This window comes from Diabrotica virgifera, chromosome 6, assembly GCF_917563875.1.
Source record: "Diabrotica virgifera virgifera chromosome 6, PGI_DIABVI_V3a".
Classification (NCBI taxonomy): Eukaryota; Metazoa; Arthropoda; class Insecta; order Coleoptera; family Chrysomelidae; genus Diabrotica; species Diabrotica virgifera.
In genome coordinates this window covers 83,157,031-83,289,313 of record NC_065448.1, presented here as the reverse complement: position 1 = coordinate 83,289,313, position 132,283 = coordinate 83,157,031, and the positions used below count along the sequence as shown (strand labels likewise).

Genomic DNA, 132,283 nt, shown 5'->3' with positions numbered 1-132,283 from the left:
GTAGCTTATTTATGTGTTCTTGCTTTAATGTCCAGCTTTCAAGTCCATATTGTAGTATCGAGAACACGTAGCATCTCAAAGCTCTTGCTCTCAGTTCTAAGCTAAGGTCTTTGTTGCAGAGAACTGTTTTCATTTTTACAAACGCATTTCTTGCTATTTCTATCCTGGTCCTTATTTCTGTTGTTTGATCATTTTTCTCTGAAATCCAGGTTCCTAGGTATTTGTATTTATCAACCCTTTCTATCGGTATATTTCTCAAATGTATGCTTGTTTGTATGTTTGTTTTCTTAGTTATTATCATGTATTTGGTCTTTTTTATATTCATTTTTAGTCCATATTCTTTACAGAAATTGTTTGTTTTGTTCAGTAGTAGTTGGAGTTGTTCAGCAGAGCTTGCTATAATCACGGTGTCATCTGCATATCTTATGTTGTTAATAGATCTTCCGTTAATTATTATTCCTTCACTTTGAGATAGCAATGCTTCTTCAAAAATGGCTTCACTATATGCATTAAAGAGTAATGGAGACATAATACATCCCTGCCGAACTCCTCTCCTGATTTCAATTTCTGGACTGGGTTCGTTATCTATTACAATTTGTGCTCTTTGATTCCAGTAAAGGTTTGTTATTATTCGTAAGTCCCTTTTGTCTATGTTTTTTGTCTTTAGAATTTGGACTAATTTTTCATGTCTTACTTTGTCAAAAGCCTTCTCAAAATCAACGTAACAAACATGCACATCCACATTCATGTCCATGCATCTTTGAGCTAACACATTAAAAGCAAATAACGCCTCTCTGGTTCCTAGTCCGTTTCTGAACCCAAACTGACTATCATTTATTCCTTCTTCTAGTTTTTTGTTTATACGACCATGTATTATTTTCAAGAATAATTTGAGAATGTGACTTATTAATGATATTGTTCTGTATTCACTGCAATCTTTAGCGTTTGTATTTTTAGGGATAGCACAAAAGGTTGAGAGTAACCATTGTTTTGGTATGTTTCCTGTTTTGTACACTGTGTTAAACAAGTCTACGATAATGTCTAAGGTTTCATCATTTATACATTTTAAGCTTTCTACTGGGATTTGGTCTGGACCTACTGCTTTACCATTTTTGCTGTTTTTTAATGCCGATTTAATTTCTTCTTTTAATATCTTCAAAACCGTATCATCTTCTACTTCGACTTCCATCTGCTCTGTTCTATTGTCTTTGAACAATTCATTTATGTATTCTGTCCATCTCTTTAATTTTTCGTTAGTACTCAACACAAGTTTCCCATCTGTATCTTTTAGTATTCCCGGTTTTCTTTTTCTGTTGATCTGCGTTAATTCCTTAATTTTTTTATGTGTGTTAAAATTATCATGTCTTTTCTGGTGTTCTTCTATTTCTGAGCATTGTTCTTTTAACCACTGTTCTTTAGCCTGTTTAATTTTGGATTTTATTTGTTTATCCACATTTTTGTACATCTGATTATCTTTGTTTTTATGCTGACGTCTTTCTTCCATTAAATCTAAGATTTCCTCCGTCATCCATTGTTTCTTTTTGTATCTGGTTGGTGTAAGAATTTCTTTTTGACATTTATCTATTATATATATCATTCGACATTCAGAAGATGACAAATTTAATTCTAAATTTTTGCCAAAAAATACATCGCGTATTCAACCCACAGATCAGTGAATAATTTTGACAACCCTACGAGTATATTGTAGAAAATTTTTAGATGAAGTAGAAAAATAAAAAAAAGTAGCAAACAAAACTTGTTTCCTTCAATTAGTCCGTTATATCTAGGCTTACCATAATTACGAAGAGCGAAACCGGGACGCAGAAGAGGAAGATGCTCATTTTCGTTTTGCTTCATTTGTGGTTTTCATTTGGCACCTTATTTCTGATGAGTAACTTGCTTTATTAGAATTTTGACAAAAGCCTTTTGTCAATAACACCTCATCAAATACATAATTCATCAATCATTTTTTGGGTCTTTGAATGAGGTTTTTGCATTTTATTTATATTTTCTGCGGCCTTTTCGATTGTACTCCAGTTAATCTCATTTTTCAAGCAGCTCCACTCAAAATCTTCGGCTCCGTCGAAGCTCTCTATCCACAATTCTAAATACAAATACATTTGTACGAAATGCAGCGCTCATAAAAAGCGTAAACGTCACTCATGAAGTTTTCGATATTTATGGAATTCTTCAATTTATTTAGTTGTTTAGCTGCTTGTGAAAGAAATTTGTTTTCCATCCTGTTTTGAAGATTAGTTTTTAACTGTGTCGACTACATATGTCGCAGTTGAGTTTGTCTTTCCCATCTAGTCAATGGTTTTTGTAATAATGTTTAAGGTCTTATGAATTGTTATAGTACTTTATTCAATAATTATATTTTATAATTCAAAGTCATTGCTCTATTGTCGTTACTTGACCTAACCCCTGCCATGAGGCCTCGTGTCCTTGTCCTGTGTCATCGCTCTGTCAACAAACACTTCAAGTGATCTATGATCACAGGACTTTACATTTATGAGCTATTCAGCCTCATGACATCTTTCCCTTCCTATAAAGCAGAGAACTTACAACAATAAACTCAGAATAAAATATTATAAAATACTAATACTACCTACGACTAACAATAATATTAAGTGATTACAAAACTAGTACATCTCGAAATCATTATATCGAGTTGGGGGTTTAATTACTCTTTTACCTCTGGTAGGAAACTGATTCGGTACTTCACTCTCACAGGCCATTGATGTTGAAGGTTTGTTACTCTGATTATCATCAAGATCATCTTCTAATTTAATGTGATGTTTAGGCGTATTACTAGATGGTCTCAAGTGATATTTATTTCTTCTTACCAATGTTCCATTTTCTTTCTCAATAACATATGATCTTGGCTCTTGTAAACATTGCCTGACCACAGCAGGTTTCCATTGCCCATCTTCCCTTATAACAACGTTATCGCCTTCACTTAATTCTTCTCTTGCAGCTGTATTTCTATCATAGTAGTGCTTGTACAATTTTCTTTTGTCATCCAATTTATTCTTTTCACTTGTTAGGTCTACTTGTTCTGGTAAATATTTTTCATGTAAGACTGGAAGTTTGCTTCTAAGTCTACGACTATTCAAGAGTTGTGCTGGGGACTTGTCTGATCCTAACAGTGGTGTGTTCCTATATTCTAATAAAGCTAACTGAAGATCACCACACTTTCTGAGAATATTTTTAGCTATCTGAACAGCTCGTTCCGCCTGCCCATTTGATCTAGGATATCTAGGGCTAGATGTCACAAATTTAAAATTCCATTCTCTAGAGAATTCTCTACATTCCTTAGAGCCAAAAGGCATATTGTCAGATACAATTTCCAAAGGAATCCCATGAGTGGCAAACATGGTCTTAAATGATTTTATTATTGACTGGGATGTTTTGGACGGCAACAGAACAATTTCAATCCACTTTGTGAGATAATCCATTACAATTAAATAAGATGCTCCTCCGAACTCACAAATATCAGCCGCTAGCATTTGAAATGGAAGTTCTGGAATTTCTCTTAGTATTAATGGCTCTTTAACATTACTTCTGTGATATTTCTCACAATCAACACAATTTCTAACCAAATCCACTATGTCCTTATTCATATTTGGCCAGAACAACACTTGCCTTGCTCTTTGCTGTGTCTTTGTAACTCCAAAGTGTGTTTCATGAAGAAACTTTAACATCCTAGGCCTTAAAGAATCCGGAACTATAACTCTGTCCATATAAAATATCAAATCATTCAATATGTAGATGTCATGCCTAATACTAAAATAATCTTTTACTACATAAGGTACCCTCGAAGAGCATGACGGCCACCCTTTTTCACAAAAATCTTTGATCAATTGAAGTTTTTTATCCTGTTTAGTTTCAGCTATAAATTCCTCTCTCCTTTCATCTGTTATATTTATTGTATGCACTATTTCTGTTACAAAAGCATCATCCTCTACCTTTTCCTTCACAAAATTACGAGATAACAAATCAGCTATTAGCATTTCCTTGCCTGGCATATATTCCACAGTTAAGTCATATTTTAATAATTTTACCTTCATACGTTGTAGTCTAGGAGAATCTACTTCAGCTATGCCTTTCTTCATTATCGAAATCAATGGCTTATGATCTGTGAATACCTTAACTTCTCTACCATAAATATAATTATGAAATTTAGTACAAGAAAATAGGATTGCATTTAGTTCCTTTTCAATCTGGCTAAATCTAGTTTCACAATCAGTTAAAGACCTAGAAGCAAAAGATACCGGTTTATGATTCTGCAGTAATACACATCCCACGCCATTTTGACTTGAATCTGTTTGAATTATTATTGACTTATTTTCATCAAAATTTGCAAGAACTGGTGGTGAGCAAATTAACTTTTTTATTAAATTTAATGCGTCTGTGTGACTTTTAGTCCACACCCAAAGTGTATTCTTTTTTAACAATTCTCTTAATGGGGCTGATACATCCGATAAGTTTGGTATAAAACTGCGATGATAATTGATCATGCCCAATATTTTTTGTAACTCTTTTTTATTATTGGGTTCTTTTAAATTAATAATAGCTTTTATTTTATCTAAGTCAGGTCTCATACCATTTTTATCAAATGTATTTCCCAAATATTTTACTTCAGACATTCTATATTGTATCTTATTAGAATTAAATTTTACCCCAATATTTCTAGCACGTTCCAATACTTCATTAAGGATTCTATCATGTTCTTTAAGACTATCAGCAAATATCAAAAGATCATCAAAATATATAAGACAGCCCTCAATATCACCAAAATTCTCTAAGTTAATTCTTTGAAAAAATTCGGGGGCAATATTTAGTCCAAATGGAAGTCTATCAAATTTCCAAATTCCAAAGGGAGTTCCAAATGCACAAACTCTACTGGACTCCTCATCTAGCTGAACTTGATAGAATCCCTCTTTAAAGTCTAAAACAGAAAAATAGCATTTGTTTTTTAACTTATTGCATATCTCTTCAATAGTAGGTATTAAGCAATATTCCTTTTCAAGCGCTTGGTTTAAATCTTTAGGATCCAAACAGATTCTTAACGTTTTATCAGGCTTTTCAACGATAACTAAATTGCTCAACCACTCAGTAGGACCCTCACATTTAGATATGATGCCACGTTTTTCTAAATCTAAAAGTGTGTTTTCTAATCTTTTTTTAATGGCTAAAGGGACCCTTCGTGGTGGTTTAGCTACAGGAACACAATTATCTTTAAGTTTTAGTTTACATTTTTGAGGACATTTGCCTAATCCAATGAATACATCACTATTTTGTTTAATAAAGGCACTTTTTGTTATGTTTAAATCTATGTTATCTACTCTTCGTATCAAATCTAAATCTAAGCATGATTTTAACCCTAAAATTGGTGTAAGGCTATCTTTAACTACAACAAATTCTAATAAATAATCAATATTTTTATATTTACAGACAAGTTTTATTGTACCAATAGGAACGACCTTAAAACCACCATATGTTTCAAGTATGACTTTAGTTTCTTTTAAATCATTAATTTTGCAAACTTTTTGAACAAAACCATTAGGCAAAATGTTAACCTGTGCCCCTGTATCTATTTTAAAAGGTATATCAACATTACTAATTTTTAAATTTTCGATCCAGTCTTTATTATTTTTATTCTTGATTTCATTAACAGTGATTGATGATATCATAAAATCACCTACCTCGTTATTTTCACTTTCTTCCACTTGTACTTCTCTCACTAACCTGCTATGATAACACACTTTATCGAAATGGTTATTTTTACCGCACTTTCTGCACTTTTTTCCATATGCTGGACACCTCCTTGGCCCATGGACTCTCCCACAGTTTCTGCAGCTATATTCATCTCTAGAATTTGCACTCCTGAATGTTTGGACTGAATTTTGCCCCTGCTTGGCTTTACTCCCAATTGATTCAATTTTAACCTTCTCCAAGCTGTTCTGAACTTCTTTTATTTGAGCTTGGGATATTTCATGCATTTTACATATTTCAATAGCTTTAGCCAGATCTAAATTAATGGTCTTTAACATGTTTTGTTGTGCATCCTTACTATTAGTGCCTAATACTATTCTATCTCTTACCATTGAAGATGCTTCTGCTCCAAACTCACAATTTTTTACTTTGTTTTTTAAATCTGTTAAAAAGTGGTCAAACGGCTCTCTTTCTTCTTGAATGCGGTTGTAAAACACATATCTTTCATAGACCACGTTTTTTCTAGGCGTGACATAAGACTCAAATGCTTCCAATACATCTGCTAGCTTGCCTTTTTGGGCCTCCGTTAATTCCAAAGTGTTATAGATTTCAATGCCTTCTTCTCCAATTAGATTGAGTAAAATTGCTACCTTAACGTCATCACTTTTACCACTTTTTCCAGAGGCCATCAGATATATTTCAAAACTTTGTCTGAATCTTTTAAAATTTTCGGCCACATTTCCTTCAAATGACAATGTATTTGGTAACCTCACTTCCATGATTTTGGTTTATTTTCCACTAGACTGCGCCATGTAATAATGGGTATTTATTTAGTGTTGACTCACAACTCCCACAAGTCTGACAACTGTATATATGGTATCTGCCTTACCTTCTTATCATTTTAAAATTAACAATTAACTGCGCTCGGCTTTAATTTTTGTGTTTATCTCATTTAAAAATGTGAAATTTTCACATCAATTTCAAATTATGGCCGCCATTACAGTATGCGCAGATCGCTTACGTATGGATTGATGACAGTTTATTTCTGCAATGTTGCCTAATTTAAATTTTTTTATAATTTCTTGTGCAAAGACGGAAGGTGCTTTATTTTTTATTCAAACATAAACATAATGCTCGTTTCAATCTTTCTTTGTCTTTTTCTTCTTCTTTTATTCGATTTGCTTGGCCTTGACTGCCGTAGCTCGTCTCATTTATTGTTTATTTGAATGGTTTGAATGACCCCAGGAGCGGTCAAATACCTCCTGGGGTACTGAAATTTACCTGAAGAGGGTTGCTGTGATTGCGCGCAACGGAAGGATTAAGGCAGGTAAACAAAACACTCTACACTCTAATACCCGAAAGTTAGGTTTGGACCGAAGGGTTAGGTCTTCCTCCTTTGAAAATTGTACTGTATAATATATAATATATATAATATATTAATTTTTTAATTTTATTAATAATTAACAAAACACTCTACACTCTAATACCCGAAAGTTAGGTTTGGACCGAAGGGTTAGGTCTTCCTCCTTTAAAAATTGTACTGTATAATATATAATATATATAATATTATTAATTTTTTAATTTTATTAATAATTAATATTATATTAATAATAATTTATTTATTTAATACAATAAATATTAATTATAAAAGAAACACTATGTAGTTTTTTGTAGTTGGTTTTAACATCTTTCTGCATTTGCATTTATAATATGGGGTATACAAAAATAATATGGTATGGAAATAATTCTGCGAAAATTTTAATCTTGGCAACGATGCTTTCATCCCTTAACTAAGGAGGTAGAAGGGGGTTGGCTTAGCATTACCGACGCTAACCAGCGCGTCCTTTTCGTTCTTTCTTGTTCATACCGTGTTTGTGTTAGGACTAAGCATCAAAAATGGCGTGAGATGAACCATGTAGCATCGGCGTGTTAGAAGCTGGCTACATGGCGAAAACCAAGGACGAGGTGCTAAAGTTTTTTGTTAATCACGGGGTGTTGAAGGACGTGATAGTGTGTCTGTGCGGAAATACCCTTAAAATGGACGGAAAGATGACTTTCAGGTACACCAACTCAACTACTGGGCATAACTGTAATTTTCCGATGTGCACCTTAAATGCATTTAAATAATTAACATCAAAAACCTATTGATAATTACAATTTTGATTACATTTGATATTAATCTGATAATTTACTATTTTATTTGTTGTTTGTACTGTCATTTTATGGTAATTTTTTGGACTTAGCCTAAAAACCCAAAAAGAGGCCAAATTTTAATGATTTTGATGTGGCAAATTATATAAAGTGCATAAAAAGTATGAAAAAGACACCAAAAATATGCGATTACATCTTTGTTCCGTAAAAATAAATTTTAAATGTGGCAACAGTGCGCATATCTACAACAACTTGAGTATTGCGCATAACTGTAATTTTGGTAATTTTCTGATGTGCAACTTAATGAATATAAATAAATAACATCAAAAACCTGTTGATAATTACAATATTTCGATTACATTAAATATTATTCAAATAATTTACTATATTATTAGTTGTTTGTATTCTCGTTTTATGATAATTTACAGTTTTTAATTTTTTTGTGTCTTTTTCATACTTTTTATGCATTTTTTATAATTTGCCACATCAAAAACATTAAAATTTGTCCTTTTTTTGGGTTTTTAGGCTAAGTCCAAAAAAATAGGCCATTTTAGGCAAATCCGTTTATATCAAATTTTTACCTAATAATGTTTAAGGTCTTATGAATTGTTATAGTACTTTATTCAATAATTATATTTTATAATTCAAAGTCATTGCTCTATTGTCGTTACTTGACCTAACCCCTGCCATGAGGCCTCGTGTCCTTGTCCTGTGTCATCGCTCTGTCAACAAACACTTCAAGTGATCTATGATCACAGGACTTTACATTTATGAGCTATTCAGCCTCATGACAGTTTTGTTGAATACATTTGACTGTCCCAGCACAAAAGTAAACTGCTCCAATTTCTGTTGTGAAGAGCTGTCGCAATGCGAGAGGGCAGTTTACTTGTGCAAGAAAATAAGATTTCAGGCCTTCGGATAGCTGCAGGATCCTTTCCACCGCTGCACAGTGGTTCCAAATGCCGAAAACGTGGTCATGAACCTTTAAAAGCGTATTTTGTTTATACATTTTGGAATTACTTTCGTTCTCAAGGGTTTTTGGCATCGCTGATTACGAATCTGGCATTATTTTTTCTGAAAAACAAAATGGCGGATCAAACATGGCGGAAAGAAATTGAAAATATCAATCAAAAAGGGAAATTTTTTGTCAAATTTGGTAGGTTAAGGTACCTGATTACAAATCTAACATTACTTTTTTTTAAACAAAATGGCGGATTTAATATGGACGAAAGAATTTCGACAATTTTATTTTAGCCGCATTTTTGTTTAAAATGTTATACTATAAGGGACTTTTGAAGCTGCTGATTACCAATACATTTTCTTAATGAAGTACAATATTCAGAACCTATTACTTATGTACAACTGCCCATACATAGTCAACAATCGCCAGAATCATGTAATATGCGTCATTTCCCACTTTTGTATTCAAACAACTGCCAGCAATGCATAAGCAGTTATAAGCAGCTAAACCAAAGTGATTCTGTATCTCCTTACTATGTTTTAAGATTAATAAACACTAGTCGCAGAATTTTGTACTTTTGGAATGCATCTTTACAAATTTTTAATTATTTCAAGTATATGTTCACTATTAATGCATTAACAAATTTAAGGCATGTATTGTTAATAAATGTTGATTTAAGTTACATCTTACATTACTACATACTTAAAAAAGAAGAATCTGCTTTACAGCGATAAAATTGATAAACTACAAAACGTTTTACAGCGTTTTCAATATACGAGTTCTTTTTCACTTTCTCTGCCGGCCAAAATAAACCCGGACATGGCCCACTTGTTCCTGAGTTGTGAACCAGAAGGATCTACGAAAAAAGGTCGCCAACAATTGGTCGAGCGAAAAAATGTCGCGCACATTTGAGCGCGTATCAAAAGGTCGCCGGCGAAAAAACAGCGCCGACGAAATAAGGTCGCGTGCAATTGATCGCGCGAAAAAAGATCGCGTCAGAAAATATGTTTTCATTTGCATACTTTAACTTTCCTTCACACTTAATCCAGGCTTAGGTCAGATTTAGATGATGCAATAGAACTAAAGGATTGCTGTTAAATTATGACCCAAACAGTTAAATATTTTCTTATTAGTCATTTTAACCTATTGGTAAAAAATATTTCGTCAACCCAATATTGACTTCTAAATGACTTTAGTTTTATTTTCCACTTTAAATAATAGGAAAATAATTGGAAGTAAATAATCCTATTTGAAATTGATCATGTAAAATGTTCGACCAATTTAATGGTCGAATTAAGGTAATTTTAACTGTAAATGTTGTAGGGAAAGTACCTAGAGGTATTATTTCACGACTTGGCAGTGTCGCAAAATTTACCCTTGGTTATTTAAGAGTAAGTTTTAATATAAGCTTAATATATTTTACAGGGTATATACTACATATAGATAGGGTAGGTTAAGGGCTACCATCTTTATTAAAATAAAATTTCCCAAATAAAATAATGATATTGTGGTTAAAAATTATATAACAGGCACAATTTCATTAATACATTGTCACTGGTGAGTACTTATTGAAGATATCATAGTTAAAGAATACATTTATATTAATAACAGATTTGCATACTTTAACTTTCCTTTACACTTTATCCAGGCTTAGGACTGGCAGTTAGTAACTGGCGTGTTTAAAAGTTTTTTTAATTTTAATTTTTTTATTTTTTTCTAATTTTTATTTTTTTTTTTTATTTTTATTTTTTTGTGTTTTTTTAATTTTTATTTTTTTTTGTTTTTTTAAAATTTTTTTTTTAATTGTTTTTTAGTTTTTTATACTTGCAGTTGAAAATTTTGGGCAATTCCTCTTAAATATTCTAGATTTGGCCGGTTCCCGTATTGCAAACAAACCGTTTTTATTCGCCGCGCTGTATCTTTATAAATTTTTTTTTGAGGTTGTTGGTTTCCAGCTATGTATTGCTCCACTTTTAATCGATTTAAACTCTCTTCTTTCTTTAGCCCCGTAATAAACTTCCATAGATTTGGGTGTGCTGCATTTAATATCGAGGAGAAGCTGTTGTGCCAACCTTCGACAGCATTATTAGTACGCGGTAGATCTTCCTCTATAAATTCGAAGCAATTCCAAAGATTCCTTGGAAACATTGGCGGTCTTCTTTGTTGTCGTCGATCCAATCTGCCTATCCATACATCCTCAAAGTAGTTTATTAAAGGTGTTAGTAAATTTTCATTTTGAGTGTAAAACTCGCTGTCCAGTAGCTCTCCGAATGTTGCAACAACATCTACTTCAGGTACGAAGGCTAGGGCTGCCAATTGTCGCAGATGTAGAGCAAAATTCGCGTCTTCTGTATAAACTTGTTGCAGTCCTGTACCTTGCATGTTTCTCCACAAACATTGTGTGAAATGAAAGAAACATCCACGGATTCTGACTTCAGGAAACTCTTGTTGTAAAGCATTAATTGCTGCTTTTTCATAATCCACCATTATTGTTGTAGGACGTAAACCTGGTCGTAACGTTTTTAATTCATGGAAGAGTCGAGTGTATGTTGCCTGAGTTTTATTAGGAAGTAGAGCAAAAACAGTTGGAATAACGTTACTATACTGTACGCCATGTATTGTATACAGCTGACCAAACAATAGAGGAGTACATGTGAATGCTCCATCGGCATACCAGTGTTCACAGCTCGCCATCAAAGTTAAATTTCTTTCAGTGGAAAATATTAAAATTCTCTGTTCGTTTGGACCACTGTCAAATAAAAGAAACGGTTCGCCGTTATTGTTTCTGGTGTATTCTTCCGGAATAATAAGCTCTGTTAAGCTTCTTGGATTTGCCGGAATAGCTTCCACTCTTTGGCGTGTGTTCTGAATAGTTCGCTTTAGGGATGAAATAGAAGGTAGCTGCCCAGTTGCACCCACAGACACTTCTTGTGAAACGGTAGCTATGATTCCTTGTGTTGTTAGTTCAACTTGATGAGCCAGTTCTTTCATTCTGTTACAAGCCTTTTTTGCTTCTAATATTGACGCATCGGCAACGTGGTTGTGACTTGTACTTTTCACTACTTCATCTCCCACTGTGTGAACTCTCCCGGTACATTTATGCTTATTGTACTGAGCGCACTTCCAAATTGTCTTTTGATCAATCGTTTTTTCCTTTCTATGGATATATCCATTATACACCAACATATTGGCACCTTTTTGACTCTTTACGTAAGTTAAGATCATCTTGACAAATCGACAAGCTAATGAATAATGAGATATACGATATTTTTCCCATCTTCTTATACATCCAAAATACATTAAAAAGTAATAAAAGTACGTTTCACGAATATGGAATAATAATTACCACATTAGTGAATAACGCACAATTAGACAAAGAACTTTTGTACAATATTTATTTTAGCATTTCCAATAATGTCTTATCGTAATGACTTCATGGAATTCCTAATAAATACCTACACAATAAGGTGCCCTTATCTAAACTACTTATTCTTCACTAATCTGCATAACGACTTTCTACTAAGAACCAATTATGCTAATTACCGGTCTCTGAAAATACCAAAAATAGGTAAACTGGTACCTGGTATTCGTTTGTATGTAATATATACTGTAAATAGAACTATTATTACTGTACATTTTTAACGATATCCGATTAGGAAGAGCAAACACTTTTAAACACGCCAGTTTTTGCTGACAGTCCTAAGCCTGTAAAAAGTGTGAAGGAAAGTACCTTTCTGAATTTAGATCCATATATTAAAATTATTCACGTAGAACAAAAAAAATACTTTCTTCATGTTAAAAATTGTTCAATTTTCAAGTATATTCACTTGAATAACCTGAAAATACCATATGAAATAATTTCCCATTCTCCTATATTTCCCATCTTCCTACACATCCAAAATACATTAAAAAGTATTTAGATATACGTTATTTTTCCCATCTTCTTATACATCCAAAATACATTAAAAAGTAATTAGATGGAATTCCAAGACTAATCGGCTCATAATGCATAAAGTTAAAGTATGCAAATAGAATTTCTTTAGAACCTTTTTGAAAACCAATTGAATGGTTTTAATAATGTAAAACATGACGCGATCTTTTTTCGCGCGATCAATTGCACGCGACCTTATTTCGTCGGCGCTGTTTTTTCGCCGGCGACCTTTTGATACGCGCTCAAATGTGCGCGACATTTTTTCGCTCGACCAATTGTTGGCGACCTTTTTTCGCGACACCACCGAACCAGAATACATCCAGTCTGATCCTCATACCTGCATATTAGGACTCTACGATAGTATGAGAAAACCAGGGGCGGCCCGTCGGGGTAGGCAAGGTAGGCGCCGCCTACCCTCTTCAAATGTAGTACAATAATATAAATTATTAATATAAATTACTTATTTCAAAATTGTAATTTATAAATTTTGACACAATACCTACAATAAAATAGCAAAAATTATCCAAATTATTTGTAAAAATATCCAAAAAAATTTCTCCGTAGTTATAATTATTGTACGCTCCTTGTAGTATCAGTAGTACTGTATAAGATTCTATATTCTTCCTGGGTCAGGCACTTGAAAACGTAGTCTGAAATAGAACGACGCCAACACCCGAATTGACGTGCGATCTCTCTCTGTTTACGCGAGCAGACCTGCTGCAGGTCTCGCGTATTCTACGATTTTGAAAGGGCGCATAGGCACAGAGTCTTATAGCCGGACCTACAAAATTTTATCAGTTGCTTCTCTTGTGTCTTGTGAAACTGTTTTAAATAATTTTGATTTTGGCTGTTATTAGTAGGTTAAGTATTGAATAAAACTAGGTAGGACAAATTAAATTTGTTTATGAAAACTGAATAATAAACAGGTAAATTTGAGATCGGTCTATTGAAGGGCATTTTAATTTTATATTAATTTAGTAATAATTCACTAACGACAAATAAATCTGTGAATAGTTATTTGTCAGTCGTCCATTATATTTTATAGATATAGATAGAAGTGTTATTAGAATTTATAGATAATTAAAAATTTAAAGCGAGGTTAATTGTTAACTTATCAATTTATTCGAAGAGTAAATTATTATTTGATACAAAAATAAAATAAGTAATATTTGACGTTGTTGAAACGTAGGTGTGTTAGTTTTATTGGTGGAAAAACTTTAGTCATCGAATATGAATATTTTAAACGATGTAATATGCAGTTTGATCGAGACGCCTTATTCAAGGCGCCAAAATCAAGAAAGGTCAGAAATTATTTCAATGGGCCGGCCTTTACCAAATTTAACAATTTTATCCACAGATAAGACAAAAGACAATCGACCATTTTCGAGATCGTTTAAAACAATATGGTATGAAAATCATAAATGGCTAAGCGGAAGTTATTTTAAAAATTCACTTTTCTGTTGGCCTTGTCTGTTGCTCTCAAATTTGAAGCAAAATGTTTGGGTGAGTCAGGGATATTCAGATTTGAAAAATTTATCAGCTAGTGTAAAAAAACATGAATCTTCGAAAGAACATTTAAACAATTGCTTAGGTTTAAAACGGTTAGAAAAAAATAAACAAACTATTGACAGTGCTTTAGCTGGACAAATTTCTCTATCTAATAAGATATATAATGAAGAAGTTGAAAAAGATTGAAGAAGTTGAAGAAATTGATGTTACAATTCTGTTAGTAAAACAAGAACCTGCATTTCGCGGTCGTGATGAGAGCCATAATTCTTCAAACATGGGTAATTTTAAAGAAATTTTTAATTTAGTAGTTAAACGCGATCAGGAAATCCAGGATCATGTTAAAAAATAGAAGGGGTGTTCACTGGTTTGTCAAAAACAATACAAAATGATTTAATAGATTGCCTTGCCGATTACGTAAAAAATGAAATTTCAACAGAAATTAATGAAACTCAATTTTTGTCTATACTAGCGGACGATACTACTGATATAACCGAAAAATCACAGTGTACTTTAACAATCCGTTTTGTTAAAAAATTTGGTCAGGTAACAGAAAGATTTTTAGGATTTTTTGATGTTAGCGAGAATAGATCTGCAGACGCTCTATATAGTTTAATTTCAAACGTGCTTGAGCCATATGATTACAAAAATAAATAAATTGCTCAATTTTACGATGGTGCAAGTGTAATGGCTGGCTCTTTAAACGGATTACAATCAAAAATTAAAGTAGATGCTCCAAAAGCAATTTTTACACATTGTTGCGCTCATAGATTACATTTAGTATTGCAAGACGGCTCAAAATGTATTACAAATTGTAGGATATTTTTTGTCGCCTACCCGAAGTATATGTGTAGCCTACCCGCATACTGAGGTCGCGAGCCGCCACTGGAGAAAACAAATGTAAACATGAAAATCCCTAAATAGGGACTCCTTTTTTCGCCTCATGACCACGTTTTCAGCATTTGGAACCACTGTGCGCTGGTAATAAAGACAGAAATCTTGTATTTCCATGTTTCACTAATTTTTTGTGCTCGGTGTCAGCCGTCACGCAAAACTCTTTTAAGTTTGTAACGCCTACGGTATAATAATATACTAAAATATTTGTATATTTTCTAAGGACAACCCCTATTTCGGCAGGAAGACCATCAACTGCATGTTGGATTGCGCTGCAACCAATGCCTTTTATGTTAACGCCGAGATCTTCCTTGAGTCTGGATTAGAATAGGCGAGCGGCACTTCCCTAATTTGAGGTTTAGAAACCGAAAAAACGACCATGATAGGTTAATGGCAAATTTTGGTCATTCTTTATATTTCCGAGGTCGCTAAATACGAATATGAAGTTTATTTTTATCTGGAATTGGTGGAACATGTTCAAAAGTCAAATTTTATGCAAAAATGCGAAAAATCAATTTTGATGATTTTTCATATTTACCTCGCTGTATCTTTGGTCGGGATAAATCTTTCCTTTTGAAAATTTTACTGTGTCATCTATGAAGTATTTAGATAACAACGAGCTTTGTCCCAAATGTTGAAAACAAATTAAAAGGGGAGTTGTTAATTTTTAAACATTTTGTCGTCAGATTTCGTCAGTTTCATGTTTACTTAAAAAAGTTGAGTGACCAACTTTTTAGTTTATAATCTTAATCAACACAGCACTATAGTATAATATTAATATTTTATTGAATTATTTTGCTATTTGATCCCGTAATTCGTATGTCCAATATGGACGATCAAAAAACGTCCGTATTTCGTCCAGTACGGACGTCCAAAGGACGTTCATATTTATTCCACTCGAAGGACGTACATATTTAGTCCACCGAAGGACGTCCAACGCCGGACGTCCGTTTATAGTCCATGGGCGGTAGGACCAAAAATGAACCTATTTTGGACGTCCAGAGGACGTCGTGTGCTATTAGGGAATGGTCTGTGTCTGCATGTGCACCTCTGTAGGTTCTCACGTCTGTTGGTACCGATGTTTGCTTCCTTCTTGTAATCAGAATATGGCTTATTTGTGACCATGTTTTTTGATCTGGGGAAATCCAAGAATACAGGTCAGTTCCTCACATTGTATAACTTTGGTTTGCATTAGCATGAGATACACGGTTCTTAAAGTTAGTGGATGACAGTCGGGTTCCTGACATATATAGTATAGTATAATTGATCCAAAAGATGGCATAACCCAGACATCCAAGGTGAAAGTTATCCTTCAACACTAAATTGCTCTATATGATCCATACAATGTCCAGAAAAAAGTCACACCCTTTTGAGCGTCGGGTTTGGGGGGGGGGGAGAGATCGGTAAATTCGTAGTTTTTTACGTTTTTCGTCAATATTTCTAAAACTATGCGGTTTAGCATGAACAACCCTCTATCCAAAATTGTTCTACATTAAATTTGAAATAAAAAAGGCCCAATGCATACCCACATAACAATTTCATGTTCTTAGTAGATTCATAGAACATACTTTTCAGAAAAAGTATATACTAAGAATATGCGTAATTACCATTGCGAATGTGCAGAGCACATACTGAGTATATACTACATTACAGTACTTAAACGTTCTATGTATATACTTAGAATGTACTACCGCACTTCTTCTCAGTATATACCAAGAATATACTTTTTAGGATATTCTAAGAAGGTGCTATAAACCTTCTATTTATATACTTAGAATGTACTACCTCACATCTTTTAGTATATAGGAAGAATGTACTTTTTAGTATATGGGAAGAATATTACAAGGAAGTGCTATATTGCTCAGAAGCATGTTTTCAGCATCACCGAATCTCATCCTAGGTTCTACTTTCTACTAAATTTACATATTACATATGAGAATGTAGTTAGTACATTCTACAATATTACTTAAAAAGTAAATATAAAATATTATATAAATTTTAGTTAGTTATATCAATATTATATAGGTAAGTAGGTATATATATTTAGTTATTATGTGCATATAAAAATAAAAATGCTGAATATATAAATTTATATATTCATATTCATATACCTATCGTACCCAAATAAATATTATGTAACATATGTATGTAAATAACTAAAATTTATATGTTGCTTATATGTACCTATATACATACTTACTATTTAAGTAATATTGAAGTACCAAAATGAATTTTTTATTTGTAAGTTGACAGCAAACAAAATAAAACGTTTAATTATGCATGTTCCTATTCCTGGTTGAAATACTTGGTCTTCCTCACAACACAGCATAGACATTGTTAGTGTTAAGTGTAGACACAACACAAATGCCAAATGCCTATTCAGTAACTATTTTCATATTTTGTATTTTTCCTTTGTTCCCAACCCCCTACCCGCTAACCCCTATGCAGGTATGCAGCGGTCGTTTCCGCTTTGTTTGTGCCGGTTGTGGGTTTTGGCTCAGCCACACAGCTTACCTGAATGTCAATTCCATGTAAAAATAAAATTCTTCATAAGAATACTCAATAAACTTAATCAAAATAGTAAATGCATTTCAGTTATGAAAGCGAAACGACAATTTCTCCTTTTTCGTTAATACAATTAATTCTTAAACATTTTTACCATACAATTAAAACAATTTTAAATAATGAATTCGGTAGTTTAATTAATAGTACCTACATACATAAATTTTTAAATTTCATTAATTATTCTTAACGAAGTTGATAATCTATAGGCTAACATTATTCTTCCTATACATACATATATATTATTTTTAAGATATTTTAAAAGTATCTACTTATAAGTATGTGTTAAGTATGTACTTATAAGTATGTGCTAAGAATATTCGGTAAAAGTATATTCTGAGAATAGTATCTACTTATAAGTATGTGTTAAGAATGTACTTATAAGTATGTGCTAAGAATATTCGGTAAAGGTACATTCTAAGAATAAACTTTTACGAATATTCCGAGTTACTACGTACACGAATGTACTCAGTATATTCGGTACGAGAATATACTTTAAAGTATGTGCAAAGAACATGAAATTTAGAATGTTTTTTAAGGTACATGCTATGCTTGTACTACGCATATACTAAAAAGAATATACTCTGACGAATGTTGGTAGTATATGCTTAGAACATGATACGAACATCATTGTTATGTGGGTAATCCTTCTAAAATGAATGGTTCCAAAGTTACGGAGGTAGTATAGTATAACTGGTCCAAAAAAAGGACTAACCCAAACATCCAAAGTAAAAGTTTTCCTCCAACACCAAATTGTTCTGTATGGTCCACATATTGTTAAGTAAAAAGTTACACCATTTTGACCGTCCGGTTTGGGGGGTGATGGGGAGGAAGTTGGTAAATTAGTAGTTTTTTACGTTTTTCGTCAATATTTCTAAAACTATGCTCTAGCGTAAACAATGTTATGTACAAAAATGTTCTACATGAAATTTAAAATAAAAAATGTTTATACATAATTGTTATAAAATCAACGGTTCTAGAGTTACGGAGGGTGAAAGTGGAGGTTTTCGATACTTTTTATATTCTTTGGACAATTTATAGAAATTTCCTTTAACATCAGGGGCGTAGCTACCGCCGTATCAGCCGTATCAATTATACGGGGCCCCCGACATTTAAGGGCCCCATCGCGGCATGTCGAAACAAAATTCCATTTACAAAGATTTAACTAAATATTCTACAATTATTTCACTATTAAAACGCTTTGAAACAGTGTATGTTGTTTGGATATCAACATTTTGGTGTAGTGGATTCTTTATATAATATACACATACCTATGTAAATCATATCTATCTATTATCTATTCTCTGCCCCATAAGAACAGAGCTTTATTGTTTTCAAGGTACCTCTCATTGTCAATTCCGTTGGCTGTGTGTGAGTTATTGTATAAAATATATTGAAGAATGCCGAATTGCAATTTTTGTAATCGCTTTATCTTTGAATATTTGAAACAGTATGTATTGTTCGGGTATATTATGTATGTTCGTATAATCTGTTCTTTATTTATAATTGTATTTATGTATATCTACATTTCTCCAAGAAATTATCGTACCACATTAAAAATGGGTCATTTTTTATGTCTCATATTTCCCAAACCTGTTTTCCGATTTAAGTGATTTTTTTAAATGTTATAGTCGTATTTTTGAATAATATCGTTGTAATAATATTGTTGCTAGACAGGTAAATTGTCATTGTATACCGGGTGTACCAATCAAACAGTAATTTTTTCTCAAAGTTCACCACACCCTGTGGAATATTCTTGCATTTATAAAGTATGTACTGAAATTAAAACCCAACTATAGCCTCATGTGTTCTTAACATTCTGTTTTTCGATTCATTCGCTTATGTTGGATAGTAAAAAAGTTAGGTGATACTTTAATAACTAGCCTTATTTTTCATCGATACAGGGTGTTTTTAAATAAGTATGGCAAACTTTAAAGGCTAATTTAATTCTGCATGAAAAAATAATGACAGTTTGCTTTATAAACGTATGTCGGAGATAGGGGGTGTTGACATTTTTCTTACAAACTGACGATTTACTTATTACTCTAAAACCGGTTGATATATGCAAATGAAATTTGGTGGGTTTTAACAGAATTTCATGTTTACCATTGGCGTACACATGGGTCATATTAACCGTATGCGCGCCAATGATGAATATTAAATTGACAATAAATAAATCGTCAGATTGTAAGAAAAATTTTAATAACCCTATCTCGGAGACGAAGCATTTGCACACTAGCAGGTTAATAAAACAAACGCAAACTGTCATTATTTTTTCATGCAGAATTACCCCATAGAGTTTGCCATACTTATTTAAAAACACTCTGTATTGACGAAAAACAAGGCTAGTTGTTAAAGTACCTAACTTTTTTATTATCCAACATAAGAATGAATGAACCAAAAGCGAATGAATAAAACAACAGAATGTTGGCTATAATAGCTTAATAAAATAAAAAAAATCAAAAGGTAATTCCGTACTAAATATAGGTTGGAACTAAATTTTTATCAAAGTTTCTCTCTCGCTCTTTTGTCGTTTCCCCATTACTGAGGGATCGTAATTTCCCCAATATTCCTAACAATGTTTCTCCATTGGTGTCTATCTTCAGCCGCTCTAAGAGCTTCGCAGAATGAGTTTCCAGCTGAATTCTTTATTTGGTCGGACCATCTTGTTGGTGATCGTCCTCTTGATCTTCTCCCCGGAACGTTTCCAGAAACAATTAATCTCTCCAAACTGTCGTCACCTCTACGAACCACGTGACCAAAGAATTGCAGAATTCGTTGCAGACATATTGTGGACAGCCTGTGGAAATACAAAAGATATTTTCAAGAAAGTATCCAAATTATAATATGATTTGGATACTTTCTTGAAAATATCTTTTGTATTCTTCAACGGGATCACTGTTTAAATAATTAAAAAGGTTTCATTTTTGCACAATATTTACTTTTTTCACTTCTCTGCAGTAATTCACGCTTTTATGAAGGTCTATACGATTTTTTTTCTACAAAGTTAAAGAATAAAGCTTTCACTTAAGATTTACTAAATTAAATTTGACCCCTGTTTATTTAAATAATTATATTCAAAATTTAAAACACAAATAAAATATGCACCATAAAATATTTTCTTTTATACGAGAAGTTCGTGTTACCAGTATAAAGCAAAAAAAAATTGGTCGAAAAATATTTAACAATTTATGAGATATTGAATTTTTTAACCCCAGCGACGTTATTTAAAAAAGAAGTAATAAACAAATTAGAACAATTTTTAAATGCCATTTTAGAGAAGAGTTTAATTAAAATTTGAATTTATCAATACATTTATTGAAAACATACATAAAAATAAAAATAATGAGATCTTTTGCAGGTTTAAATTCTTTTGGCAACAACCGCATTTTTGCAATTGAAAATATAGTGACATTTAATAAACAAATTCAATATCTCATAAATTATTAAATATTTTTCGACCAATTTTTTTGCTTAATACTGGAAAATAGCGCAACTTCTTCTATAAAACAAAATATTTTATAGTGCTTATTTAAATCGCAAATACTATTTTTTTGCAAATTTGTTTTTAAAGTTTTATATACAATTATTTAAATAAATAGGGAGTCAAATTGAATTTAGTACGTCTTAGGTGAAAGACTTACCCTTCAGCTTTGCAGAAAAATATTCTAAACACCTTCATTAAAACGTGAATTAACTCAGCAGTTAAAAAAGTAAATATGGTGCAAAAATGACCCTTTTTTAATTATTTAAACAATGATCCCCTTATATGATTTGGATACTTTCTTGAAAATATCTTTTGTACTAACCTAAACTTTGATAAAAAATTTGTTCCAACCTGTACGAATTTACATTTTGATTTACATGTAGTGTAATTTTATTTTACTAGTACTAGACTATAATTATGTAGTCGGGTTTTAATTTCAGCATTTTACAAATGCTACAATATTCCACTGGGTAACGCGAACTTTGAGAGAAAAAATCACAGTTTGATTGGTACACACTGTATATAATGACAATGCATCTGTCTAGCAACAATATTATTACAATGACATTGTTAAAGAATAAGGCTATAACATATTAAAAAATCACCTAAATCATACAACAGGTTCAGGAAATTCGAGACATCAAAAATGACCAATTTTTAGGTGGTACATACGTTAATTTCTTGAAGAAGTGTATTTGCCTGTCGCTCGCCGTTATACCATAACAACAGAGCTTCTTTGTTTAAGCTCATTTGCAATGCCCATTCATCCTTGGATTGAAAAAGCTGAATCTGTTTTCAAACAATGAGTCTCCACAATTCAAATCTATTTTTCGACTTTGGTTAATTAAAATTTATTAGGTTTATTATTATTATCTATATTTGGGTGTTTTGTGTGTTTTGTTTAATTTCATTATCTTTTATTTTGTACTAATATTGACGATTTATGTAATTTCGGTAAACTGTATTTGTTTTTGTTTTTTTTTCGACTTTTTGTAAGCTTTGTCCATAAAATTGTAAAATTTTCAGTGACAATAAAGCATATTTCTATTCGATTCTATACAAGCGTTTTTGCTTCTTTTGTCGCGGGGGAAAAGGGCCCCGCGACAAACTTTGATATGGGCCCCCGTGGGGCTAGCTACGCCACTGTTTAACATGATTGTGTTTTGTAAATAAAATTTGCCATTTCAGTGGCCGATGGTATGTTAGTGATAAGCCCTTGAAGAACCGTCAACCTCACCACCCAAAATCATCATTAATTGCTCAAAAAATATAAAAAGTATCGAAAACCTCCACTTTTCATCCTCCGTAACTCTGGAACCGTTGATTTTATAACAATTATGTATGGAACATTTTTTGTTTTAAATTTTATGTAGAACATTTTTGTATAGAACATTGTTTACGCTAAAGCATAGTTTTAGAAATATTGACGAAAAACACACAAAAACTACTAATTTACCGACTTCTCCCCTATCTCCCCCCCCCCAAACCGGACGCTCAAAATGGTGTAACGTTTTACTGAAAAATATGTGGACCATATAGAACAATTTGGTGTTGAAGGAAAACTTTTACTTTGGATGTCTGGGTTAGGCCTTTTTTGGACCAATTATACTATACTACCTCCGTAACTTTGGAACCGTTCATTTTAGAAGGGTTATGCATTGGGCCTTTTTTATTTAAAATTTAATGTAGAACAATTTTGTACAGAAGGTTGTTCATGCTAAACCGCATAGTTTTAGAAATATTGACGAAAAACGTAAAAAACTACGAATTTATAGATTTCTCTTCCCCCTCCCCCCCCCCCAAACCCGACGCTCAAAATGGTGTGACTTTTTTCTGAACATTATGTGGACCATACAGAACAATTTGGTGTTGGAGGATAACTTTCACTTTGGATGTGAGGGTTTGGGTCTAACTATACCATACTAATATTTTAACTAAAAAATAATCATAAAAATAATTTTCAGAAGTAATTGCACAAGAGCTCTGAAATTATTGAATTTTTCCCGAGTGACACTTTGACAGTTTTAATTTCACGAGCCGAAGGCGAGTGAAATTATGTCGAAAGTGTCACGAGAGCAAAAATTCTATATTAATTTCAGAGATCGAGTGCAATTTGTTGCGATTATTTCATGAATAAAACTGTTCAAAACCAAAATTTTATTGTAATTTATTTATGTAAGTACAAATTAGTACAGTTTTTATAAATATTTGACGATTGAAAGTCATCACTTTTATAATTTTTAAAACATTAATTGTCGTTAATGTCACTGAATGTATTTTTTCGTAGCAACGAAGGGCATCTGACGTAATATACTTAACGACGGGATATTATCAAAAATTATCACCTTAATTTGCATTTCTGTAGCTTTCTATTGGTCAGAATCTCCTATGAATGAAATAATCAGTAGTAATTGCACAAGAGCTCTGAAATTATTGAATTTTTCCCGAGTGACACTTTGACAGTTTTAATTTCACGAGCCGAAGGCGAGTGAAATTATGTCAAAGTGTCACGAGAGCAAAAATTCTATATTAATTTCAGAGTTCGAGTGCAATTTGTTGCGATTATTTCATGAATAAAACTGTTCAAAACCAAAATTTTATTGCAATTTATGTATGTAAGTACAAATTAGTACCATTAAACACACAGTTTTTATAAATATTTGACGATTGAAAGTCATCACTTTTATAATTTTTAAAGCATTAATTGTCATTAATGTCACTAATTGTATTTTTCGTAGCAACGAAGGGCATCTGACGTAATATACTTAACGACGGGAGATTATAAAAAATTATGGATTTAATTCAGATTTCTGTAGCTTTCTATTGGTCAGAATCTCCTATGAATGAAATAATCAATAAAACCTTTTTTTACCCATTCTGAGCTTATACTTAAGCTTTTCAAGCCTACCATTGGCGTGGATTGTGGATAACATAATTTTAAAGTTAGTTACACGTTTAAACATTCATTTGCCTCACCATAGGCGCAACCAAAATCTTTAAAGATAATTAAAATATTTTAATTTTGCCTCACCATAGGCGCACCCAAATTCATTTAAAACTAATTAAAATATTTTAATTTTGCCTCTTCATAGGCGCAGCCAAACGCTTCTAAAGCCAATTAAAATATTTTAGTTTTTATTTTGCCTCACCATAGGCGCAACCAAATTATTTTTAAGTTAATAAAAATATTTTAAATTTAACTTGCCTCACCATAGGTGCACCCAAACGCTTTTAAAGCTAATTAAAATATTTAAATTTTATTTTGCCTCGCCATAGGCGCAACCAAACTTTCTAAGGTTAGTTAAAATATTTTAATTTTATTTTGCCTCCCCATAGGCGCAGCCAAACGATTTTAAAACTAATTAAAATATTTTAATTTTATTTTGCCTCACTATAGGCGCAACCAAATTCATTTAAGCTAATTAAAATATTTTAATTTTACTTTTTCCTCACCATAGGCGCACCCAAACGCTTTTAAAGCTAATTAAAATATTTAAATTTTATTTTGCCTCACCATAGGCGCAATCACCTTTCTTTAAAATTGATTAAAGTATTTTAATTTATTTTGCCTCGCCATAGGCGCAACCAATCTTTCTAAGGTTAGTTAAAATATTTTAATTTTAATTTTGCCTCCCCATAGGCGTATCCAAACCATTTTAATAAAAATTGTAATATTGAATCAAAATTTAATTGCCATAGGCGTACCTGTTTTGTATAAACAGGGTCATCTACTTAAGTTATATATTACGACTTAACACTTACTGTTTAACATTTTTAAATTAGTCGAACCATGGCAGAAGACGTTAAAGATAAGCTTCAGTATTTAGTAGCCCGTCGTGGTATAATTTAAGCATCCTTAACCAGATTTGATAACTTTGTAAAAAAATGTGTTAGGTACTCCGTTATCATGCACCAGTCGTACTGACTTACAAACTCGTTTAGATACTCTAAAAAATCTTCCTTTAGAATTTGAAAAAACAGAAGGTGATATTGAACAGCTTTGTTTAACAAATGATCTCCCTGAAATAAATCTTCAGGAAGATGAAAGAAATGAATTCGAAACCAGATATTATGCCACTATGGCCAAAGCTAAATTCAATTTTTAGCCCCCAGCTCCACCATTAGCGCAGTCTTCTTCAATCACTCCTCCTAATCATAATGTATTGTACCTTCGGAGATCCGTGGAAAAAATTTACACCCAAAATAACAAAATTCAGTTTGGCAACACTGTGTGAATGTTGATAGTAACATATCCTTTTTAAGATAAACATAACTGTGATTTAGTCCAAACAAACTAATATATTTTTTTTGCCAACAAAAATCAGTTTTTTCAACCAAATAATGTTTCAAATATGATGTGCAAAATAATTTTTAATTGGATTCTGCTAATAGGCGTATTAATTACACTCATTTAATCATCATTGTCCGGTTATCGTCTTAATTATTTTAACTGTACTAATATCCGTAGAGTAATTATGAATTATTAATAGGTTGTTAAAACATTTTATCTGTAGCGGCTTCTGGAATATCTTTAAAATATCGAATTTCATTGATAAAATGCGCATATCCCACCGATCTTCGCTTCGACCATAAATACCTATTTATCCCCAATTCCTTTACCTGAATTTCAAGGAAGCTATAAAACTTTGGTAACCTATAAACAAACCTTTGAAGCATTAATCGATAAAAATTCTAATATTCAAAATATTGAGAAATTCTATTATCTCAAATGCAGTTTAAAAGGCGAAGCAGCTCCAATCATAAAGTCCCTTTCTGCTACTGCAGCAAACTACGATGTCGCATGGCAATTACTAACTGAGCGCTACGAGAACAAGAAAGCCATTACTTACTCATGCTCATATCAAGACCATTGTTGAATTAAGCCTTGTTAAGAATGAATCATCCCACGCTCTAAGAAAATTTGCAGACACGTTCATAAATCACTACAAATCATTAGAGAACCTAGGAGAAAACGTCTCCGAATGGAATGCTATTTTGAATTACCTTTTAACCTTAAAGCTAGATTTAACCTTTCGTAAAGAATGGGAAAAGGTTACCAAAAATATTCAATCACCTACTATTAGTCAATTCACTGAATTTTTAAGTGATAGATGTAAATTTTTGGAGTCTATTGAATGTAAGCTAAACTCAAGGGGAAATGATAAAAGATACGATCAAATTCCTAAGCAGTCATTTAAATCGAATAGGTAGCCATTCACTTTTAACTCAAAACAAAAATAAATGTCCTTTGTGCCGATAATCATTTCATTTATTCTTGCACCAAGTTTCATAGCATGTCTGTACCTGATCGATTTTCTGAGGCCAAAAAGGCTTTTTTATGTACCAACTGTTTACGATTTGGTCATAAATCTAGTGAATGCAAATCGATCCACCTTGGTAAAAGCTATCAGGGTAAACATCACAGCCTATTGCATAGAAATAAAGTCATCAGTAACACGAGTGAAACCACGCCAACCCACAACTTTAATGGTTCTGCATATCCAACCAAATAATTCCACATCTTCACAATCCTCTTGTAACTTGCACTCAACCAATCAAAGCCTTAATTCGTTTATACTGTTATCAACCGCCGTTTGTGAAAACACTTAACAAAAATCGTCAACCTATACGTAGGTACTAACCAAAGCAGTTCTAGATAGTGGTAGTCAATCCAACTTTATAACGCAGGAACTTTTTGAAAAATTAAATCTTACTTCCGAACATGTTGACTTACCAATCTCGGGCATTAATTTATCAACTACTTCCTTAACGAAAAGAGTAACTTTAGAAGTAAAATCCTTAAACGGCGATCATATATTTAAAATCCCTGCTCTTGTTATCGATCGCATTCGCATTACCGATTTAACGCCTCAACATTATATCAACACTACTCATTTAAATATACGTGACAATATTGTTCTTGCTGATCCCAATTTTTATGACCCCTCTGAAGTACATATTCCCATAGGAGCAGGATTGTTTTTTAATATCTTAAGCTCAGGTCAAATCAGGGGTAATAAAAAATCAACCAATTTTGCAACAAACCAAATTAGGATGGATTGTTAGCGGTCCCGTCCCTCCGAGTGCTTGTTCTTTGGACACAACTATTGACTCTTGCTTATTAACATCTTCCAATGACCAGCTCCAATCTAGCATTGAAAACTTCTGGAAAATAGAAGAAAACTATAACTTGTCTTATAAGATAAGTATACTCATGAAAAAGAAAAATGTAAAACTTACTTCAAATCTACCACAATACGTGACAACACGGGTCGTTTTCAAGTGAGCCTGCCTACTAAACCTCAAATTACTCAACTTGGTGTTTTACTTTATTGATGGTGGATATTATACAAATAAGTAGCTTTTAATAACTTTATTCTATTTTGTAAGATCTACATAACATTTTACAGGCTCTACAAGCGGTCATCATTGTCTGTCTATCTGCTGTCAGCTTAAGCCAGCTACACACTAAAGCTCATGGTCTTAAGCTGCATACAGACTAACACAAATAAACATAAAACTTAATTCTTAATTACACAACACGCTTTTTCTTTTTTTTTTAACAAAAACATTAATATATGGAAGACATTAATATATGCAACGTATGGAAGAAGACAGATTACCCAAGCAAGTACTACGATGGGCACCAAAAGGACGGCGGAAGAGAGGAAGACCTAGGAAAAGCTGGATAGAAGGAATCCATAGGGAAATCGGAGAAAGAGGCTTGAACGAAGACATGTGCTACGATCGAGAGCAATGGCGATTGGGAATCGGAAGACGTCGTAGAACGTTATGAACCGATTATATATATATATATATATATATATATATATATATATATATATATATATATATATATATATATATATATATATATATATATATATATATATATGTTGGGCGTAGATTTACGCTCCTGTTATGTCTATGTCTCGGATGTTGTTTTTTGATGGAATGTGTCTAAAGATATTCAACCTCTCATCTTTACCGACGAGCCCACGGAGGTTGAAGAGGGCGAAACACATTTCTAAGAACTGGTGTTTGGATCTTTGATTCTATTCGAAAAATTTTTCCCAGCCAGAAATAGTGGATGTGTGAGTTATTCGTAAGGGGATTTTTCCACATTCTCTATTTCATTTGTTTGATTTATATATATATATATATATATATATATATGCTTTCTGTTGTTTTCCGGGTTTGACTCCGCGTTGAATAATTTTGGTTTTGAGAAAAACCATTATTTTGACGACGTTTCGGCAAGATCTCACTTGCCATTGTCAAGTCAGGTAGTTCCGCTTCTCGCTGTTGCTTGAAGTAGACTGAATTTTTATTCACGATACCGTAACTTATATAGTTGATCCTGATGTATTTGCTTGACCTGCGCGTCTCTTGGATCTTGTGATTGGTCCAGTATATGTTGGGGGATCTGGAAGGGTGACACGCGTAGATGTCGCTGCTTGATTTATTTTGGTCTTTTTCTTCAATACCGTTTTCCATGTTGTAGGAAGCCGTTGCGCATCATCTCTTTGGTTTAGACCGTTGGGATTTCTTTCGATTTCTATCGATTCTCTGATTTCACGTTTTCTTTTTATTTCTATGTTAGCTAACATCGTTGTTTGGTTCAGGTTTATTTTATGTCCTGTATTTGCGACATGTTGTGCAAGAGATGACGTGGTTTCTCCCCTTTCGATGGCATTCCGGTGTTCTTCTCGTCTTACATGGATTCTTCGGTTGGTCTGTCCAATGTACGACTTCCCACAATCCCCACACGGAATCTCGTATACTCCTTGACTTTCTAACGATATTTTGGTTTTTGGTGTTGGTAGAATAGTTGAGATCTTTCTGTCGGTGTTAAATATCGTTTCTATGTTATGTTTTTTCAGCACTCTCCCTATTCTCTCTGTTGTACCCTTAACATATGGCAGAATGGTTTTGCCGATCGGTTTTTCGTCTTCTGTTGGGTCCTTCATTCTTCTTCGAGCATTTTGAGCTTTTTCGATGGTGTATGTTGAGAAGCCGTTTTCTCTTAACGCTGTTTTCACATTATGCATTTCTTCATTTTGATGTTCTTGGTCTGTCAGTCTTTCAGATCTTGTAATCAAGGTTTTGATGACTGAATGTAATTGTGCAGGATGGTGGTGTGAAGCAGCATTTAGATATCTATCGGTATGTGTCGGTTTCCGATACACTGTATGGCCTATGTGTCCGTCTTGTTTCTTTATTATTAACACATCTAGGAATGGTATTATGAATACCTTCTACAAAAAGAAACCTAACAGAAAGTGGACATGGGTTGCACCTAACGGAACCACCAAAAATGAAATAGACTATTTTCTCTCAAACAACAAAAGAATATTCGAAGACGTAACAACAATAAACAACGTAACAACGGGTAGTGACCATCGTATAGTTAGAGCAAAAATAAATATTAACATGAAAGAAGAGAGGAAAAGAATATTTAAAAAAACAACGCGAATAGATGCCTTTAAAGTAAAAACAAATGAAGAGCAATTCCGAGAGGTCTTAGCGGATAAGTTCAAATATGATCCTTCACATAATCAAGATGAAATTGACGAAATTAACAAAAACATCAATAAGAACCTTCTCGAAGCCGGACTACAGGTCGCAAAGAAAACAAGTACTAAAGAAGACAAAATAAGCAACGAAACTAAACAACTGATGACGGAAAGACGACAACTACTAACGCAAAACAAACGCCATACTCAAGAATACATAGAACTTAATAAAACAATTAGAAAAGAACTAAAACGCGACTTACAAAAATGGAACGAGAACTTAATAGAGCGAGTCATTGAAAACAACAGAGGCTTAAAATGTCTAAGACCCGCATTGAGTGTTCAAAAAATCATTAAAATTAAAGACGCCAATAGTAAGGAAGAGAAGGACAAATATAAAATAACAAAAATAGTCGAAGACTTCTACAAAAGCTTGTACAGCTCGCAAAGCCAGCCTAATGAATTAACAAAGGAGAACGTCAAAAGAAAAATAAAAAACGTGGGATCAGAAGTACTACCAAATATAAAGGGAGTCGAAATAGAAAGAGCTTTAAAAGAACTAAAAAATAATAAAGCTCCAGGACAGGACGGTATAATTGCCGAGCTCTTGAAAACAAGCAAGACAGTAACAATCCCTATACTAACAGAGCTATTTAATAAATGTCTCCATAATAGCAAGATCCCTAAAGACTGGAACGAAAGTCTAGTAATACTTTTACACAAAAAAGGGGACAAATGTGACCTACAGAATTACAGACCGATATCGTTGCTCAGTCAAGTATACAAACTATTCATGAGAATTATTAACAACCGGTTGACCTACAAAATGGACAATTACCAACCAGTGGAACAGGCTGGCTTCCGCAAAGGATATAGTACATCAGACCATCTGCTGACAATGAGAACATTGATAGAGAAGGCAAATGAATACCAACTACCCGTATTTCTTGCCTTCGTAGACTATGAAAAGGCGTTTGATAGTATCGAGATGTGGGCCATAGAACAAGCTATTAATAATTGTAGAATAGATTCGAGATATAGACAACTAATACATAATATATATGAAAATGCAACTATGATAGTACAACTAGACGAAAATACAAATCCCATCCCTATTAAGAGAGGCGTGAGACAAGGAGACGTAATATCGCCAAAGCTTTTCAACCTAGCACTAGAAGACGTCTTCAAAACGACAAATTGGTCAACCTATGGCATTAACGTTAATGGCAAGAAGCTAAATCACCTCAGATTCGCTGACGACATTGTGATTATAGCGAGCTCATTCGAGGAACTGCAAATTATGATAGAGGAACTCGCAGGCAGCTCCCAATACGTCGGTCTAAAAATGAACATGAAGAAAACAAAAATAATGACAAACACAGATGACCCCAGACGCATAACTATAAATGGCAGTGAGATAGAAAAAGTCCAGGAATATATCTACCTAGGCCAAATCCTGAAACTTGACAAAGAAAACCAAAGTGCGGAAATTAATAGGAGAGCAAGACTAGCATGGGCAGGATTTGGGAAACTTGGTTGGATACTTAAGAACCGCAAAATACATCAATATTTGAGGACCAAAGTGTTCAACCAGTGCATCCTTCCTATCATGACATATGGGTGTCAAACCTGGACCCTAACCAAGGCAAATATGAATAAACTAGCTACAACAGAAAGAGCTATGGAAAGAGCAATGTTAGGTATACGACTGTCAGATAAAAAGAGGAGCGACTGGGTAAGATCAAAAACAAAAGTCGAGGACATAACAACAAAAGTTGCCAAACTTAAATGGAGCTTTGCAGGCCACACTGTTAGACAAAAAGACCAACGTTGGAATGCCACGATACAACATTGGAGACCTTACCAAAGTAAACGACCGAGAGGAAGACCACAGATGAGATGGGTTGATGTTATTAAAAGAGTAGCCGGAACGAATTGGAAATATGTTGCTCAGGATAGAGACCGATGGAAGGAGTTGGGAGAGGCCTATGTCCAAACGTGGACGATAGAAGGCTAAGAAGAAGAAGAAGAAGGAATGGTATTTGATCGTTTTCTTCCAGTTCCATAGTAAACTGAATTTTATGGTGGATATTGTTGATGTGTTCTAAAAATGCCTTTAGTTTTTCTTCTCCGTGGGTCCAGATGATAAAAGTGTCATCCACGTATCTAAGCCAAAGTTTAGGTTTGTATTCAGCTGTTTCTATTGCCCGCTGTTCTATTTCCTTCATAAGCAAGTTCGCTATTACTGGTGACAGTGGGGAACCCATCGGTGCTCCCTCAACTTGTTTATATCTTTGCTCCTTATAGATGAAATATGTGTTATTTAAACAGTGTTTGGTTAGGTTTAGAGTATCCGGTGATATTGGGTACTTTTTGCTTATGATGTCCAGTGATTCATCTATAGGAACATTCGTGAAAAGTGAGACTACATCGAAGCTGACTAGTAAATGTCCCGCCTCAAGAGTCACACCTTTTATACGCTCGATGAAGTGGCTCGCGTTCTTGACGTAAGAATCCGCTTCCTCCGCGTATGGTTGCAGCTGTTGAGCCAGAAATTTTGCCAGCGGTTGTAAGGGAGATCCTATGGAGCTCACAATTGGTCGCAGTGGTAATCCTGCCTTGTGTACCTTGGGTAGGCCGTAAAATTTTGGACATCTTGATGACTTCTCTCTAGGTATGAGATGGACCTGTTGTTCTTTCTTGATATTTGAGGCTTTGATCTTGGCTTTTGTTATTTTCTCTAGATATGTTGTCGGGTCTGACGAGATGCTTTGATATGTTGTATCATTTAAGATGTCGTTTATTTTTGTTTCGTAATCTTGAATATTCATTACTACCGTAGCGTTGCCTTTGTCAGCTGGAAGCACGATGATTTTTTTGTTGTTCTTCAAATTATGTAAGGCTTCTTTCTCTTCCCGTGTTAAATTTCTTTTTGGTGGTTTAGCTGTTCTTAATATTTTTGATACGTCTTGGCGTATGATCTCGGCTGTTTCTGTTGGGAGACTAGTAATTGTAGTCTCTACCTCAGTAATGATATTTTCTACGGGAATGTGTGTAGGTGCAACAGCAAAATTGAAACCTTTTGCAAGAACACTATTCGTGGCTTCATCCAGTGTCAGGTTTGAAAAGTTATATACTAATTTGTCTGTTTCTATTTGTGATTTTTCTTTCTTTTTCGGCCGCTGTTGTAGTAACAAATTTTCAAACTTTTTAATTTGTTTGGTCTTAGTGAGATCAGCATCTGTTTCTGCTCGAAAGTTTGTCAGTTGTTCAAAGAAATTCCATAATGTTGGATGGATTGTGTTACTTAGTTTAAGATGCAGCTGTAATGCTTCTGAATTCATTTTGTCGATGTCATCAAAACCTTGATTACAAGATCTGAAAGACTGACAGACCAAGAACATCAAAATGAAGAAATGCATAATGTGAAAACAGCGTTAAGAGAAAACGGCTTCTCAACATACACCATCGAAAAAGCTCAAAATGCTCGAAGAAGAATGAAGGACCCAACAGAAGACGAAAAACCGATCGGCAAAACCATTCTGCCATATGTTAAGGGTACAACAGAGAGAATAGGGAGAGTGCTGAGAAAACATAACATAGAAACGATATTTAACACCGACAGAAAGATCTCAACTATTCTACCAACACCAAAAACCAAAATATCGTTAGAAAGTCAAGGAGTATACGAGATTCCGTGTGGGGATTGTGGAAAGTCGTACATTGGACAGACCAACCGAAAAATCCATGTAAGACGAGAAGAACACCGGAATGCCATCGAAAGGGGAGAAACCACGTCATCTCTTGCACAACATGTCGCAAATACAGGACATAAAATAAACCTGAACCAAACAACGATGTTAGCTAACATAGAAATAAAAAGAAAACGTGAAATCAGAGAATCGATAGAAATCGAAAGAAATCCCAACGGTCTAAACCAAAGAGATGATGCGCAACGGCTTCCTACAACATGGAAAACGGTATTGAAGAAAAAGACCAAAATAAATCAAGCAGCGACATCTACGCGTGTCACCCTTCCAGATCCCCCAACATATACTGGACCAATCACAAGATCCAAGAGACGCGCAGGTCAAGCAAATACATCAGGATCAACTATATAAGTTACGGTATCGTGAATAAAAATTCAGTCTACTTCAAGCAACAGCGAGAAGCGGAACTACCTGACTTGACAATGGCAAGTGAGATCTTGCCGAAACGTCGTCAAAATAATGGTTTTTCTCAAAACCAAAATTATTCAACGCGGAGTCAAACCCGGAAAACAACAAAAAGCACATATAGCTCCCGCGGAAACTTCAAGTGTAACATAATTAACCTCTACGGGGAGGAAATTCTACCAGACATCAGAAGATACGAGAAACTACGATCGAAACGAAGGACGCTGTTATGCAACCTTACGTTTTTAGAACGCTGCCGTGACGAAAGCATTATACCGACTTGTATGAAGCTCACGTTTCACAAAAACAACTATAAAACGAAAAACATTTTAAGAAGGGCAAGCCTGGCGCTTATTAGAGAAGCGATCCATGATACTAGACGAGACATCGACAAAATGAATTCAGAAGCATTACAGCTGCATCTTAAACTAAGTAACACAATCCATCCAACATTATGGAATTTCTTTGAACAACTGACAAACTTTCGAGCAGAAACAGATGCTGATCTCACTAAGACCAAACAAATTAAAAAGTTTGAAAATTTGTTACTACAACAGCGGCCGAAAAAGAAAGAAAAATCACAAATAGAAACAAACAAATTAGTATATAACTTTTCAAACCTGACACTGGATGAAGCCACGAATAGTGTTCTTGCAAAAGGTTTCAATTTTGCTGTTGCACCTACACACATTCCCGTAGAAAATATCATTACTGAGGTAGAGACTACAATTACTAGTCTCCCAACAGAAACAGCCGAGATCATACGCCAAGACGTATCAAAAATATTAAGAACAGCTAAACCACCAAAAAGAAATTTAACACGGGAAGAGAAAGAAGCCTTACATAATTTGAAGAACAACAAAAAAATCATCGTGCTTCCAGCTGACAAAGGCAACGCTACGGTAGTAATGAATATTCAAGATTACGAAACAAAAATAAACGACATCTTAAATGATACAACATATCAAAGCATCTCGTCAGACCCGACAACATATCTAGAGAAAATAACAAAAGCCAAGATCAAAGCCTCAAATATCAAGAAAGAACAACAGGTCCATCTCATACCTAGAGAGAAGTCATCAAGATGTCCAAAATTTTACGGCCTACCCAAGGTACACAAGGCAGGATTACCACTGCGACCAATTGTGAGCTCCATCGGATCTCCCTTACAACCGCTGGCAAAATTTCTGGCTCAACAGCTGCAACCATACGCGGAGGAAGCGGATTCTTACGTCAAGAACGCGAGCCACTTCATCGAGCGTATAAAAGGTGTGACTCTTGAGCCGGGACATTTACTAGTCAGCTTCGATGTAGTCTCACTTTTCACGAATGTTCCTATAGATGAATCACTGGACATCATAAGCAAAAAGTACCCAATATCACCGGATACTCTAAACCTAACCAAACACTGTTTAAATAACACATATTTCATCTATAAGGAGCAAAGATATAAACAAGTTGAGGGAGCACCGATGGGTTCCCCACTGTCACCAGTAATAGCGAACTTGCTTATGAAGGAAATAGAACAGCGGGCAATAGAAACAGCTGAATACAAACCTAAACTTTGGCTTAGATACGTGGATGACACTTTTATCATCTGGACCCACGGAGAAGAAAAACTAAAGGCATTTTTAGAACACATCAACAATATCCACCATAAAATTCAGTTTACTATGGAACTGGAAGAAAACGATCAAATACCATTCCTAGATGTGTTAATAATAAAGAAACAAGACGGACACATAGGCCATACAGTGTATCGGAAACCGACACATACCGATAGATATCTAAATGCTGCTTCACACCACCATCCTGCACAATTACATTCAGTCATCAAAACCTTGATTACAAGATCTGAAAGACTGACAGACCAAGAACATCAAAATGAAGAAATGCATAATGTGAAAACAGCGTTAAGAGAAAACGGCTTCTCAACATACACCATCGAAAAAGCTCAAAATGCTCGAAGAAGAATGAAGGACCCAACAGAAGACGAAAAACCGATCGGCAAAACCATTCTGCCATATGTTAAGGGTACAACAGAGAGAATAGGGAGAGTGCTGAGAAAACATAACATAGAAACGATATTTAACACCGACAGAAAGATCTCAACTATTCTACCAACACCAAAAACCAAAATATCGTTAGAAAGTCAAGGAGTATACGAGATTCCGTGTGGAGATTGTGGAAAGTCGTACATTGGACAGACCAACCGAAGAATCCATGTAAGACGAGAAGAACACCGAAATGCCATCGAAAGGGGAGAAACCACGTCATCTCTTGCACAACATGTCGCAAATACAGGACATAAAATAAACCTGAACCAAACAACGATGTTAGCTAACATAGAAATAAAAAGAAAACGTGAAATCAGAGAATCGATAGAAATCGAAAGAAATCCCAACGGTCTAAACCAAAAAGATGATGCGCAACGGCTTCCTACAACATGGAAAACGGTATTGAAGAAAAAGACCAAAATAAATCAAGCAGCGACATCTACGCGTGTCACCCTTCCAGATCCCCCAACATATACTGGACCAATCACAAGATCCAAGAGACGCGCAGGTCAAGCAAATACATCAGGATCAACTATATAAGTTACGGTATCGTGAATAAAAATTCAGTCTACTTCAAGCAACAGCGAGAAGCGGAACTACCTGACTTGACAATGGCAAGTGAGATCTTGCCGAAACGTCGTCAAAATAATGGTTTTTCTCAAAACCAAAATTATTCAACGCGGAGTCAAACCCGGAAAACAACAGAAAGCACATATAGCTCCCGCGGAAACTTCAAGTGTAACATATATATATATATATATATATATATATATATATATATATATATATATATATATATATATATATATATATATATATATATATATAATAAAATAAATATATATATATATACTATATATATATACCCGGACAGGGAGTAGGTTGTTATCTATAATTCATAGCCGTACGTTATAAGGGGGCTTTGCCCCCCCCCCTAAATTTTTTTTTATTTTTCGACAAACCGATTTTTCTTAATTGTATATGATTCACAAGCAAAAGATACATATAATCCTAAATTTTCACTTTTCTATCTTTAACCGTTATTTTTTTAAAAAAATTTCGTGGTTTAACATCTATATATATAAAATTCTAATTCGCAGGCTTTGTTACCGTACTCCTCCGAAACCGCTTGACCGATTTTCATGAAATTTGGCAGGTGGACTCCTTGCTTAACTGCGAAAAAAACGGCGCATACATCGTCTCTCTAGCTCAATTAGTTTCCGAGATAGCAAAACGAGGCCGTAGGACAACACGAGAGCACTAGAAACAACACTAAGCACACGAAACGAATGAGCGAAAATTGTACTAAAATCCGTGAAAATATAAAGTTTTTAACTTTACGATTACTATTTTTAATGTACAAAAAATATTTTAAAATTTTGCCGAAGGACCAGATCTCTGGTGTAAGAATCAAATTTTGGCGGAGGCGCAAATCTGGTATAATCAAAATTTTGGCGGACGCTTTTGGTGGAGGTTTGTAGTTGCCAAATTTAGTCGCGTGTTGGCTGCTGTACGATACGATATCTGAAATTTATGACGATTTGTCTTTTGTAATAAATGCAAGTTTATTTTATCTTATATTAAAGAAAAAAAGAAACACAGATATTATATACATCCCATCATAAAAGAACGAAATTATAAGGAATTTTGTTACACATTATATAACGAAATTAATATAATAAAGGCCCAGAAAAGTTTTTTAATTTTACAAGAATGTCTAAAAAATATTTTCAGGAGTTATTAGTAAGTATAAAAGAGCCGTTTTCAAGAAATAACACCATTATGAGGGAAAGCATATCACCTAAGAAAAACTATTTATAACGCTAAGAGGCTGTCCATTCAATGGTACGCCACTGAGCAAATACAGGTGTTAAATTGATGCCCCTCTATTATACCCAATTTATTGGGAAATAGTGATGTTTCACAAATTATTATTAACAAAAAAATTATTCAAATTAAAGGCACAGTACTTATCGAGAAAGACGAAAACCAGAATATACAAAACCGTAATAAGAGCAACAGTCACCTGCCGGATGTGAGACATGGGTGCTAAATAAAACAGAAGGAGAAATGATAAAGAGTTGAGAACGGAACGTACTGAGAGCTATTTTCAGGGAAAATATTACAGATACGGAAGACGGCTGGCATAGAAGCAGCAATCAAGAATTAAGGATGCATTACAAGGAACCAAGTATAACAAGATAAACAAAGTCATAAAGAATCAGATGGGCAGGTCATTTTGAGTGGATGGATAAGGAAATAATGCCAAAGATGGTACTGCTAAGAAGACCAGTTGGGACTAGGGACGAGGTAGACTAGGACTGCAAAAAAGTTTCAGGAATATAATAGTATCGATGAAAATTATACACTGGAAAGGAAAGGCGAAAAATAGGATATAGTGGAGAACTAGAGAACTGGAAAACTATTTTACATACCTAGACATCAAATAAAATTATATATAAGTTATTAGTATAAACTGTATTGTGTAAAATTTGAAAAAAAATTATTTTTAGTAGATTACTTTTTTCCAGATAGAAATATTGTACCTAATTAAGTTGCTCTTTAAGCTATAAGATAAAAAATTAAAAATAAAATGAGTCCCATATAAAAATAATTTGATATGGGAGTAAAAAATTCAAGGCAAAATATAGTTCAAGTCTGTAATTTCCATCATTAAACAAGCTTTGGTAACACTCACAACAAAATTCGCTAGAAAACAGCTCAAACGTCTGTGTTATACCACGATACACGCATTTATGATATGCCGTCGAAGTCGTAAAACCGATTGGCGACATTAAGGCGAGATATGGTTTCTAGGATGGGTCGCGGTAACGCCGCTGCAACGAAAATTTTAAGAGCGCCTGGTGTGTGTCACTGCATCAAAGTATAGTAAGGGATGCGTCGCTTTCGACATTTTAGCGGGAGTTCAGTCGACGTACGCCGTTCCGTCTGTGTTAGCGCATACTCCCTACTGAATTCCGAACATAATGGTACTATTTTTTTTTGTCTCTAGCGCCGTCCGTTTCCGAAATAGCGAACCGTAAGCAGTAGAAAAATTCTGAGCACAGAAGAAGAACGAGCGGGAAATTTTATAAAAGAAAAGTGCAACAGTTTAACTTTTGAACTCAAATTGAACAAAATATGAATTTCACATAATTTGTCCTATTAAATGTACCTTTCCGTCTAATTTTTTTCTAATTTCCGAATATCATATAATTGTCCTATTAAATGTACCTTTTTTTATATACCTACAAATTTTGCATTATTGTGAATAAATATTTAGACATAATTTTATTTTTAATTCCAGGAATTTGTATTTCAATCAATTTTTATGTCGAGCAATTCATTTTCGAGCAGTTGATTTTGAGTAAAATTATGACACATTATCTAATTCTGACACACTATCTAAGGTGCAACGAAGTTCACCGGGTCATCTAGTATATATATATATTTATTTTATTATATATATATATATATATATATATATATATATATATATATATATATATATATATATATATATATATATATATATATATATATATATATATATATATAATAAAATAAATATATATATATATACTAGATGACCCGGTGAACTTCGTTGCACCTTAGATAGTGTGTCAGAATTAGATAATGTGTCATAATTTTACTCAAAATCAACTGCTCGAAAATGAATTGCTCGACATAAAAATTGATTGAAATACAAATTCCTGGAATTAAAAATAAAATTATGTCTAAATATTTATTCACAATAATGCAAAATTTGTAGGTATATAAAAAAAGGTACATTTAATAGGACAATTATATGATATTCGGAAATTAGAAAAAAATTAGACGGAAAGGTACATTTAATAGGACAAATTATGTGAAATTCATATTTTGTTCAATTTGAGTTCAAAAGTTAAACTGTTGCACTTTTCTTTTATAAAATTTCCCGCTCGTTCTTCTTCTGTGCTCAGAATTTTTCTACTGCTTACGGTTCGCTATTTCGGAAACGGACGGCGCTAGAGACAAAAAAAAATAGTACCATTATGTTCGGAATTCAGTAGGGAGTATGCGCTAACACAGACGGAACGGCGTACGTCGACTGAACTCCCGCTAAAATGTCGAAAGCGACGCATCCCTTACTATACTTTGATGCAGTGACACACACCAGGCGCTCTTAAAATTTTCGTTGCAGCGGCGTTACCGCGACCCATCCTAGAAACCATATCTCGCCTTAATGTCGCCAATCGGTTTTACGACTTCGACGGCATATCATAAATGCGTGTATCGTGGTATAACACAGACGTTTGAGCTGTTTTCTAGCGAATTTTGTTGTGAGTGTTACCAAAGCTTGTTTAATGATGGAAATTACAGACTTGAACTATATTTTGCCTTGAATTTTTTACTCCCATATCAAATTATTTTTATATGGGACTCATTTTATTTTTAATTTTTTATCTTATAGCTTAAAGAGCAACTTAATTAGGTACAATATTTCTATCTGGAAAAAAGTAATCTACTAAAAATAATTTTTTTTCAAATTTTACACAATACAGTTTATACTAATAACTTATATATAATTTTATTTGATGTCTAGGTATGTAAAATAGTTTTCCAGTTCTCTAGTTCTCCACTATATCCTATTTTTCGCCTTTCCTTTCCAGTGTATAATTTTCATCGATACTATTATATTCCTGAAACTTTTTTGCAGTCCTAGTCTACCTCGTCCCTAGTCCCAACTGGTCTTCTTAGCAGTACCATCTTTGGCATTATTTCCTTATCCATCCACTCAAAATGACCTGCCCATCTGATTCTTTATGACTTTGTTTATCTTGTTATACTTGGTTCCTTGTAATGCATCCTTAATTCTTGATTGCTGCTTCTATGCCAGCCGTCTTCCGTATCTGTAATATTTTCCCTGAAAATAGCTCTCAGTACGTTCCGTTCTCAACTCTTTATCATTTCTCCTTCTGTTTTATTTAGCACCCATGTCTCACATCCGGCAGGTGACTGTTGCTCTTATTACGGTTTTGTATATTCTGGTTTTCGTCTTTCTCGATAAGTACTGTGCCTTTAATTTGAATAATTTTTTTGTTAATAATAATTTGTGAAACATCACTATTTCCCAATAAATTGGGTATAATAGAGGGGCATCAATTTAACACCTGTATTTGCTCAGTGGCGTACCATTGAATGGACAGCCTCTTAGCGTTATAAATAGTTTTTCTTAGGTGATATGCTTTCCCTCATAATGGTGTTATTTCTTGAAAACGGCTCTTTTATACTTACTAATAACTCCTGAAAATATTTTTTAGACATTCTTGTAAAATTAAAAAACTTTTCTGGGCCTTTATTATATTAATTTCGTTATATAATGTGTAACAAAATTCCTTATAATTTCGTTCTTTTATGATGGGATGTATATAATATCTGTGTTTCTTTTTTTCTTTAATATAAGATAAAATAAACTTGCATTTATTACAAAAGACAAATCGTCATAAATTTCAGATATCGTATCGTACAGCAGCCAACACGCGACTAAATTTGGCAACTACAAACCTCCACCAAAAGCGTCCGCCAAAATTTTGATTATACCAGATTTGCGCCTCCGCCAAAATTTGATTCTTACACCAGAGATCTGGTCCTTCGGCAAAATTTTAAAATATTTTTTGTACATTAAAAATAGTAATCGTAAAGTTAAAAACTTTATATTTTCACGGATTTTAGTACAATTTTCGCTCATTCGTTTCGTGTGCTTAGTGTTGTTTCTAGTGCTCTCGTGTTGTCCTACGGCCTCGTTTTGCTATCTCGGAAACTAATTGAGCTAGAGAGACGATGTATGCGCCGTTTTTTTCGCAGTTAAGCAAGGAGTCCACCTGCCAAATTTCATGAAAATCGGTCAAGCGGTTTCGGAGGAGTACGGTAACAAAGCCTGCGAATTAGAATTTTATATATATAGATGTTAAACCACGAAATTTTTTTAAAAAAATAACGGTTAAAGATAGAAAAGTGAAAATTTAGGATTATATGTATCTTTTGCTTGTGAATCATATACAATTAAGAAAAATCGGTTTGTCGAAAAATAAAAAAAAATTTAGGGGGGGGGGGCAAAGCCCCCTTATAACGTACGGCTATGAATTATAGATAACAACCTACTCCCTGTCCGGTCGAGTCCACCTGCCAAATTTCATGAAAATCGGTCAAGCGGTTTCGGAGGAGTACGGTAACAAAGCCTGCGAATTAGAATTTTATATACAGAGAGAGTCTGTAAAGTGGAATAAATTCAATATCTCAAATACTAATTGTTTTTTTGGAAAATGCTCAGACCCGTCGATTAGTATTTCAAATTGTCCTTTTTGACATTCAATAATAATGTATACAGGGTGTCCCAATTTAGAGATATGACGTCATCGTCGATTTTCTTAAATGGCAACACTGTCATTTTGATAGCTAATTTGATAGGGTTTGTAAAGTTATACATAACTGCAAAATATCAAATTTTTATTCTCTACCATTTACAAGATAATAGAAAATAACAAAGTTATATCTGTAATTTGGAATATATTCAATAATTAAAATACTAACTGTTTTTTTGAAAAATGCTCAGACCCGTCGATTAGTATATCAAATTGTCCTTTTTGACATATAATAATAATGTATACAGGGTTTCCCAATTTAGAGATATGACGTCATCGTTGATTTTCTTAAATGGCAACACTGTCATTTTGATTGTTATTTTGATAGGGTGTGTAAAGTTATACACAACTGCAAAATTTCAAATTTGTATTCTCTACCATTTAGATGATAATAAAAAATAACAAAGTTATGAAAAAGAAGTAACCAACTAATAATTGAATTTAATTATTTCAATAAATTAAGCAAAAACTCATAATGTTGCCCTCAATTATTGTCAAATTGTCAATGGGCAACGTTATGAGCATGTGCTTAATTGAAATAAATAAATTCAGTTATTATTTGATTACTTCTTGTTCTTCATAACTTTGTTATTTTTTATTATCTTGTAAATGGTAGGGAATAAAATTTTGAAATTTTTCAGATGTGTATAACTTTACACACGCTATCAAAATAGCTATCAAAATGATAGTGTTGCCATTTAGGAAAATCAACGATGACGTCATATCTCTAAATTGGGACACCCTGTATACATTATTATTATATGTCAAAAATGACAATTTGATATACTAATCGATGGGTCTGAGCATTTTTCAAAAAAACAGTTAGTATTTTAATTATTGAATATATTCTAAATTACAGATATAACTTTGTTATTTTCTATTATCTTGTAAATGGTAGAGAATAAAAATTTGATATTTTGCAGTTATGTATAACTTTACAAACCCTATCAAATTAGCTATCAAAATGACAGTGTTGCCATTTAAGAAAATCGACGATGACGTCATATCTCTAAATTGGGACACCCTGTATACATTTTTATTGAATGTCAAAAAGGACAATTTGAAATACTAATCGACGGGTCTGAGCATTTTCCAAAAAAACAATCAGTATTTGAGATATTGAATTTATTCCACTTTACAGACTCTCTCTGTATATAGATGTTAAACCACGAAATTTTTTTAAAAAAATAACGGTTAAAGATAGAAAAGTGAAAATTTAGGATTATATGTATTTTTTGCTTGTGAATCATATACAATTAAGAAAAATCGGTTTGTCGAAAAATAAAAAAAAATTTTAGGGGGGGGCAAAGCCCCCTTATAACGTACGGCTATGAAATATAGATAACAACCTACTCCCTGTCCGGTCGAGTCCACCTGCCAAATTTCATGAAAATCGGTCAAGCGGTTTCGGAGGAGTACGGTAACAAAGCCTGCGAATTAGAATTTTATATATATAGACGTTAAACCACGAAATTTTTTTAAAAAAATAACGGTTAAAGATAGAAAAGTGAAAATTTAGGATTATATGTATCTTTTGCTTGTGAATCATATACAATTAAGAAAAATCGGTTTGTCGAAAAATAAAAAAAATTTTAGGGGGGGCAAAGCCCCCTTATAACGTACGGCTATGAAATATAGATAACAACCTACTCCCTGTCCGGTCGAGTCCACCTGCCAAATTTCATGAAAATCGGTCAAGCGGTTTTGGAGGAGTACGGTAACAAAGCCTGCGAATTAGAATTTTATATATTATATAGATGTTAAACCACGAAATTTTTTTAAAAAAATAACGGTTAAAGATAGAAAAGTGAAAATTTAGGATTATATGTATCTTTTGCTTGTGAATCATATACAATTAAGAAAAATCGGTTTGTCGAAAAATAAAAAAAAACTTTAGGGGGGGGCAAAGCCCCTTTATAACGTACGGCTATGAAATATAGATAACAACCTACTCCCTGTCCGGTCGAGTCCACCTGCGAAATTTCATGAAAATCGGTCAAGCGGTTTCGGAGGAGTACGGTAACAAAGCCTGCGAATTAGAATTTTATATATATATATATATATATATATATATATATATATATATATATAAAGAAGTTTGGTATTATTGACTGATAATATGTAGACTTTAGTTTTTTATTGAGGTTGCAGTCATTTATTTCTAAGTTCTAATCCTGACGAAGCAAATAAATTTTGCGAAAGCTTGATTATAACACAGAGTTTCTCTTACCCTGCCCCTTAGAAATAAATGACTGCAACCTCAATAAAAAACTAAAGTCTATATATATATATATATATATATATATATATATATGAATTAAAACGCCATAATACATGGCATTGGAGCACAAATTCGTCAAAACTTCCGTGATTTAACTGGTACCAATAGACTGATATATCGATATTTCAAGGTCTCCCTCTCATCAGTCAGTCGAGCTGGTACTACAAATTAAATCACGGAAGTTTCTCTGAACGTCTCCAAAAATTTCGCCACTCTAGTGGCAGCTTACAGAGGCGCCATCTCTTTTGATGGCAGGGAACGAAGACGATTTAATAATACCGTCTCCTATCCTCTGAGCTATCGGAATGTGCAAAAAGAATAAAGCTTCTGGCAAAGCTTGCTATTGCTTTTATGAATTAAAACGCCATAATACATGGCATTGGAGCACAAATTCGTCAAAACTTCCGTGATTTAACTGGTACCAATAGACTGATATATCGATATTTCAAGGTCTCCCTCTCATCAGTCAGTCGAGCTGGTACTACAAATTAACCAGTTAAATCACGGAAGTTTTGACGAATTTGTGCTCCAATGCCATGTATTATGGCGTTTTAATTCATAAAAGCAATAGCAAGCTTTGCTAGAAGCTTTATTCTTTTTGCACATTCCGATAGCTCAGAGGATAGGAGACGGTATTATTAAATCGTCTTCGTTCCCTGCCATCAAAAGAGATGGCGCCTCTGTAAGCTGCCACTAGAGTGGCGAAATTTTTGGAGACGTTCAGAGAAACTTCCGTGATTTAATTTGTAGTAGCAGCTCGACTGACTGATGAGAGGGAGACCTTGAAATATCGATATATCAGTCTATTGGTACCAGTTAAGTCACGGAAGTTTTGACGAATTTGTGCTCCAATGCCATGTATTATGGCGTTTTAATTCATAAAAGAAATAGCAAGCTTTATTCTTTTTGCATATATATATATATATATATATATATATATATATATATATATATATATATATATATATATATATATATATAGAAAACTTGGTTTAATAATAGCTGACTCAATTTAAATTATTTAAGGAGAAAATAATTGGGTAACCAGCTGAATATGGCTCTTTTTACTTATTCCAATATATTTCGCCCATTTTCATAGGCATCATCAGGGAAAGCTACAATGTTGGTTATTAGGTAGGTACATAAGATAATAAGTAAAAAGAGTAAATATATTGGAATAAGTAAAAAGAGTACACTTTGTCCATATTCAGCTGGTTACCCAATTATTTTCTCCTCCTTAAATAATATATATATATATATATATATATATATATATATATATATATATATATATATATACATTAATATAAGAAAAAGTCCTTAAGATAATTTGGTTTTTTTACATTCACGTGGTTTTTTTTATAAGAGGTGAATTTGTATCACTGTCCGAAGGGTATTCACTTATTTCACTATTTCTATCAGTTTCAGAGTCCCTTTCAAATATGAACTCTGTTATTTTCAGTTACTTGATGTCTGCCACCTGAGATGGACGGCTGTTCCTCATTATTACCAACAGGATTGCCGCAGCAATTAGTATTATCTTTGGATTCCTCATTCTGTGCTGTTTCAGTGGAGGTATTTTGTGTTTCTATGACTGTTTTCTAATTCATTAGCGGATTCCATCTCAGATGACACACTTACAGCCTCTATATCATTTTCAACATGGCACGTGAAACTAAAACTAGGAGTATCATCATATATTTGAAACATAAAACTCATAAACTGTAACTGGCAGGTTGGTTTTATTTAATAACTTACGATTTCTTCTGAATTGTTGGCCTTTTGTATCAACTAACAAATACGACCTTTCATTATACCTATCAACTACTTTACCTTTTTGCCATGAATTATTGAAACAGTTTTGCAGCTCATTTAAGTTACTAATTTTTGACAATACGGTTCAACAATAATTGAGAGGGAACAAAACCTATACCTGTAAGAGGAGTATTTCTGTATTCCATCAAACAGTTTTGCAGCTCATTTAAGTTACTAATTTTTTTTAGCATATTTTTACATATGTGAACATATTTTTCTGCAAAACCGTTTAATTGGTGGTGATCAGGACTTGAGACCTCTAATTCAAAATTCCATTTCCGAGCAAATTGTTTCATACAAAAACTATTAAATGGGGACATTATCTGCAAAAAATATATCTGGGATACCAAATTTCAAATTTTGAAAAAGTTTCTTTGCAACACCATATTTGCTGTTTTCTGAGAATAAAAATTGCCATGGCCTTTCAGGTTGCTTGTAATTAATCAACGGTCCTTTTTTATTTAAAGGTTTGTTTATAACTGACATGGTTCTCAGTTTTCAATATAAAATTCAATGTCTTTTGACATCGTCAAACAGGGATGCGTGCTGAGTCCACTGCTATTCTCAGTGGTACTGGATGAAGCGATAAAGAAAGCCAAGAGAAGAATGAGAAAACTAACATTAGGATACTGGCAAATGAAACAGACTCAACTATCGGAGCTACTATTTGCAGACGACATGGTATTGATAGCAGAAAACAGAGAAGACTTACAGAACAATCTTGAAATCCTAGAAGAAGAACTATCAAACATAAATATGAAAATTAATACAGAGAAAACAAAAACAATGATAATTTCAAATACGAGGAAGACACACGCAATAGAATTAGACGGGAAACAACTAGAGCAAGTGGAATATTTTAAATACCTAGGAGTAATAATCGAATCAAATGGTAAACAAGACATGGAAATAAACGAGAGAATGGGACGAACAGGAAGCTTATTTAACACTATGAAAACAACATTTTTCGGGAAAAAAGGGATACCGGAAAAAGTAAAAACGGCAGTCGTTAAATCAGTAGTTAGACCAACAATCATGTATAGCAGCGAGACATGGACATTGACGGGGAGACAAAAATCCAGAGTCAATGCTATGGAAATGAGGTTCCTGAGGAAAATAGCAAACAGAAAAAGGACAGACAAAATACGAAACGAAACAATTAGACAAAACCTAAAACTAGAACCAATCAATGAAAAAATAGTAGAAGGACAACTTAGATGGTTCGGGCACGTGTGTAGAATGTCGAACGAGAGGCTAACAAAACGAGTGTTCGAAACGAGAGTGCAGGGGAAAAACAAAAGAGGGAGACCAAGAGTTATGTGGGTAGATGAAATCAGGAAAGAAGTCGAGAAGAAGGGATTGACATTGGAAAGTGCAAGAAACCTAGCGCAAGATCGGAAAGCATGGAGACTACAATGCCAAACTCAACTCCACCAGCCTTACACCTAAAGGTAGAAAGGCTTAGGACTAAGTAAGTAAGTAAGTCTTTTGACATTTTTGGCCAGTACATTATTTCCCTAGCTCTTAGTTTTGATTTTTGTATACCAAAATGTGCAGCATGTACTAGACGAAGCATTTCTTTTCTCAGTTGAGTAGGAATAATAATTTTTTTATCAAAGAAAAGCAAATTATCTGACAAATGAATATGTTCTTTAAGGTTATAGTAATATTTTAGATCAGGTTCAAGCCTATGAGGATTTTTAGGCCAGTTTGATAAACAAAACTTTTTCACTTGAGTCAAAACTGAATCGTTTTCTATGGCCTTTTGAAAACTATTCTTTTTTTCTTTTGTCATTGGTACTGACAGAGAAAGAGCATGAACAGTATATTCTAAGTCTTTGTCAATTGGAGTTTCGGTTTTAATAAAAGATCTGCTTAAAGTATCTGCAACATACATTTTTGACCCTGGTAAATATTCAACTTTCATGTTATATTTTAACAACATTCTTTACAAACGAGCGGATACATCATCAAGATTCTTTTTAAAAATCGGAATTAATGGCTTATGGTCTGTCTGAACAAGTATTTCACGCCCATATATCCAAAAATGAAGTTTCTCACAAGCAAATACTATGCCCAAAAGCTCTTTCTCAATTTGAGCGTATCGAATTTCAGCACTATTCATTGAACGAGAAGCAAAACTTACAGGATGCATATCTTGCAATAACACACTACCAATGCCTTTACTAGAGGGTGTTTGATTTAATATACGTTTATTGTCATCAAAAGGTTTTAAAATTGGTTTATTAGTTATAAGTGCCTTAAGTGTATCCAACTCATTTTGGTGAGAGTCATTCCACTGCAATTTTACATTTCGTGTCAAATTTCTCATATTCGCAGTTAATTGAGATAAATTTGGCAAAAATTTTAAACAGTCCCAGTATTCTAAAGGCTGTTATGACACTATGCATTTTCTTGTATCATTTCTTGTATCGTTTCTTGTACGTACATTTGTGCCCTGTATGACACTATGCAAGTTCTTGTATCGAAAATTGTATGAAATTCGGCACGTTATTGGTCGAAATTTTGTTTGTCACCCTGTGTCACGTTACATTTGGTTACATTGGTTATGGTAGTACTGCGTCTACAGCTGATTTTAAGGATTTTATAAAATTTATAAACTTTTAAAAACAAATATTTTAATGTTAACTAGAATGTTTACGTTGACTGTTGATTATTTGTGTTTTTTATTTTGTTTTGATATTTGTGCTAAAATATTTGCATTATAATTATCTTCAGTTTGATCCAAATTAGGAACTATTGTATTTTCCTCTATTAAAAAATTATGCAATATGAAACCCAAAGTTATACATAGTTTGGACTTTATTAGGAGCTAAATATATGGTTATTAGTAGAACAGTAGTCCATACCAAACGGTATATAAAGTATCAATAAAAGATTTATAAATAATACCTACAAAAACACAAATAAATTCATCAATACATGATCCCATTTTCATTTCAGTCGCCATTATGAGTAAGTAAGTAATTATGACATTTTAGATGTTTTACCAGCAGGTTTTACGTTTTTGCTCTTTGCGCAGAAATTGGCGCAGTTCTTGTACAATAATCTGTGTCTGACTCAAATTCTTGTATCGTTTCTTGTATCTGTGTATGACACTATGCATTTTTTTGACATATCAGAAACGATATTAGAAATGATACAAGAAAATGTATAGTGTCATACAGCCTTAAGCAAATCTTTTTTGTTTAATGGCCTTATTCAATAGCCATGACCGCTTCAATATTTTTTTTGAGAAGGTTGTATGCCATTTCTTGATATGTTTGTTCCCAAAAAATTTACCTCACTTAATTTGTATTGCAATTTTTCTAAATTAAATTTAATATTGTATTTTAAGGCCCTTTCTAAAATTCTTTTAAAAGCTTCATCATGCTCCTTTTCATCAATCCCACAACAAATCAAATCATCAAAATATATGTAAACATTAGGAATATCCCCAAAAACTTCCACATTTTTTTTTGAAAAATTTCAGGAATACTGCTAAGTCCAAACGGAACCCTATTAAACTTGTAACTACCTACCGCAAGGACGGTGTTGTGCGCGTTGTAAGAAAAGTTTAACCAAAGTTTGTCCTCTACCCATCGAAATGGACACTGAAACGATCTAATAACGAAGTAATATCAAACAAACTTTTTTTTATTCATTGTTTTGTTTCCTTTGTAAACGTACCTTGTTTTTATGCTTATAACCAATTTGTTCTATTTATTTGTAGTTGATATGCATAGCCTCAGAGCCACTTCGTCAAATCTATTATTTTTAATAACTTAATTTATTTAAATAATCCTAGATTATTTCAAGGGCGGCGGTATGGTTAATATGTTGTCCCTAAATGCTGAGCGAACACGGCTTTAGTCCCCTGGCAACGCTCAATACAAACAAAACCTTGACCGACGCTCTGAGATTTTAATTTAATGAATTGTCATAATTTCTTCGCTTGTCCTTAAACGGCATATTTAGCCAGCATTTTAATCTACCCAAAACGAGCAGATACCTACACAGAATAGTGATAATAATGGTCTGCTCACCGTGGCTGTTCCAACCCATTAAAAAGTCTACAGTCCACTAACCAATCCCTAAAATAGAAAGCAACAGCCCATTTCATCTCTTATTTATAACAATGTTTACAGTGATAAGATATCCTGTCATTTCTTGTTATTGATAAGTTTTCCGATTTTAACTAACGGCTTGTTCTTATGTTATACTACCGATTTATTTATTTTCGGACTTCCTCCTTATCTAACGGTTTTTTTATCTTAGACTTCTGCCTTATCAACGCTTATTTCTATCTTATCTACTGATTTATTTTTGGACTCTTTCCTTATTTCTTATCTGATAGCCTCTCTAACGGTTTATTTATTTTTAGACTTTTTTCTTATTTACCGATTTATTTTTGGACTTTCTTTTTCTTACTTCTTATCTGATGGCTTTAACAGTTTCTCTTCCTGATGTTTCCCTTATTAAAAAAGTTATAAGAAGACGAGGAAATCAGGATCTAGTCAAGTGGTTAGGAATTAACCAGGAATCCTGGATAAATAAAAATGCTCTAATTTAAAAATGTATATTAATAAAAAACATAATTTAATTATAAGTTCAGTTTTATTATAAACCTTAATAGCCATCTAAATCTCTATCTAAAATAGGAATAATAACTTTAGACATTTCTTGAATACGGTGACGAAATCGCATCCTGTTAACAATTTCAAAGTTCAATTCTCTTTCTGTCTTGTGAATTAAGTGTACTTTGTTTAAATCTTCCCTGAATGTCACCTTTTTCATTCTTCAATAAAATTGGGGTACTTGTATATTAGTTCCAAAGCTAAACCATAAGTAATAGGATTAACAAACTTTATTAGCTTACTTTTCATTTTGAGTTTACCGTGACAAAAAGAATAAACAGTTTCATATTTATACCCACTGTTAGGAATTACATCTTATATTGTAGGTATGTGTGTAGTGTTGGAACAGACCTATAGTAGGTAGTGTGTACAGTGTCTAGCGCGCACATTGTTCAGGGTCGCGCAAGCGTAATATAATATAGTCGGAAGAGAGACATGAAGGTGTACACATCGCACAATAGGAACCAGAAGCATCGCATAATGTAACGTAGTTAGAATAGAAGTTAGCATGTAGTTTATAGGAAATAAAGTTCTTTGAAACAAAAGCCGTTGACATTAATAACTCGATCCACAATCCTTCTTAACATGGTAGCATATCTGTGGTTTGAAGAAAAAGGAAAATATTGCAGTTTATAACAAAAAGCCGGTAAATAAGTGTTTCCCGGTAAAAAATAGAAAAAGCAGGTAGAAGTGTTTCCAGTGTATGAAGAAAAGAACAAGTTATACAAAATGGTTGTAACAGTAATAGTGATTTTAAAATACCAGTGTTTGATGTTGAAAATTACAAAATGTGAAAGAAACATGTTATGTTATTATTGAAAATCAAAAGTGCGATGAAGTTGTAACGAGAACGAAAATGGCAGGCGATGTAGATTATGAAGAACACGACATGAAAGCAATATCTGTGGTGCAATTTCTAATAGACAAATGGAATATATTGATGATAAAACTTCGGCGTATGAAATCATTAAAAATTTGATAACTTGTACTTAAAGGAGTCGACGGCTTTGCAGATAGTTTGCAGAAATAATTTAGAAAAATTGAAACTGAAGAATTATGGAGATAGTGCGACGTTCTTAAGTGATTTTGAAAAATCTGTGAACGAGTTAAAAAGTGCGGGGGCCACCGTAAGTGAACAAGAAAAATTGAATTATTTGTTAAATATTTTGCCGGAAAGTTATAGTTATATTGGGGACTTAATAGATACACCTAAAAAAAGAAGAGCAAACTGCAGACTACGTGATAAATAAGATTAAGATGACCGAATTGAAAAATCAAAGAGAAGATAGCTTTGGAAGAAAATCGAGTACGTTATGGTGAACAAAAGTCAGCAGGAACGAGCATGTTTTGAGTGTGGCAAAGTGGCATTTTAAAAAAAGTTTGCAGGTATAGACAATATGGCGGACAAACTACAAACAGCAGAAACCATGGAACCTCGTGGACACGTGGTGGTACGAGAGGTCGACAAGAAGCAGGAAGAGGATATTACGTCAGGGGGCGTGGCTATTCAAGAGGCCAGCGCACAAGCAAAGGACAGCGTGGTGAGTGTGTAGGCAACACACAACATTTCAGCCGACAAGGACAGAAGAATGAAGTTGACAGAAACAGTGCTTGGTTGACAAGCATAGCATATGATGCGCCGTTAGTTGCGCAGAATACAGAAATTGTAAGTACAGCTGATTGTAATGAAATTAAATGGCTCTTAGATAGTGGTTGTACAGATCATATTATTAATGATGACAGGTATTTTGATAAATGTAAATTGCTTAAAGATCCAATCAATGCTGATTTAGGTGATAATAGAGTTGTAAAAGCTACTAAAATTGGTAATGTTTTAAGTTATTTTGATGTTTTTGGTAAAAAGAATTTAGTAGATATGAAAAATGTAAGTTATGTTAAAGATATGAAGTCAAATTTGATAAGTTATACTAAAATAACTGAAAATAATAAGATTATTTCTCAAGGTAATATGTCTGAAGTTTTTGATCAGTTAGATAATATGACAGATAGCATCAAAACGTAATGGTTTGTATTTTATGAAGAGTATATTGAAATCAGTTGAGTTATGTGTAAATATTGCAAATAGAAATGAATAATATGAGTCAAAAGGAAAAATGGCATCGTTTATTAGGTCATGTAAATTTTAAATATTTGAATACTTTGTGTAAAGATAAATTATTGGACGGTATTCCAAATGAAGTAGAATCTGAATTTATGAAGTGTGCAACTTGTATGGAAAATAAAATGCACAATATTTTAAAAATAATAGAGAAAAGGCTAAAGATATTTTACAAATTTTCATACTGACCTTTGCGGTCCATTTCAGATAGAGGGTTTTAATGGTGAAAGATATTTTGTCTCTTTTATTGACGATTATAGTAAAATTGTAAAAATATATGTAATGAAATCAAAAGCAGAAGTATATGATTGTTTTATTGAATACAGGGTGATTGATTAGTAGGGTAAAGCTCAATAGCTCCGCTATAGTAATAGATAGCAATAAAAGTTAATAACAAAAATTTTAGCCACCTTTGAGCTTCACATTACAAAATTAGTTAGAATGTTACACGGTGTTCGATAACACAGTGGCAGACCTAACTTATGTTTTTTTAAATGGAACACCCTATATTTTATTTTATATTCGAAATCCTGTTAACTTCTTTATCACAAAAATATAAAGGTTTGTAATGTTATACAGGGTATTTACAAAGTTATAACCAATTTTGTATGAACATCGTAACAAGTTCAACTCCCCTGTATAAATAAAAATAAGTACAACAGCAATGGTTTATTAATGCCATATTTTTTTATTTATTGTCAAAATTTTTAAGAATTATTGATATTGCTAATTTTCTTTATATCAAATACAGGGTGAGTCAAAACGCAAGTACATTATTTTCTCAGTAATGTTAAATGGAACACCCCGTATTTTATATCATTATTGAGAAGTAACATTAACGTACTTTAATTTTTATATAACATTCCCTATGCCCAAATTTATTAGTTTTCGAGATATTTTCATTTTTCAGAGCAAATTATTTTAGGTGTTTAAATTTATCTAAATTTTAAGTAAGCCATGACTGAAGTGACAATTGAAGATTACCGATTATCAATCCGGTAATCAATGTAACACTGTAGCAAATAAAGAAATAAAAATAATTTGTTAGTAATACATTTTACAAACAAAAACACAACCACTACATGCAACATTTTTGAAACAATTAAAAACTATCTTTTTATGTAAATGCAACAAATAAACAAAGAAAATTAGTAATAAATTTTACAAAAAAACACACAAACACAAAATACAACATTTTGTGAAGACAATTAAACACTACTTTTGTATGTAAATGTAACAATGTAACAAATAAAGAACGAAACATAATTTATCAGTAATACATTTTGCAAAAAAACATGTTTGAAAAAATTAGAAGCTACTTTTATTAAAATATTTTTAATATTTAATTACATAAGGTGTTCAAAATTATCTCCTAACACATATGTATGCCTAAAAACGATCATTGAATGAGCTACTTTACGGAGCATTTGTAAATTAACACATCGAAATACCCTTTACATTCTATTTTTCATCTCATCCCTTGTTGTTGGAGGTATTTTATAAACTTCATTATTAACGTAACCCCAAAAAAATCAGTCCAGTTTATTAAATTCTGGTGATTTGGGTGGCCACGCTACTGGTCCATTGAAAAATGAAAATATCTCGAAAACTAATAAATTTAGACATAGGGAATGTTATCTAAAAATTAAAGTACGGTAATGGTACTTTTCAATAGTGATATAAAATACAGGGTGTTCCATTTAAAATTACTGAGAAAATAATGTACTTGCGTTTTGACTCACCCTGTATAAAGAAAATTAGCAATATCGACCATTCTTGAAAATTTTGACCATACGTTAAAAAATATGGCATTAATAAACCATTGTTGTTTTGCTTATTTTTATTTATACAGGGAGTTGAACTTGTTACGATTTTCATATAAAATTGGTTGTAACTTTGTAAATACCCTGTATAACATAACAAACCTTTATATTTTTGTGATGGAGAAGTTAACAGGATTTCGAATTTAAAATAAAATATAGGGTGTTCCATTTAAAAAAACATAAGTTTGGTCTGCCACTGTGTTATCGAACACCCTGTAACATTCTAACTAATTTTGTAATGTGAAGCTCAAAGGTGGCTAAAATTTTTGTTATTAACTTTTATTGCTATCTATTACTATAGCGGAGCTATTGAGCTTTACCCTACTAATCAATCAACCTGTATACGAATGAATGTGAAAATTTAACTGGAAAGAAAATAAAGATTTTACGATGTGATGGTAGGATTTATGCATTTGCAAAGGAAAAAGGAATTAAGATTGATCCGTTTCCCACGTATGTACATCAACTAAATGGAACAGCTGAGCGATTTAAGGGGGGGGGGGTATGATTTGAAATCAACATATCAAGCACATTTTTGTGAATTTTTTTCGAAACTATGGTACAATTATTTTATTTTTAAATTAAATAAACATATTAAGTACAATTCAAAGAATATTTAGAAAAAAATGAAAAATTTGAAAATAAGTCATTGGTGACAAATTTTAACAGAGCTCACAAAAAATGGATTTTGCGGTGGACATCATAACTCGTCACTAGATTATACGATCTAGCGAAACAAAAAAAATTAAAAAGATTTAATTAGCTTATTTATGAGTTTCACGAGGTCACAACGTCGAGTTTTTATTTTTAATGATTTTTGAATTTTTGGTATCACTCAGAAATCAAAAAAATAAAATTTTTGGTAAAAATTTTGTGAAAATCAACAGATTTAGTATTGTTGAACAAAAAATAAGCAAAAAAAGAAAAATATCTCGACGTTGTTACCTCATGAAATGTCTAAGGTAGATCGGCCGAGTAGTTTTTCAGTTACAATGTCCAACGCATTTGAAAAAGCAGTTTTGAGAAAAATGCGTTTACAAGTTTTGACAACTGCATCTTCAACTTCTTTTTTGTCTGCCAAATCGTAAAGTGATGCACATTGGAATATGTTTTTTGAATCGAGGAGTAATCTACAATAGAGAAGGCGAACAGTTGTTTAACGTTTCTCACTACGCTCAAGCGTGCTGGCGCGAAGTCGCGGCAAAGCGAGTCGAAGGTACTGATATTCAACACGCTGTATCTCTGGTAATTTTACTCCGATTATTTTGAAATTTTCAGAGAGTATTCTTGAAAATAATAAAAAAAATTAAATATTTCAAACCATCCCCCCCTTAACAGAACGATAATGGATATATCGCGTTGTTTATTGACAGAAGCAAATATACTTTATCAGACACTATTGAAAAGAAAACACCTTATGAGATATTTTTCGGAAAGAAACCGAATGTTTCTAATTTACGATTATATGGTAGTAAAGTTTTTGTTAGGAAACCGGAAGAGAGGAGAAGTTCAAAATGGGATAAGAAAGCAGATATGGGAATTTTAATTGGTTATAGTAATGTTGGTTATCGTGTACTTTTAAATGGTAGTCATTGTTGCTAGACATGTAGATATCGTTGAAGAAAATGTTAAATGTATAGGTTTGGATTTTGCTGAATCAGATAATGATAAAAATTATGAAAATTCTTAAAATGAATCAATAGATGAAACTTTTGTAAATAGAAATGAAAATTTAAATGAAAGTATGGCTGATACTGAAAGTGAACATGAGTTACGTAAATCTCAAAGAGGCAAAAATCCTCCAAAGAAATTTGATGATTATTATGTGTATAATAGTAGTATTTTTGTAAATATGTGTAGAACTGATATACCACATACATTTGAGGAGGCGATGAATTCTGATGAAAGTAAGTATTGGGAAAAGGCTATGAATAAGGAGATTGATAGTTTGAATAAAAATAAAACTTGGAAATTGGTTGAAAATAAAAAAGTTTTGGATGTTAAATGGGTATATACTAAAAAGTCTGATGATAATTATAAAGCTAGATTGGTTGTAAGAGGTTTTCAGCAAACAAATGAAATTTATGATATTTATTCACCTGTTGCTAAGATTGCACTTATTAAAAATTTTATTGTCATATTGTTGTCAAATGGGCCTAGTAATTGAACAAATGGATGTTGAAACAGCTATTTTAAACGGTAATTTCTGAAGTTTATATTAAACAACCTGAAGGGTATGAAGATGGTCAAAAAAAAGAAATTGGTTAGAGCTTTGTATGGTTTAAAAGAAAGTTTAAGGTCATAGTACGAATGCCTAGATAGATTTTTAATCGAATTGGGTTTTAAAAGGAATGAGACCCTTGCTAATATGTTAATAAAAGTAAAAATGATATTGTTTATTTATTGATATGTTGATAATTTGATTTGTAGTAAAAATTTGAATGAAATTAAAAAGATTAAAATTTTATTGTCAAAGAAATTTAAGATGAAAGATCTTGGAAATATTAAAGAGTATTGGGGTATCACAGTTAATTATAACTCTTGCAGTCAGGAAATGAAACTAAACGAAACTAAATATATTGAGTCATTAAGCAAACAGTATGATTTGGAAAATAGCAAATTGTATAATACTCCTATGGAAGTAAATTTAAAGGTAGATAAATCTGACGTTTGTGAAAGAAATATTAAATATAGAAATTTGATTGGTGCTTTATTGTATATAAGTTCGGCAACAAGGGATGATGTAAGTTTTTCTGTTAATTATTTGTATTTAATTAAAGATTTAAAATTGTCTTAAAAGAAAAATGAAAATGTAAATGTTATTGATTGTTATGTTGATGCCGATTGGGCAGGTGACCATTTAGGCAGAAAGTCTACAACTGGCGATGTAATAAGATTATTTGGTAATGTAATTTATTTGAAATCAAGAAAGCAAAAGAGTGTAACAAAAACTTCGACTTTTGCAGAGTATGTAGCATTGTCGGAAGCAGTCAGTGAGTTAATATTTGTAAAAGAGTTGTTAAGATTTTTTTATGTAAAACTAGAAAAACCGATTGATATTTATGAAGATAATTCTGGGGAAATGCAAAATATGGAAATTTTACAAAGAATTCAAAGCACGTGGAAGTTCATTATCAATATGTTCATGAGTATGTTATTAAAAATGAATAACCATCTTCAATTTCGTTACAAAACGAATATACAGCCGCATCATATACTAGTCCAATCAGAGAGTGCAGCAAGCACCTCTACCGGTTTCGAAACTTATTAGTCTCTCATCAGGAGGCACATATGCTGCTCTCTCTGATCCAACCAAAACAAACTCCGGCGTGCAGTCGTTGAGGATTGCAACGAACGAAATGGCATAGATGTCCTAGCGGCAACTGCTAGCAAAAGACTAAGTTTTCAATCCAATGGCATATAAAACAACATAATGTTATTCTACATCTCACCAGACTGAAAACAATGGGAACCTTTCTCGTTGGAACTTTACCGCGCTAAGCAGATGGGACGTGAATTATAAATTGTAAAATTCCCTCATCTTCCTTAGTCTCAGCATCCGTTATGGCTTGCAAATTGTAGAAGCCTCGGAGGTGTAACCAGAGAAGGTTCCCATTGTTTTTAGTCTGGTGGGATGTAGAATAACATTATGTTGTCTTATATGCCATTGGAATGAAAACTTGCCGCTAGGGCATCTATGCCATTTCGTTCGTTGCAATCCGTGACTGCACGCAGGGGTTTGTTTTGGTTGGATCAGAGAGAGCAGCATATGTGCCTCCTGATGAGAGACTAATAAGTTTCGAAACCGGTAGAGGTGCTTGCTGCACTCTCTGATTGGACTAGTATATGATGCGGCTACATTTTCGTTTTGCAACGAAATTGAAAATGGTTGTTCATTTTTGATTTACATGTTTACTCTGATTGGCGTACGAAGGGAACCATTCTCGTTCGAACTTTACCGCGCTGAGCAGATGGGACGTGAATTATAAATTGTAAAATTCCCTCATCTTCCTTAGTCTCAGCATCCGTTATGGCTTGCAAATTGTAGAAGCCTCCCCAGGCAACCAAGTGACGTCAATAACGTCGAGGAAATGTCAGCTTTTCGGGTTGAAAATATACACGTGTTTGAACATTACGTCGTATAAACGTCTTTTGTAGGGGATTTTAAATACGTAAGATTAATGACGTTAAAATACGTTTCAAAATACGTTTTCATTTCAGAGTATTTCAGACAGCCCAAGTCTGACGTCACAAAAATGGGAGGAGCTTAACGGGTTAATGCTTATAATGTTCAGGGTTACCAGGTCTACTGATTTCTCAGTGGACCTACTGATTTTAACTCCAATTAGTGACCTATTGAAATCTATCAACATATATATATTGGTCGTTATTAACAGGTAAATTTCTATGAAACGGGATTTAAAAATACGAGATTATCTAGCCGCGTCCCTATTATAAAGATGGCCGTAAATACCAGGTCATAATAATTATGACCTGCTATTATTGGATTATTTAAATAAGGAAATCTTCATATAATTGGTTTTGAGAATTTTGAAACTGGCCGTTAGTACAGGTGGCCGATTTTGACAGGTGACCGATAACACAGGTTTTACTGTATTTACATGGCCTAAAAAGTGTCTACTGATTTCTACTGACTTTTGAAAGCAAAACTACTGAAAAAGTAAAAACTGACCTGGCCTGGCAACCCTGATGATGTTGTATATTGACGTTTATAAGCTTAAAGCTTAAATTGTCATAAGAAATTTTTCATTTGTTGTTTACTTGCTTTGTGTGGTAAAAAAGGACTTCATTTAGATATTTAGTTGAAGAAATGGGTTAATTAAGAGATTTTTAGTCGTTTTTCTCAAGTGAGTTGTTAGTTTAATGCAATAGTTCTTGTGATAGTTCTACTTGAAAACGGTTTGAGGTTATGTGTTCTGTTTTGGTGAATATTTTCTGTTAATGAACTAATTATGTGTTATCGAGTTTAATTAAATTAATTTTTTATTAAATTATTTATTAGTTTATATGTTGTTTCAGTTTTGACACAGTAAGTATACCTTAGCCTATACGCTAAATTTAAAACAGTTGAATGAAAAATTTCAATACCAACAATAACAATACACAGGAATAATTATTATTGTGTATTTTTAAAACCACAAAATGAAAAATAATCTAAAAAACGACATAAAAACTAAGTTTTTTATATAATCTATTTAAAACGTGATAAAAATGACGTCAGTTATGGTGGGACATATTCACGTGACTTTCGATGTCGAAAAAACGTGACAAACTGACGTGGTTTGGTGATAATTATGACGTCTTTTCAACGTTTTGTAAACGTTATTTGGTTGTCTGGGTCGGAGGTGTAACCAGAGAAGGTTCCCATTGTTTTCAGTCTGGTGGGATGTAGAATAACATTATGTTGTTTTATATGCCATTGGATTGAAAACTTAGGTCTAAAATGTTATTAATGTAATTAAGGTAGATTCAGATGATAATATTGCTGATATTTTTACCACGTCCTTGTGCCGAGAAAAATTTGAAAGATTTCGATGTATGTTAGATTTGAAAAATTATTGATGTAAATACAATATAAATGTAAGGAGGCGTGTTAGGACTTATATCTTATATTGTAGGTATGTGTGTAGTGTTGGAACAGACCTATAGTAGGTAGTGTGTACAGTGTCTAGCGCGCACATTGTTCAGGGTCGCGCAAGCGTAATATAATATAGTCGGAAGAGAGACATGAAGGTGTACACATCGCACAATAGGAACGAGAAGCATCGCATAATGTAACGTAGTTAGAATATAAGTTAGCATATAGTTTATAGGAAATAAAGTTCTTTGAAACAAAAGCCGTTGACATTAATAACTCGATCCACAATCCTTCTTAACATGGTAGCATATCTTCAGATAGATTAAGGTGGGTGACCTTAATCTATCTGAATCTATTTTCGACTCCTGTTTATACATGTCTATTCTTGTCAAGTAACAAGCGGATATCGTCTAGACTTATTTTTTGAAATAAACTTGTATGTACATATTTAGGAATTTCCTGTAATAAGTCTGGTGATACAAATTTAGTACCTTGCTAATGTAATCATGTTTCTTAATTTATCTTTATTAAATTAACATTTTTTTAACAAAGAATTCAGATATACAACTAAAAACTAATTTATTTTAACTGATACAGTACTACTCAGGCTTATAGTATGAAGTAGTGGCGGCTCGTGGCTTTAGGGACAGGGTCGGCAAGGTTTTGTCTCCTCAGATAGGTATGCCATCTAATTAAAAGACTTCAATTTCATAGAAGATTTTTGGTTTTTGTTTTTTTATTTTTTTTTTGTTTTTTCCTATAAATTTAGAACCTAATGTTTATAAATTAACTCTAGTCTATGTTGTTTCAAAGTAGCAAAATAGGTTATAACGTCATTGTAAAATTTATTATTGTTTTGGAGAGGTTTTAAAAGTTTTTTTCTATTGACATTTGAGACAAGTTTGACATTCTCTCTTGTTTCATGGTGTTTCGACAATACGTTTGGACTCTTTTGAGACAAGAGAAATCCCGTTCATTTGAGGCAGAATTTGCCCACATTTAAGCACAATAATTTATTAATTTCGGGAACAGTTTGTTACACCTAATGAATTGCAGTATATAAAATTAAACATATTTTGTAACTTATCCCACCTTCCGAAAATATTTAGATCAGCATATAAAACTGTTAATCCATTTTCTTATTTTATTTGATTAAAGAATGATGGATAATTTTTAATGAACTTGTCTAATAGATATTTTGAAAATTCTTTGGACATAATAATTGAGTTATTCTTCCACTCAAAAAGTTCCGGAACATTGTTTAAATAATCAAAATGTCAAAAAATGAAGAAAAAATTCGATTTTTTTCTTCGTTTTTTGATTTTAACTTTCAAAGTATTCGCTTCTGAGAAAAGTTACACTGACATAAAAGTTGCATAATTACATTTACATTTAATATGATTGGTTAAAAATTTTAAAAAGTGTCATCTTTGTTGCAAAACAGCAATAATTGCGAAAAAAACATAAAAAACAAGTATTCGCATTTTACGTTTTTCAACCATTTATGACTTACGACTTTCATATTTTAACCAGAAAACCTTTATGATATAATAAAACAATACTGTAAATGTCATTAAGATCGATTCAATAGATTTTGCAAAATAAATTTTGCAATCCAGCTTTTGCAAAAAAATAATTTTTTCAAAATGTTGCAGTACTGACAATAAAGCAGATAGCAAGTTGAATTTTTTTTACATATAGAAGAAAGGTACAGTATTCTTCTATACGTAAAAATAAATTCAACTTGCTGTCTGCTTTATTTTCAGTTCTGGATTGCAAAATTTATTTTGCAAAATCTATTGAACCGATCTTAATGAAATTCACAGTATTGTTTTATTATATGATATAGTTTTTCTGGGTAAAATTGTGAAGGTCCTAAGTGTAGCATAAATGGTTAAAAAACGTAAAATGCGAATATGTACTTGTTTTTTTATGATTTTTTCGCAATTATTGCTATTTTGCAACAAGGGTGACAATTTTTAAAATTTTTAAGTAATCCTATATTGTAGGAAATTTAATTACGCAACTTTTATGTCAGTGCAACTTTTCTCGAAAATGAATACTTTTAAAGTTATAATCAAAAAATGAAGAAAAAAATCGAATTTTTCCTTCATCTTTTGACATTATGATTATTTAAACAATGTTCCGGACCTTTTTGAGTGGGAGGATAACTCACATATTATTATATGAGTTATTTTCAAGCAATTTCTGCAAACAAATATGAGTCACCTCTCAACGTCCAAATTAATGTACTAATGTTGCCGTTTGCAGATCACCGCTCGACAGATTGTTTATCTGCCGTACTTGCCATTCAAATAAATATGGGGAATGTATAATTGGTTGACTATCGGCTAATATTCCATAGCTTCTTATAACAAGCAAATGGCCAATCTGGGGACGGCTTGCCGAAGCGGGCCTATCGCAATCGGGTGCATGGCTAGGATCATTAATTTGAAAAGTTACGCACAGCGCACAGGGATCACTTAACGTATCGGATCAATCGAATTCTTTTAAAAACAATGAATAAAATTTAGTCTGTATTATCTCACATATATTTTTTTTTATTTCACAGAAACGAATATCATCAACTCTGATCAACTTAAATATTTAAAAAAATCTATAATGTGCCCATAAATGTGTGGGTCGGCACTGCCGACCCTGACCAGCCGCCACTGGTATGAAGCATTGCAAAAAACACACTTTAAGTCATAAAACAACTACACACATCCCCCCATTCGTGTTTAAAATAATACTTCTTACAAGGCAAATGTTTTAAGATTTCACGTATTTTTGGAGAATAAGAATACCAAACAGCACTAGTCATATTTTCCATTAATAGAAACATAATATTTTCTAACTTTGTATTATGTTCTGTCGTTAAAGACATTCTCTCTCTTCAGTGTCTTTCCTTATGGTTTGAAGTTCATTTAGTACTTTTATTGGTTTGATTTGCCTCGGGTTGGAACTTTTTCTCAATCTCTCCTTATCTCGAAAAACGACTTACCATTTTGAGAGCGACTGTCACATTCTGTGTTATTCAATTTTAGATCATTCCAGGTATTTAACTGTTGGGTTAAAAGTAGTGGGAGTGTTTGCCAGTTGTAGACTTCTAACCTGATCTATAAGACTCGAAAGTATTGACTACAACTAAATATTGTTAAAAAAATCTCTTATTTAATAATAATGTTTACTATGAAGATATCCTGCCATTTCTTGTTATTGATAGGCTTTCCGATCTTAATTAACGGTTTTTTTTTTCATATCTTATCTTATACTAACGATTTGTTTTTGGACTTCCTCCTTATTTTATATCTGATAGCCTATCTAACAGTTTTTCTTATCTAACGGATTCTTTAGTTTTAGACTTCCGCCTTATCAACAGTTATTTGTTATCTTATACTACCAATTTATTTATTTTTGGACTTACACCTTATTTTTTATCTGATAGCTTATCTAACGGTTTATCTATTTTTAGACTTCCACCTTATCAACAATTATTTCTTATCTGATAGCTTATCTAACGGTTTTTCTTATCAAACGGATTCTTTATTTTTAGACTTCCGATCTTACTGTTCTTATCGGTGATCTTTCCTTAAGTAGGATTTTTTATCAGTTATCCTTCCTGTGAGGGATCAGGACCGGAAGTATCCTGGACCGAAAATGGGGGCGGAAGTCTTATCCTGGACCGTAAGTTTTCTATATAAATGGGGGCAGGATCGGATCAGAATCAGGGACTTCCGGCGGAAGTCTTGAATTCCGCAGTCTCTCATTTAGAAATTGGAAATCATTTAAAATTTTAAAAACGTTCTAGAATTTAAATTTCCCGCCAAAAAAATAGAAAAAAACATTCGAAGAGAACTTTTTGAAACTTACAACTTTTTTATTTAAAGTTTTTCGCTATAAGATAAGTTTTCGTTAAGATAAAAAATAAAAACATAAAAAGCCTAATTAGGCTCTAGGTGGGTCAAGTGACCACCTAGGGGGCTAAAAATTTCAAAAAGTAAGTTTCTCTATATGTGCTAAACGGTGACCTATATGGAATTCGAATCAAGTTGGGGGCATTTTTCATCATCTTACCCGACTAGGCCTTTTTTTTTAAATAGTCTGAATTGTTACTTACTTTTACTTACTTAAGCCGTCCTCTTGTACCTTACGGTGTCGAGGTAAGTGGAGAAATCAGACGTCTCCATGCCTTTCGGTCAGTAGCTAGTCTTTCTGCTTCTCTCCACCCAATATTCCTTTTTACGCAAGCCTTTCCAAATAGTCTGAATTGTACTGAATATAATTATTGAATTTACATATAACATAATTCTACCATAGTTTAAAAAAAATTCACAAAAATGTACTTCAAATGTTAATTTCAAACCATACCCCCCTTAAGTTTGACATTCTTCATTAATTTTGGTGTGCCGTACCAAGTTTTTCCTGAGAGTCCAATCTCAAGTGTTGTTTTAAATTACTCGAATAACTAAACAGCCTAAAACAAATTTCGCACTTGTGAGGTTTTCTCAAGCGTGTACTCTTAAATGTGTTTTCAAATTACCTGCGTGACTAAACTGCTTAAAACAAATGTCACACTTGTAAGGTTTTTCTCCACTGTGCACTCTCAAATGTCTTTTCAAACTACCATTCTCAGAAAACTGCTTAAAACAAATTTCACACTTGTGAGGTTTTTCTCCAGTGTGTACTCTCAAATGCTGTTTCAAATTACCCAAATTGGCAAACTCCTTAAAACAAATTTCGCACTTGGTATGTTTTTCCCCAGAGTGAATTCGAATGAGTAAATGCCTTAAAACAAATTTAACACTTGTGAGGTTTTTCTCCAGTGTGTACTCTCAAATGTCGTTTCAAATTACCCAAATTAGCAAACTCCTTAGAACAAATTTCGCACTTGTGAAGTTTTTCCCCAGTGTGCAATCGCATATGTTCTTTTAAACTTTTTGAATGAGTAAATCGCTTAAAACAAATTTCACACTTGTGAGGTCTTTCTCCAGTGTGTACTCTCAAATGTTGTTTCAAATTACCCAAATCAGCAAACTCCTTAAAACAAATTTCACACTTGTGAGGCCTTTCTCCAGTATGTACTCTCAAATGTTGTTTCAAATGAGCTGTTTGAGTAAACTCCTTAAAACAAATTTCGCACTTGGCAAGTTTTTCCCCAGAGTGCAATCGCATATGTCCTTTTAAACTGTTCGAATGAGTAAACGGCTTAAAACAAATTTCGCACTTATAAGGGTTTTCCCCAGTATGCAATCTCATATGCCCTTTTAAAGTGTTCGAACGAGTAAATGCCTTACAACAAATTTCGCACTTATAAGGTTTATCCCCATTATGCAATCTCATATGTATTTTTAAATCACCCTTAACCTGCTTAAAACAAAGTTCACACTTGGGAAGTTTTTCTCTAGTGTGTACTCTCAAATGTTGTTTCAAATTACTTAAATTAGCAAACTCCTTAAAACACATTTCGCACTTATAAGGTTTTTCCCCAGTGTGCAATCGCATATGTCCTTTTAAACTGTTCGAATGAGTAAACGGCTTAAAACAAATTTCGCACTTATAAGGTTTTTCCCCAGTATGCAATCTCATATGTCCTTTTAAATCACTCTTAACCCGCTTAAAACAAATTTCGCACTTATAAGGTTTTTCCCCAGTGTGCGATGTCAAATGGATTTTGAACTTACTCGAATAAACAAACTGCTTGAAACAGATTCCACACTTGTAATGTTGTTGCTCTCCAGTGTGCCGTTTCAAATGTTTTTGCAAAATACTTTCCAGAGAAAACTGCTTGAAACAAACTTCACACTTAAGTTTTTCTCCAGTGTGCGACATAATATGAATTCTCAAACTATCTACACGAGTAAACCGCTTTAAACAAGTTTCACACTTGTACGGTTTTTCGTCAGTGTGAACTATCATGTGTCTCTTTAATGAACTTCTATGGGAAAATCGCTTAAAACAAATTTTACAATTTGTTTTCTCTTCGACAGGCTGACCCATAGGTTGTTCTTTATCACATGAATGTACAAGTATTGTTTCCGTAGTTTCCGATATGTTTTCATCTCCAAGAAAGCCTAAAAATTGGAATATATTTTTTATTTCAGAAAAATCTAATGCAATAGAAAAGAAAAGTTTAACGACTTATTATGGCTGAAATATACTAAATTTGGCGCAATCTAAAGTCTAGTTTTTCCAAAATATTGTTACGTTGTTCTGTGACTTCAAAGGTGTGAAGCACAACGTGGTTTAACTAATTTTATTTAACTCAATTACAAATATCACAATTACTAATTGCATGTATAATGTATAGAAGATGTAACGAGGTCACTGGTTAAGAACAATTTGGCTTCGGGAAAGTTTAAGGGGATACGAGAAGCAATATTCTGTCTTCAAACTCTGGCACAAAGGTGCAAAGATCAGCAAGCCGACCTTTTTGTCTGTTTTTTGCCCTCACTCCCAGAATTCAATATTATTAATTTTTTTTACGTTCTATGCAACTAAAAAATGAGATAACGCGGATAGCTCGCCACCCCCTTACCCCTCCCCCCACAGCCAAAAACGTAGATTTTTCGATTTATTTTTTTTTAGTTGGGTTCCAATTGATTTAAAAAATTCACACGTGTAGCTGAGGCTTTTACAAAACACGTCCATTGTTTATGGACCCATAGGTCGAGTGTACTAACCTCAAATTTTTTTTTAACTTTTTTAAAACCTATAATTTTTTTGAAGGGGGCTGCTGGTCCAATTTTTTTTTGAATTTTGTGTATTTTATCAAAAGCTATCTCTCTGATTTTTCCGTCAGGTGCGCCATCTTGAAAAATCAAGAAAACTGTTTTCTCCATTTGGGGATTTTCTACATTTTATAGACTGCAACATAGATCAACTCAAGGTTTTGTTAATAGATTATGTATAATTTAAAATAACTGAGTATATTAGGATATTCAAAAATTGGGCGAAACACTTTTAAACCCCCCAAAAACCATGTTTTTTTAAAGTTTTGTAAGGATTTTTGCGGGTCTAATTATATTTTTTGTGGTCGATACAGCCTGAATATTCTTTTTTATTTTTTTATACGTTCTATATGATTTTTTTAAAAAATTAGCAATTTTAGCCCACTTACCCTTTTCCCCCTCCCCCACAGCCAAAAATGTCAATTTTTCGATTTTATTTTTTTTTTAAGTTGGTTTGCAATTACATTATAAATGTTATTCTGAAGCTATTGCTTTGTGGCATTTTTGTAATTAACTATTCTAAATGGTCATTTTTTAGTTAAATTTTGGCTTATTTCCCATTTAGAATAGTTAATAATTATTAAATTATAAATTACAAAAAATTCACACGCACAAGCTGAGGCTTTTACAGAACATCTGTTTTTATGGACCCGAAGGTCGAGTGTACATATTATAACCTTTTTTTGGTGATGGCTGCATGTCTATTTTTTTTTGTGTTTTGTGTATTTTAATCAAAAACTATATTTCTGACTTTTTTCAGATTTTTCTGTAAGGTACGCCATCTTCAAAAATCCGCAAAACTGGTTTGTTCGGTGGTTTTTAGGAATTTTCTCCATTTTATTGACTTCAAAATAGATTAACTCGAGGTTTTTATAGGTTATGTTGGTATAATTTGAAATAACTGAGTTTTTAGGGATATTTTATATAATTTGCTATTGAATAAACTTAAAAACAACCTGCTAGTTTTCACAATCATAAACTTGCCAGGATGACACGTTCCAGAATTAAAATTACGTTTTACAATTAAAACTTCCCCTGTTTCCATACCTACATCAAAGTTTGTCCGACTAGACACCGTTAAATTATTAAAATATTTTCAGCTTGCTATTAATCAACTTTTTTTGGTACGCGGGATCGAGGCCTAATATTTTTTGAGATCAATACAGCCTGAATATTTTTTTTCATTTTTTTACTTTTGACGTGTTTAAAAAATAAGCCTTAGCCCAATTTTAGCCCTCCTCCCTTTCAACCTGCCCAATAAATCATCATTTTTTCGTTTTCATTTTTTTTTCTCAGTATATGTTGCTCAGTTTGTCCTTAAGTAAACTACATTTAACAAAATAATTTCAAATTTTTGCAATATTTTTATATAAAGTAAAGATGTCATTGTGATATATTTTAGGTAGGATACAAAAAACAAAAATAAAACAGAATAATCAATTTAAGAAAAATACATTATTTTAATATATCATACTTCTTGTCGTTTTGTGAATCAAAACATTTTGTTCTTTGTTCATTAGTTTGTATTTAGTAGGTACCCTAATATTACCTTACATTATACATATTCTAATTATTCAAAGATGTGCTTGTAATACCATCTACATAACCTATATCTCCATCTCTGCCTATTATAATGTAATTTTGCTTCACGTTAACTGCCACGTAAAACACCATAAAAAGAATAAGGAAAGTATTACCAAAGAATATAATAGCTCCGTATATACTCCTAGAGTATTCGGAGAGTATATTCGTTGGTATTACACTTTACAGTTCCAAGGTCTTCATCGCTGTCTTCGTCTATTACAGGTATAACATCTGTATTGTCAAAGAGTTTTGTAAGATATTCTGCTGGCTTGATGATTTTTGTAAAATATCTTCCATGCGATAAATATTATATTATGGCAGCTACATGCGAACAACAGCCTATGGTTATGTTGTCGTTTGGGCAACTCGCATCTACAACAGTGTATCTATCGCTTAATGTTTTCCAAACCATCTTCGTTTGGCTCATAATGCAAATAGTCCATGCTGTATGCTTGTCCCCAGTAGGTAAATTATTCCGATTCATTTTTTTGCACAAACTTACTCAAAACAGGTCCTTATAACAAATCACCAAGATGCCAGGCAGTACCGCAGTCAGAAAATTGTTTAAACAATTTTTTAAACGAATTCAAAAAATCAATTTTTTCACTTAGGACAAATTTGTTTTAGATTCTCTGGATCAACCTGAGCAAAAAAGGTCTCTTGTCATTTTTCTATAAAGTTCACTGTTGTCGAGTTACATGCAATTTAAAATTTGAAAAACGCGAAAATGGCCATTTGCAAGGCTTAATAACTCGATTAAAAATTATTATTATGAAAGTCATAAAGTGACCAACTCAAAGTTTAAAGCCCCCCCCCCTGCAAGAGCCTGAAGAAATTTTTGTCATTATTTTATTACTATTATTTTTAATAATTAAAAATGAGCGCTAAGCACGTATTGAAGCGGCCGTCAGCGAGAGAGATGTACAATTCATTGGATGTTTTAAAAAAATATCGATTGGAAGTCAAAAATACGTTTTGAAAAAATAAAAAAGGAATTTTGAGGTTATATGTATTGTACACTTGACCTACGGGTCTATAAAAATACATATGTTTTGTAGAAGCCTTATAAAATTTTTAAATTAATTGCAACTTACCTAAACAAAAAAAAAAAAAATAGAAAAATTGACGTTTTTGTAAGGGCAGGGGGAGGGGGTGGTGGACTAAAAATGCGATTAGTCTTATTTTTTATTCACATATAACGTAAAAAAAATGAAAAAAATATTCAGGCTGTATAGATCTCAACGAATATCATTAAGCCCGCAAAAACCCTTACATAACTTACAAAACATGGTTTTTGGGGGGTTTAAAGGTGTTTTGCCCAATTTTTGATAATTCTAAGATACTCAGTTATTTCAAATTATACATAAGCTATTAACAAAACCTTGAGTTAATCTATGTTGCAGTCTATAAAATGGAGAAAATCCCCAAAAACCCAAAAAAAAAACAGTTTTCTTGATTTTTCAAGATGGCGCACCTGACGGAAAAATCTGAAAAAAATCAGAGAGATAGCTTTTGATAAAATACACAAAATTCAAAAAAATTGGACCTGCAGCCCCCTCTAAAAAAAGTTATAGGTTTTAAAAAAGTTAAAAAAAAATTTGAGGTTATGTACACTCGACCTATGGGTCCATAAAAAATGGACGTGTTTTGTAAAAGCCTCAGCTACACTTGTAAATTTTTTGAATATTTTAAATCAATTGCAACCCAACTAAAAAAAATTAAATCGAAAAATCTACGTTTTTGGCTGTGGGGGGAGGGATAAGGGGGGTGGCGAGCTAAAAATCCGCGTTATCTCATTTTTTAGTTGCATAGAACGTAAAAAAATGAATAAAATTGAATTCTGGGAGTGAGGGCATTTTGCCTATCTTAACGGGGGGTACCCTTTATACAGGGTGTAACAAAAATACAGGTCATAAATTAAATCGCATATTCTGGGACCAAAAATAGTTCGAATGAACTTAACTTACCTTAGTACAAATATGCACATAAAAAAAGTTATAGCCCTTTGAAGTTACAAAATGAAAATCGATATTTTCGAATATATCGAAAACTATTAGAGATTTTTTAATGAAAATAGATACGTGGCATTCTTATGGCAGGAGCATCTTAAAGAAAAATTACAATGAAATTTGTGCTCCCCATAAAAATTTTATGGGGGTTTTGTTCCCTTAAACCCCCCCAAACTTTTCTGTACGTTACAATTAAATCATTATTGTGGTACTATTAGTTAAATTCAATATTTTTAAAACTTTTTTGGGTCTTAATATTTTTTCGATATGGCAGTTTTTATCGAGTTGCGGCTTCTTTTTTAATATGTTTAAATAAAAATTTTATGGGGGTTTTGTTCCTTTAAACCCCCCAAATGTTTGTGTACGCTCCAATTAAACTATTACTGCGATACCATTAGTTAAACACAATGTTTTTAAAACTTTTTTGCCTCTTTCTATTTTTTCGACAAGGCACCTTTTATCGAGATATAGCTTCTCTTTTAATACGGTTCAAAATATACCTAAAAATGTAAATCATACATAAATTTTCATATTATTACCAAGTCTCCATAATCGTACTTAACCATATACAAATATGTGGTGGATTTGACAAATATTCAAAATATCTCGATAAAAACTGACTTTTCGAAAAAGTACTAAGAGCCAAAAAAGTTTTAAAAATATTGTGTTTAAGTAATGGTACTACAATAATAATTTAATTGGAACGTACACAAAAGTTTGGGGGGGTTTAAAGGAACTAAACCCCCATAAAATTTTTATAGGGTGTCCAAATTTCACTATAATTTTTTCTTAAGATGCTACTGTCATAAGAATGCCATATGTCCATTTTCAATAAAAAATCTTTAATAGTTTTCGATATATTGGAAAAAATCGATTTTCATTTTGTAACTTCAAAGGGATGTAACTTTTTTTATATGCACATTTGTACTAAGGTAAGTTAGGTTCAATCAAACTATTTTTGGTCCCAGAATATGGGATTAAATTTATGACCTGTATTTTCGTTACACCCTGTATAGATAAATATATACAGTGTATACAGGGTGAGGCAGATAAAGGGCCTATTAGAAGTATCTCGAGAACTAAAGCTAACAGAATAATGAAAATTGGTATACAAGGGTTTTGAGGTATAAACTATTTAATGAAAATATTTTGGTCTCTTTGCTACTTCCGGTTATACCGGAAGTTGATTGTAACTTCGTATTTTTAAATAGGACACCCTATATATTTTTTTACATTTTTGGATTCTCCTCGATTTCTTCTTTCTAAAAATATAAGGTTTTGTAATATTATACAGGGTAGGTTAAAAGATAATTACGTTTCCTTATTAATTTCGTAGCAACATTCACATCCTGTAGATTGTAGTAGTTTGACATAATAAACTCTATTAATGTTCAAATGATTTTTAATATAGTCTACTATTGTTAAGAGTTATTAGTATAGTTAAATTTTTCATTTTAGTATACAGGTTTGGCCGAAACTCGGAATGAGTATTTTCTGAGTTTTCTTAAATGGAACACCATGTATTTTAGTATTGTAATGAAATGTTATTTTATGGTACTTTTTAATTTATTAAGCATTCCCTATACCTAACTGCTTTAATTCGTGAGTTATTGGTGATTCAAGTCAAACATTAATTGCAACACAAAATAGGTGACATTGTATTAGGTTGGCCGTGAAAATATTCAATAACAAATAATTTTTTGGAAATAAATACATATTAATCTAGACTTATACTTAAAATGGTCAATAATGGTTGAACTATCAAAATACCATCGAAGTTAAGATTGTTGGTGCGATTAACAATTAAGCACAAATTAAAGCAGTTAGGTATAGGGAATGCTTAAGAAGTAAAAAAGTACTATGGTATATCATTTCATTACAATACTAAAATATAGGGTGTTCCATTTAAGAAAACTCAGAAAATACTCATTCCGAGTTTCGACCAACTCTGTATACTAAAATTAAAAATTTAGCTACACTAATAATTGTTAACAAAAGTAGACTATATTAAAAATCCTTTGAACATGAATAGAGTTTATTATGTCAAACTACTACAATCCTACAGGGTGTGAATATTGCTACGAAATTAATAAGAAAACGTAATTATCTTTTAACCTACCTTTTAACCCTTATTCCAATTTTCATAATTCAGTTGCCTTTAGTTCTCGAGATATTTCTAATAGGCCCTTTATCTGCCTCACCCTATATAGATTGATAAATTTTGAAAAAGCGTTCGACCGGGTGCAGCACGGGACCTTGATAGAAGGATTGAACGACATCGGAGTTGACAAAAGAGATTCTAAAATTATAAAAGCTATTTACTGGAATCAGACAGCAATCATAAAGACCAATGGTAACACGTCAAGGCCAATTGAAATACAACGAAGTGTCAGAGTTGTGTGTTATCACCGATACTGTTTAACTGAGTCTACTCTAAGGTAATATTTGCGAACGCTTTATCGCACTCTTCAAAAGGAATCAGGATAAACAGTCAAAGAGTAAATAACATCCGCTATGCAGATGGCATGGTTTTAATGACTGATTCGGACCATAGTCTTCAGATACAGTTAAATAGGATTACTGGTGAAAAAAATGGAGATGAAGATCAATAGGTACTGCGAAAACCGAAGTTATGAAAATGTCAAGGAACAAAAATTGACCCCTTCTAATATATGTGAACCATCAACAGCTTGAATATGTAAATCAATACAAATATCTTGGTTGCTGTTCAACAATCAACAAAAATGAAAAGCTTATTTTGTAACAGCATTAATATCAGCCGTTTTCTGCATTGCTATTGTGTGGTCAATACTTTTGTATGAAACGGAGGCCTGGACACTCAACGTAACACTGATAAATAAGTTAGAAGAATCTTGAAAATACCTTGGACAACTCACACCACCAACGAAAATGTTCTGAGGAGAATAGGTACACTTAGGGAGCCGCTAAAAATCATCAAAGTCAGAAAAGTTAGCTAGTTGGGACACATAACGAGAAACGAAAAGTACCGCCTCGAGCAAATGATCATCCAGGGTAAGATTGAAGGAAAACGGGGTCCCCGTTTTCATGGCTTAGAAATATCAGAGACTGGACTGGCCTTGATTCAACATCTTTGTTTAGACCCGTATTGGACAGATACAGATTTGCTAGTGTGGTCGGTAACCTCCACTAAAGGAGAAAGCACCACAAGAAGAAGAAGACTAATTAAAAATGTAAAGACTGAAATAGTTTTTGTACACACTTATGACTACTGAACGACAGGGAGAAGCGTACTTTTGAAGTGTGTAAAATATATAAATCCTAGCTGAGCGCTTTCGGCTTATAAAGAGCAAGAGAGGAATCCATGTAAAATTTAAAAAAAACTTCTACTTCTTATGCAGTTTTTTATTGGTAGAAAAAACTTTGTCTGACTTTTGGAAAAAATTGTTGAATGGTGTTGTCGGTTGTCGTTGAAACATTGAAGACATCTAATACGGGCACAAAGGACTCTCACACAAAAAATACATTACAGATTACAGAGATTTGATCATGGTAAGGTAAAAAAAACACTAATGGAAAAGCTAGAGGCATTCGAAATGTGGGTGTACCGATGTATCCTAAAAATATCCTGGACAACCCACACCACCAGTGTAGAGGTATTGCGCCGAATGGGAAAACAAAAAGAAATCTCTTTCACAATTAAGAAACAGAAACTTGAATACCTCAGTCATATTATGAGACATGATAAATATCGTATACTACAACTGATAATACAGGGTAAAATAGAGAGCAAACATGGACCCGGAGGAAGAAGACACTCATGGCTTCAAAACTTACGCCAGTGGTTTGGACTAACATCGATCGAGCTATTCAGAAACGCTGCAAACAAAATTATTAAAATTGCTATGACGGACAAGAAGATAGGCTACACATGAAGAAGATAGGGGTCGTGTGCTAGCTTATTTGAAACATTATTTAATTCTCTATTCAGTAATATAAACATCCAACATAATTATTTACACAGAGGGTCCGAAATTTTTTTTAATTACTAATTATATTGTAATGTTATAATGTTTATTTACGGACTTGCCATATTTTTACAAATCAACTTAAATTTAACTTACTATTAAAGCACAATGTGATTACATAAAAAGATATTTTCGATCTTATTCTTAATATTACTTAAGTGATAAATGAAAAAAAAACATTACTATTAAATTTGTTTGCATTTCTACACATTCTGTGTAAGGGTTTATTTACAGTATAAGTTCGATTACGAAATTCTAAATAAAATAAGTCTGTGTCTCTACAGGGAGTAATAGACGAGGCTGTATCGTCGCCCCGGCTGTATCGTCGCCCCAAGCTTTCTCAAAAAGTAGTCCTTATAACAGATCCAGAGGGTGCCAAGCGGTGCCGTGGTCGAAAAATTGTTTAAACAATACTTTTTAAAAAAATACACACCATTTTTTTTCTTTTCGAACAATTTTTTTTTTAGATAATTTGGGTCATTCTGAGCAAAAAAGGTCTCATAATTTTTCTCTAAAATTGATTGTTGTCGAGTTATACGAGATCCAAAATTTGAAAAATGCAAAAATTGCCATTTTCAAGGCTTAATAACTCGATTAAAAATTATATTATGAAAGTCAGAAAGTGATCAAATCAAAGTTTAAAACCCCTCCTTCAAGATTCTGAAGAAATTTTTGGCATTATTTTATAATAAAGCTGTTATTTTTAATTATTAACAATTAGCGCCAGTGCCGGATTAAGAATCTTGATGCCCCTAGGCAACCCAAGCTAGGAGGCCCCTCAAGAAACTTTTATGTTTTCTCTCCAAAACCCCCTGATAACCGCTCCATCTCCGAGCGGCATCTCTTTGATATATTAGTGGACATTTTGTAGATTTAAACTTAAAATTTTTGTTTCATTTTGTAAAACGTGTTGCTTAAAAAAAAAAGAAATACATAGTCAAGAAACTATTTATATAATTTTGATTAAATTTTGCAATAAAAAATTATTTTAGTCTTTTTTTTGTCATAGTTATTCATAAACGAACGATTCATTTTAAAGTATAATAATTTTTCTAATGAAAAAAAAAAGAAGGTCGTAGAAAAAGCATAGTATTCTACTCACATGTAGTGGCTATTACTCACTCTGATGAATAACGACACTCGCCTTCGGCTCGTGTCGCAAACTTCATCATCGTGAGTAATACCCATCATCACATGCTCGTTGAATGATATGTCATTACTTATTACATAACTATGTAATTATAAATAATTTTGGATTAAATATAGTTTGAGTTTTCAAAGCCTTATAATTATTATAAAGCAACTTTTCTGAATTTCATAGAAACAAAACTACTTAAAATATCTTCTACTTCCACATTTTCGAGCACATCATTCTCAATAGCCATAATTGAGGGAAATGCTAGTATATTTTCTGCCACTGTCTAACGGTGACAGTTTTTAGTAATTTTCATTTTGGAAATGACCATTCGTCTGTTGCATTTGTACTAATTAGCGTAAGATAAATCTTATAAGCTACTGAAAAATTTCGAAACTTCAATTCGAATTCGTTCTCATAAAAATAACCCAAAGAGACTATAAAGCAGGAATAAATTGTTTTCGCTACAAATCCTGAAGGTGGACTATCAAATATTTGAACTGCAGTAGTTCATCTTAAATTTCAGGTTCAATATCATCAGTATAGCTTTCATGTAGTTTTGAAGCACACTCCTTTGTCTGAGTACCATTCAGTTTTGGAAAAACACACAAAATACCAAATACTGAGTTACTGACTCGTACGCTGTCAACTGACGACTCAGCTGAATAATCAGCTTATCCGAAATTGGTAGATTCGTTTCAACCTTTAACTTTTCTCCACCCTGTAGAAAAGCTTCATTGGAATTTAGCATCATCAAAATGTAGTTTTCTTGTTCGCGTTTGTTTACTCTCTTCGGTATATTCAGAGTATTGTAGATCGCAGAACTTCTGTTCGTGTTAAGCAGAATTATCTCTTCGGGATTTTAAGAACTCCAAAAGTAATTTTAGAAGCTGAACTGCAGTTTCAAGTTCAATCTCTTCTCTCTGTAATGATTTACTGACAGCGTTGATAAGTTCTAAAAATGTTTCTGTTTTAACATTTCTTTCAACAAACACTTAGCCTCACGAACTGTTTCAGCTTTCTGATTAGGGTCTTCAGTACGAGTATGAAGAGCAGATTTGAAGGCGTTGTAACCTTTAGACAAAGTTCTGGTTGCATCAGCTCTTGCAGTTCATTTAGTGCTGCTTGTTCTTTTAATTTAAGGACAAGGTTTTAGATCGTTGCCAATGGGATCACGTAGTTGAGTTTCATTTAAGCATTTGATCGTAGCTTCCCAACGGTGGGTAGAAGCTGAAAAAACATTGTACACGGACTGAACAAATTCAAAATACGATATTGCTCCAATGGGTCCAACGCAACTTTTAGCACCGACTAAAGCGAGTGTGCGGCACAAAAAATGTAAATTGCTTTTAAATTAGAAGTTTGTTAATTTTAGAGAAATGAGCCTGGAGACCATTGTATTTTCCTGGCATGTAGCGAAAGGCATGGGTAATGAAGGAGAGGGTAGGGAGTGGGCACTAACTTATTTGTTGCTCTTGCTCTTGTTACTTTTCTAAGAAACCGTGCAGGCTGATAGGCAGTACTGTTCCTTCTACCAAATGGCATTCATTATAGATTTATTCTCACAAAATATGCTTTTTATATGAACAAAATTATGCATTGTAATGTAATTTTATACGTCCACCATCAATTTTATAGTATTGCGCGATATTTGATTTTTTCAACATAATATGATTTATAATTTTTATTTAAATCTAATTATTTTTTCACTTTGAGCCCTGGGAGGCCCCCTTTGGGGCCGAGGCCCCTAGGCAAATGCCTACTTTGCCTGTTGGTTAATCCGGCACTGATTAGCGCTATAGTACAGGCTGTATCGTCGCCCCCGTTACCGAAATTATTTCGATTACATTTTTTTGCACAAACTTACTCAAAAAGAGGTCCTTATAACAAATCCACGGGGTGCCAGGCGATACCTTGATCGAAAAATTGTTTAAACAATATTTTTAAACAAATTCACAAAAATAATTTTTTCACTTTGAACAATTTTTTTTTGGATAATTTGGGTCATTCTGAGCAAAAATCTATTGTGTGATTTTTCTCTAAAATTGATTATTGTCGAGTTATACGCGATTTAAAATTTGAAAAATACGAAAATGGCCCTATAACTCGACAACAATCAATTTTAGAGAAAAATCACAAGAGACCTTTTTTGCTGAGAATGATCCAAATTATCTAAAACAAAATTGTGCGAAGTGAAAAAATTATTTTTGTGCATTTGTTTAAAAAAACCTAATTGTTTAAACAATATTTCGACCAAGGTACCGCCTGGCACCCAGTGGATTTGTTATAAGCACCTCTTTTTGAGTAAGTTTGTGCAAAAAAATAGAATCGAAATTATTTCGCTAATGGGGGCGACGATACAGCCTGAACTATAGCGCTAATTGTTAATAATTAAAAATAACAGCTTTGTAATAAAATAATGACAAAAATTGCTTACCACAATTTTAGTTTAAAATATGTTTGTTTTGACGTTTGGATTTCCACTTCAGAAAAAAAGAAATTTTTAACATCATACATCGCAAAACGAACAAAAATATTAGAACTCTAATCAAGTCTGTACTTACTTAAGCGTCAGAAACGTGACAAAAAGTTATGAAGAACGGTTAGGCTGTATTGAATGTTAAATTCTCAAACATAATATTTATAAAGTCATGCAGGAAAACTGATTATAGCGTAGACCCTATAATTTTGAGCTTTACCGCCTTTATAGTGAGTCTAGTAATGGTAGGTCCATCAAAATAAACAGGCTACAGTGGCTAGCCACTTAAGAGAGAATAAACGAGATGAAGTGATGAGAAGAGGCAGGCCCAAAGCATGATTTAAGGATCAGGTAGAAGATAGCTTACGAGTGTTAAATGTACGAAATTGGAAAACCAAGATAAACGATAGGAATGAATGGAAGCTGATTCTAGAATAGGCCAAGACGCACCATGAGTCATAGTCACCATGAGCCAATGATGATGACGACTGAAAATTAACTGTGGAATAAACAAAAGCTAAAAAATAATAGTCGGAGAGATACAAGCGGATTTTGTGCGTGATAAGTAATATGGAAAAACTATACGGGGATATGTTGAATTACTTGTGTATATGACTTTCACCAACGGCCGGAAACCAGAGTGGGGGCTGAGGGTAGTTATAAGGGGTCAAAGTCGCGGTTTTTATTATTTTTTTTGTGACGCTCATGATCGAGATAGTGCACCAAAATTTCATAACATTTCAGGTCATGACATAACTAAGTAAAATCTCCAGGGGTGGCACGCTGCGTGGCCGACAAAGGGGTGGGGCAGGGATGAATACAAAAAATATAAGGGGTTTTTTGCGACGTTCTAGATTGAGATAGTGCACCAAAATTTGGGAATAAGTAGACCATGACTTAGCTAAGTAAAATCTCCAGAGCCGAAAACCAGAGTTGGGGTAGTTTTAAGGGGTCAAAGTCGCAGTATGTATTATTTTTTTGTGACCTGGCACATTTGCCCCCCACGCAGCGTTCCGCCCCTGGAGATTTTACTTAGTTACGTCATGACCTACTTACTCCCAAATTTTGGTGCACCATCTCCATAATGAGCGCCACAAAAAAAATAATAAAAACCGCGAATTTTACCCCTTATAACTACCCTCGTCCGCCACTCTGGTTTCCGCCTCTGGGGATATTACTTAGTTATATCATGGTCTACTTATTCCCAAATTTTGGTGCACTATCTCAATCACGAACGTCGCAAACAAACCCCTTAAATTTTTTATATTCACCCCTGCCCCACCTTCTTGTCGGCCACGCAGCATTCCACTCGTGGAGATTTTACTTAGTTACGTCATGACCTACTTATTCCCAAATTTTGGTGCACGATCTCAATCATGAGCGTCACAAAAAAAATAATAAAAAACGGGACTTTGACCCCTTATAACTACCTTCCTCCCGCACTTTGGTTTCCGGCTCTGGGGATTTTACTTACTTATGTCATGGTCTACTTATACCCAAATTTTGGTGCACTATCTCAATCACGAACGTCGCAAAAAGCCCCTTATATTTTTTATATTCACCCCTTTGTCGGCCAAGCAGCGTTGCGTCCTTAGAGATTTTGCTTAGGTACGTCATGACCTACTTATTCCCAAATTTTGGTGCACTATCACGATCATGGGCGTCATAAAAAAAATAATAAAAACCGCGACTTTGACCCCTTATAACTACCCTCGGCCTCCACTCTGGTTTCCGGCCGTTGGTGAAAGTCATGTACACAACTAATTTTTAACATATCCACGTATAGTTTTTCCATATTACTTATCACTCACAAAATCCGCTCCCAGCTCTTAGACTATAAGTTCAACCTAAATATTTTTATTATTTATATCACCTGATGTATCTTCATCCTTCAAGTCTTCCAGATCGAGGGAGGTCGATAGTTGACTTTCTATATATCTTGGAGCACCTTTAACAAAACCTTCCTTAATCTCAACTTGTACTGCGCGATCTTAAAAAAATTCAATTACATCAAAGTGTTTAGTTATAGGTATAGTACTTCCACTCTAACTTTTCCCATGCATGAAATTATTCACGAATTACTTTTTATACCTACTAGGTCTATTTTTAATTCACAGAAACTAGTATCGCAAAATTAAGCCGCTTTTCCATAGAACTCACAATAAGTTAAACAATGATAAACAATACATAATGTCTTTGATAGCTTACGAATTTTGATGTTTATAATTTTCAATGACAGTGACAATTTATTGGTGTATTTGCATTTATCCCTTATTTGGTTTTATAAATCAATAAAGTTTAATTTATTTATAAATAAAGTTTATTTAGTTTTATATTTATAAAAAATAAATATAATATTTCAGTTAAATAAAGGAAGAGTTGCAAGTTGCAATACTGACTTTTGGGTCCCCAGACAAAGACGAGTATTAGTAATATCGTACTGTTGATAACTCAATTTGTGAAAAGTTAATAATTTATTAAAAATATTAATAATTTATTTATGTAATTCACTCGATAGTTTTGTATTTCTCAACCTTAGGTAATAGTAAATCTTCTTAACCATATTAACTTTTTTGTTGTGACTGCATTTTAATTTATTTGTTACCCTTCTATATTTAGCTTTATAGGTCTTATCTTTATGTTTAATGTTAAGCCTATCACTCTCGTCAATAGCGAAAAAAGATTAAACACTTTATGTTCACGGGATCATAGCCATTTTCTAATTACCGATTATTATCACATCAATCTTCACATATAGGGCTTTTCATCGATTGTCATTTGTTTCGAGCTTCTGTCATATGTTGTATAATCTGTGTATAATATTAATATACAAGGATTATACGACATATGACAGAAGCTCGAAACAAATGACTGTGAATGAAAAGCCCTATTAATATATGGTTCTTTTCATGAGGATTTTTCAGTGCGTCACAAATGATAGAAAAAAAGGTAAGTCCGTGATAATATACATTTATAACATTAAGGGCCGGTTGTTCGAACGCTAATCAACAATGATCATTATCAAATATTTAATTACTGTCGCCAAAACTGTCAATGTCAACTTTGGGTTGCTGAAAACGTAATTAATTACAATTATGAGATTTATTATTAATTATGTTAATAATTATTGTTATATTAATTGATTATAGTCTCAGAATTGTAACTAATTATGTTTTACCAACCCAAACAAACTTGACATTGACAGTAATTAATTATTTGATAACGATCATTGTTGATTAGCGTTCGAACAACCGGCCCTTAGGGCCGGTTGTTCGAACGCTAATCAAAAATGATTATTATCAAATATTTAATTACTGTCACAACTGTCAATGTCAACTTTTATTGGGTCGCTGAAACCATAATTGATTATAATTATGAGATTAGTTAATCAATTAACATAACAATTATTAACATAATTGATTAAGTAATTTTATAATTGTAATCAATAATTATGATTTCAGCAACCCAATCAAAGGTGACATTGACAGTTGGTGACAGTAATTAAATATTTGATAATGATCATTGTTGATTAGCGTTCGAACAACCGGCCCTAATTCTATGATATTTTAGTTAAATCTGACAGTTGTCAAATTTTATTTGCAATTGGGCATAAAAACAAATCAATTTTCTTTATTGCATTTATAAAATGGTATTTTCTTTGATTTGTATAGTCTTATAAATTGTACAGATTATATTCGTAGATATATTATATAATTAGTAAATAATTTTTTTCTATTATAGCGCCATCTATCGACAACTAGAATAATCACCGAACTAGAATAATTACCAAAGTAATCACCGACGTGCCTTTTTTTCTGTCATATACAATTTAATGCGTTAGAAAGAAATCGAAAAACTGTGACGCACTGAAAAATGCTCATGAGAAAAAGCACAACCACATTTAATAAATACAAATATATTACACATCAATCTCCTCAATAGTGCAAAAAGATTAAACATTTTAATAAAATAACTTATTAAAATACGTCCACGGGATAATAGCCATTTCCTAATTATTACCACTGACAGTACCTATCAATGATCTACACATGAACGTAGGTTTCATTTTATTTTTGAAGTTATACTTCTTTAGGCGCGATTGAGAGTGAATTTTTATTATTCCGCACACATGCGCACTCATACAGTATGGAGTTCGTTACTAAATCCAAAGAATATACATATTATACTCTCTCTTAACGTCTACATACAGTCGGAAAAATGAAAGAATACCCATGAACGAACATATAAAACACGCTGTATTTTCCTGTCACCGTGTCACACAAAAAATTGGCCAGCGCAAGTACATGTAATATTTAATATAAAACAAAACATAATATGTTCTTTCATTTTTCCGACTGTACATTCTTTGCTAAATCTTTTAAGTTATGTGTGTGTCAGTCCAAAAAAGGCATGGAAAGAATATATTAGCGTTTTTAGTAAATATATTTATTATAATTTTTGTGTCACTTCGTCAATTTGTTACCGTGATTTGTCATTATGTCCGAGAAACCGTATAAACAGTGTGGTCGTTGAGTCGTGGGTCATTGATTCGACTCTACAGATCGAGAGGTCCCGGGTTCAAATGCGGACAATTGCTGTCTTTTTTTTTATTTTTGGATTTTTGGAAAGTGGTAAGTATTAAAATTAGTTTAATAATAAATAAAATAAAAATAAACTGTTTAAAGTATTTTATTTCGTTGAAATCATATAATAGAAGTATAACTTCTTACATGCGTACAAAGTACACACACACATTCTTTTTTTTATTTAACCCTTAACTACAGACATTCCATTATTACCACTTAACAACAGACCCCGGTATTTTTACCGGCCATTATAAAATAGATGCAAAATATAAAGATAATAATAAAAACCAAAAAAATTATGCAATATGTTTATACTATTTTTTTCTGGGGTCTCTAGATATGGGAAAAGAGTGATTTTAATAATATAATGCAGGATTTTAAAAGAATAATCTATTAAACGATAATTTTGGTAACATTTTTGGTCTATTGAAACAAACGGCCATATAAATGCTATGAACAAAAATTTAGATTTTTTTTTAACAAATAGGTAAACGTAACATACAATCACAAAGCACGGTTCCCGGGAAGGGGGGTTATCGTGGGAGGTCTTGTCACTGGGAATTTTCCGGCGTCAACTTATTTCATAATGATTCTTTAGTCAAAATTCACTGAGAGCGAAATCGCAGCACGTTCTTTTTTTAACTAAGCGCGAAATGCATTTTTTCTGCACAAAGTATTTTACATCGTTTGAAATTCATATTGTATTTCCAATATTTTTTTCTTTCAAAAACTATCAGAAGTAGTTTTGGGGGCATTAATACATTAGCCCGAATTTTTTCAGATTTTTCTGACTACTCTAAGACTACCTTTTGAGGCTTTGAAAATGATTTTTTCACTTTTTTAACAGTTTTAAACGCTTTTGAGATAGTGCTCTTTTTCCGCGTGTGAGTATATAAATATACTTTATTTAATTTAATATTATTAGTATATATATAAACACAAAATACAAGCTTAAATTAGGCGCCAATTTAAAAAATAAACTAATATACACTAACGGACAAAAATTTTGCATATTTTGAAATTAACGTGTGAAATAAAAAAATTTGTGCTGCCCCCAGTGTCATAGAAATAGGATTTCTTTTCAGAAACCGATGTTTTAATGTTTCATATAAATGGTATAATCGGATTTAAATTTAATGTGGGCTATATGGTGGCCAGTATAATTTTTAAATTGAATCTTATCAAGGTAAGTATTCACTATTCTACCGACATTAAGACCTGCGTCATGGTACACGAATTTGTTATCCAATATGGCTGGTAAATGGCAAAACATGATCTTTTAAAATGTTTTTAATGTACATATCAGCTGTCATTCACCCAATCACCTCCACAAGTTCAGTATCTCCTTATCAAGAAATACCACTCCATAGCACTATGCCGCCACCACCAAAATTAACCCTCTGTGAGATTACATCTGGCATACCGTTCACCATATGGAAGCAAGATTTACAAGACTTCGTCTACAGAAGAGTTGGCGAACAGTATGTCAGTTGTAACCTCATACAGAACGTTAGTTTTGGTGGTGGCGGCATAGAGCTACGGAGCGGTATTGCTTTGAAAGGACATACCGAACACGTGAAGGTGATTAGGTGAATGCCAACTGATATGTACATTGAAAACATTTTAGAAAATCATGTTTTGCCATTTGAAAGCCATATTGGATATGACATATTGGTGCTAATGCACTTCTTCTTGTCGTTAGCATAGTGAATACTTATCTTGATGAGATTCAATTTAAAAATTATATTGGCCAGTATATAGCCCAGATCAGATTTAAATCCGATTATAGTATTTAAGTGATACTTAAAAAAATTTCATTCGGAAAATAAATCATATTCTTATGATACAGGGGGGTTAAGGATAGCAGCACAAAAAATTTCATTCCACATGCATATGAATGTGGAATGCATGTGGAATGTATTATATTTGTGTGGAATACGTGTTTTTTGCACTATAGATGTTACAGGTAGAAATTCGATAATATACATAATTATAATATTATATAATTTATTTATTATATAAACAAATATGCAGATACATGTTGACCGCTAAATATTAACAATTATTAGAGATATTAGATGTATAATAAATTGGCAAAGTGTTACAACATTTTTTGTACTGAAAAAGAAAACAATTTTTTTTTTAAATAATAATATTATTATAACATTATAATGCCATTTTAAATATGCGTTCCATTATACCTTTGTACGGCACTAGTTTTTTGTCGAATTCGGCATGGTTATTGAATTTCTACCTGTAACACCTGTAATGTAAAAATACATACCTCTCTTATATTATGTAGGTAATTTTTTAAATTGGCGCCTAATTTAAGCTTGTATTTTGTCTTTACATATACTAATAATATCATTAAATTGAAAAAAGTATATTTATATACTCACACCCGGAAAAAGAGCACTATCTCAAAAGCGTTTAAAACTGTTAAAAAAGTGAAAAAATCATTTTCAAAACCTCAAAAGGTACTCTTAGAGTAGTCAGAAAAATCTGAAAAAATTCAGGCTAATGTATTAATGTCACCAAAATTACTTCTGATAGTTTTTGAAAGAAACAAAAATTGGTAATACAACATGAATTTCAAACGATGTAAAATGCTTACGGAAGAGTAGAGCTTTGTGCAGAAAAAATGCATTTCGCGCTTAGTTAAAAAAAGAACGTGCTGCGATTTCGCTCCCATTGAATTTTGACTAAAGAATCATTATGAAATAAGTTGACGCCGGAAAATTCCCAGTGACAAGACCTCCCACGATAACCCCCCTTCCCGGGAACCGTGAAAGGAAACATAAAATAGCATTTACGAAAATTTATACATCCATGAAAAAAAATCTGCAAGAAGTAAAATTGTCACAAAATTAAATGGCAATTCCATTTTTGCAAAGTTTTCTCAAAACTTTTTTCTTCAAATTTAACCTACAAAAAAATATTATAAACATTTCACATTTACCTACAAATATTAGTGCAGTCATTGAAGGTGGATGAGCTATTACCTCCGATTTCGTTGAACGTCCATCGATTTGCTGGAAAATTGGTGAGTGGTTAGAGGATGTCTTATGGAACAAAGGTGACATGTTGCCAACTTGCGCTGTTACCCTGGGGGTGGATGCCACCCCTTCTCGGGGGTGAAAATTATTTTACTAAAAATAACCCATAATTCGATAGAGGGACAAATTCTAAGCAACATAATGTCATATAAAGTTATTAAAATAAATTAAAACTTTTTGATCAAAGATTTTAGTTTTTCGTGAGAAAAATGCATGGTTTTAACCGATTTTTCATAAATAACGCAAAAACTGTAAGTTTTTACAAAAAAGTTATTATTAAGAAAATTGAAGATAATAAAAAATTAAATAAACTCATTACTCGATGAACCTTTTAGTATTAACTAAAAGTGAGTTATAGGTAATTGAATGTATATTTTTTTCGGCGAGCACCCAAATCTAAGTATTCAAGCTTAAATAACGGGAAAATGATGCATTTTATAACGTAGGTAAGCTTATTAAACATTTGTCAAAGTACTTAGAAATATCTATCAAATGAGGCCCGGAACAAGTTGATAGCTTTAAAATTTATGCTTCAAAATTCATCTCTTAAAAATTTTTCCAAAATATGTTATTGTTTTCTTTTTAAATAAATCCGTTAATATTCACGAAATCAGGTTCACCTGAAAACCATTTAAAAGTTATATCCAAGGGGTATTAATCCACGTTGAACTTCATATTTTAAACCTCTTACTTTTTTAAAAATAAAGGTCAAAAAATGGTCCCGATTACATGGTTCTTACACCAAAATTTAAACTTTAAACATTTCCATCTCAGTTATTTTTTACCCTACGGAAATAGCAAAAAAGGTAAAATATTTGATACAGAAAAAACTAAAATTTGGTTATATTTATATCATTTTTTATTTATATTGAGTATTATTGGAGTTATTATCAAAATAAAATTAAAATTACGATAATTTTAAAAATTCTGATTTTTTTAAATTACATCTTTTTTTCAAAAATATGCATTCTAAACCGGTCAAAATTGTTGAAATCCTTACTTATGCTAATGTTAAGAAAATGTAAAGATTACTATAAATTTTAATTTTTGTGGAAATGGCGTATGTTTCACTTTTCACTTTTTCCAAAAAAAATCGAAAGGTTTCTCTTATTTTCATCATAACTTGCTTAATTTTGATGCTATTAACTTCTCCTGGAGCTCATTTGATAGGTATTCCGAAGTACTTTGATAATAGTTTAGCAGGTACTATATTTTATAAAGTCGTTTTCCCGTTATTTAAGCTTGGATACTTAGATTTGAGTACTCGTCGAAAAAAATATAGATTCAACTAGCTGACCCGGGGAACTTCGTACCGTCTTAGAAATAAATCAATAATGTGTCAAAGTTAACATTAAAAAAAATACTTAAAAAATAATACATATTACCCAATATAAAAGTATCAATTTAATTCATTCTGATAAGCAATATTTTTTGCCGTGCGTAAATATAAAACGATGGCGGTTTTTCAATGCACGATTAATTTTTCTTGTCCGAAACATGGACACTCAAAGTTTATTCAGAAAACTCCCAAAAAACTTGCAAATAAAAACGTCACTACTACGCTCGATACATACTGTGACGTGATTTTGTCACCCGACTGTTTTCAGCTCCTTGCCTATTTATTATAATTTAACAGAAAGGCCTTGTTTACCGAATTTGAATGCTTTTAAAAGCGGACCTTTTAAACAGGTATATTAACATCGATATTTATTTCTGGAAAATGCTTATTTGATATTTGTGTAAATAACCCTTCGATTGTTATTCTAGAATAAGATGAATTCTTCCGTAATAATCTTTCTTGTTTTGGAACATTGTAATAATGTATAATTAGGGGTTTTTGGAATTAGTAAGTCAGTTGTGAATTTAAATACGTCGGTGTATTTTGATATGTGTCGGGCGCGATATATTTTTGTAATTGTAATTATAGTCCGTCCGCTATAACTTTTCTCATGCGGTACGATTCATTTTCAATCAAATTAAGTCAAAACATAAATTGAAACGAACGTCGATGTGTATATACATTTTGTATCATCATCATCAACTAGCCTATATTTGTCCACTGCTGAACGTAGGCCTCCCGTAAAAATTTCCACCTATTTCTATCTTGAGCTTCTTGCATCCAATTTGTGGTGATGCGCTTGATATCATCCGTCCATCTAGTCGGTGGTCGTCCTCTGCTTCGATATGCCTCCTGCCTTGGTCGCCATTCCAGAATCTTTTTGGTCCATCTGTCATCCGTCAGTCTGGCAACATGTCCTGCCCAAGCCCATTTAGCCATGGCTATTCTTTCAACTGCCTCCGTGACTCCTGTTCTTCTTCTTATTTCTAGGTTTGGTACTTTATCTCTGATGGTAATACCTAACATTGATCTTTCCATAGCGCGTTGTGTAACTCTTATTTTATTTATTGTTCTTTTTGTCAGAGTTAGTGTTTCTGCACCATATGTAAGAACCGGCAAAACACACTGGTCAAAGACCTTTCTTTTTAAACAAACTGGAATATTAGACTTGAAAATGTTATTTAATCTACCGAAGGCAGCCCATGTAAGACCTATCCTTCTTTGTATTTCAGTTGTCTGGTTATCTCGGCCTAAGCGAATCTCATGTCCTAGATATTTGTAAGCTATTACTTGGTCGATGCTATGACTCCCAATCTGAATTTTATCGCTGACTACAAGGTTGGTCATAAATTTTGTCTTTGAGGTGTTAATTTTAAGACCAATTGTTTTTGACACTTTATAGAGCGTGTGCAGCATTTTTGTAGCTTTATCAACTCTATCAGATATTAAAACGATGTCATCGGCAAATCTTAGGTGGTTCAGATCCTCCCCGTTTATATTGATTCCCATATTATCCTCTCCTTCCATTTGCTTGAACATATATTCAAGAACAGCTGTAAACAATTTCGGGGAGATAGTATCACCCTGTCTAATTCCACGTTCTATTCTAAATTTCTTGGTATCTTCATGAAGTCGAACACAAGCTGTACCAGTTTCGTAGATACTTTTAATCAAGGCGATATATCGGTAGTCAATGCGGCAGTCCGCCAATGCTCGAAGCATTTTATGATGATCTATAGTATCGAACGCCTTTTCATAATCCACGAATATAAGAAAGATAGGCTTGTTATACTCTGTGCACTTTTCTATTAGCGTTTTTATAACTTGTAGATGATCGTTTGTTCCGTATCTGGAGCGGAACCCAGCCTGTTCACAAGGTTGGTAACTATCCAGTTTGTTCACAAGCCGTTTTGTTATTATCTTCATGAATAGTTTGTATGTATGGGAGAGCAAACTAATAGGTCTGTAGTTCTTCAGATCTGAAATGTCACCTTTTTTATGCATTATGGTTATTATTGCATTATGCCACTGAGAGGGGGTTACGCCTCTTGTCAAACAAACATTGAACATCTTTTTCAACACATTTATTAACGTTTCTCCTCCTTCTTTGATGTGTTCAATGACTATCCCATCTTCTCCAGGTGATTTATTGTTTTTCATCTCCGAGAGAGCTGATTTTATTTCCTCTGTTGTGATGTCTGGGATGTCTTCTGAGCCTACATTTTGAACTTTTGGTATTTGACTTTGATCAGGATCTGGAAGTTCTTCTCGCTTATACAATTCTGAGTAAAAATCTTGAGCAATTTTTAAAATATCTTCCTTATTTGTTGTTATTTCTCCTTTTTTATTTACAAGTTTACAAATATTTTTCGATCCTTCAGTCATTTGTCGGCGCAGTACCTTTAAACTCTTATTTTTATCAATGGCGTGAGTTATGTGTTCAGTGTTGTAATTTCTGACATCTTTTCGAATGGATTTTGTGATATCTTTGTTTAACTGTCTAAGTGCTGCAAAATTTTCTGTGTATTTGTTTTTCAATTCTCTTCTTTTGTTTATAAGGTCTTTAGTAGTTTGAGTAAGTTTATCTATCTTGTTTTTTCTTTTTTCCTTATATTTGCTATGAGCGTTTCGAATCGCACTGTTTATTCGCATGTTTGTCACCTCTATATCTAATGCATTTTCATTTAGATGTTCTACTTCTTTCAGTTCTGAAGTTATGAGATTCTGATAAGCTACACTATCTTCTATCGATTCCCATTTATTAGAAGGCCTCTCTGTTATCATTGCTGTCCTCTCTTGTCTAAGGTTGATCAATATTTTTGCTCTAACCAACCGATGGTCACTCCCAACAGTGATTTTATTGATTACTGTAACATCTTGGATAATATTTTTTCTGTTTGTGATGATGAAATCAATTTCGTTTTTTGTTATGCCATCTGGACTAGCCCACGTCCACTTACGTTGTTGGTTCTTTTTGAAAAATGTGTTCATCACGTATAGCCGATGATGCAACAAAAAATTTAGTAGCATACCTCCTCTATCATTTCGCTCACCATATCCAAATGAGCCCATAGCCACTTCTGCGTTATCTTCTTTATATCCAAGTTTAGCGTTAAAATCGCCCATTAAGATTAGGTGGTGGGTTTTATCTTTTTCCATAGCTCTATTTATATCTTCATAAAAGTTTTCTATTTCTTCATCGCTATGACTCGTCGTGGGTGCATATACTTGGATAATTTTAATAGAGCATCTCTTGTTCAATTTTAGTATGAGGTACACAACTCTTGAGCTTACACTATCTATTTTTATAATTTTATCTAGGTGTTTCTTGTGGACGAGAAAACCTACGCCGCCAACTGCCTTATCGTCTTCTCCAATGGAATGTAACAGATGCCCTGATTTTAAAACTAATTGGTTTTCTCCTTTTCTTCGTATTTCGGAAAGTCCCAGTACATCCCATTTTATGCAGTTAAGTTCTTCCTGTAATTCAATGAGCTTATCTTCAGTTGCAAGCGTTCTTACGTTATAAGTGGCAATATGCAATGTTCGTTGTCCATGGTAGCCGTGTCTATCCCGGTGATTCTTTGCACCCTCTGCCCTTGGCCCGATCTGGTGGCTACCGTCACCAGGGACCGTTGGGCCGCCGGGGACTAAGGGCCTTTTTCTAGTTTGTGTCATGTCATTTACGGGGGAAAATTAGCCATTTCACTACCACGCTGGCCAGTGCGGGTTGGTAGCGGGAAATTAGGAGTGTTTGAATGGGGAGAGGCGCAGGTTACGCAGTTTGTGTGTAGGGTGTGCGACAATATGCCATACACACCCCCCACGCAAAGTGGACCCCTTCCACTCCAAACACGGTCAATAGGACTCATCCGTCACTCGGGGTGTGGATGAGATAGGTTTGAGGATAGAGATAATGGGTAAGGTTGAGATGGAATGTTAGGGAGGGACAGCGGTCAGCTGCTACATTTTGTATACTGTATACTATATACTACACACATCGGCGTACGTGTCACTTTCTGTTTTGACTTAATTTGATTGAAAATGAGTCGTACCGCAGGGGAAAAGTTATAGCGGACGGACTATATGTAAGTACATTAGTAGATTTGGTATAATAAATAAATTAGATATCGTAGTTTGTAAAATAAAAGATATAAATTCAGTGTCTTTCATTTGTTTAGAAGTAAGTTATTAAAGATAAATAAAATCAACTATTTAAATTAAACTAAGTGCCTAAAAACATAAATAATAAAATAGTAAAGTCAGTTAGGTGCTAAAAGGGAGAAAATTAAGTATTGTATGTATTTTTAATTATTCTTCTTCTTTTACATTTAACACTAGAAAGTCGGAGGGGCCAATTTGGCCCCTGTTGCGATTTGAAGTTATTGTAGTTTTTTTTATTTGAGGCAATAATAATTTCATATTTTATGACTTTTAATATTTTGATACAAAGACTTATTTAATACAAAAAAATATTGTTTACTAAATTTATTAAATGGTTTTTCTAACAAATCTACCATAGAAGTCTAAAGGGGCCAAATTGGCCCTGTGTACGTTATTATCGTTTTCTGGGAAATTCGACGAGCCTTTCTTTCAAATTTCTGTCGGATGGCTAAAATTATATTTATGTATGTTTATTGTAAATGGTTACCCTTATACTGGTACTGATCATCTACGTAATAAACATAAAATTGTTGGTGAACGCAACTCAACACAAAGATACAATTGTGGGTGTAGAGGACCAAATGACGCGTCTTTATACTACAAAAGTAACTTCAAGACGATGGCCTATGTACGTGTTTTATAATACTCTTGACTTGGAAGCAATAAATGCATGGATTATTTATAAAGAAATAACTGGAAGTAGACTCAGTCTTTGTAAGTTTATTCTTCGGCTGTGTGAAGAATTATGGGCCCCACACCTTGCCTTCCGAAATTTGGAACTACGCCTAGCAACACCAGGTCTACCAACAACTATCACTGTTACTATCCAAAAACGACAAAAATATCAGTTGAAAATATTTTGTAAAGGAAATCATACTTTCAATCATTGCCGCGGCTGTAACAAGGCAATGTGTGGCAAATATCAAAAACTGCAAACTGTATGGTGTTCCGAATGTTTTGATAGGCAGCGAATGTGTTAAACAATGAAAGTAAAAAATAAAATCAGATTCTATCGTCTAGAGTAGATTTAATTTCTTTAAACTAAGTTTTAATTGATTAAAGAGCGTGGGGCCAAAATGATCCCTTCCGGCTTTCTAGGTAGGTAAGCTAAGCCAGGCTAGTGTTAAGATTTAATGTTACATCATAACCGTTGATATGTCTTTGTCTGTCTTGCTATGCCCTTCCATTTAGACCTTCCTTATGTCCTTCTTATCCATTGTCTTACATTCATAGTTTTCAAGTCGTCTTCTACGTCAAATAACCATCTTTTTTTTCGTATGCCTGTCAGCACCCATTGTAATATTTTCGTTTTTGTCTTTGTATCTTCTTGCCTCTAGGTATATCCCAGCTATAGCCATTTTTAACTTTTCACAAATCTTAAAATATCGCATAATTTATTTAATTTTAATTCGTTAATTTCGTCGAACCTCAACAAATCTCCAGTGTCCCCCGCCGCCGCCTTCCGCCGCGACAACGACAAATTTGCTTAAGTCATCATATGATGAAATGCATAGTTTGTGAGTCTATAAGGTACATATGCTTTTTCTCATGAGGATCTTTCAGTGCGTCACAGTTTTTCGATTTCTTTCTAATGCATTAAATTGTATGTGACAGAAAAAAACGCACGTCGGTGATTACATTTAGTCGGTGACATTTATAACATTTATTCTTGTTGTCAATAGATGGCGCTATAATCGAAAATAAAATAATTTGCGAATTATATAATATATCTACGAATATAATCTGAACAATTTATAAGACTATACAAATCAAAGAAAATACCATTTTATAAATGCAATAAACACAATTGATTTGCTTTTATGCCAAATTGCAAATAAAATGTGACAACTGTCAGATTTAACTAAAATGTCATGTCACTAAAATGTATATTATCACGGACTTACCTTTTTTTCTACCATTTGTGACGCACTGAAAAATGCTCATGAAAAGAAGCATACATACATACATACAAACATTCATTTTTATTGATAAAGAAGAGGTAATATTTAGATGGCTATTAAAAAATAACGGTTGGAGATAGAAAAGTGAAAATTTAGGTAATGAATGCATATTTTCGTTCTACATCATATAAAATTAAAAAAGAACAGTTTGTCCAAAAAAATAAAAAATACTTATGGGGGGGCCAGCCCCCTTTTCACTTAGGTTGGTCTTACCAAGTCAGAACCCTTCCCGGGTTCATGCACAACAACTTTCATTGAGGTCATCATATATGATGAAATGCATAGTTTGCGAGACTATAAGGTACATAAATACATACATACAAACATTCATTTTTATTTATATAGAAGAAGTAATATTTAGATGGCTATTAAAAAATAACGGTTGGAGATAGAAAAGTGAAAATTTAGGGTTGAATGTATATTTTGGTTCTACATCATATAAAATTAAAAAAGAACAGTTTTTCAAAAAAAAAAATAAAAAATAATTATGGGACCGTTCAAGTATTACGTAACGCACATTGAGGGGGGGTGGGGTCAAAAATCTTTAAAAATTGCGTTACGCAATAGTTAAACTCGCATAAGAGTGCGTTACGTAGGGGGGGGGTTAAAAATCTTCAAAAATCGCGTTACATAATACTTGAACGCTTCCTATAGGGGGGGGGCAAGCCCCCTTTCACTTAGGTTGGTCGTACCAAGTCAGAAACCTTCCCGGGTTCATCCACAACAACTTTCATTAAGGTATGATGAAATGCATAGTTTGCGAGTCTATAAGGTACATACATACATACATACATACATACAAAAATTCATTTTTATTTATATTATTACCGATAACTCACTTTGAATTAACACTAGTTTAATTCTTTAAGTGAGGAGTGTATTTACTTTTTTATTATCTTCAATTTTAGTAATTATAAATTTTTTGTAAAAGCTTATAGTTTTTGAGTTATACGTGAAAAACAGCTTTAAACATGCATTTTTTACGAAAAAATAAAATCTTTGATCTTTAACAACTCAAAAAGTATTGATTTATATTAATAACTTTATATAACAAATTTTGCTTAGAATTTGCCCCTATCGATTTGTGGTATTATTTTTAATAAAATAATTTTCACCCCCGAGAAGGGGTGGCATCCACCCCTAGGGTAAAAGTACAAGTTGACATCCTGTCACCTTTATTCCTTGAGGTATCCTCTAACTCTCTAACTACTCATAGTCTGGGCAGATAATTATCGGAGAATAGGCCATTTTTGGGAAAAGTTATTTACCAGCAATGTTATTGCTGGAATCGAATCTTATGATTGTATATAGGCATGCAAAGTCCGCAGATAGTGTGCTACTTTTTTTATAAACAAAATGGTACCCGAAAATCGTGTTTTTTTTTCTTCAATTTTTGCTCTATAACTCTAAAGATTTTAACTTTATACCAAAAATACCCAAATAAAAATTCACTGTAATTAAATTCTGCATAGAGACGTGTTTTTCCCGATTTACTTCGACGAAAATTTTCCCCGGAAAATGCGGTTTTTTCCAACAAAATCTTTCATTTTCAACTAAAATTTTAGATAAGTAACTGTTTATCAATAATTAAATAACTTGGTAATATAAAAGCTCTTTTCGTATAGATTATAATTCCAGAAGCCAATGGAAATTGAATGAACAGTTTAGCAACAATTGAATTGTTAATTAAAAATTTACGGTCGCTATAATAACCACAATAATTATGATACATAAGAATAACTATGATTTTTGTATAAAAAGACACTGTATCTATCTAATGTACTTTACAGAATTGAAATTGGCCACTTATGCGGCCTCAGGAATATTTTAAATTTATAAACTATGTAGCAGTTTTTATAATTTTTCTTTTACGCAATGTCAGGTTGTTAAGAAGAAACAGTAGCGATCAACAGGTAGCCAAAACGCGTTCCAAGATTGCGGCTGTAATTTTGAATATTTTTTCGAGATATTTGGCACACGTATTCGTAATATAATAAAGAATGGCGGTACAGAGCCCAATTTGAAAAATATATTAATATGTGGAAATTACTCTGTAATTAAATACAATATTAAAAAAACGAGCCTGTACCGCCATTAAGAAGAACAAAAAAATACACTTTCTTCAAATAAACTTTTTTATCCGATGCCTAGATTTTGTGTCATTTTGGAACTACTAATGAAATACAAAATTTTAGTAGTTCCAAAATGACACAAAATCTAGGCATCGGATAAAAAAGTTTATTTGAAGAAAGTTTATTTTTTTGTTCTTCTTAATGGCGGTACAGGCTCGTTTTTTTAATATTGTATTTAATTACAGAGTAATTTCCACATATTAATATATTTTTCAAATTGGGCTCTGTACCGCCATTCTTTATTATATTACGAATAAGTGTGCCAAATATCTCGAAAAAATATTCAAAATTACAGCCGCAATCTTGGAACGCGTTTTCGCTACCTGTTGATCGCTACTGTTTCCTCTTAAAAGGTACACTTGTAGTAAGTTTATCTAAAAAAAGTCTACAACTGGAAAAAATATGTAGCTTTCTTTTCTTATAAATAAATTAATCTATTATAACAAAACAAAAGCAACTTTGACATTTAATAATGCGTTAGTTAGACGGCTCTTCTCGAGTTAATTGGGAACAAAAAAGAATGAAGAAAATTGCTCCATGGGAAGCCGAGAAAATGCATTTTTTTAACGTATACCGATTTTGAAATTTGAGATTACATTTTCTCCAACCTAATTTTTGATTGGAATTTTGCTATTTTTGGCAATTTTCACTCGTAATATCGATAGTTTTTATTATAATAATATATGTTGTGAGTATTTTAAGGATATCAAAATTGGTGTGGAAAAAGAGGACAAAAATAAAAAGGTGATGGTTCGAAAATTATTATCCTATTGTTTATATCTGCCGTAAATGCCGGTCAACTTTGACCGGTTGTATCTCAGGAACCACTTATTACAATTAAACGTTTTTTCTTTTAAAAGAAGCGCCCTGTCGCTTTTTTTTCCAATACCGTTTTCATGATTTAATTTAATTTAAAATTTCTCGAGATATTATATTTGTTTATTAGCCAAAAAATTGTTTATAATTTTAAAATATTCCTGAGGCCGCTTAAATAGTCTTTTCAATTCTGTAAAGTACGTGAGATAGGTAGTGTCTTTTTATACAAAAATCATAGTTATTCTTATGTATCGGAATTATTGTGGTTATTATAGCGACCGTAAATTTTTAATTAACAATTCAATTGTTGCTAAACTGTTCATTCAATTTCCATCGGCTTCTGGAATTATAATCTATGCGAAAAGAGCTTTTATATTACCAAGTTATTTAATTATTGATAAACAATTACTTATCTAAAATTTTAGTTGAAAATTAAAGATTTTGTTAGAAAAACCCGCATTTTTCGGGGAAAATTTTTGTCGAAGTAAATCGGGAAAAACACGTCTCTATGCAGAATTTAATTACGGTGAATTTTTATTTGGGTGTTTTTGGTGTAAAGTAAAAATCTTTGGAGTTATAGAGCAAAAATTTAAAAAAAAAACGATTTTCGGGCACCATTTTGTTTATAAAAAAAAAGTAGCACACTATCTGCGGAATTTGCATACCTATATTATTAATATATACAATCATAAGACAATAAAATTGCTGGTAAATAACTTTTCCTTGTATTTTGCTAATTAGCCCAGAATATCACCAATTTTCATGAAAATCGATGGAGATTCAACGAAATCGGAGGTGAAAACCTTCAGTGACACTATATATGTAGTACCCATAGAAAAATACTTACTTAAAACAGACCTCCAGTAGTTTTTACCGGTTAAGATTTTTGGTGTGTGCTACAAAAGAAAATATTGACAATACACACCAAAGAATATAGACGTAAGAGTATATATTCGTTGTATACACTACCCGCTTTGACTAACGCTGTTATACAAACTGTCTGAGAGGTACAGAGACACATGAACTTGTAAGTGGTAAGGTTATCACACAATCCGCATTTTGGGAATGCCCAACCCAAGGTAAGAAATACCGGATCTCTGTAGTTAAGGGTTAACTTGTTTGAAAATGAATCATGACGCATGGAAAAAGTTAGAGTGGAAGAACTACATCAACAATTATTTTTTATCATACCTGAGTTATACTCATCTGGTCCATTTTTAAAGTCTTTCAGATCGAGGGAGGTAGATACCAGACCCTCTATATATCTTGGAACAGGAACAAACTCTTCCTTAATTTCAGCTTTTACTGCCCTAGCTAATAAGAATAAGAATTACATTTCATTGCTTAGTATTAATTACAGTAAAACCTCGATAGAAACGACTTCTATTTAACGGACTATGGATATATAACAGACAAAAAATCAGATCAAATGTAAAAGAAATTTGAAAGGAAAAAAATATGAAAAATCAAATTCTAGAAGGAAAAACAACAAGGACATGATCTCGGCACTGCCTTGTGCTAACGCCGATTGATCGCATGGATTGACTACTATAATTGTTAGTAAATCTCGTAGACCTAGTCTTGTCAAAGATATAATCATCAAAAGGCACCATCTGCCCGTTTCATATTATAGCTGTAATAGGGCATGGTTCACCAGAGATATTTTCAAAAATTGATTTTTAAAGGATTTATACCTGCAGTAAGAAAATTTCAAGGGAAGAAATTGGTAATACCTACCACCTAAAGAAGTGAAATGTTTATTGATTTTAGACAAAGCTCCAGCTAATCACCCTGAAAGTATTCTAAATTCAGGAGATGGCAACTTTAATTGTATGTTTTGCCAAAAGATACATCGCTTATTCAAACCATGAATCAGTGAATAATTTTGTCGACCAAATGAGTATATTGCAGAAAGATTTTAGATGAAGTAGAAAAGTGAAAAATAGCGAACACAACTTTATTCCTTTTTTAACTTACAGATTTGTACACTGTATCTAAATACAGTACCTACCTACATAATTAAAAAAAAAATTGATTGATTTTAAACCTATTTTTATACAACGGACTTTCGGCTTTAACGGACATCCGGTAAACCCCCCGGACACACCTCAATTAGTAATTAGTCCGTTATATCGAGGTTTTACTATATTATTACTTGTCTTGGTGCTAGACGATTAAACTGTCACACTAATTTAAGACATATTACAATAGAGAATATATTACTACTAACCTTTTATTTATTTTATATTATTGCGAAAATTTGACAAGGTTTTGCGAAAATTTGACAAGGTAATACATTTTCCATCTTATTTTTTAATGTTTTTGTTGCAACAATACATGTACCTACAAACTGATGCAAGAATCTTGAAAATCGGAGTACAAATAATAAAGTTATAGATTGTCAAACTTAATCAAAAATTTTGGGTGGCGGAATTTTGTGCCGGTGAGTGTATATAAAGTTTACTATTCAATAAACTTAAAAACAACCAGCTAATTTTCACAATCATAAACTTGTCAGGATGACACGTTCCACAATTAAAATTACGTTCCACAATTAAAACTTTCCCTGTCCCAGTGTTCCCATAACATCAAAGTTTGTCTGAATAGACGCCGTTCAGTTTTTAACAAATTTTCAGCTTGCCATTAATCAACTTTTTTTAGTACGCGGGATCCAGTCCTATGGGTTTATTTATATTAGGTACAATTACTTGCTACAAATAAACTCTATTATTAAATTCTCTACTATTAAATAAACTCTATTATTATCCAGATTTAGCCATACGGCTCACACTCCCTCCAAGGGGAAAATTGACTCATCCCAGACCCAGATACCTACGGTATCAAAAGGATTGAGCTCTGGTGGGACTCTTTCAGTGTTATCGAGTCCTAGGTGACTTGGAATGCAGGTGTATCTCCCAAAAATTTTCGTACACTTCTGGCCGTCGCGAGTAGTACAGCTTTCTGCATGGTCTTATAAAGATGTTCATTCAGAACCAGCTTTTTTATGCTTTTGAGGAGGGTCTTCGGAATGACTTCAGTAGTAGACATAATAATCGGTATCGTCTGGGTACTTTGCATTCTCCATTGCCTTCGTATTTGAATTTCTAGATCTCTGTACTTGGCGATCTTTTCAGTGAATTTACTACGTAGATTATTGTTGTTAGGTATCGCCACATCAATTAGTGTTGTTTGTCTTGTTAATTTATTAACTAGTACGAGATCTGGTCTATTATGTGCCACTGTTTGGTCTGTGAGCACAGTGCGGTCCCAGTATAACTTGTAGGTGCCATCCTTAAGCATACTCTCAGGGACGTATTGATAATACGGGAGATGGTCCGTTTGGAGAAGTCCCAGCTTGATAGCTATCTCTTGATGAAGGATTTTTCCCACTGCGTCATGCCGTTCCTTGTATTCAGTTGCAGCAAATGCCTGGCAGCCCCCTGTAAGATGTTGGATGGTTTCTTGGGCTTGACATCCATATCGGCATCTGTCGTTTTGAACCTGAGGGTCTTTGACGATATATTTGAGGTAATTTCTGGTTGGTATAACCTGATCCTGAATGGCCAGTAATGAACCCTCCGTTTCAGGGAACATCTTTCCTGATGTCAACCAGAAGTTCGACGCTATATAATTTTGGCTGACCTCATTGGGATGTCGCCCGTGCAGAGGTTTACCCATCCAGGTGCGCACTTTTTCGTCCTTAGTAAGGTGGTTTATGCGCATTTCTGGTTCCCTCAGTTTGATCGGTGTTGTGTTATCTACTGCGAAGATAGCGCGATGTAGACTAGATGTCTCAGCCTGCATCTGAAAATAAGTTCTTAAATTAGCAATTTGTTTATCTAATTGCTCACCTATATCCATAAGTCCTCTTCCTCCTAGATTCCGTGGTAATGTTGTTCTTTCTACTGCACTTTTAGGATGGTGTTTTTGTGCCTTTGTGAGGTGTGTTCGTACTTTTCGCTGAAGAGTTTCTCTATCTGTTTTTGTCCACTTAACAATACCAAATGAGTAGCTAAGCGCGGAACATGCGTAGGTGTTTAGTGCCTTAAACAAATTTCTACTGTTAAGGTGTAAGCGATGCAGCTGTTTTACCCTTCGTATACACTCAGTAGTTATCTCTGTTTTTATTTGTTTATGGTCAATTTTCCGCGCTTGCTTTACTCCTAGATATTTATACATACCGTTTTCACTCATGGCCTCGATGTTCTGGCCATTTTGCATATCGAATCCTCCGGGCTGTACTTTTCGTCTGACTATATTTAAAATACGACACTTGTCTAGTCCGAAGTGCATACTAATATCGTTAGAAAGTTTCTACAGTTTTTAGCATCTCGTCGAGTTGGTTTCGAGTGGAAGCCATTAATTTCAAATCTTCCATGTACAATAAATGATTAAGCTTCGCCACCACATTGTTGTTATTTTTTATGCTAAAACCTGCATCTGTGGAGTTCAATAGCTGAGATAGTGGGTTCATAGCTAGACAGAACCACAGAGGACTCAACGAATCTCCTTGAAACAGGTCCCGGCTGATTGCGATATTTTCAGTTTCGATGTTACTTTCACCAGGTATTTGAAGGTGAATTCTAGTTTTCCACTCTGTCATTATATGTTGTAAAAAGGTCACTATATTATCATCGACTTTATATATTCTCAATATATCTATAAGCCATTCATGCGGCACTGAATCAATAAAAGCAGTAAATAGGTTCCTCTTTTTGGAATATGCTTGATTAGAAATGACTGAGTCGATAATAAGTTGTTCTTTGCAACCCATGGAACCCTTAGCGCATCCTTTCTGTTGAGTCTCTATGATATTGTTCAGAGCACAGTGTTGGTAGATACACCGGGCTACACAGGATGTGACCAATTTATACAAAGTTGGAAGACAAGTAATTGGGCGGTATTTGGCTGGATCTTGGGTGTTATTTTGATCCTTCAGTATTAAATAAGTGGTTCCCTGAGTTAGGAATGATGGTATATCCTGCGGATTAGAAATAACATGATTAATTAGTGTTAATAAGCATTCATGAGCACTCCAAAACTTCTTGAGCCAAAAGTTTTGAACTCCGTCTGGTCCAGGAGATTTCCAGTTATGAAACTCTTTGATGATATTTGAGACTTCTTCAGTGGTGAATGGTTCGTAGAGAGTAGTAGTGTAGTGTTGGCAGTTCTGTGCCGTATCTTCTATCCATCCAGCATTGTTGTTAAGAGCAGCTGGTGTGGAAAGTTGATTTCCCCAAAACTCATGAATTTCTTCTTGGCTTGGGTAAGACTTATCGAGATTTTCTACAGTGGAATTGAGTTTTCGATAGAACGCCTTCTCAGTAGTCTCAAAAAGGGCATTGTCGGATTTTCGGTTGTTACTCACTTTGTACCTTCTTAGTCGTCCTGAATAAACTGAGAGTCTTTGTTTTAATGTATCCAGGCACTGTTGGGCTGTGTTGTTTTCTGGATCGTATCTCGAGTGTCTTGCAGTATTCCGTATTATTTCTTCAGCTCTCCTGATGACTCTTGTACTTCTTACACCTCGTATATATTCTGTGACTTGACCAATATCCCTACGCAGCAATTCAATCTTTCCGAGCAGTCTTTTTTCCCAGGGTGCAATTCTGCTACCAGTCCTTCCGTTATTAGTACCCCGTCGTGTTCTGATTTTAATGCCCATTACATTAGCAATTGCTGTTGCTGCACAGTAGATTAGCATGTGCAGATACTCTAATGTGTGTGCTTCTACGACATAATTAGGTAGGACTTCAGTGTTCACAATTTGTAAAAGCACACCTAGTCTCTTACAAGAGTTTATTCGTGGTAGCCGTGGTCTGCTAAGTGGGTTTGTTCCATTAAACTCTTGTACAGAACATGCTATTTCGCTTACTAGGTTATCATGTAGCTCGTTGTTTTCCTGCTCTGTATTGTCAGGTTGAGTTTCTTGTATGGCAAGCTCAGGAATCTGCTCATGAACTTCATTGGGGACTTGATCTTCAATTACAACATCGTTATGAATCTTCCGTTCGACTTCGCTTCTGATGGTATTGCGCCTAGTCTCTGGGATAAGGTTGTTTCTTATAATTACCCGGTATTGGTCTGATACTCGTTGCTCCGTTACTTGAATATCTGGGTACGTCCTGCAAAATTCGGCATACAGCTAGCTGTTGTCGGTAGCCGATTGTTTCTTGACCGAGGTTTGTCACCTTGTAGTAGAAGCGCAAAATGTTTTCATTAATGGACACAGTCCATTTCATGCGCTGCCTCGGTCGTCCCGCTTGAGAGAGCGCCGGCTGATGATCCAGCGCAGCACCTTCGGCGGGTGGAGCTCTTGTTGTTGTTTGGCTCGCTTGTGGTTGTGGTTGGGCTGTAGCTGATTGTATGACAGGGGCCCGCCTCCTCAACACACTGCCACGTACGTCACGCATGCTGTCACGTCCAGCGCCGGCTTCAGACGTGCCCTGGCGATCCCCAGGCAGCGATCCTAAACATAAATTATTATTCTCCATTCTCATGGGTGTGCATTTTATACCTACTGCCAGGTGTCACTTTTTGTTCCACGGCAAGTATCCCTGCTACTCTCTGGGAATTGGCGCTACGAATACCCAGAAAGCATCCCCCATTAGCAGGGGGTCGCGCCTGATAGAAGAACTGACAAAAAACTCCCACAGGCTATTATTATTATGTCACGGGAAGCGAAAATCAAATCTGAGAGCTGGTCGCCATTTGCAACCCCCTTCTTGGACTCAACGTTATTTGGCATAATATATACTCCTTCCTGTTTATTTTATGTTCAAGTAGGGATTCCAATCCCGCAGCCTGAGTTCAATCTCAGTATTTGACTACGTGTTTTCAGTCCCGCGGGATCTCGGTATTTGCAAATTGAAAGTAGTTATATTTATATACGGCAAATAAAATAATGAATTAATCAACTATAATCATAATATAACTATAATCATAACTCCAATCAATGAGATCAATCAAATTACACCGTTTATTCTTCACAAAAAGAGTAACAAGTACTGAAAAAACAAAAAAATCTATCTTCTTCAAAAAATCAACAATATTTTGACAAATCAACAAAAAAACACATTTTCAACCGAAAAATGATATATGGTGTATTCCACGAATATACAGGGTGTCCCGAAAAGATTGGTCATAAATTATACCACAGATTCTGGGGTCAAAAATAGATTGATTGAATCTCACTTACCTATATACAATAGTACACACAAAAAAAGTTACAGCCCTTTGAAGTTACAAAATGAAAATCGTTTTTTTTTCATATATCGAAAATAGTCCTGTCGCCAGGGGGGGTACAACGGCCTCGTTAATTCAGATGGACTTACTCAAGTTTTTTTTATGTATTTTGACCCGTAGAACACGAATTTTTTGGGTAACAGTTGATCCGGATGTCGATAAGATTGTTATAGACCAAGAACTTGAGGAATCAAATAACAGCGATTTTTGGCAAAACAAAACAATATTTTGTATTTTTTGGGCCATTTTAAGTAAAAAATATTTCTACAAGTTTTTTCGTAGGATGCACAGTTTTCGAGATAAACGCGGTTGAACTTTAAAAAAATCGAAAAATTGCAATTTTTGAACCCGAATAACTTTTGATTAAAAAATAAAATAGCAAGTCTGCTTACCGCATTTGAAAGTTTAAGTCAAATTATATCGGTTTTGATTATTTGCATTGGTAAAAATTTATTTTTTTATTGTTTAACAAAGCTATAAACACGTAGGGTTTCCCGTGCTTTTACATGCGTTTTAACGCATGTAACGTAGAAATAGTCTTGATTGCACTAGTACCTATTCTACCTACTCGTTCGATTTTAAATGAGAAATCATAGAAACATCACTCACGCACTAGTTGTTTGTAGCTTTGTTTAGCAATAACACAATAAATTTTTAGCAATGCAAATAATCAAAACCGACATAATTTGACTTGAACTTTCAAAGGCGCTAAGCAGAATTGCTATTTTATTTTTTAATCAAAAGTTATTCGGGTTTAAAAATTGCAGTTTTTCGATTTTTTGAAAGTTCAACCGCGTTTATCTCGAAAACTGTGCATCCTACTAAAAAACTTGTAGAAATATTTTTTGCTTAAAATGACCCAAAAAATACAAAATATTGTTTTGTTTTGCCAAAAATCGCTGTTATTTGATTCCTCAAGTTCTTGGTCTATAACAATCTTATCGACATCCGGATCAACTGTTACCCAAAAAATTCGTGTTCTACGGGTCAAAATACATAAAAAAAATTTGGGTAAGTCCATCTGAATTAACGAGGCCGTTGTACCCCCCCTGGCGACAGGACTAAAACTCTTAAAGATTTTTTTATTGAAAATAGACATGTGGCATTCTTATGGCTGCAACATCTTAAAAAAAAATTAAAGTGAATTTTGTGCACCCCATAAAAATTTTATGGGGGTTTTGTTCCCTTAAACCCGCCCAAACTTTTGTGTACGTTTGAATTAAATTAATATTGTATTACCATTAGTTAAAAACAATATTTTTAAAACTTTTTTGCCTTTTAGTACTTTTTCGATAAGCTAGTGTTTATCGAGATATTTTGAATATTTGTCGAATCCACCACATATTTGTATATGGTTAAGTACGATTATAGAGACCTGTTAATAATCTGAAAATTTATTTATAATTTACATTTTTATGTATATTTTGAAAAAGAAGCCACATCTCGATAAAAGGTGACTTATCAAAAAATGACTAAGAGACAAAAAAGTTTTAAAAACACTGTGTTTAACTAATGGTACCACAATAATAGTTTAATTGGAACGTACACAAAAATTTGGGGGGTTTAAAGGAGCAAAACCCACAGAAAATATTTATGTAAATATATTTAAAAAGAAGCCGCATCTCGATAAAAACTGGCTTATCGAAAAAATACTAAGAGACAAAAAAAGTTTTAAAAACGTTGTGTTTAACTAATGGTACCACAATAATGAATTAATTGGGACGTACACAAAAGTTTGGGGGGGTTTAAGGGAACAAAACCCCCTAAAATTTTTATGGGGTGGACAAATTTCACTATAATTTTGTTTTAAGATGATTCTGACATAATAATCATACATGTCGGTTTTCTATAAAACATCTCTAATAGTTTTCGATATACAGTAGAACCCCGTAAATCCGAACCCCACTAATCCGAACTTTCGGCAAATCCGAACCAACGGAAAGTGAAAAAAATTTAAAAATTCAAGACAAAAACTTAAAAACATGTTTATTATACAGAGTAAAGCCAGAAAATTGGACAATGTAGGATTACTAGGACTTTGACATTTAAAATTTCTTAAAAATAAATATTATAAATACTTTAATATATAGGTTTATAAAGTGTTTATAAAGGTTAAACACAAACTTACTTTGGTTCTCTCGTAGTCCACTTGAGTCCAAAAATATTGTCCACACTCTTGCGAGAACGTTTGGCTACTCAAAATCACAATGAAAGCTTTGAACTACTAGTTAAGGCTAACTTTCGGATAATCCGAACTTTTCGGAATCCGAACAGGCTATCCCCCCAATTAGTTCGGATTTGCGGGGTTCTACTGTATTGAAAAAAATCGATTTTCATTTTGTAACTTCAAAGGGTTGTAACTTTTTTTATGAGCACATTTGTACTAAGGTAAGTTAGGTTCAATCGAACTATTTTTGACCCCAGAATGTGCGGTATAATTTATGGCCAATCTTTTTGGGACACCCTGTATAACTGTTTTGGATTATCGTGACAACGAATATTTTAGTGTGCAACAAAGAAGTATGAAAGTATTTTGCTCTAATATTACTCCAATAAACAATAATATAATTTGCAATTTACTTTCGTTCTTCATATTTTGCGCAGTAAAATATTCGTTGTCGAGATAATCCAAGAGGGTCGTATATTCGTGGAATGGGGTATAGTATACCTACTTTACTTATTTACTATATTAATCACTGCTATATTAATTAGCTTATTTAGCTAAAGCTTTCAATTGAAAATGTTTGCGAAACAAACAAAACATATAATAAGTAATATGTAAACTGTCGTCTGCTAAACTACTGCTTATTTTAGAGACAATATACCCAATGCCCTTTCGGCTTCTACACTGGTCGGCGGATTTCCTTTTAAGGCTTTATATGTAAATGTAAGATACTTTCTTTTCCATTGACCCCCCCCCCCCCCCCGATTTATACAGAGTCATTTGTTTTCTAGTGTGTTAGCTCGAGATGGTGACAGGCAAAGTAGATTTACATGCTGACGATATAGTTAGCTCTAACTCCTGTTGCAATGTAAGATCAAGATCGGAACCAGATAAGGGAACCTCTACATTATACACTTTTTTCAGTCCCGCAAATCCCGCGGATCACGCGCTTGTAATCCCGCATCACGCGGGATTGGAAAATGACACGGGATTCCGCAATACCGAGATCTCGGTATTCCGGAATTGGAGGCACTAGTTCTAAGGTCTTTTAAAATAACTTGTTTTACTAAACTGCCTAAAGTTTTTGTCCAGCGTGAACTTTCGTACTCGTATGTTTACGCAAAGAATTTTTATGAGTGAACTGCTTGAAACAAATTTCACACTTGTAAGGTTTTTCTCCAGTGTGCACTCTCATATGTATTTTTAAATTACTTTGCTGCGAAAACCGCTGAAAACAAATTTGGCACTTGTATGGTTTTTCACCAGTGTGCCTTTTTATATGATCTTTCAAATGATGTGCTACACTAAACTGCTTAAAACAGATTTCGCACTTATAAGGTTTTTCTCCCGTGTGAACTTTCGTATGTCGATATAAAGAACCTTTCTGAGTAAATTGCTTAAAACAAATTTCGCACTTGTAAGGTTTTTCTCCTGTATGAACTTTCGTATGTCGATATAAACAAATTTTCTGAGTAAACTGCTTAAGACAAATTTCGCATTTATAACGTTTTTGTCCAGTGTGCACCACCGAATGGTTTTTTAAAGAAGTTGCCTCACTGAACTGCTTAAAACAAATTTCACACTTGTAAGGTTTTTCTCCAGAGTGCACACTCGAATGTTTTGCCAAATTGGTTGCTAGACTAAACTGTTTAAAACAAATTTCGCACTTGTAAGGTTTTTCTCCTGTGTGAACTTTCGTATGTTGATATAAAGAAATTTTCTGAGTAAACTGCTTAAGACAAATTTCGCATTTATAACGTTTTTCTCCCGTGTGCACCACCGAATGGTTTCTTAAAGAAGTTGCCTCACTGAACTGCTTAAAACAGATTTCGCACTTATAAGGTTTTTCTCCAGTATGCAATCGCATATGTCGTTTCAAACTAGATACAGTAGTAAACTGATTAAAACAAATTTCACACTTAGAACATTCTTGGTCAGTCTGAACTTTATTGTTTTTACTTAATCTTTTTCCCTCACTGCATCTACTTATATAGTTTCCTTTATGATATGAAGGTTTATTTAATGGTTCCATAATTTGCATTTTGTTCTCCTCTTGGAGGAAACCTAAAATACAAAATAACTATAACGTGAAAACTTTACGGGAAGGAACAAATTAATGCAGAAATAAGGGGTTTTACAAACAAAGAAAAGAAAACGGTTTCTGTAAAGCAGTTGTATGTTGACCTACACTATGACAATTTTTTGAAAAGATTAATTCACTGCTAGAACTAATTTTAAAACTTAGACCAGTAAATGTATGTGAACCACGTGAATATACCAGCACCTGAGTCAAGGAGGACATTGTTAGATTTATGTTTCCTACACAAAATCATTAATGCTATTGTAGATCGTCCTCAACTGGTATTACTTGTTAGTCTTAAAGTTCCTAGTAGAAGCAAAAGACAATCAGAAATCTTTTCAGTGCCATTTCATCACACTAACTATGGTGTCAATGAAGCCTACACGATTGGTCCTGAGTACTCAGAGCCTGCCAAGACAAATCGATATTTTTGACTCCAAAATAAGGTTGTTTAAAAAACAAATAAAAAGTATCTTACAATAAGTTTGTTGCAGTTTTGTAGTATCTTAAAGAGATTGTATTATTCTGAGGTGTTTGATATTTTATTCATTTATTGTTGTTAAGGTGTAGATTTGTAAAACTTTTGTAAATGGATACCGTAAATAAATAAATAGGTACAACGATACCACGTAATTTTCCGTGTCACCACCGAATTGCATGAAAATTTGGAGTCAAGTTCCTCTTACTCTCTACTTCATTATTGAGCTTAGAGCCACCCCTTCTCGGAGGTGAAAACCATAATGTTTAAAATAAGTTTGGAAATTGATAAATCGACCAATTTTAAACAACTTTTGTTCTAGAGGTTTTTCACTAACACTAAATCAATACTTTTCAAGTTATTTGCAAGTGAAAATTTTCATTTTTCAACAAAAAACCCACACGTTCAGACGGTTTTTTCGCAAATAACTCAAATAGTAGCTATTTTATAAAAAAATATATTCTTAGCAAAAAGGTAGCCTATAAAAATATGAAAAAAATGTTTATTTATGAAGTCTATAGATCCAGCACAAGCAAAGTTGTAACTCATGAAAAATAGGTTCTGATTCCTCAAATTCCAAACTGAACATTTCAATGTGAAATAACCAAAAATTGAATCTGCGTTTAACCTGTAACATGTTGACGGACAGAACGTCTATAGACGTCTAATCTCCATTAGACATATCCAGAAATGTTAAAAACTCATTGTTTCCACTATAAACTATAAGCACTAAAAGAAATTCAGCAATTTCCCTATTATACTTTGCAAAATATATACAGGGAGGGGCTAAATTATGGAATAAATTAATTTTCTCTAAAATGGACGACCTTGGAGAAGAATCCCGAAAGAGGTCAACTTTTATTTTTAAATTATAATTTTTTGGCATATATTTCATACTAGTGACGTCATCCATGTGAGCGTGATGATGTAATCGATGATTTTCTTAAATAGGAATAGAGGTCGTGTGGCACCTCATTTGAAAGGTTGTTCAATTTTCTATTCAGTAATATAAACAATAATATCATTATTTATACAAGGTGGCCAAAAAAATAATTTTTTAATTAAATTAATTGACGCAAAAAGAAGAATGTATTTAATTTATTTAACTCAAATCGACCTGTTTTTTCTCCAAATTCGTCCATTTTAGAGAAAATGAATTTATTTCATAATTTAGCCCTCTCTGTATAGTGTCACAACACTTGCTTACACATTTGACGCACTGTCCGTCAACGTGTTAACTACCCGCGCATCAAGTTATAATATAAGTACACGCGTGGCATACTTTATTAACCACAAGAGAACACACTTAAAAACAGCAGTTTTGTTTTTTTTAAAACTACACTTAGTTGTTTGTTATAAACCTTATTCGGCATCAGCGAAGGCTTGGAGTTCCTTCTCAGTAAGTCAATTGGGATTTTCAACTGGAATTGATCCCCGGAGAAATAAAATTACTAATAAAAAAATTTTTTAATGTGATTTTTTTCATGAGGAAAAGTATTGTTTATGAAGAAAAATAATACTTTGTGCCCTAATGACTGAAAAAAAAAAATTGAAAGATGTTCTTTATTACTACAATCGTGGCATATTTTGTACACCACCAGAAACAACAAATAAAAAACTGGTAATTACGATCTTCTAAGAACGCCGATTATAACAAAACTAAAACCAATTATAAAGCACATTCCAGTTAGGTAGATAAACAAGGTCAAAAATTAAATGTTTAAATATATTTGCAGTTAAATTCTTATATCTGGCGTATAAAATACACCAGTGCGTGTAGTTAAAGGTTAATGAGTCTACATACTTCAGACACATACCATTTATCCGCTTTCTTATGAGCTACATTTTGTTATATTTATAAAATACTTACTTTTTAAGTTACTTGCAAAAAACCATCTGAAAATGTGTTTTTTTTTTTGTTGAAAAATTAACATTTTTCTCTCAAATAACTCGAAAAATATTGAGTCAGTGAAAAAACTCTATAGAAGACTGTGCTTTGACTTCAAACTGAATATTTAATTTATTTTTTTACTTTTTAATTTATTTATAAATGACATAAATAAAAGCTTCAATTTTGCTCAATTTCTTCTATTTGCTGATGACCTTAAATTATTTCACATAATTACCTCTGATTTGGATCACTACAATTTGCAATCAGATCTTAATGGTCTTGTGGAATGGTGCTCACTTAATGGTATGGACTTAAATGCAAACAAATGCCATGCTATAACTTTTACTCGACTAAGACACTTTGAGAATAATTCTTACTTTATACGGGACACTAGGTTACAATTAGTTGACTCAGTTATAGATCTGGGTGTTATTCTTGATACTAACTTAAATTTCAACCTACACATTAATAGCATGGTTTCTAAGTCATTAAAGATGCTTGGCTTTGTTAAAAGATGCAGCTATGACTTTACGACTGGTCGTTCTTTAAAATTTCTTTATTGTTCTTTGGTTAGACCACATTTAGATTATGCATCATGTGTTTGGTCACCTCAATATAACTGTCATATTAATAAAATCGAACAAGTTCAGCGTAAATTCTTACGTTATTATGCTTATAAGATGCATCTCACTGGTCAAAGTTATGAGTCTTTACTGCAAATTATTCGACTTGACTCATTACAGAGTCGTCGTCAACATAAAGATCTTTGCTTCTTATATAACTTAATTCATGGTCATAAATTCTGTATCCCACTTTTAAATAAAATTGGTCTACATGTACCTTCAAGAACCACCCGTTCTGTGACCACCTTCCACGAGGTCATTAACCGCACAAATTATAGTTCAAGTTCCTATCTCTCTAAAACTCTTAAATTAGCAAACACATTATCTCCGCAAATTGATTTCTTTGTGAACGACTTTACTGCGTTTTCCACACAATTATATTTATACTTAACTTAATGTTCTAATTTCAAGACTGATTTGTCAACTACTGTTATTGTCTTTGTTCTAGGATAAGTTGTATTTGTCAATTTCAAAATGTTCTAGCTCTCAATTGTTGAATGAGAGCAAGTAAGTTTATTCTTTATTATTGTTTGTTATGTATTTACCAATTTTGTATCTACTAGATCTTATTTTTCTAATTTGTGTGACATTTTAATTGTAAAAAATTTTAATTGTATCATGTACTAATGGACTTCGGTCCGTAAATGAATAATAAATAAATAAATAAATAAATACATCGTTATTGTTTGTTTCTCTGAAAAGTGACAGCTAATCCATGTAGTATTAGAAATGCTGTGCGAATGCGCTTCTCTGCTGAGAACTTTGAACATATCGAAATCGCTGATACATACAATGGTGAGTTTAATTCATACTCAATTCGAAAAAGAGGAAGAACTGGGATCCTACAAGAACATTTTATTCAAGATCTTCAGAAAAAATATGCTACACGGCTTGGTATTGAACCTAGTAAACCTGAACATGTACTTTCGTGTTTGGAATGGATTCCCAGCCTTCATCAGAGTTTTACAGGTCATTATTTGCAAAGTCCCTGTAATGTATTTCTTATTTCTATTATTGTTTCTTGTGATTATTTCTAATAACATTGTTTAGTATATTTGTTTCATTTTTACATCCTAATTTAATAAACGTAAAAAATGGTATCTACAGTGTTTTTTATTCAAAGTATCGTTTTAATCGTAAAACTAAACTTCATTTTGGGTGAAGTTAAAACAAGCTAGTTAGATGATTAACAATTATACATGTGAAAATACTGCTCTGACAAATGTCATTGCAACAGAGTAATTAATTGGTAAACTTTTAAGTTCAGTTTCTGGACATTTGCAGAAATGTGACTTACTTACCATTATCTTCAGCCGAGTCCTTCATTTCATCTCTGGCGTTAGGGAGTACTGTTTCCAATTACCCTGACTGACCCTAATTAGGTTTTGCCCGTTTATAAATAAATAAATATAGAACAAAAATTGCTTACAATTAATCAATTTATCCATTTCCGGACTTATCTTGAACTAGTTTTTTTTTTTCATTTTCCCTTTATGGAGAAATTAGTAATACAGGGTAAAAACATTTAAGCATAGGTATAAAATGCCTGTTATTTAATACTTACTTTCTTCAGCAACTTGTTTTTCTTCAAGTGCTGCAAACTTATGCTCGTCTTGTTTAATTTTAGTCTTTACAGGTTCTTTTAAATCAGAATAAACAAATGCATCCTGTGCACTTTCCGTCAAGGGTTCTTCTTTAATTTCAACTTTCATGGTATCCAGAAGAGCATAATCTACCTCATGATTTGATGTTTCCCTTTTACAGGATTTTTCACTAACTTGTGATAATTCCATTATTGTTAAACTTGATTTTATATAAATAAATATAACTTTTTCACGTTCATGTTCAATCAAAATCAAAAAATAAATTTATTAAAACTGACAACTGACACCAAACTTCATGTCTCATGTGTCAAACCCGTCAAACGTGGTCTGTCAAGGGTCTGTCTGATAGGGTTATGAGATGTTAAGACCGCTTTACAGCTTGCAAGAAAACTTGCTGCAATACTCTTGCATGCAAGACTTTCATGCAAGTCAATTGCATGGTCTTTTACAGCTTGCAACCCGGCTTGCATGCAATTTGAAATTTTACCCTTAACCTAACTTATAAACTTTTGTTTTTTTTTAATTACTTTATTGCTGTTTATTTAACTTGGTAAATTTCGAAATGCCAAGACTATCAGAAATAAGCAAATATAAAAGGAAAAAGGCGGTAGCAGCAACTTTAAGTATTATTATTACTGCAGCCAGCCTTTTAGTCACTAATTTAGAACACCGAGATCGGAGCTGGTGAGTAAGATCTTAGTTGAACAAGAAGAGGGGTAATAATGTATCTCCAACAGAATTTATCCAAGTAGGTGATGAAAATGACTCTAATTTTCTAGGAATGAATGTACATTTTAATAAACCCTTGGGAAAAATTGAACAATTACAAAGAAATCTATATTTCGAAATACTATTTCTGCGAAACACAAATTAATTATTATCCTAAGGTACTTAGCTAGAGGAGAGAGAGCTTCCGTAGCTTAATATACAATTTACAATAATTATAGAATCTCAGAAAGTGCCATTTCATTATTCATTCATTTCCATCGTTGATATATTTCACAAACAGAAAACAGCTGATCGGCATGTATTCGTGAATCCGTGTCGTCAATGACATTTGATATTGTGGAAAAATCAAATTCCCCTAGACTTGCATGAAAACTTGCAGAAAAAATGGCACCAAACCGATTATCGCGCAATTGCAAGAAGTTGCATGCAATAGTCAACTGACGACATACTGCGCATGCCTTTAGGCAACTTTCTTGCGTCTTGCATGTAGAATTGCAAGCTGTAAAGCGCTCTTTAGCACCTCATTGATCGAATTTCGTAAAAATAATTATACCATCCTTTTGCTCACGGTTTGTACAGCAATGATCACTAGGTTTCAGATTTTGATCACCTGTAGTTTATTTTTTATTAAGGGTTGAAAATTCAAGGACGAAAAAAAAGATGTTGGCACCTCATTGATCGAAATCTTTAAAACAAATGACTGTATTCGATAGGAAATAAAGCGCTGAGCAATGATCACCTATTTTGAACATTGATCAGGCTTTTTTTTGCACTGAAAATAATTATTAAAGTTGCAATAACATTACCACGCACGCGCAGTCCATTAAAAATTTTATATCTAACAGGAGCTCTGTTCTTTATTTGAAAAATTTTCAAGGACAGTCACTCTTCGGTCCGAGTAAAATTATTCTGTCTAAATCTTGACCCGAGGGGTAGCGGCGTGTAATTTGGGTTGCCTATATAAACATCGACGAAATTTGAGTTATTTAAAACGCTGAAAAGACTAGTTAGTGATAATAAAAACCGATATTTACTGCGGTTACATGATATTTAATATTAAAATATTATTGGATGTGGTAGAATGTAGACTCTTTGTATAATTACCAATTGAACAGTGAAGCTGTTAGATCAATTTTCCGATTCAATCATTTCTACTGTTTACAGTTCTGTGTTTGTGTTTGCTTTTGAGTATGTATTTCATTTTCTTGACATCGAAAATGTTAGGTGTGGAAAGAATTAATAAGTGCGTGAAATGCGAAAAAGTGTATAAACATAAACATGATTTAAAAAGACATGTAAAAAGTTCGCATCCCGACAAATTGGATGCAATTGCCCCTTTAAAAGTGCTTAAAGGCAACGTCTATAAGTGCACACATTGTGATAAACAATTTAGATATGTCAAGTTTAAACTTTCATGTCAAAAAAGTGCACACAAATGTATCAGTTTCTGCAGAAACTAAAACATTTCATCATAAATGTTCTCTGTGTAATTATCATGCAACTTTTAAAAAGGACTTTATTAAACATTATGAAACTTCTCATAGCATTCCTATGCAATGCGATACAATAGAGTTTTCCAACCATGATGACTTTATTTCTTGGAAGAATAAAATAGAGCTTGAAGCAAATGCTAGTGTAGTTTTATTGCTGAAAAAGTGAACTACATAATTGCCACCGATAATAAACAGGCCATTTCGCGATTTAAGGTTATCAACACAAATTACACGCCGCTAATATTCGGGTCAGGATCTAGAATCGAGTATCAAAATTGTTGCAAGCTTTTTACTCTTCGAACGAACCGTTTTCTTACAGTGTTGCGCGATTTTGAATAAGTAATAAATTATAAGTTCTGACCCAGAAAACTCAGAATTGATTTTTACATTATAATCAAACGAAGCGGTTATAGTTAAATTTGTTGCTATCTAGAGAATGTAAAGATTATTCGTGATAATAAGAATTGTAATAGATTTCTTTGTTGTGGATATTAGGACTATTTTATTCCAAGGAGATAGTCAGATCACACTATTGGCAACTGAGCATCTTAAAACATGTATTATTATATGCATTGTTGTCAGGTCTAAAAGTTACTTTTTCTCTTAAAGTTTTTTATACCTACCTAATAATATTAGTATAATTATTATATTATATTATATTATATTATATTATATAATTATATTATATAATTATATTATATTATAATAATTATACTATCATTTTTTAAAAAGGAATTTCTTTTTTAAGGAATGATAATATTATATAAAACTGGTGATTTTTTCCTTCGCCATGCGACGGGGGATACAATCAATTGCCATGTACAGTCGCTGTACTCAATTTTTTCTGGCATCCTCTAATTTTATTTGACAACCTCAACTATAAGAAAGACTGGATTGATTTCGCTAATTTTGATTTTGAAATATTTTTAGAAGTCGTGTTCTCACCATAGGTATAATAACACGATAGATTAGGCCAGGTCCGAAAAATAGCGTAACGCGGAGCAGTTCGGGTCGGTGGTCTATCTATCTCTCTTTACCGGCGCTTAGCTTTCTCTCTCTAGCATATGATGGCTGCCGCCTCTGTGTCACTCAAGGTTCATAGATAGTATGCAATAATCTACCTTGTGTGTCACTATCGTTCCATTACTCCCACCTCTTGGTAGATACGCTCACACTGTCACGACAGACAAAGATAGCTAGACCACTGTACTTAACCCGCGAGTAGTCACGCCGTTAGATAGAATCTCACATTTTATCCTTTTTCGCGATAACTTGATGAAAAATTTTGAAATTTTGAAAAAATTTCGTAAGTGCCTCGAGGAAGGGTGTAGTAATACATAGGATTTTTTTATTTATTTATTTCTTCTTCTTCTTCTTCTTTTTGTGGAATTTATGGCTATGGGGACAGCCAATTAGCTTTAATAATTGTTAGAAATAATATAAAATACAAATTTGTTGTAAATCCGTATTTAAATTCCAATTTTGAGATAGAATCTAACACGCGACTATTCACGTTACAGAAGTGAGCGCGACTACTTCCGGGTTAATATTGGCGTTACACCCAGAGATATGTCAAGAATAGATCTGGCTAGGGATATGCTAAATAATGCATCGGGGTGTAACGTCAATATCAAGTACGGTGGTCTAGCTATCTTTGTCTGTCGTGCGAGTGTGAGCGTATCTACCAAGAGGTGGGAGTAATGGAACGACAGTTAAGGCCGCGTCCCACCATCAAATAATTTGATCAAACTGGTTTGAGCAAACTGAAAGTGACAATTAGTGACGTCACATCCTGAGTGTTCATTGTGGATAATAATGAAAAATTTTAATTTTAAATAAAGTACAAACAAGTTAGACAACTCAATACACAAAATTTGATCAAACTAGACTGATAGTGAGAGCACAGATTTTTAGAATTTCAAAAAAACTGCAATTGTGACGTCACTTTGACGTACTTCCGGAGTTTGCTCAAACTGTTTGATCAAATTATTTGATGGTGAGACGCGGCCTTTACACAGAGGCGGCAGCCATCATATGCTAGAGAGAGAAAGCTAAGCGCCAGTAGATAGAGATAGATAGACCACCGACCCGAACTGCTCCGCGTTACGCTATTTTTCGGAGTTGACCAAATCTATGTGTATAATATCTTTGGTTACCCCCCATGCCACAGTATAGGAGGCCGATGCATTGAGTAGCATATCCCTAGCCAGATCTATTGTTGACATATCTCTGGTTCTCACTATCAAATAATGAACCGTGATAGTGCGACGTCAAAAGGTCCAAAAAGTTTCCAAACAAAGCAAAGGTTTGACGTCTGTGAATTGTTTATACACGTGATTTGTGTAATCCATTTTTATTTTATTTTATTTTAACAATAATCTGCACATTTTTTCTTAAGACACAATCCTTGTTAGTCATATCAATCATATTGCTTTTAATTTTATAAATGTCCTTACACAAAATCAAGGATTTACACACTACATAGTACTTACTGCTCTTCAGGTTCTTAACCAGTCCTATATGGAAATATGGTGGGAAATATACTATGAGCATTGATTACAATCACGGGTACCCACCACCCAACACATTACCATTTTGTAAAAATTAAACATCTTACAATAAGCAATATATTCCAATTATAAAAACCAAAACAAACACCACGTGTGAATTTTTGCTTTGTTTGGAAACTTTTCAGAGTAGCCAACATTGATTTGACGTCACGACTATCAAGGCCGCGTCTCACCATCAAATAATTTGATCAAACAGTTTGAGCAAACTTGACGTACTTGAGGAAGTACGTCAAAGTGACGTCACAATTGCAGTTTTTTTGAAATTCTAAAAATCTGTGCTCTCACTATCAGTCTAGTTTGATCAAATTTTTTGTATTGAGTTGTCTAACTTGTTTGTACTTTATTTAAAATTAAAATTTTTCATTATTATCCACAATGAACACTCAGGATGTGACGTCACTAACTGTCACTTTCAGTTTGCTCAAACCAGTTTGATCAAATTATTTGATGGTGGGACGCGGTCTTTACGGTCCACTTGATCAAACTGGTTTGAGCAAACTGAAAGTTAGTGACGTCACATTCTGAGTTTTCATTGTGGATAATAAGGATAATAATGAAAAATTTTAATTTTAAGTAAAGTACAAACAAGTTAGACAACTCAATAAAAAAAAAATTGATCAAACTAGACTGATAGTGAAAACACAGATTTTAAAATTTTAACAAACTGCAATTGTGACGCCACTTTGACGTACTTCCGGAGTTTGCTCAAACTGTTTAATCAAATTATTTAATAGTGAGAACACGACTTAACGCTCGGTTTCATAATCAGATAAAGTGAACTTTAAATTTGAAGTTGGTACCTTTATCAATAGCTAAGGCCATGATACTATAAATAAAGGCTAAGGCTAATAAATAAATGGCTAAGGCTACGCCGAGGCCGGCGTAGCTAAGCGGTAGTGTGCTTGGCTCGCGTGCCGGTGGTCCGGAGTTCAAATCCTACCGCCGGCAAGAACAACTAGACATTTTTAAAATTTTTATAGGCCCCAGGTCGACTCAGCCTGAATAAAATGAGTACCTTGGGTAAAACCAGGGGTAATAATAGGCGGTTGAAGCGTGGCACGCTGTTGAAGGTGGTTGAAGGTGTTACCTTCCTTGTATACCGTAGGCCCTAGATATTCGCTCTGAGCGTTAACAAAGTGTCAAAACAAAATCGACCGACCTGCTCATGGTGGCGGTTTTTTGAAATTTTATCAGGACGCTTTGTGTATGTTTAAATGAAACATTTAAAAAAAAATTCCTTGTCACGCTAGTGATATTATGTATTAATATAAACAGAAAATAAAAACGCACTTAATCTGATATAAATTCTTCTATTTCCAATATTGATTATCAGTTTGATTTTGTATACATAACCTCACTATCGCAGTTTATGTCAATAAATCTTTATTAACGAAAAAGAAAATATTTTTGTTGCACTATAAATTACAGTATAAATTAATAACTAATGAATTCTAACAATTGTATTCGGTTATTATCACTACAAAATAAAATATTCAAGTTTAACAAAATAATCCCATAAGACTCAATGTTAAAACGTCCTGACAAAATCTGACAGTGTGTCACGTGACTGTAAGTAGAGGGGAGACGCACGGAGCCAATAGCAGACTACCCTGCTATACTCCCAAAGCCACGTGAGCGGTATAAAACGGGAGACTATTCATATTACCTTTATCAATGCAATAATTCATATGGGTAAATGTCAACGTTAAAGTGAACTTTAGTTGATGTTTAACACTTTAAAATTGACATTTACCCATAGGGCTTTTCATCGATTGGCATTTGTTTCGAGCTTCTGTCAGATGTTGTATAATCTGTGTACAATATTAATATACACGGATTATACAACATAAGACAGAAGCTCGAAACAAATGACTGTGAATGAAAAGCCCCATATGATAAGGTTACCAACTTAAAATTTAAAGTCCACTTTAACTGATTATGAAACCGCACGTAAGGAGGAAGATCTCTATACCTACTCTATACATTGAATCTCATCAGATATCAAATGCGTTATTAGTTGTATAGAAAGTGTCTAAATAATGTGCTCCTTGTTCAAGAATATCTCTATTTTTGACAATATCGAAAATTAATATACGGAAAATATGTTTATAAATAAAAATAAGTTTAAAATATTGTTTATTTATTAGGTATAATAAAAAGTGTTTTTCAACATTTACTCTGCGATAAAGTTTAAAATTCAAAACCTTCCAATGATTGACAGACGCCTAAAAAGACTTTGGCCAGAAGCAGAAGACCAAGCTGCTAGGTCAATTCCAGAGAGTCGTCAATGGACGACACCTGCCACAAGCCAAAAATTTATAAAATATTCAGTGATGAGCGCGCTAATAACGGGCAAAATAACGTAAAAGAGAGAAAAGATAACACGTTGTGAAATAAAAAGAGATGACACTAGTAGAGATGTAAAATTATCAATAGGAAGCTATACTTAAATTTATATTACATAGTTTCTCACCTTTAGACGTCTGTGACAGGAGAATTTTATAAAATTGTGTAACAGTGGCACTTGTCATACTCCTTTCATACTAAAATTGTCTAAAGATGGTGAAGTATGTAATGTAATGTAAATTTATAGGTTCCTATCGATAGTTTAACACCTCTGCTAGTTTCAACTCTTTTTATTACACAACGTGTTATGTTTTCAATCTTTTGCGTTATCATGCGTAAGCAAGGTTTGATAATTGAATTGAGTTGAAGCTAGTTTCTATAATAAGAACATTCTTGCTGAATAGGTGTACAGTATGATGAGTGCACTAAGAACAGGCAAAATAACGCAAAAGACGGAAAACATAATACGTTGAGAGGTAAAAAGAGATGAAACTAGTAGAGGTGGGAAATTATCAATAGACATCTATAAATTTACATTATATTCATAGTTTCTCACCTTAAGACGTATCGGATGAGTTTGGCGACGTATAGGAGTCAAACTGTGGCAGGAAAATTTTATAAATTCTGTCATAATTTGACTCCGATGCGTAGCCAAACTATCAATATAAGGTAAATTTCTAGGTTTTTATATATAATTTCCCACCTCTACTGGTTTCATATCTATTTATTTCACAACGTAATATGTTTTCCGTTATTTTGCCAGTTATTAATGTACTCATCACCGTATATTTTTACCACCAAACTCTGAACAATGTTATCTCGTTCAAATATTTTAATCTGTTTGTCCTTTGTCCATAGTGTATGTTATTTGTATCGTTAATTTTAAGTAAATGTCTTCATTCTGGGAAGGTATACTTAGATCGAAAGTATGCTTGGGCAAGATAATATTAATAAATAAATAATGCTCAATATTTGCATTTTATTTTTAAAAATAAAAAAATATACCTATATATAGGTGCATATTTGCCTTTAATCGGTTTAATAAATACATATATTATATATTCGATAGTTAATTTGCAAGTAAGGGGCTTATTGTTAAAATGTTAATAAATGGTGAACTTATATCTAATATGGAAAAAACATTAATCGAAGCCATCGAGATAAACTTCTAAATATTTACATTTATATGTAATATTTCAACCAAGTTCGTTGATTTAAATAAATATTGAAACTCAGGCAACACTGCTGATGGTAACAACAATTTGCATTAGAAGTAATTTTTTTCTCTCTCTGTTAATAGTTCTATCCCTTCTACTGGAGTATTATGAATGTACAAGTTGGCTAACTTGATAGACAGCTGATTATACAGTGTTGCCTTGTTGCCTAAGTTTCAGTATATATCGTTAAACCAATTATAATTTACTATTTTATTTGGCTATCAGCCACAATTTAAGTGTGAAATTAAATTTATTTGGCGTTTTATCCTAAGTTGCCATAAGAAAATAGCTTCAGAACAATACAGTATAAAATTGTTTGAAATAAGTTACGTTTTTAAGTAAATATTTATAAATAATATGTAATAATTCATCTCGATGGCTTCCATTAACGTTTTATTCACTTAGTAGGTATAACTTTCAGCATTTATTAACATTGTAATAATAAGCAGCTTACTTTGAAATTAACTATTGAACTTGTTATTTGAAAATTATCAATACAATTCTGATTGAAAACAAACATATTCTGTAACAAGTTGCTTATTTTGGAAGCTAGCTTATTTTCTGGGTTGCAAATTGCAATGCAATTATCAAACCTCGCTACCGTATCAGCGATTTAAAGGACGAATCCTGCTTTGTTTTATTTCTTATATTCATTCTTTTATATTTTGAAACAAGGTGGATAACAGAAAACAAACGTAATTTTTAAAATGTGGTTGCATTAAAAAACAACGTGTACTACTTATATAGGTACAGTGGAACCCCGATAAGTCGGCCCCCGATAACCCGGAAGTCCGGCTAACCCGGACCGATTTTCATCAGACAAAAATTTAACAAATAAACAATTTAACAATTTTATCAAATAAAAATGTATGTAGGTCAAATAATATTTGAGAGATAATGTGTATTTGTGTAATTTGAACACATATAAGTATGTACAACAGTAAAAATGATTCATGCACACGGCGGCAGGCAGAGCGACCGTCTCAGCTTATCGGAAAGAACAGGCACCTGTCTGTATTCCTTTTCCGTTATTTATGTCAAACTGTCTTAGCATTGTTTAAAATAGACGTGACTATTTAAAAATTCTTTTTTAAAACAATGGCCTTAGTCTGTTCTTAAATAACAACATTGTTTTAATCACTTCCGTTCTGTAATCGTGCTTCAGATTGTGTTTGCCTGATTTTTGTCTACGTAATGGTAACAAAACTGTAATGTTAACAAAACGTAAAAATGTTGTGACAATGGAAAAGAAACTAGAAACATTAGGTAGGATTGATAAAGGCGAATCTTTAAAATAAATTTATTGCAGCATCATAATATGATATTATGATACCATAGGTCTGGATCCCGCGTATGAAAAAAAAGTTGATTAATAGCAAGCTAAAAATTTGTTAATAGCTTAAGGGTGTCTAGTCGGATAAACTTTGATATATGAGAACACTGGAACAGGGGCAGTTTTAATTGTGGAACAGGTAAAAAATCTGGAACGGTCAGAACACGAAAATGGCACATTTGTTTTGTCCGACAGAACAGACATAAACTCTCCGAACAGAGATTACACTCTCATGCAAAAATCAGACTGCTATTTATCACCTGTCATAATTCCTGTCATTTGACATATTCTACATGTTCCACTCATTAAAACGCCAATTTGGTGATAAATAGCAGTCTGATTTTTGCATGAGAGTTTAATCTCTGTTCGGAGAGTTTAAGTCTGTTCTGTCGGACAAAATACATGTGCCGTTTTCGTGGTCTGACCGTTCCAAATTTTTAGCCTGTTCCACAGTTAAAACTTCCCCTGTTCGAGTGTTGCCATATATTAATGTTTGTCCGACTAGACACCCTTAAGCTAATAACAAATTTTCAGCTTGCTATTTATCAACTTTTTTTTCGTACGCGGGATCCAGACCTACCATATTATGGTGTCGGTACATCTCTACAGTATGACTGAGTTTTTTACCAAGAAATGAACAAAACTCTACACTCTATACAACTATACGTAATTTAGATGTGTACTGTGCATATGTGTTTCATGTTTTTGTAATTATAATGGAGGTTATTTATTAATTTTTACTATATTCTCCGGCTAACCCGGATTTTCGATAACCCGGATCGGCCGCGGTCCCGATTAATCCGGGTTATCGATCTTATCAAACAAGAAAATACAGAACGATATTAAATATATAGATAGAGTGAGATCGACAGACAGAATAAGTCTTCTTAACAGACCTTAAGCTGCGACAGAAACATCCTGTTATGGCTGTTACTCATCTCATACTAATGGCACCAGTGGCGCACCCAGGGGGTGGTTTGGGTGTTAAAACCCCTCCCACCGGCCACCAGTACATACAAAGAATAGTAGGAAAATGTAACTTGTCTTTAACAAACATACAAAAAAATTGCTGTGTAATATGTAAAAAAAGTAGAAAGAGGCTTTTCATCGATTGTCATTTGTTTCGAGCTTCTGTCATGTGTCACATAATATTAATATATCTACGTCATACGTCTTTGGTTTGTATCATTGGCAATACCAATAACGTATGACGTAGATATATTAATATTATGTGACACATGACAGAAGCTCGAAACAAATGACTGAATGAAAATCCCCATGAACGATCACATCAATCACTTATTTTGTATTTGCTGTCTTTTTCTATAAATAACAAACTTTTGTTATAGAAAAAGACAGCAAATACAAAATAAGTATTTAAGGTCAAATGTCTTCTTCTTTTTTTTTCTCAAAATGTCATTTTATGCGATTTTACATGATTTGGTGTTTATTTAAACAAATTTGCATTTTACATCGTAAAGTATCAATGAAAAAAAATATATTTTAGTAGAAGGGACTCAAAAATATCATTATATGGCATTATAACAAGTTATTTTGATGGAAAATCAGTTTTTGATCAAATTTTATAGTGTATAAAACGTTTAAATATCGTTTTTCTACAACCGTGTTAAAAATGCAATTTTTAGCACTCCATACGATCGTTATGCCACTTTAAGGCACTAGTGCTTTAAAATTTGTATGGCACTGCAGTTCGTATTGACCGTATACGCTGTGAGCTTCGCTGGTGTCGCTCCTAGCGGACTACTATTCAACTTTCACCGGTAATTTTTAAATTTATTATTTAATTGTTATCGCTTAATATTTACAACGCAAAAAACTAATTAAATTGTAATGGATTTTTTTAAGATTTTGCTAATCATTTTGACGTTCTATTGACAAAATATGAATTTCTTACTTCGGATACTTTCACAATTATCGTGTAGATGGCGCTAAGATTAATGGATTAATAGATTAATAGAACATTAAAAAAACTTAAATTCAGTATTTAAAACGTAAGCATATTTAAGGTAAAAATATATACCACAGCTTTGACCAACTAATATTTTTTATAATTAATGTTTTTAATTTTAATTTTAAATTAATCACTTTGACATTTATGTCAAATTTCCGGTAAAGGTTTACAGACTTGTCACTACTGGCGTTCGCGAATTTGTAAATATCCCCTCTACGTATGAGCTCACAGCGTATAGGCAATTTTGATGTAATGTCAAAAAAATATAAAAATGGAATGTCAGTCAAGTTCAAGTAAAAGTTTTTGTGGATATTGCCCTGTAATTACGTTTGTAGAAAAAATATTGTATGATATGCGTGTTAAAAAGTACATTTTTAAGGCACTCATGTGAATTGCAGAACTCGCTTCGCTCATTCTGAAAACTTTCACATGCGTGCCTTAAACGTGTACTTTTAACACTTATATCATAAATAACTATTTTTACATTTTCCTCCATTCCCAAAATACATTATAATCGATTTGACTGAAAATATGCCCACAGATAGACTTTAAGTGGTTAGAATGATTTGAATTAGAAAAGAAAATATTCGTTTTCGTTTTGATTCAATTCGAGTCTCTTGCCATCCTCTGACACCGTGTTTCGGGGTCTCTACCCCTTATCAAAGAGGCTATGCAAGTAGACTGAACTGAATCAACTCGAAACGAAGAAGAACTGCATATATTAAAATATCTGCAGCAGAGTGTGGTTAGACTATCCTCTAACGGGGAATGACAAAATGAATAAAAATAAATTTCGACCAAGAGTCAGGATTCTGTTAACCGAGATACGATAGTACACTTCGCGTCAAAAAAAACTGGTACAACTCTTATAACCGAAAATCGTGTTTTTCAAGTTGTGTAAGTTGATCTAGTCGCACAAGTGTCATTCCAATTTCTAGGGCAAAGTTGCCAGTTCAACGAAAATATTATATCAAACTAGGTAAAAACGGCGGGCTGTGCGACAGACCGCATTTTTTAATACACTAAAAACTAAAAGAATTGTAATTTTCCGTCATCTAAATTAAGTATCCATACATTGATTCGGTTTTTATTATAATTTATAAAAATATTTCAATTCAAAAATAATGATAGATAATAAATCTTGGCATGACTTTAAATTATTATGTTTAATGTCAAATCGAGAGGTGTGATTGGTTTCTCGTAAATTGTAGGACAAAACTGCATTAAGTTGTGTAGAATACATAAAACACACTGGAAAAATGAAAAATTTAATTTGAAATTAATACAAAATGAATAACTTTTACAGTGAACAAGTGTGTAATTTAAATATATGTATTACAATTATTCGAAATATACATTTTAAACGTTATTTTTTTGTATTTAGATTTAGTGCAATTGCGTTATCTGTGATGGCAACAACGAATAAGTGATTCACGAACAATAATTGTCAGTCTGAACACAGGTTTACATTGGGAAAAAAAGTGTACCAGTTTTATATGACGCGAAGTGTACCAAGCGGCGCCGCTAGGAGGAGCATTGAATTACATTACAATACAAACTCAAAATACTCAAAAGTATAATTAGTCCAGTCGGGATAGCATTTGACCTTGCATGCCGAGCTGCTCAAAATTTTATTTTTCTTATCTTTAGGGGGGTCAAAAGTAGTCTAAATTTAAAATCGCGAATGAATTCCTCCGTTACGTTAGCCACCATCTTGATTTTAAAGGAGAACCGTTTTTGTACAATATCTCCGCCATTTTTAACTTTTCCACAAAAATGGTAGAAACTGAAATTGTTAAAAATAAATCGTATTTACAATTATTACAATTTCTTTTTAAAAATTTTTGTCGTGAGGTCGATATTTTCTGAGTTAATTATACTTACAGTAACCGCCTATATTTTTGACCATGATATTGCATGTAACTTTTTTATTATTGTAATATAATTCAAATCCTTCTAACCACTTAAAGTCCTATGTTTTGGCTATCTGTGGGCAAATTTTCAGCCAAATCGATTATGATGTACAGTCGAACCCGCTTATTAGAATACCTCTTAAAGGAATATCCCGGTTTAAGGAATAGAAATTTGAGGTCCCGAAACATTTATAGTAGCAACCAATGATCGGTTATTAGAATATCCCGGTTATAGGAATACTTTTACTTGGCACAAAGGCTATTCCAATAAGCGGGTTTGACTGTATTTTGGAAATGAAGGAAAATGACGGTATTTTAACGTTTTCTACACTATAAAATTTGATCAAAAACCTGTTTTGAATCCAAATAACTTGTTACCTATACCTATAATGCCATATAAATGACATTTTTGAGTCCCTTGTACTAAAATAGTATGTTTTCCATTGATACTTTACGATAGAAAATGCAAATTTGTTTAAATAAATACAAAATCACTATAAAATCGCTTAAAATAACAATTTGAGAAAAGAAGAAGAAGACAATTCGACCTTAAATGTTTTATTTCTACATCTCTCAGATGCTATATATATACAAATTTTCAGACAAATCGGAGATCCAAAAGTTTTTTTGATCCAAAATTGAGTGATTTGAAATGGAATCACCCGTAATTATATGGTATAAGTTCTTGGCTTGTGGCAGGTGTCGTCCATTGACGATTGACGACTCTCTGGAATTGACCTAGCAGCTTGGTCTTCTAGTTAAAGTCTTTTTAAGCTTAGGAGTCTGTCAATCACTGGAGGGTTTTGAATTTTAAACTTTATCGCAGAGTAAATGTTGAAAAATACTTTTTATTGTACCTATTATATTATATAAACAATGAAATATTATTCTGGTCCAGATAATAAAAATATTATTTATAACAATTATTAAAGCTAATTGGCTGTCCCCATAGCCATAATTTCCACAAAAAGAAGAAGAAGAAAAAAAATAAAAAAAGTCCTACGTATTACTACACCCTTCCTCGAGGCACTTACGAAATTTTTTCAAAATTGCAAAATTTTTCATCAAGTTAATTATCGCGAAAAAGGATATAATGTGAGATTCTATCTAACGGCGCGACTACTCGCGGGTTAAGTACAGTAGTCTAGCTATATTTGTCTATCGTGCGAGTGTGAGCGTATCTACCAAGAGGTGGGTTTAATGGAACGACAGTGACACAGCGAGGCGGCAGCCATCATATGCTAGAGAGAGAAAGCTAAGCGCCGGTAAAGAGAGATAAATAGACCACCGACCCGAACTTCTCCGCGTTAGGCTATTTTTCGGACCTGGCCTAATCTATTGTGTTATTATATCTATGGTGAGAACACGACTTTTAAAAATATTTCAAAATCAAAATTAGCCAAATCAATCCAGTCTTTCTCATAGTTATAAAATAAAAAAAAAGTACGAGTCAGAAAACGTTGGTTGTCAAATAAAATTAGAGGATGCCAGAAAAAAATTGAGTGCAGCGACTGTACAGGGCAATTGATTGTATCCCCCGTCGCATGGCGAAGGAAAAAATCACCAGTTTTATATAATAGTATCATTGCTTAAAAAAAGAAATTCCTTTTTAAAAAATGATAGTATAATTATTATAATATAATATAATATAATATAATATAATATAATATAATATAATATAATATAATATAATATAATATAATATAATATAATATAATATAATATAATATAATATAATATAATATAATATAATATAATATAATATAATATAATATAATATAATATAATATAATAATTATAATAGTATTATTAGGTAGGTATAAAAAACTCTAAGAGAAAAAGTAACTTTTAGACCTGACAACAATGCATATAATAAGACATATGTTTTAAGATGCTCAGTTGCCAATAGTGTGATCTGACTTAGTCTCCTTGGATTATATTAGTCCTAATATCCACAACAAAGAAATATATTACAATTCTTATTATCACGAATAATCTTTACATTCTCTAGATAGCAACAAATTTAACTATAACCGCTTTGTGTGATTATAATGTAAAAATCAATTCTGAGTTTTCTAGGTCAGAACTTATAATTTATTACTTATTCAAAATCGCGCAACACTGTAAGAAAAAGATTCGTTCTAAGAGTAAAAAGCTTGCAAGAATTTTGATGAGATTGAAGAGTGACTGTCCTTGAAAATTTTTCAAATAATTAATACAAAATTATCTGCTAATGACTAAACCCTGGAAATGTGTTTCCTTTCGTGAGCACTTTGTTAACTTTCAGATGGTATAAATATATTTCAGAAATACTAGCCGTAACATAGTAATTTAGCAAAACTCGGGAAGGCACTGATTTCACAGTAGGTTTAAAATTTTTACCGCGCTAAAGAACTGGGCTCCTGTTAGATATAAAATTTTTAATGGACTGCGCGTGCGTGGTAATGTTATTGCAACTTTAATAATTATTTTCAGTGCAAAAAAAGCCTGATCAATGTTCAAAATAGGTGATCATTGCTCAGCGCTTTATTTCCTATCGAATACAGTCATTTGTTTTAAAGATTTCGATCAATGAGGTGCCAACATCTTTTTTTTCGTCCTTGAATTTTCAACCCTTAATAAAAAATAAACTACAGGTGATCAAAATCTGAAACCTAGTGATCATTGCTGTACAAACCGTGAGCAAAAGGATGGTATAATTATTTTTACGAAATTCGATCAATGAGGTGCTAACATCTCATAACCGTCTGATAGCTGCGGCTGCTGCGGCTAAAACCATAGAGTTATATTAGCATAGAGAGAGTGTCATTCAGAGCGAAGTGACGACACCATCTTTTTTATTTGGATTAGTGCTGTTTCACTCTTACGCATAGTAAAGCTGCTACAGTTGTCCTCCTCTTCCGTGCCTATATTCACACTGAATGTCATCATATATTTTAGATACAATGTGTTAGAAAGAGATGCCGCAAACCAGTCCATGAGATCTTGTCGTCAGGAAGCGCGGAAGGTAGGCTCCCTCTAAATATATACCTCTATGGCTAAAACTCGCCCTGATGGAATACAGTGTTGCCAAATTTTGGCTGAGAAAAATGTCACTTTTGGCGGGCAATTCAAATTTCTATAAGTCACTCAAGGACAGTAGACCTTAAAAAATAATATTTTCATTTTCAGTATTTATGGAGGACGGAGGCTACTGATTGATAATTCCGTTTATCTTAGATGTGTTCAATTGTATGTAATTATTATATGTATAATATGCAAATATTTGTTTGTATGATTGTTTTTAGACTACAAATAACAGAGATATAATACCATACATTAATTAAAGAATATGATTGAAATAATTGATGTCTATAATTTTTTTTGTTGAAGTGTTCAAATGCCAAGAGCCAGGAAGGATGTATGTAGTAAAACTGAAGAACAAAAAAAGGAACACATGATATGGATTAATAGTAATAAGGTGTAAGGCATACAGAAAAATGAAACGAAAGCTTAAGAGATAACCAAAACAATGATAATAAATAACAAGGAAGGCCTGAACAACAGAGAAATAAAGTGCAATCAGATAACATTAAAAAAAGTATCAACCTATGAATACCTAGGTAGGGAGTATAATTAATAACTGACGACGATAATTAACTGATAATTAATAACTGAATAGGAAACGAAGGAAAGAAATCGACATGAATATTTTATACCTTTAATAAACCCATACTAGGATAAAGACATACAAATGCAAGTGAAAAGGAAGATGCATAATACAATAACAAGACGACAAGACCAGTAATAACCTATGCAAGTGAAAATTGGATGAAATACAGAAGAAACATGAGTCAAAAATAGAAGAAATGGAGATGAAACACTTAAATGATTGCAGGAAAATGAAAATGGCGTAGAATAAGAAATGAAGAAGAACAGAAATAGAGCCAATATTAAATCACATCCAAAATAAACAACTGGAATGGTATGGACATATCATAAGAATGAAACCAGAAAGGATGGCCAGGAAAATTCTGGAAATGGGAAACACAACAAAAAGGAGAAGAGGACATCCCCTAAAGAATTGGAGGTATCAAATAGAGGATATAGTGCATGTACGAGGGAAAACGAAAGAAGAAATGAAAAGCCTAGCCAAAAACAGAAAAGCGTAGAAAAATGGGTGAAAGAAACAACGGACCATAATCCGACACTGTAATAGGCATAAGGAAAAAATTTAAAAGCGTTTAAAATTAAAATTTTTCATTATTATCCACAATGAACACTCAGGATGTGACTTCACTAACTGTCACTTTCAGTTTGCTCAAACCAGTTTGATCAAATTATTTGATTTGAAAAACGGACTACTGCTAATCCCGAATACCACACGACAGTGGCGGTACACCTTTTCTTTTTCTGCATCATCTATCCAAAGAAAACGAAGAAAATCTCTGTCAGCTTTGTGTATCCCAATCTGTAAAAAAGCTTTGCGAATATCTGAGATTACACCGATTTCTTGTCGTCTGAATCTTAATAAAATATCAGGAATCAATTCAATCAAGTTGAATCCCTTTTCAAGGCACCGGTTTAAAGAAGGTTTGTCTTTTTCTTTCGCTGAAGCGTCAAAAACTGGTCTAATTTTTGTGGACGCGCTATTAGGCTTAAAAACCGCCTGTGGGGTAAATAATGACCTTCTCGGTTCGGCTGCTCCTCGAGCACTTCCTCAATTATATTTTCATCCAACCATTCTTTAAATATTTGGCCGTACGCTTCAAGATATCCATCTTTATTTATCTTCTTCAACGTGGTATCCAGCCTTTTCTTAGCCATCTGGTAGTTACTTGGTAATGCCGGATGTCCTTCTAACCATGGCAGTTTAATTTCATATCGTCCTGTGGAATCTGTTGCAACAGTCTCAAAGAAAAGTTGCTTTGCTGCTAGCGCTGTTTCTTCCCTTGTCTTCCTTTCAGCCGGATCATTGATACCCAAAGCATCTAACTCCCACAGTTGACTAATCGACGCGTTGCTAATAAAAAGTGAAACCGTTGTCGCGGAGCGATTGTCCTGTTGATCTAGAGGTGTCTTTCATCAAAGTCCAGCCCAATAAGGTTTCTACAGCTACCAGTCCACATTTTAAAATATGTCTTCTTCCGGTTTTTTAAAATATTATTTAAAATATGAGTTTTCCTGCAATATCTGCACCTATTAAAACCTCTATAGGAGATGTATCACCGGAATCTGTTATCTCTATATTAAGCCTCTTCAGTTCTTCCATCCAGGGACCATTAAATACGGAAGAAATATCGCTACTAAATTACGGGCTGATCTAATGCTTCAAATGTGCAACTGCAGTTATTATAACTCAAATTAACGTAATAACAATCATGTTTTTGTGCTAGCTCGCTGCCTCCGAATAATCCATGTACAAGGTTAATCTGTCGTTTACATGGATAATCTAATAATCTAGCAGTGGACCTCAGAATATACGTCTTTTGAGATCCGGTATCTATTAAGGCGCGTACAACTCGCGTCTTGCCTAAGTGGTTCATTTTGACGCGTAAAGTTTGCAAAAAAACATTAGTAGTAGCATTATTGGCCAATGACTGATTTATTTTCGGCACAGCTTGACCATCATTCTCTATCTTATTTTCCTCTTCCTTTTTTGCCTTGCCCATCGAAATTTCTCTGCACATTAGGGGCACATGTGGTTTATGACAAAGTAAGCAACTTAATTGACCACGGCATCTTCGAGATTGGTGTCCAATTTTCAAACAGCGGAAGCAAGCACCTTTCTCTGTCTAAATATTCACTCTCTGGTCATAAGTCAACTTCTGAGCCTTGAAGCATTGGCTGCTTTCGTGTGCATTTTCACAAAATACACATCTATGATTTGTACTATGGGAATTCATTAAACCCATCGCCGAAGGAAACTGGGGTTCTTCCTCTTCAGGCATTCTCTTTTTCGGACCATTACGTTTAGAATTCCCAGACTTAGTACCTGATACGCCAAAGCC

The 132,283-nt window shown here is 33.1% G+C and overlaps 1 protein-coding gene across 3 annotated transcripts; it reads right to left on the bottom strand.

Annotated features, from left to right (window-relative positions):
- Window positions 1-51,021: 51,021 nt before the first annotated feature.
- Window positions 51,022-112,992, bottom strand: LOC126886511 (zinc finger protein 501-like). 3 transcript variants are annotated; one of them, XM_050653482.1, is made up of 5 exons: window positions 112,681-112,992; window positions 97,827-97,949; window positions 80,455-80,571; window positions 66,321-66,710; window positions 51,022-51,295 (listed from the first exon to the last, which is right to left on the bottom strand). In XM_050653482.1, exons 1-5 carry the CDS (start codon window positions 112,907-112,909, stop codon window positions 51,252-51,254), a joined length of 903 nt encoding a protein of 300 aa, XP_050509439.1. In that variant the 5' UTR covers window positions 112,910-112,992; the 3' UTR covers window positions 51,022-51,251. The 3 variants fall into 3 exon arrangements, 2 of the variants coding, with proteins under 2 accessions (XP_050509439.1, XP_050509438.1); XR_007698648.1 differs by lacking the exons at window positions 66,321-66,710; window positions 80,455-80,571; window positions 97,827-97,949; window positions 112,681-112,992 and adding an exon at window positions 64,757-66,314; XM_050653481.1 differs by lacking the exons at window positions 51,022-51,295; window positions 66,321-66,710; window positions 80,455-80,571; window positions 97,827-97,949 and adding an exon at window positions 104,877-108,108.
- Window positions 112,993-132,283: the final 19,291 nt, after the last annotated feature.

Bases quoted from the DNA above. Each gene is read 5' to 3' on its own strand.
- LOC126886511 (XM_050653481.1), bottom strand. From the start codon at position 112,909: ATGGAATTATCACAAGTTAGTGAAAAATCCTGTAAAAGGGAAACATCA. The intron at 108,109-112,680 runs GTAAGTATTAAA...TTTGTATTTTAG, and splicing joins AAAACAAGTTGCTGAAGAAA to GTTTCCTCCAAGAGGAGAAC.